Here is a 144,179-nt window from a genome sequence, read left to right as displayed (position 1 = left end):
AGTGTTTCTCAAGTTTATTTTTATGTCTCCATGTAACTAACATTTGTTGAGGTTTAATTCACACTTAGTACTATTCTAAGCCCTGTATATGCATTATCTAATTTAATCCTTGCAATAATCCTATGAGGTAGATATTATTGTTATCCACATTTCACAGTAGGGAAACTTAAGCAAAGACAGGTTAAGATGTATGCCTCAAGACAGGGTATCAAACTCAGGAGACTGACTACAGAATTAATGCTCTGAACTACCGTATTGCTTCATGATGAGTTTCTGTTAGTCACAGAACCATTTTGGGGGCCCTTTCTTGGAAGGAGTGCTCTGAAGAGAACATGTTGGTAAGTACTCTATCTGACAGAATTTGACAAGTTTGGGTCATTTTTGTCAGGAGCTTTGTTGAAAGAAAGATTGTGTCACTGGAAGTCTACTGGGCAAATCACTGTAAGTCAGGTGGCTCCTGTCTCAAGAGAGTGGTTTCCGACTTTTGGGTCTCCCAGTCAAAGTAAATTCCTTCTCACTTGCTCCTTGCTATGAATGGAAAAGGATAAATTCCCACATTTCCTAACAGAACCCCAGACCCAAAGCATTCAGGCATAGAGTCCCCTATGGCCATAGATGGCTACCTAGGGACAATTACTTGTCACATTCTCATAATGACAAGATGTGATCCTAACTTCTTTACTAGTGGAGACCAACCAATTTTTATTTCCCCAGGGTGTCTCCTAGGTAAATTTCCCATAGTTTAAATTGCACAAAACTGATTTAGTCTTAACCCTTTCTGTAATAAATATATGTTATACTTTATCAATTTTTAAAATATGCCACTATATATATCAGTTGTAAGTTGGCTTCAAAATGTGGGATATAGCATGACATAATGGTGCCACAAATTTCAAATCTCTGTGGCTGGTGATAAAAGAGATTGGAAATGCTCAAATGGAAATGAAAATCTTTGTATCTCTAAGACTATCATCCTTAATTGTTTGTGAGCTATGATAATGCGACATTTTGGATAAGTTTTTTTTTTTTAACGTATTTTCAGTCCAGTTTCTATGTCTCATGGACATAAGTACTAAATGTCTTTATTTACTTATTTTAGAAGTTGAATGCAGTTTAACTTTTATTTGGAGACTTAACTCAGTGAGGAATGGATTATGCTGTGCTTCAAAGTAGTTTAAAACATACTTGGACCACTGACAAATTAAAGTTCTTGACTCCAAAATACATTTTAAAAGTTAATTCTCTGAACATAAAATCTTACTAGACAAATTTTTTATAGCTCTAAAGACTAATGTATCATGAACTATTGTAAACAAATAATATATGCTAGCCTACATCTTCAGTGTTAAGTGAAAAGCATAATTATTCCTCTTAGACTTACTGCACTGTATGTTTATGAATTCATATCAGCTTCAGGAACACAAGCCAATTTCATTTTGAAAATATTATCTATAAAAAGGTATAAACAAGATTTTTTTACCTAACAGGAGGGTGAAATAAATATTCAATTAAATTGGTGTGGTTATTAACTTAGTATGAACAAACATGTGAGGTAGATATATCTCATTAAATTAGAAATTATATTTTGTCAAAAATAAGAAATTGTTATTGAGTAGAAAACATAATATCCTTAAATGGAGTTTGATTTTCTAACATTAAAAATTAAGCAGACTTATGATCTGTAATTCACATCCTTCCACAGTATAGTCCCAGTATATTTCCTAGTTTATTTGCTCACTTCATTTATATATATATATATATATATATATATATATATATATATATATATATATATATTTAACTGAGATTTAATTGACATAATATTGTGTAAGTTTAAGGTGTACAACATGTTGATTTGATACATTCATACATAGCTTTAGCTAACACCTCTGGCATGTTACATAATTATCATTTCTTTTTGTGGTGAGAACATCTAAGATCTTGTCTCTTAGTAATTTTCAGGTGTATACTAAAACATTATTGATTATATCTCTGTGCTGTGAGTTAGATCTTCAGGATTTATTCATCTACTTGTTGCAAATTTGTACCCTATGACAAAGTCTCTTCAGTTCTCCCACTCCTAACCCCTCATAACTACCATTCTACTCTGTTTCTATGAGTTCAACTTTTTTTAGATGCTACTTATAAATGACACAATACAGTATTTGTCTTTCTCTGTCTGGTTTATCTCACTAAGCATAACGCCCTCAAGATCCATCCATGTTATCACATGGCAGGATTTCTTTCTTTCTCTTTGTTGAATAATATTCCATGCTATATGTGTACCACATCTTCTTTTTCCATTCATCTATTGATGACATTTAGGTTGTTTCTACCTCATGGCTATTGTGAATAATGCTGCAATAAACCTGAGAATGCATATATCTCTTTGATATTCTGTTCTTATTTGGGGGGGATTATAGATAGAAATATAGGTAGAGATAGGTGGATACATATCTCCAGAAGCAGGATTGCTGGATCTTATAGTAGCTGCATTTTTAATATTTTTGAGAAACCTCCATACTGTTTTCCATCATGGCTGTACCAACTTATCTTCCATCCAGTAGCGCCCATCCACATCTTGACCAACACTTATTATTTCTTGTCTTCTTGAGGATAGCCATTCTGACAGCTGTGAGGTGTTATCTCGTTGTGGCACTGATCTGAATTTCCCTGATGATTAGTGATATTGAGCATTTTTTCAGTAACTGTTGCTCATTTGTATGTCTTCTTTGAAAAAAGTCTATTCAGTTCCTCTGCCCAACTTTTAATCCGGTTGTTTGTGGAGTTTTGTTATTGTTGTTGTTGTTAACTTGGATGAGTTCATTATATATCAAACTTTTTAATTGTTATTTTTCCATTAGCTGGAGAATTTTGTTCATTGTTCAAGTGAAAGCCTTGGCTGAAATCTCATGAGCATTATTTCTTTGATAAATTATAATTACACCACAATTAGGAAAATCTGCCAAAAAATTACTCTCTTTTGTTCATTCTCTTTGACCACCCAACTATTGATTAACGGTTTGAGTTTAGCTCTAAGAGGGATATAAAACCACATATTAAAGAACATTAAGGAACACAAGGTCCAGGGAGAGACAGAATATGTGAGTATTAATCATCATAATTCAGAGGACAAATAAAGTGAAATGCCACTAGAAGAACAGAGATAGAATGTTATAGGAATTTGGAAAAGAGAATAATTATTTCTTACTGGAAGACAAGGATTTGTGCTTCTCCCAAAACGAATGTTCCTCAATTGTCAATTGGTGAAACATGTTATTATATCCAAGGTTGGTGACCTGAGGATTTAAACATAACATAGAAGATGTCCCTATTTATTTGAAATACAATGAAATCTTCAGTGTTCATTATCTATCCAGCCTGAATGTAAAGTAAACTGGCTTATGTAAGCAGCATTGTGTATAGGTTAAGAGTACCATCTTTAAAGTAGGGTAAAATCAGAAAATTTACTCCTAATGTAAAGTCAGTTGATTATTATTACCAAGAATAAAAATTAGGGGTTGGTTGCTGTACTGTTTATTTAGGTGACATTTAAGAGTGCACCCCTGTTACTTAGTGTGCTATTTTACTCTCTAATGGCTTTTGAAACCATTATTGAAGTAAATTTATAAGGCAGTACGTGTGTGTGTGTGTGTATGTGTGTGTGTGTGTGTGTGTGTATGTGTATATATATTCCCCTCCCCCAAACTAGATCATTTGTTATATCATGTACATCTAAGCTAGTCAGGATAACAGAGGAGGTCATCCACATTATAAATTACTAGAGGGACAGTACAGCACTTTCGTTCATCACTAAGTAATTTTCATACGTTATTCATTACATGATTGGCCTGGTTCATTGTGATTTCTACTTTCCAAAGTTTAAAATATTAGCTACTTTCTCTTTCCATCCCCTCCCTACAGAAGCATCAATTACTTGCATGTTTCCAAGGATTCCTTCAGTACCATCATTTCTGTCATCAGTCAGCTGGTCTGGAACATTACCTTTGGAAGTCTGTGTCATGGAAATGATTTAAAGTTGAAAATGCTGGAAAAGGTTGAATTACGGTGTGAGGAGTTTCTAATATGTCAAAATGCTCTAACAAAGTGAGGATGGGAAAAAGCATCACATGTTCAGAGGCAGTGAGTAACAAAGTGAGAACAGTCACTTCAAAAATCAGAGAAACTGTGATAAATAGTAACCACCACTAATCCAATGCTTCTTAGGTGCATAGTACATTGTTAAGTTCTTTATACATGCTTGCTCATTTGAATATATTTGCTGTTACTGATTGAAACACCGCATAGAGTTATCTTCTTCCTCCTCCAAGCTAAGCGGACTTTGTTGCACATTCATGCCTCCAGATTCACTCAATCCTTAATATGTGTGAGATATTATGTGAGCATGTGTCCTGCAGAAGTGACTGCATTTTCTGTACTCTAAATTAGAAGAACTAAAGTATTTAATGTTTAAAATCAGGGATGTGAGGATAATACTGATATATATTGAATGTTCATGCTATACATTAATGTCATTCCCATGTCTGAAGTACTTGTATAGAAATTTGTAGCATATTATACATATTATAAATTCACCATTAAATTGGAGTGGTCAGTGATTATTATTGCTGTATTCCAATAAAGAAAATGAGACTTCTAGGGAAGGCATGTCCCGTTTAAGTTCCTCTGGGCATTAGATGTCTGTGTCCAAATAAGGATGTGGGTCCTATCTTCTCCTCTGTTACTTCTGTAACAGAATTCCTCCATGAAAAGAATGTTTTGGTTTTTTTTTTAAAAAAAGCACAAATGATTTATTTTTCCTTGGATTACCTCTCAGCTTTCCTTTAAATTTTGTACTGTGTAAACCATTGTCTCTGCCGAATTTTCTCCAGTTTATCTGCTTGTGCCTTCCAGGCAGACTGAGTTCTCCCTGAGGCAAGAAGAAAGTGGTGAGCAGGAAGTTGCCCATGAAGCTGGTTGGAAGGATGATCTGCCCTCAGCCTGTCTAAATCAGGTCCCCTTGGCTTTGTTCTGTGGCTTTGTCTGCAGGGCTCTCCTTTGAAGTCGAGAGTTGTAAGGTGTGACTAACCAGGCTGGAGTTTTAGGAGAGCAGGCCTGCCTGCCTATGTTTAAGGAAGCCTGTGATCAGCCCCAGCTGAGGAATTATGCCTTCAGTAGAGGGAGAAGCCCTGGCCTCAGGGCACAGGACTGCAGACCAGCTCCCCTAGTGATCCCCGTGGACAGAAGTGCCTAGGAGGGGCTAGGCCTAGGTAGAATGTGAAGGCACTTCCCCCAGGAGAATGCACAGAGATTACAGAATGAAAAAACAGTCCAGGAAGGGGCTAGGTGAGGTTTCAAATTGGCATTTAGTTTTGCTTTTAGAGGATTCATTATATTCTGCATAGCTTGTCTGAAGGCCCCAGACATTCATCTTATGAGAGGTGGTCTTCTGTGGAGTTAGGTTTGGTGCTTTCATAAGAAAAAAATATAAGCAGCCCTTGTCTTGTGCAGTCTATCCACTGAAGAGTATCTGGGTGTTTTCCATTTTGCTCTTTTATGAATGCACCTGCTATATACATTTGTATACAGGTTTTGTGTGAACAGAAGTCTTCATTTGTCTGGAATGCACACCCAAGAGTTGAATCACTGTGTGATATCCTAGTTGATGTTTAACTTATTTGAAAAAAAAGGAAATATTTTCCAAAGTGGCTCTACCACTTTACTTTCCCACCAACACTGTATGACGATCCAGTTTCTTCACCTACTCTTTTCTGTGCTGACTTTTCCAATCCATGAGCACAGTATCTCGACTTATTTAAGTCTTATGTGATTTCCTTCTTCAGCATTTTCTAGTTTCAGTATACAAGTCTGTACATATTTTGTTAGATTTACACCTTAGTATTTCATTTTTTGAGTAAATAATAGGTAAATGGCATTGAGGTTTTAATTTTGGGGGTCCACACCTTTATTTCAGTATATAGAAATAGTATTTTTTTGTAATTATGATTGCACTTTTATTAAAAGAATACAACTCAGAAACAACCAAATGGAAGGTACATAGCCAAGGAATTGAGGGGTGAAAGGAAGAGCTTCACTGACCTCCTCTTGTGGATTCTGCCTGCACCACCATCATGACACACAGATGTGTTCACCAGACCAGAAGCTCTCTTAGGCTCATTGTTTTAGTGTTTTTATGGAAGTTTTAGTACATAGATATGATTGACTAAATCAATGGCCATTATTTTTTTTATTATATAAATTTCGGGTGTACAGCATTATAATTCAACATCTGTATACACTACAAAGTGATCACCACCACACGTCTGCCTTCTGTCCATCACCATATGGTTGAACTCCTTCACCCACTTCGCCCACCCCCAACCCCATTTCCCTCTGATAACCACTATTCTGTTCTCTGTATCTATGATTTTATTTATTTATTTATTTTTGTTTTGTTGAGTTTTTTTAGATTCCATATATGAATGAAAGCATATGGTATTAGTCTTTCTTCATATGACTTATTTCATTTAGCATAATGCCCTTAATGCCATCCATGTTGTCACAAATGGCAAGATTCCATTCTTTTTTTGACTGAATTGTATATGTGTATATATTTACATATATATTTACACATATACATGTAAATATATACATATTATACATATATTCTTTACCAATTCATCCATCAGTTGACACTTAGGTTGTTTACATGTCTTGGCCATTGTACATAATGCTGCAGTAAACATAGGGGTGCATATATCTTTTCAAATTAGTGGTTTCGTGTTCTTCAGATAAATACTCAGAAGTGGAATAACTGAGTCATGTTATAATTCTAGTTTTAATTTTCAGAAGAATCTCCACAATGTTTTCCATAGTGGCCTCACCAATTTACAGTCCCACCAACACTGAATGAGGGTCCCTTTTTCTCCACAACTTATTTTTTCTTGTCTTTTTGAATAGCCATTCGAACAGTTGTGAGGTGTTGTCTAATTGTGGTTTTGATTTTCATTTCTCTGATAATTAGTGGTGATGAACATCTTACCATGTGCCTATTGGCCATCTGTTTGTTTTCGTTGTAAAAATATGTATTCATATCCTCTACCCATCTTTTAATCTGGTTGTTTGTTAAAACTGACAGTTTAACGATATTCATTCTTCCAATCCAAGAGCATGTTTATGCTTTTGTTTTATTTGTGTTTTCTTCAGTTTATCTCATCAATGTCCATTTGTTTGTGTTTTCTTCAGTTTATCTCATCAATGTCCTATAATTTTCAGTGTACAATTCTTTCATCTTCTTGGTTAAATTTATTTCTAGTTATTTTGCTTTTTGGTGCAGTTGTTAATGGAATTGTTCATTAATTTCTCTTTCTGATAGTTTGTTATTAGCATATAGAAATGCCATAGATTTATGAATTTTGATTCTGTACCCTGCAATTTTACTGAATTTATTTACTTGTCCTAATAGGTTTGTGTGTGTGTGTGTGTGTGTGTGTGTGGAGTCTTTAGGGTTTTCTATATACAGTTTTATGTCATCTGCAAATAATGACAGTTTTATTTCTTTCTTTCCAGTTTGATTTCTTTCTTTCCAGTTTGATTGCCTTTTATTTCTTTTTCTTGTCTGATAGCTGTGGCTAGGAATTCCAGTACTATGTTAAATAAAAGTGACAAGAGTGGGCATCATTGTCTTGCCTCAGATCTTAGAGGAAAAGTTTTCAGCTTTTCACCATTGAGTATGATGTTAGCTTTGGGTTTGTCATATATGCCCTTTATTATGTTGAGGTACATTTCCTTTATACCCACTGTCTTGAGAGTTTATGTCATAATGCCTTATGATAGACCGGTGTTCGTGGAAACCTAAGCTCCCCACTTGGCCTTTGATAGCATAGGAGAGGAGGGTTCCCAGTTCTTCTTGTCTGGCTAGAGTAGAGCAAGTATTGTCTAAAAGCTTTCTGTTTTGCTAGGCTTTTCTGGTCCTTTGGCTAGGAAGAGCAGACTTTTCTTGGCAGGTATTTTTTTTTGTCTGTGTGCCTTGGAGTTTCCAGACTGCTGGCTTCTTCATCTCATTGTCTCAGGTATATGAGGCAAAGGAAAACCCAAGGAACTCACCACCCTGTTTTCCTTTGAGTCACAAGCACCCTAGCTAGTCTGCTGTCTTCTCTCTACCTTTTAGAATTGCTTGATGATTATTTATGTGTAATGTACCAGGCTTTAGTTGCATTTAGTGAGAAGACATGAAAAATGATGTCTCTTCCATCTTCCCTGTAGGGAAAGTCCTGACTTGATAAGCTTTCTTTCTTTCTTTCTTTATTTTTTTTACAAAGAAAGAGAACACTTTCTCACTTTTTCTAATGTTTTAAGTTATAGTGTACTAAATAAATACTAGTTTTACTCTTTTTTTCATTTCTCTATACATTTATGAATGTTAGTAATGGAGTTTTTATTAGTTTGACAAAAATGTTTATAGCTTACAGGACAATTGTAATTTCCCCCTTTATTACAATTATTTTGCACTGTTTCAGCTTACAGTTATTTTTCTTTTTTGCTCCCAAATTACCATGTAAAATGAGGATGCTATGTATTTTAATACTTTAAAATGTATTTTGACTTTCATTCTTCGTACCATCTTTCCTCTTTCCTTTACTCACAAATGTGTTTTATGCACCAGGAACTCTGCAAGGCACTGGGGATACAGAAAGGGATGAAAATTGATCTTTACCTACATAGAGTTTATGGTCAAGTGGCAAACATAGGTTCTTTTTAGTGGAAAAAATAATGACGATTCTGGGTTAATATATTTTTCTCCACTATTACTTAAATATATGGATACTGCAAATGTTACAGGGTTTATATAGTAATAATGCAAAAACATGATACAAATTAATCCCCTGCAGTTTCAGAAACACATAAAGATACAAAAGAAGCCTAAGGAAATAAGTGAATAATAATTACAATATTGATGCCATGATGTTGACTGAGCCCTTACCTTATTCCCTACGAACAGTATCTTCTATGTCATTATTCAGCTCTTTTACAGATGAGGACATTCTTAAATGTGAAAGATAAATTGCACTGCAGAAATGTGGAGCATCATGCGCCATAAAAGTGTCCCCTGTGTGCTTTTTGGTTCTGAAGGAAAGTCAGCAGGTTTTTTCTGGATTTACTTGCTAAATATTTACACTTAGGTGTATAAGTTTGTGACTCATAACTGAGGCTGGCTGAGTTCGCGCCTGTCTCCACAGCTCCTGACCTTATCCCCTCGCCACCATCCCCACCAGTAGGTCTTAAAATCTTCCTATTCTCTTCCATCTCTGAACCTCTCAACAAATAAGAACCCCTTTGCACCTGTATTCAATATGTTGCCTCTCTAAGATGAATATGATTTATAAACCTTGCTTTTGGTTATGAGGTGAATGGTTTTATTACCTTTGTGAAGTAATTTTAAATATCCTGAAGAAACTACATACATCTGGAGTTTATTTAAGGGACCATACAATTTAGCCCCAACCTGCATCTCTAGGCTCCTCTTCTGCCAGCTTAATCTCCCTCTTCCCCTTGTTTCTGACTGCATCAGAGAACAGACCAGTCTATAAATACGTCATGTGTTCCCCAGTCTCTAAGCCTCTCTGCCTATTATTTACTCTGTATACAATTTTGTTGTCTGTTTTGACTTTCACATCCGGCTTCAAATGTCACCTCATTAATGATGTCTCAGACTAGTCAAATGAGTTCTCTTCTGGGAACAAAGATAGTTTCTTCCATTTTCACAGTAGGATTCTTTTTATGTTCTCGGGAAACAGTTTGAGGTGAGGGACTTTGTGTTCCCAACTTTAACCACAGTGCTTGGCTCATAGTGGTTAGTTGCTCAACAAAATGTTTGTGGAATTGAGGAGCATTTTTCAGTGGCAGCTGGGATGCCTCACCCAGATGTTTTCTCATTTACTTGGAGAGTTCTCTTTAATTCACGCCTATATGCATTTCATTCATTGACTAGAATCTAAAGGTGACTATTTTAACTTTAAGTAACAAGTTCACACTTTCGGAGATACTATAAAAGATACTATTTTCCTCTAAAAATGTTATTTGTGGTTATTGTCTTAACCTAGCATACTTCTCATAACACATATATCTTTTATAAAACTAACTTCTGGAAGAATGGACAAAGTGATACTATTAAATTGTAAATAAAACAATTAAGAATTGAATGTTCTTATAATATTTTAAGTTGTTCTTAAGCTCTTTAAATTGGAAAAAACCAAATATTTATATGGCTAACTGACTGCAGATTCAGAGATTTTTTTCAGCACCTGTTGAGCTATTATTGTCAGCAGATGCTAAATATTTTTGTGGAATCAAGACAAAGGAAAAAGTGCTTTAGGCATCACATTTTTATTTGCATATTTTGATTTTCTGAGGAAAAAACCTGACATTTGAGACCTATAATTGCACAAGATAAATGTCATTAAAATGCATTGGAGTCTCAGTAGGAAGACTAAAGCTGAAAACATCTGAGATAACATGATGCCATCCTAGTGCCATGTCCTGACTATTAGCAGACATTGCTAACTGCAGAGAAACACTTGTTTATTAAATTCCCAGTTCATAATACAGTGTGGGTACCTTTCAATATTGTCTTTATAAGCAAGAATATGCAATTTCAGAGGAAAATTTCTATGAAAATTCAAACATCGCATGACAAAGTTTCATTTTTTAATATTGCTAACTCATCCTCTGATAGAGTGGCCTATTATTAGTGAATTGGTTAAGACATAGGCCCCAGAGACAAGAGTTAGCCTCATTTGACTTAAATAAATGCCCACAGGTATTAATACACACACACACACACACACACACACACACACACACACACACACACACAGAGAGAATCATGAGTTGGAAGGCCTGATTTAATCCTTTAATCCCCAGGTTCCCATCTCTTATTGAGTCTGGACAATGTTACTTAACTCTTTTGAGATTCTATTTTCCTCATCTATAGAGTGGCACTAGTAATACTCTTGCTTTGCTACATCACACAGTTACGACAAGAATCAAATGAGATGGTGATCTTAATGATTTATTTAATGATATATGTAGAAATATTTTCTGCTCATTAAGTAGGGTCTACTTATGCATTATTATTGTTACATTGAGATCTTGCATGTACTCTAAAGCTGTATGTAAAACTGAAGTGGGATCATTCGCTCAGTCTTTTCAGGGAACTACTCTAATACCCTTGTCTATTGCACAATATTGTCTGACTAGGCATTTGGTATACAGGGGATACTCAATAAATGTCATCAGACTAAATTGTGTAGTAGACTGTCTGATCTATAATGAGGATCTCTCATTCTTCACACAACTTGCATTTAAGAACCTTTGCTTTCTTGTTCCTTTTGGTCTATAATAGTGACAAACTAATCCTTTTTGAGGACTATCTAGTCATTTTATAGTATAAAAATATAGGTACCACTAGGGAGGGACTTTGTCTTGTTTACTAGTAAATTCTTAGTGTCTTCTCAGTGTTGCTCACAACAGTCAGCACTCAGTAGGTATTGAATGAAGTAATGGATGGATGGATGGAAGACGTTCCCACTAAGGCTGTGAACTCATCTAGAGAAGATCTGGCTTTTATATGATGAGTAATGTTTATAGATATAAGTAAATACTAGGAAAGTAATCCTCCCTGGTGATACAAGTTCATTTCTAATTAGATAAATTAATACCTTGATTCAAAAGTAAAATTTAAGAGAGAGAAAATGTAAAGCAGGCCTTGTGGCTCTTGGTAGATTTTATCCTGTGAATAATTTCTTTTTCCAAGTAGGACAGGGGCCACTGGAAATTTTTAGTCTGGAGAACAGAATATTCAGAACAGTCACAATAACTGTCTTTAAAAATGCAACTCTATGTCACTAGGAAAACGTCAGATTTCTTCTGTATAGCCTTATATGTAGAAACTGTAAGGTGAAAAATTATTTAATGTGAACATAAATCTTGGAATGATAATGAAACAATTATCTTAAGTTAGTGACTTAACCATCACTCAAGGTCCTCAGGTAGAAGCTCTATGACCATCTGGTGGTCTTTAGCGGTATGTTAGGGGGTTGGCAAAGGATGAGACCAGTTGGTCTCCAAATGTATTCCTGGTTAGAAATAACTCACCAGAGTTAAAACTATTTAAAGAATCAGAAAAATAAAATCACAAATTGAAAAACTCTATTTCATTCATGTATTAGTCCAGGCAAACCTAATAATATTGAAAAACAAAACAAAACAAAATCTTTGTTTTGATGACTTTCATAGTTGAATTGAACCTTTCCTTGGGATTCCCCAGATTCTAGTCGCATTATACATGTGCCATGAGATTAATACTCAAATTTGGCAATTCCAAAGACACAGCCCCTGATAATTATGCATTATATAAACAGCTGAAGAGCTGGGAACTTATAAAAGAGCTACCTTCCTACTCTTATTTTTGATTAAATTCAGGTGAAAATACTTTCCATCTTACTTTTATTCTCATTTCACTATGTGGAAATGTTGTATCTCTTCTATATAAACTCTTGATTAAGAGAAATAATACTCTAAGTATTTCTGAGTAGATTCTGACAATGTGGTGTAATAGAAAGCTCTCTAGATCCACTGCAAAGGTTGCTCCATGAAGGATAAATTCTCACTATCTCTATCAACATTGTGTATCTGGAACATAGTAGGTGCCCAATAAATATTGGATGTCTGAGGGCTATAAATGGTTATAAGTATTTTTAAAATTACCTGGAAATTCTATAGACTTTTGCTTTAGCCACTTTTCTCCCCACCAAATGATGCCTTTTAAAATAGTATTGATTGCAGCAGACAAATGCAGAGGGGCCACCCACCGTCCTGGACACCCAAACTAGTTCCCAGTGAGTTGGGAGGCAAACCAGGAAGCCAAGGCAATATAACTGCTTATTGGATGGTCTGTCCCTAGAAGAAAAGAGTTCAGGCACCTGCTGGCCTCCAGAGGACACAGAGTTGGCCACCAATTGGCTGAGGAGGGGATAGAGGAAGAAATTTCTCTTCAGATGAAGTCACACTCCAACCAGGCTTATCTGGCTGGTCAAGATGGCTGCCACACTTTGATTGGGGCTGGATTCCCTTTTTATTGGGTAATTCTGGGTGTCAAATTAGCAAGATGGGTAGATGGTCATGCCTCTAGTTTTAGGCCTCCTCAGGTATAACCCAATAAATTAATGCAACATCATATACACTCACCACCAGTATAATTTAAATATTTAGTCATATAAATCACTGTCAGAAGGGTCAACTTTTACATAGGAAACTCAATATACTTTAGGATTTAATACATAAAATTACTCTATACAATTAAATTCATTAGATTTGAATAATACTCAAACATCTCATGCTAATTCACCGTTCCAATCTATTGATGAGGACAGTATGCTTACGACTTCAAAGCTTACGCATGATCCTTGGAACATCTCTGGGGGAGTGGTGCAAATTTTTCTTCTCAAGGGTAAAGCAGTGAGGTTGTACATTGTTTAGAATTGCCCTCATGTGAGCAAACTCCTGGCTGGTCCTTCAAGCTTTGCCTCTTACTGTTTGACCTTATGCAAGCCATTTATCCTCACAAGGATTCTTCCACCATTTTTAAAAGGAAGGGATTGGAGTAAATAGATGCCTAGATCCCTCTAGCTCTAAAGCCGTAATTCTGACTTGCATCACTCAAAATGGTGATCAAATGGAGCTCCGACAGGAGTTGAGAATGGAATGGGCAAGTATGAGACTTCGCTGGAAGATGTACACAGGAGAATGTTAATAACCTGATGGTAATATTGCTTTGGCAGTAGAGATTCAGATGGCTCTCAAAGCCACGTTCCAGTTCCAGTCTAGTAGAGTCTCAATCTATTATTATTTCTAACAGTGACATAAGTGGAGGACATTAGCATTGGTTGTTCAGTGCTGTCAGGGTTGCAGAGGGATTTGTTGAGCTGAGCAAAGGAAAAATGACTGACTGGTACATTTAATTTATTACTTTTATTGACTTCTGCAGCTCCAGTGCAGTTGTACTCAGAAGGCCCCTACTAATAAAATAGGACTTTAGAATTGATGTAGCAAATAAAATGCCAAATAAGAATGCCACTGTGATTAAAATGTAGTGACAACTATTGATTTAAAATAAATAGATTAGCTAGTTTGCTGTGCATTTTGGACTGGATGTAGCCACTGAAGGCACCTTTTGGGTTACTGGTTTACATGACAAATGAAAGGCCTCTTACCAGGAGGAGTAATGCAGTTTTATGTGACAGAATTACCATGGAAATGGAAATAAATCCTGAAGCTAAAAAGGGCCTTGAATATCCTGTCTTCCGAGTTCAACTCACCACTATGCTCCATAGAAGAAATTCACAGGAAGCTTACCATGGTTACGCTTTTAAATGAAAAATCATAGAGTTGGTATTTCTCAACTCGTATCATTATTGGATATTTTCTTTTCACTGTAATTGGCGTGAAGATGGCAGGCTTAGACAAAACAGATCCTGCCACTCCTCTCACACCTCCGCTCAGTTTTCCTTTTACACACACACACACACACACACACCTCACACCTCTGCTTTGCAACTCCAGATAGTGTATAATCACCCATTTTACTGTATGAGGTATAATTCAGGCATAAGCTTGAACGACTCTGAGAAATATATATGGCTTCTAAAATGTCAGTGATACGTTGGCAGGTCAACTAATGTCATACAGAGCTACCAAGGAGCATCCTCACATGAAAGCAGTAAATTTCCCTGCAATTCAGTGCACCCATGGTATATATATGTTTGTGTGTACCATTTGCTTAAAATGACCTCAAATCAACAAATTTGTAAGTTTCTGCTATTCTACTATTTTTAATTCAACCAGTTAAGAAAGCCTGATGGATGGCTTGCCTTTTTCTCCTTTCTCTGGTTTCAGTGCCCTTGGACTGTCTTGGGGGGTCTGCAGATAAATGCCCACCAGCCTGGATTATCAGCCTGAGACATCCTTTTAAAGGCAGTGATTAGAATATCTTAGGAAGAATTTTTACCTTTCTAGAATAGCTCAAAGCAAGAAAAAGTAGCCTGGAAAGAGTTCATTGTCCCTTAGGTCTTTTTAACCCTGTCCCAGTGCTAGATATGGCACAGCTCTTGTTTGCTTCCATGAAGCAAGAACCAAGTCTGTCTCATTTGGGACTGTAGCAATAGTGCCTAGGACTGTAACTGACACACAGAGGCACAATGAATATTTCTAGTATGAATACACTGAGCCAAACAAGTAGTTTCAGAAGTAGAATTGCTCTTCTAATAACTTCAATATTTATAGGAAATAAAAGGGAATGCTGAGATAGTCTGCAAGCAAAGCTTGACTGAGGTAGTTGTTAAGGATTGAATATTTGCCCCCCTCCTGAATTTTTACATTGAAACTCTAATCTCATTGTTACGGTATTTGGACGTGGGGACTTTGGGAGGTGATTGTGTCATGAGGGTGGAGTCTTCATGAATGGGATTAGCACCCTTATAAGTAGAGGTGGAGACGTAGCTACTGGTCTCCTTCCATGTGAGGGCACAGCACTAAGCCAGCAGTCTGCAGCCTGCCTGGAAGCGGTGATCCTCACCAGAACCCAACCATGCTAGCACCCTGACCTTGGACTTCTAGCTTCCAGAACTGTGAGAGCTAAGTTTCTGTTATTCAAGCCAGCCAGTGTAGGGTACTTTGTTATAGCAGCCTGAAATGACTAAGACAAGTACTTCTACACCTTTATTTCTCATTGCTTATCAGAATGTGGGCACAACTGCGGAGCCAATGTATTTGTGGGTCTTGACTCTGATCCCAGTAGGAACGTTGGAGTAAAATAAATCCTTCCCCTAGTCAACAGTTGTTCAGTGGAGACAGGGTCAAGTGCTGCACTCCCCCAGGGAAGTACACAGGAAATGGTGTTCCAGCAGTTTCCATCTTTGTATCTTTTATCTCAAATTTTTATGCATTTTAGATGTGAAGGTTAGAGAGAACCAGAAATATCCAGCAACTTTCCCCAATTTTCTAATTTGCTTTGAATGACTAGACACAGCCTTGAATATGGAAGCATTTTGCTACTGTGTGGGTCTAAAGCTTATGGAGGCTTTAAAAATAGATTAAACTCAGATTTGCTATACTTGTACATTCCAATTTATAGCCTTTATATAAAATTGCACTGAAGTTTTACTTATAACTATATTCAATATTTATCTCAAAATAATTTTGACCTTGAATTAATAAGTTGGCTTATTTCTTTAACATAGTAGTATTTTAAAAATCCAGTTCAGAATATCATTTACGAATGAAGCCTTTTGAAATGAATTAATTGACATATTTTGCCACTTCAGTGTCAGATACTGAGGTTACTGAAAAAGAGAAATGCCCACCTTCTTGAGAACTCTCCTAAAAATAGGTGCACACCAACACTACACCAAGCCCTGTACGTTATGAGGAAGTTTAAGACCCAGATAAAAGAGCTGACAGTCCACGACAGTAAGACAGAGCAGGAAGGTGTGTGATGCATGGAATTCATGGATTAAACTCTTAAATGTCTTTCATAAGCTGGATGTTTGATGTTGCTGGGGTTAGAGATTTGTGTAAGAATGGCCCCCATGTCCCTTCCGACACAGATCTACTTTTCAAATATGTTGCAGTGCAACTGAAGGTAAGTTATTCCCAGCTTTATGAGAAATGGAATATATTTAACAGTTGGTTGCCTTCTTGAGAAGCCAGTATTAGATGTTTTGTAAGATGCTGTTGGCAGAAGGCTTGAATGAAAGTCACAGAGCCTTGCCTAAACTCACTAGGAAAAAGCACAGCCACGTCCTGAGTTTCAGTTTTGTGAGCTGAATGTTATGCACATCTGTCTTTCAGAACCAGGGTCTGAACCCAAATATTTGTGGGTCTTAACTCGGTACTCAGTAAGGAGAGCTCTTAGGTTTAAAGCCACAAACAAGTCAGCAAAACTGGCAGGGTTAGGGTGACTTCTGCTCTGTAGGAAGGGCAGGGAAAGCACTCTCATAGCTTTGGAAAATGGCAAGGGAGGGGAAGGAACATGGTATAATGAAGTGAACACTGGACTAGGAGGCAGACAAGCTGAGTTCACGTGCCAGCTCCAACCATTGATGCAATCAAAGCTTCAGAATCTGTTTTTGATAAGATAATAGCAGTATCTGCCTTACAGAGTTGTGAACATTTAAAAGAGAATTGTGTGTGTGTGTGCATGTGTGTGTGCATAAGTATACATGCATACACAAAAAAGCACACATGTGAATTTACACACACACGCCTTGCTAGTGGTTGGTGATTGCCTTTCCGTTTCTTTTTTTGAAGCACGGTCAGTTCATTTGTCAAGGAATAATATATTCCTTGCCTCCCTCCCTCACAGAACTGCAGTGAATTTTTAACACAAATATAAGATGCTAACAGAGGTGTTTTTCCCATTGATGATTTCACATCTCTATGTCTAGGGCAGTAGTTTAGAACCATGAAGGGTACAGTTCACAGCAAAACCCCTGCGCTGGAGAAGGTCATAACCCACTTGAGCAGTGGTCCCTGTGGAATTAAAAAGCGACGTGAGAATGCAGTACTGATAGAGGACCACCATATCCTTCACATCACATCTGTGGAATACCCCACATCTGGTCTTTAGCTCCTTGTCCGGTTGTTTCTTGACTTGTACCTGACCCACTAGCCTAGTCCACCAATCATGTCATATAGTTTTATTTCCTAAGGTTATCATGACCTTTTTGGCCTGGAAGTCTTTCCTAACTTTACATCATCTCTTTCTCATTCAGATTGTGGAAATCCTGTTCTTTGAGTCTAAGTTTGAATGCCTTCTTTGTCAGAAATTTTTATCTACATTCTGCATTATTTAGAAATACTCTCTTTCTTTTGAACATGTTCCATACTTTAAAGTTCCTGAGGGTTTCTTCTTCTATGAATTACCTGTTACAGTCCTTTATACCAGTTTTCTTATTTGATTTTCTGAGTTTTGATGCATAGAGTCTGGCTATCACACCCACCCCTTAAAGACCATCAGAAAAATTTGTTGATCAAACAAAGCTAAGTGTATTGGAACTGCTGTGTGTAAGAGGACACACTGACAGAGTATTAGTTGAATCTCAGAAGAGGGACTTTGGGGCTTATGAGGTGTTAGGATCTGCCCTGGACAATATAAAGGCAGACCCTGCAAGGTGGGGAATGGCTCAGAACTGGGCTGAGTTTATGACACAACGGCTGTTGAGGCTCTTGAAGTGAATATTGATAAGCAGGATGTCAGTTTTGAAAAGGATACTGTTTTATTTAGTTGCAGGTCTTATCTTCCAGCAGTGTATTTTCGGGGGCAAAGAGGTATGTTATTTTTGCTTGTCCTCAGTTTTGTTTTACACAGGGACAGCAAAAGTTGACTGGTTTTGTTTCTTCAACCTAATAGCAATGGTCTTTACACTTCATAAAAGTGTAGCTTTCACTTCGCTTTGTTGTTGCTTAAAAACTCTTCCTCTAAGAAATGAGACTGGGGAGAAACAGCCAACAAGCTATTTAATATTTGTATTAAAGGTGATTTATGTTTTAAGCCAAAATAGGACTTAATCTTAAGTAAACCTGTGGGTGGTGTGACCCTGGGAAACAGAAATTGCTGTTTCAGAATAAGAAGGCAGCAAAGGGATGAAACTGGATTGGACTTCTTGGGGAAATGGATTGGTGGGGGTGGGGAGAGCAGATAGGAGTCTAAGACTTAACTGAGGCCAGCTGGGCTCTGGTTAACAGGTAACAGAACAGTGGGGTAGAATGTAAACAGTGTTGATTAGCATATCTGTTGGCCTCCAGGCGTTTTCCGTTATGCTACAAGTAAGATAGGTTCTTTCTGGGGCTGGCCAGCCCGCCAGGTGTCAATCTTGTACAGATTAACTCCCAACCTCTCAGAAATAAAATCTGCACCTGCCTGAAAGGGTAGTTATGAGGAATGTGTAAGAATGGAAATGAGAACTACAACATAGCTCTCGAGTTCACAAATATTGTTTGGAATAAACTAGTAATTATTAGCAGTAATTTTCACAATGAATGTCTCTGAAGTTCTGCTGAAACATTTCTGGGATTATCTAAACATTTTATTAAATTTAATTTTTTTTAGTAATTAAACATGTCATAACCATATGGCAACTTGTAAAATACTGGAGACCACCAATGCTTTAATTGTGCAAGATTGTGTAAGCTTCAGAATAAAGCTGCTTCTGCTGTCTTGAGGCATATTTTTTGAGGTTTTATTTTTAAGTGTATACATTGATTGGGAAAGTTGTAGAGACTGTTTTTTTTATCTTTATACTGTCAGGCTTTTGCATATCTACTCACTTTAAAATTGCATATGCACTCACATAAAATTATACAGTTCATGGGCATTACATTTCCTTGAAATGTTATGCAAAACTCAGGCACACTATCAATTTCTATTTTAAGTTTTAGTACTTCTTGTATAACATATTTATGAAATTAAATGTGCTAGATGTTTTGAGCAGATATATTTGAAACAATAACCCCCAAATATTGCTACCCTTTCAGGCATCTAATTTAGCTAATTGTAAAATATCCTATGATTGCAAATGAGTTGTTAAATAATATCAGGAAAAAAGACCTCATTACCATTGCCAAGGAGTACTTTGTTAATCAGAATTTGCTTGGTCTTACACTACACAAACAAAAAATGGGATACTGAGACCAAAAGAAACTACTACAATTCTGAAGACCCAAATTCAAATTTTGTGTCTATCAAGAGATTCCCAGTTTTGTTCATAATGTAATAATAAAATGGTATAATTCATATCTTTCTTGATCGTATCCTTATAAAATATTATTTTCTCCTATTAAGGTTTCAATGAGGAAAAAAATAAAAAATGCCCTGCCATGAAATGTTTAAAGATCATTGCACCCTGTGGATGGAATAAGGAAGTTCCCATTGACCCTAACTACCCTGTAGGGAAACGAATTCATAAAAAAGGGGATAGCCCAGAAGCTGTGGAGAAATAACATTCCGTAAGGCTTGCCTCTGACCTAGGCTGCATGATCTGTTGTATTTTTAAACAATTATTATCAATCTTGACAGCCAATTGGAATTATTCCTTGGGGAGCTTTAAAAAATATTGCTGTCTAGGTCTCTGCAGAGTATCTCATTTATTTAACTTGGTGGATAGACTAAACACTGTGGCTTTTTCAAGTTCTCTGGTTGATTTTATTGTGCAGACAAGGCCAATAACTACTGTTTAAAGGATTTGTAATGCCAAATGAAATAAAAACACACAATGTGAGATCTGTGATTTTCAGTTTTGGGGGGGAACTTAACTGAGAACTCTAGCCTGGGAGACAGCTGCTCAGAGAGCTTTGAGGAGCTGCTCCAAAGAGATGAGAGGAAAGGTCAGTATGTATGTGATTTTGGAGAATTGGGTACCAGCAATTGAGCATATATCTTGGCAGAAGCTTGTTGCTAATTTCAAGCCACAGGTATCTTAGTAAATGATTTTAGTGCCTATGTAAATATGAAGATGCAAGAAATTGGATTCATAAAATTTTCTCCTAAAAACATCTATCTAAACGCCTATTCTGCCAGTTTTCCCAGAGCACAGCATGCCTCATTCCTGATATTTGCCCTGAACTCTTTTCAGGGTGTGTTCAGGGTCCACAACTGCAGTGGCTAGTGACTAAATCCTTGTGGAAACAGAAGGCGAGCAACATTCTTAGGTGGCAGTAATTACCAGTTTCAATGAAGCCATCCCACATACCATAGTTTCCATTTGTGCTGAAACCTTTGTTGAACCAGATTGTTGACCTTATAATAATGATCAAAAAGCATAACATGATGATTAAAATTTATTGGGGATTCCAGTGTGTCAGGCACACAGTGCTGTGGGCTTTACTTGTTCTATCTCATTTCATCATCTCAGGAACTCCAGGAAGTAGTGATCATCTACGTTACTGATTTTTAAAAATGTGAGGCTCCAAGAGATTATATGCTTACTAAAGGTCACCCAGATAATAAATGGTAGTACTAGTCTTTAAACCCAGGTACAGTCATTCTATCTTAAATTCAGGTCAAGAAATACTGTCTGGTTTGAAATTATGTACAAAACAAGGCATCATTAGACAGTGCTTCACAAACAGTGGGGGTTTCTGGCAGATAAAGATAGAACCCTCAACTTTCTCAAAAGAAATTAGCTTGTTTCTCAAGAAATCTTGTGCTTGAGCAAGTCCTATTACCCACTGACTAACACCCAGAAGGCTCACTGGGGCATGTGTATCTACTTGAGTGCTGATTTAGAAGGTGACCATGATAAACAATCAGCACGGACTACATGGCAGCAAATATTAATCAATGCCTCCCATAATGTCTCCTAAGAGACTTTGTTACTAGGTTTCTAAGTACTTAGATTTTAGAAGGGGAGAACTAATCAATATTATAAGAAGACAATGTAACCAGTATGTCTTTGTCTTAATGTAACAGCTGAGCAGATATGCATTAAATCTTACCTGATGACCTGGAAAATAATGTCGTTTCCATTTGGTAGGGCAGGTTCTGGAGAAGTGAGAACAGATTCATTTTTGTCCATATGAGCGTCCATTTTTACTGCCCTCTTCTTTTGCTCTCTGTTCTCTCTGCTTCCCCTACTCCTGTTGATTTTCTTTGAAAGTTCTGCTTCTACTTCAACTGCATCTTAAACTCTTTTACCTCTCTATATCTGAGCCTTAATACAAAGGAGAACAGTATATGTGGGAGGTATTTTTTTTCCTTATTAGCCAACAGTGTATAAACCCAGACTCAAGGTTGTTCTTCATTCTGAAAACTGTGTCATAACCTTTGACCACTGCTATGAGTTTGGGGCAAAATTGAGTTTGTCCATTTAATGGCCAGAGATTCCAGAGAGAAGAAAATAAGGGGATATTTTCCTTTCTATCCGTGATCTTTGTGTAATACTAGAACAACGAGGTCAGTTATTCTGGCAGGGGTCTAAGAGCAGGTACGATAAATCTTGAAAGAAAATCCCATTATGAGGCTAAAGCCTTCGATTTCAGAGTCTTGTGGTTGCGTAAGATACAGGTTACAACCATCTGACTATAGGTCAAATGGGCAAGGGATGATTTGTCCGTGAAAAATAGCATCAGCATTGTCACAAGATAGTGTTAACTTAGCCAGCTCATCTAAGAAAGACCCTCGTCTGAGGATGCAAAAGACCAGTATTCAGTGCAAGTGCTTGGCCTCTCGTAAACAGATGTTCACCTTTTTTTGCTATCTTTCAAAAGTACTGTTTATTATATAGTAGGTATAACTGGCTGAGGAGGAAGGAAGTTCTGGGTTTAATAACTCTGCTTTTAATTTATTTGGTGTCTATGAATCCATCTCTGAATTTACTGGACTCTCTGACTCTCCCTGTAAAGCCAAGGTGTCAAGGTAGGTTACCTCTGTGGTTCCTTTCTGCTTTATAGATTGGATTTAAACCATAGTGCTTTCAGGTAAAGAATGTACATAGCAACATCAAACATCTGACTCATCTTGTCACTCCAGCCTTCAAAAAATATTTGAAGAAAAGGCCAGGAAAATCTTGTTAGAACACTTTGGCAGAGATTCCCTTCAATTCTGCTTTAAACACAATGATAGTTTCATTTAATTTATAGGGTTAAAAGTTGCTTTGTTTCGTAGAAATTTGATAAAGAAGCAGCATTCACAAAATTTATGAAGGCAGATATGAATATTTAAGTCAATGTTTGAAGACTTTTTTCTTTAAAAAAAACATAGGTGGTCATTCATTCAGGAACCTTGTTGCTTTGTAGCATATTAATTTATCTTCCGCGTGCCCAGCTCCATGTGGATCCCGAATGCTCTGCAAGAATTGGTAATTTTAAGTTACAGCATTAGTCAGGCAAATGGTATATACATTTTTCACTTCAACTTCTTGACTCTAACATTAGCCACATAAAGGGAATGATGATGCCCACCTCATATGTTTCCCAAAGTACAGGCGATTTTTATTTATGGAATTTCCACTAATAATATGTAGTGGATGAGGAGATTTTCACATAAACATCTTGTCAGGGGCCTTTTCAGCATGTGGCCAGAGCATTTCAGTTTTAAACCAAAACACTTTATGAAACGAGATAATTACAACCCAAGAGAAAAGGGATGATGTTTCTTTGTTTTCATGGGCTGGACTCAGTGTTTCTCCAGTTGTCATCTGTGAATCTCCAGCATCAGAAATTCCAGGCATGGTTATTAAAAATTCATATTTCTCTGGACTTTTTCCACAATTCAAAATTAGAATAGCTTGAGAGTGAAAACTAGAAAATAGCATCTTAAGCAACTCCCAGGTAGCTCACAGAACAGTTATGTTGCTGGGAGAACAGGAGTAAGAAGTAAGGATTATGAGTGGATTGAGTAAGTGGATGCAAAAACACAGTAAAGGGGAAAACCCAGGGAACCTTTGGCCGGTTCTGTGGCTACTTTGTGAGCCTAGCTAAATCTCCTCACCCTCCTTTGTAAAATGGGCAGTCAGGTCTAGGGATACACAGTGGGGTTTGTTTGTTTGTTTGTTTCTTTCTTTCTCTTTCTTTTTTTCTCTCTCTTTCTCTCTTTCTTTCTCTCTCTTTCTCTCTTTCTTTCTTTCTCTCTCTCTTTCTTGCTTGCTTGCTTTCTTTCTCTTTCTTTCTTTCTTCCTTCCTTCCTTCCTTCCTTTCTTTCTCTTTCTTTCTTTCTCTTTTTCTCTCTCTTTCTTCCTTCCTTCCTTCCTTCCTTCCTTCCTTTCTCTCTCTTTCTTTCTTTCTCTCTTTCTCTTTCTTTCTTCCTTCCTTCCTTCCTTCCTTTCTCTCTTTCTTTCTTTCTCTTTCTTTCTTTCTCTCTCTCTTTCTCTTTCTTTCTTTCTTTCTTCCTTCCTTCCTTCCTTCCTTCCTTTCTCTCTTTCTTTCTTTCTCTTTCTTTCTTTCTTTCTCTCTTTCTCTTTCTTTCTTTCTTCCTTCCTTCCTTCCTTCCTTTCTCTCTTTCTTTCTTTCTCTTTCTTTCTTTCTCTCTCTCTTTCTCTTTCTTTCTTTCTTTCTTTCTTTCTTTCTTTCTTTCTTTCTTCCTTCCTTCCTTCCTTCCTTTCTCTCTCTTTCTTTCTCTTTCTTTCTTTCTCTCTCTCTTTCTCTTTCTTTCTTTCTTTCTTTCTTTCTTTCTTTCTTTCTTTCTTCCTTCCTTCCTTCCTTCCTTCCTTCCTTCCTTCCTTCCTTCCTTCCTTCCTTTCTCTCTTTCTTTCTTTCTCTTTCTCTCTCTCTCTCTCCCCCTCCCTCCCTCCCTCCCTCCCTTCCTTCCTTCCTTTCTTCTTTTTTTTGCCTCTTAAAAGCTGCCTGAATGGCTATCAGGTATTTTCCAGCATGTCCCAGCTGCTCATTACCAAGATTGTTACTACTCCCACGTGAACTGGCTGTTACTCTTACTCCTGTTTCATAAGTGAGAGAACAGAGGATGAGAGAATTAAAGTGACTTGCTGAAATTTGCAGCTTTAGGATCATCTCATAAACCAAACCATTGTTCTATAATTCCAAGTCTCATTTTGCAGAATTCAGCCCTGCTTTAAGCTTATGTTTGTGGGACATCACATACTCAAATTGTATTCTATTGCAGAATTTTTAATTAGTTTTGTTATAGGCCCCCCTCCTTCAAAACCCCTCCCACACAAGTGGAGATTTAAGTTTTCAGATTATTGCTGGTGGATATATGTTGAGAGGGATAAAGGATAATCCTGAGAACCCAGTCCAGCAGCCCAAGTATAAGTAATATAGTATTCAGAAGGAGGTTTAAATTTTATGATTAGGTACAAATACAGTGTGACTCTCCGGAAGTTGTCTTTATGAGAATTTGGTAGAAATGTTAAGTCCATAGAGTCCTAGGACTTCTGTGCTCTTTCTTGATTGGAAAAATGGAAGCAGGCATTTTGATCTTTAGGTTGTAATTGATAGAAACTGAGTCCAAAGAAACATAAGTAAAAAGGGAGATTTATTGACTCACATCACTTAAACCTCCCTGTTTAATCAGCTTCAGATATGGCTGGTTCCAGGAGCTCACAAGGTAGAATCAGAAATCTGTTTTATCTCTTTGTTCTAGTTTCCTCTGTTTTCTCTCCACACAGGGTTTTCCTGTGATGTGAGAAAAGGCATGCCCGCAAGTCAGACTGATCTCCTCCCAGTTGTCAAATTAAAGGAAAAAGAAATTTCTCATTCTCATTATTTTCAGGAAAACCCCAAAGCTTTATATGCCAGGAGGTTGGAAATATGTAGATTGACTAAGCCTAGATTAAGTGTCCCTGCCTGTGGCCAGAAAGCGGGGACAACCTAGACCAGCCTCCCTGAGAAATGAAGGAGAAGGGGCAGGCAGTGTCGGGAGGGCAAACATTTCAGGTGACCCCAACGGGGCACAGCAGGCTCTGGCACGGAGTCGGTCATTGTTCAGCATTAACTTACTGTCATTGCCATCTTTAATGTTACCATCATTATTATACTAAAACACAGTAACTAGTGCTACCACAGCGACTACTTTTTGGGTTCTGTTCATGTCTTTCTTACAGAAATAAGTTACTTTAATAAAAGGATGGAAAAGAAAAAAACTTCAGGCATTGGTTTATAAGTGATGACTATACGTGGATTGGCCACAATAAGATCCATCACCAGTTACACACATATTATTAGATATGAAGTCACATTTGCTTTTTAAAATCTGGGCTATCCAGACGGGGCTGAAGGTTGACTTGAATTTACTTTGTGGTATCTGGGTTCTCTACCTCCTTCCAAACTATGAAGTGGTTTCTAAAAATACTTTCTGTAAAATAAACCCTGTAAATGAAAAGTGTTTTATGTATGCTAGGGTGATGGAGAAATAAGAGAAAATTTAAATGCTTGAATAGTGCCCGTGTTTCTGGAACTTTTATTTTCTCGTGTCACTGCCAGTGCAATACAAATGTGGTATTATTATTTCTCCTCTTTTCAGGTGAGTTAACCTCCGCATTAAATGACTTGCCTCCGCATTCAACCACCAGGTATTGAGCTTATCCTGAGTGGCAAACAGCAGGCTAGGACTGACACTAGGGCTTTCTCTGAACACTCGACCCTGCTAAGCCATGGAAAGCCCTAACGTTAAACTGTGTATATCCTGACATCCAGATCTCTGTTCCTTTTCCCAGTCTCACTGCCACAAAGAAGAAAATTTGGAGACTATTACATGTTAATGAAAACCACTATCTTCCTTAGGAAGGTTAGCTCTGTTTATAGCACTCTCTGACAGTCCCCCTAGATACACTTCCTAACATAATCTTTTTAAGAAATTAATTTCAGTTGAATTCTGTGTTTGTTTCTTTCATCAGGGAACTAATAGAGAATATTAGTCAACAAAGATGTTTTTATTGAGCTGTTGATTCTCTGATTGCCAGATGGAGAGTGTATCAGGTACTGTATCCAGTAGGAATGGGGTAGGAAGGAAGGCAGCTGAAAGCCTTGGTTCTGACAGCATCTGTCCTATAGACCATCATCAGTTATTGAAAATGTGTCTGAAAAAAATAATACATGCAGTAAAAGGATGGCTGGGACTTTCTCATACACCTAATGTGGAAGAAAATTCATAAAATGTGAATGTTGCTCTCACATTATCCTATACGTTGAATATTAATATCTAAAGCCATGTGCCCAGCTCTGTGATAAGTGTTTTCCATGCCTTAGTTGATTTATTCCCACAGCAGTCCTATGCACTAGATGTTATACTCCTCCCAGGAGCTGAGTGCTACTCTGCGGATGAGGAAATTAAGCACAGAGAGGGTGAAGAATTTACCCAAGATCTCAGTTGCTAACTGTGTGGCACAGGCGGTTTATGTACTCATGAACCATCCAACAGCCTGCCCTCCTGCCTGAAGAAGAAATGGGATGTTCCTGTTGTGGTGTCATTTTCTACAGATATGGTTATGAAGGCAGGCAGAATTTGTCACCCCAAAATAAGCCTCTTTGACATAAGAATTATTTTAGGCTAATTATTTTAAGAAATGGCAGACATAGGAAAAGCTCTGAGAACTGAGTAGAAGTTACCCTTTTGTAAGAGACATTTGTATTTAAAAAAGAAATCTCCATTTGTAAGGTATCTCCCTCTCTGTATCAGGAAGAGAAGGATAACTCTAAACCCCTAGAAACTCATGTCAATAGAGAAGATAAGGATTTAAATCTGCATAACAACCTTACCCTTGTTTATTGTGTTTTCCCGGTAACCTCACAGAGCTGGTGTCCCCCTCCCAACTCAACAGCCTCTTCTGTCTTTAGCTAGAAGTGGTCAACAGCCTCTTCTGTCTTTAGCTAGAAGTGGTATTTCAGGCGATGGCTTGGGCTATTTGGGGGAATTATTCAGTTTTCCTGGGTGTCTCCCATGTATATAGGAGATACACATTTTATTAAACTTTGTCTGTTATTCTCCTGTTAATATGTTTTTCAGTATACGGCCATCTCAGTCAAGAACCTAGAAAGGTAGAGGAATAATTATTCTTCCTTCCCCACAGTTAAATGCAATATTTTAAGTTTTCTTGTAGTGTGTTAAAATGTCTCACATTAACAAAGGAGGCAAAATGTAGAGTGTTATTTTTTTAAATAGAGTCGGAATTTAGAAGAAACACATGGCCATGGTGATACTTATCTTAATGTGTGTTTGCTGGGCTGTTGTAGAGATTCTGAGAAACTTTGGTCTAGGTTTAATTTAGGAAGAAGGTGGGTGATTTCACAAACTACTCAATTGTCTCCTTATTCATTTAGCAACTATTTGAGGGGCATCTACTATATTATCTGTAAGTCATGGTTATGGAATGCAAAGATTCATAAGTTCATAAGTCAGTGAGAGAGTGATGAGGGCTGTGTCTCTGCCTGTTAAAGAAACACACAAGTACCCACGGGACTGTGTATATAATCTCCCTGGGCGTATCAGAGGGGTCATATTTGCCATACCTTGAAATTTTAAATAGGTTACTCTAAAGGAAAAAAACACATTGCTGAATGAGGGAGAAGTTAATACAGAGGTGGGAAGGTGTCAATGCTTTTGTTTTTGTTTTTTTTCTGTAAGATGGTAATATCAGCAGTTGGTTGACAAGTAGCTGTGGAGTTCATCTCTGATCAGAGAAAATGAGAAATGTCTCAGAAGTGTGAAGCAGGACATGGACAATAGATTATTATCTCCTTTTTTTTTTTTTTCCTTTCCAATCTCCTAAAACCAGAAAACACAGAGTTAGAGACAAGGATAAAATTGAGGCTAGAAATTTGTGGTATCTATTAATAGCCTGTTCCAGAAAGCTTTTGTTAGAAGAAATTTAATTTCATCTTGTGGCAGACAAAAAATATTGAAAAGAAAGGTGTAGTACTAATAGTGAGAAAGTACTGAGCCAGAATTCATTTATCTTATTCTTTCCATGATATAAATGTTTATTGTGTGCTGTTGTTGCTTTTGATCTGAAGAGAGTAGATTGTCATTTGAGTGTTCATTCCTTGGATCCCACAAAGTATAAGTTACAAGAAACCTGAAGTGAGCACAGGGCAAGTGAATGTTGGATTCAGGGAGGAAGATACATCAGTTCCTCCTCCTCCTCCCCCTGCCCCTTCTCCTCCTCCTCCCTGCCCCGACTTTGTCTAGAATTCTGAAATTCATTGCTGTCCCTAAAAACAGCTCAACTGACAACTGATTCATGTAGCTGGAGCCTTTAAGTCTGTGCCTTCCCTCTCATCCTACCCTTAATGTCACCTCTTGATTCAGGTGACCATTGATCTGAGAGAAACTCATCTCCAGACAGGATGCATATATGGTTCGGGTCTCATTATAAATTATATAAATTGTGCTGCTGAAACCTTATACGTATCTTGCAGATGTCTCACCTACGTACTACCAAGACCCCTGACACGTGACTATTCATTTTCTCCAATAAGGTTCCTGTAGTCTGAATTTCTAGACTTTACTTAGAATTACAGTAATCATACTACCACGGATGCTGTTACTAGACTGAGCTCTGGTCTACTTTGGCACAACTGCCCTTTACAGCTTAATGTCCTCACAACTCAACCTACATCCTCCTTTAAGTACGTCATCCCATACAGGATCTTGAATACCTTGGAATGATTCCAAGTGAAAACAACGTGGCAGTTTTTTGTATGTGTGTCACATGTAGTGGACGATTAAGGAAAGTTTATACATATAATGAGTGAGGGATTAATAAACGTAAGCACAAATGTGAGAAACCAGTGGCAAAGAACTAAACTAATTTGAATAATAAAGAACAAATTAAAGATATTGAAAAAAGAGAAAAGAAAATGAAAATAGAAGCAAACAAGAAAATGCCATAAAAATCCTGGAACAAAAAGTGATAGTGTCGATAAATCTATAATAATAAATTCACTGGGTATGAAAATTTGGTGGTACATTTTCTAATGTTATGATTTGACTAATGTTAGCTTTTGAGTGATTTTTACTTTGCATATGCCAGTGGCTTTCAAAAACCTGTACACAAGTTCCTGATATTTAATTTAAAGAGTTGTATTTTACAGTGACTTAATGGAAATTTCCACAACATAGTAATCCTAGAGTTGTAGCAATTCTTGGTGATGTCATTGAAGTTGTTAACTTCTATGAAACAAACAAAAGAGATAGTAGCTGCATAAATGCCTGTAGAACATTGGAAAGAGGTCACAGTATTTGCAATGAGAAAAGAAGAAAAATATCATTAGGAAATTTATATTTGTTTTTCAGCTTCAAAGGGGATTAACATGATAATGACAAAGTTAAAGATATACGTGAGTGATGTTTATTTTGGGGAAATGGATGCTGCAACTCATTAATGGGTTAAATAGGGAGATTGAGATATTAGTGTTTCATATAGATGGTTCCCCATATGAGATGGTTATAAAATACTATATATATGATCTGTCCACACAAACATATGTCCTCTAACCTGGGACTCAGGAGTTCTGAGTAATCCTGTCAATCTTCTGCTCTCAACTCAGTGGGTGATCTTGGGCAAATCACTTCAATATTGCTTTTCTAGATCCAGTCTTAATTCTCTAACATTGTATATGAGGTCTGCACTGTCTGGCCCACCTAGCCATATAGAATTACACGTAGTTTCCAGAAAGTACCATGCTCTCATATACTGCCATGTTTTTTTGAACATGATGTCTAGGGTTTTTGGTTTTGTTTTTTGTTTTTTACCTGAAACACCCTTTCTATCTGCCTTGTTAACTCCTCTTTGCCTTTATAGGAAATTTTGACATCACCAATTCTTTTGGTGCTGTGATCCTCAATTTGTAGTTACAGTCTTTCAAGATTCTGGATTAATTTAGAAAAGATAGAGGCTGGTCTTTTGGGAGACTTTATTTATGTTGAGAAGATTTCTTGCCTCATAAGAGAATAAGTAATACAATACCCCTTGCCTGGCCCCAAAAAAGACATTAATGAAGGGGTTATAAATAACCTCTTGCCCATTATTCCTATGTCATGCCCTTTATCCTTCCATTACCATAGCAACCTGCCTCCTAGGATGAGTAGCCAATCTTTAACAAAAGAAACAGGAGAGGTAGACTCTGGTAATTGCCTTTTCCTGTTATTTTTGACTGCCACTGAAGTCATACGCAGCAATGTCAGTATTATTTTAATTCTCTGCCACCACCATTCACGCCAAAAATAGTATGATGATTTTACAGGTAGCGAAAGGTTTTATTATTTTTTGTCTTAATCTATTGAGATTTGAGATTTGGTGTCATTGCAACACCATCTAGTATGGGCTGACATACAGCAAACTCCAAGGGGTCTGCCCTTTTAAAAACTCACAGCAGGTCACAGAGAAGAGGCAGCCGCGTTCCTTAGAAGCAGAAGTGGCTTGCCCACAAACAAATACCTACCTCATTGTGACAGAGTAAAGGAAAAAGTTGTTCTCCTAATTACAAGCTCATCATTCATGCCCATATTTGACACTGAATGAACAGAGAAGCTTTTCTTCTCATCAGAGAGACCTACAAGTTGATGTTTAAAGAACGAGACCTCACCAATCTTTAGGATGGGAAGGAAATGAATTTGGAAAGCGCAGCAGATCTTAATTTGTGTTGCATGTTGCATTTTGAAGGTGAAAAAAATACCAATGCCCTGGTCCACATGACCAAAGATTGACTTATTTGGCAAGGTTGTGGCACATTTCATGAATATTGTGTGTACTCTGTGGATCATATAGTCAATTATTTAATCTCTCTGTGCACTGGTTTCTTCCTTTGTAAAATAATGAGTATAATAATATATCTTACCAGGCAATAGTCAGAAATGGATGAACTATTCCACATAAATTCTTGGAAGAATTCTTAAAACAGAAAACATATCCAATAAATGTTAGATACCGTTATTCATATTATCATTAATATGCTTTCCAATTTTCCACTTGTTGAAATAATCCTACAGAGAGAGAGTTGGCATTTCAGGTTCAGTACATACTTCAGTTTGGATTAGTTCATCAGAAACAACATTAAGGTTTCTGAGAGCAGGGACCTTCGCTTGGCTTACTCAACCCTGTATTTCTAGCACCTGGTCCAATGTAGACACTGGGGGATGCTTAATAAATACGTATCAGACAAATGGATAAACCAACAAAGTAAGGCATATCTAACATCATTGAACAAGTATTTGAAATAATATCTAGATAGAACTATAATCTGGGCTAAAAAGAAATGAATTTAATATAACTGAAGCCATATGCAACTGAAACATAGTTTGAAGCTTCATTCCAGCACCTTGCTGGAGACACACTCAAAGATCAGATCGGTTCTGCACTTCATGACTTTGGAAAGAATTAGGTATCGCTGCAGCATCTCAAGAATGGAGAAGATAGCAGTACAGGTGTTGGTTAGACTAACAGAGCAAAAAGCTGGTCTACTGTGGAATTAAATAAAAGCAAAATTCAAAAGCTGATCAATAGATATTTTAGTTTACAAAAAGTGGAGAATGAGGAAGCTAATATTTGAAATGTAGCAATGCCTATACTGCCAGAAAAGGTTTTTTTTTTAATTTGCAGGCTTTATGAATTCATAATTTTGGGAAAGCAGACAGGCCAGATAAATAAAGAAAGGTCCAGCTAGACAAGAACAAGGAAGTTATTTGGTCTACTTAAAGAAAACAGGAAGACAGAGTTTCTGGCTTATCAATGTGGATAACTTATAGATATGGAAAAGGCATAGAAAAATCCATAACACAGTAAAATTCTCAAGGATAATAATTAAAGTCTCAGATTTGAATTCTTAGAAAAAAATTTGGTTCAAATTCTAACTCTACCACTTACTTGCAGTGTAATAATAATGTGTTTGATTCCTAATTTTTAACCTGGAAAGCATAAAAAAGACATAAATTATCATTCTTAATTATCATAACATTTTAACATGTCAGTTTAGTGCCTTAAATATTCTCAGTACCTAAAACTTTCAGTTGAATTTGAAATATATAAAAATTTTCAACTACTGCAAACTTTGCAAGTTTTTAATACTCTTTCATAGGAAGATTATTTTTTGACAATATGAAGACCCATTCAAGGATTAAAACTGCCCAAAACTTAAAGAGATATGTCAGGTTGCATTAGCCTCATACTTCTAACAATGGAAGTGTTCAAGTAATACTGCAGTGAAAGTATTGTTATATCACTAATAATAAGCCTTCTGATACTAGTAATGAAGTTTACAGTTGTGATTTACAGACCATGAGATATTTTCCATACAGTCCTGTTACATGGCAAGTAGAGTGGAGGGATCAGCTTAAGTGAATTCCTTAATCTCTTCCTAGACACTATAATTCTAAAAATAACAAAGTTTGATTCTAGGCTCCAACCGTACTCAAATTCTAAATAGATCCTATTACACAGGGTATAAGACTGTCTATAAAACAGGCAGGCAGACTTTTAATGTGAAGAGTTATAGTAAATATGGCTTTGTGGGCCGTAAGGTCTCAAGCACTCACCTCTGCCACAGTAAGGTGAAAGTAGTTACAGCTAATGGGTGTGGCTGTGTTTTAATAAAACTTTATTTGCAAAAACAGGCAGTAGGTAGGATTTGACTGTTGACCCTTACTATGAACCTATGTTCCTACATCTAACTTAGTAACTTTTTCAGACATAGAAGCCTAGAAAAAAGAGTATTGAATTTGGAATTGGAAGACTTAGCAAGACCTCATGTCCTGGGTCACCGACTTTGTAGATGCATGTCCTGGAGCAGGAGACACAATTTTTCTGAGCCTCAGTTTTCTTTCTTTCTTCCTTTCTTCCTCTTTCTTTCTTCCTTTCTTCCTCTTTCTTTCTTCCTTTCTTCCTCTTTCTTTCTTCCTTTATTCCTTTCTTTTTCTTTCTTTCTTTCTTTCTAGTCATTTTACAATGTTGTGTCAAATTCCAATGTAGAGCACAATTTTTCAGTTGTACATGAACATACATATATTCATTGTCACATTCTTTTTTGCCACAAGCTAACACAAGATCTTGTATATACTTCCCTGTGCTATACAGTATACTCTTGTTTATCTGTCCTACATATGCCTGTCAGTATCTACAAATTTTGAAATCCCAGTCTGTCCCTTCCCACCCCACTCCCCCTTGACAACCACAAGTTTGTATTCTATGTCTATGAGTCTGTTTCTGTTTTGTGTTTATGTTCTTTTTTTTTTTTAGATTCCACGTATGAGCGATCTCATATGGTATTTTTCTTTCTCTTTCTGGCTTACTTCACTTAGAATGACATTCTCCAGGGACATCCGTGTTGCTGCAAATGGTGTTATGTTGTAATTTCTTATGGCTGAATAGTATTCCATTGTATAAATATACCACCTCTTCTTTATCCAGTCATCTGTTGATGGACATTTAGGCTGTTTCCATGTCTTGGCTATTGTAAATAGTGCTGCTATGAACATTGGGGTGCAGTTGTCTTTTTGAAGTAGGGTTCCTTTTGGATATATGCCCAGGAGTGGGATTCCTGGGTCATATGGTAAGTCTATTCCTAGTCTTTTGAGGAATCTCCATACTGTTTTCCACAGTGGCTGCACCAAAAAGCTGCATTCCCACCAGCAGTGTAGGAGGGTTCCCTTTTCTCCACAGCCTCTCCAGCATTTGTCATTTGTGAACTTTTGAATGATGGCCATTCTGACTGGTGTGAGGTGATACCTCATTGTAGTTTTGATTTACATTTCTCTGATAATTAGTGATATTGAGCATTTTTTCATGTGCCTATTGATCATTTGTATGTCTTCCTTGGAGAATTGCTTGTTTAGGTCTTCTGCCCATTTTTGGATTGGGTTGTTTGTTTTTACTTATTAAGTTGTATGAGCTGCTTATATATTCTGGAGATCAAGTCTTTGTCAGTTTCATCTTTTGCAAAAATTTTCTCCCATTCTGTAGGCTGTTGTTTTGTTTTGCTTATAGTTTCCTTTGCTGTGCAGAAGCTTGTAAGTTTCATTAGGTCCCATTTGTTTATTCTTGCTTTTATTTCTATTGCTTGTGTAGACTGCCCTAGGAGAACATTTTCAAGATGTATGTGAGATAATGTTTTGCCTATATTTTCTTCTAGAAGGTTTATTGTATCTTGTCTCATGTTTAAGTCTTTGATCCATTTTGAGTTTATTTTTGTGTATGGTTTAAGGGAGTGTTCTAGCTTCATTGCTTTACATGCTGCTGTCCAGTTTTCCCAACACCATTTGCTGAAGAGACTGTCTTTATTCCGTTGTTTATTCTTGCCTCTTTTGTCAAAGATTCGTTGACCAAAAGTTTGTGGGTTCATTTCTGGACTCTCTGTTCTGTTCCATTGGTCCATATGTCTGTTTTTGTAGCAATACCATGCTGTTTTGATTACTGTAGGTCTATAGTATTGTCTGAAGTCTAGGAGTGTTATTCCTCCAGCCTGAGCCTTGGTTTTCTTCATGTTAAAAATTGGATTTTTTTTCCTGCTTCAAAGTGGTTACAAGGATCAAATGAACAGTACAAATGATAGAGAAAATTGCAGATGATGAGGTGCCACATAAATCTAAATGTCCTTGGCAGCCAGGGCAGCTATGGTGGTGGTTTTAGGAGATATGAAAACATGGCATAGAATCACTCCAATTTTCCTTTATATGCAAGGAGAAAAGAGAAAGGAAGAACTTCATTCTGATCCTACTTACCCCTGTGTGACTCACTCCTTGAGAGAAGTCAGACTTTGAGGAGACATTATTCAGCAAAGCAAATTCTCCCTGCAATTAATCTAATGACATCATATAATTCCTAGCTGTCAACCCATATGAGAACTGAAGTTATATTTTGAAAAAAAGGAGAGGGATGTAGAAATAAGAAAAATCAATGAAAGAAATAAATTGTAAATCATTGTAGAAGTTATGCATAATGAAACCAGTCATTAATACTTAGAAAGTCAGTGTTATGCAAGCTTACATTCAACAAGCAGAATAGTTGTTTCAGTTTAAGAAGGAATGTCTATTCTATGTGTCTATGTTAATCCTCCTTCGTTGTTTATTAGTTCAGCTGTTACAGGTTTTTTAAAATTTCAAGGAGATATATATATATCTCCTTTATATATTTATATATATAAACATATCAAGAAGATATATAGATAGATATAGATATACCTTTATCCTTTATTTTTTATTTTCTCTCACAAAAGATCCTCTGAAAACTCCAAAGCAATTTTCCAGTGACCCAAGGGCTGGTGAATGAGCCCATGAGCTTTAAATTAAATCTCACTGAGCAAACAGCTGAACTTCTTTCTGTTGCTGAAGCCAATTTGGTTATTTCTGTCTCAGTATATGCATCTGACTGCTTTCATGAGATATGATGGTTGCTGTTTGACTGCAGAGGAGAAAAGCCAAATATATGAATTATGAGGACATTTGAGACAAAGAGCTTGAAATTCAAGCCTGAGAAAATAAGGGAAGCCAGTCAACAGAATAGGCCATGTGGATTCAAGTGTATTAGATAATTTCACTATGAAACACTTGAGGAGCAAAGCTCTCCAAATATTTGTCATTTTTAAATCAAATCTAATTTAGCTGTGAGCCACTAATTACTAAAAATGGCACAAAGCTTAGTAGCAGTTTTTTTTTTTAAATAATGTCATTCAACTGAAATTCATTGATACCATTGTGATATTATTCTACAATGTCCAAGTATTCATTGTATTCAACAAAATCATTACTAATGAGAAAGGAATATAACTTTAGTTATAATAAAAAGCATTATAGCCATAATTATAATAAGAAACAGCTTAGTGATTAAGGGCTCAGAATTGATATTTGAGTCCCAGTCTTAACCTTGGTTAAGTAGCGTTGTGATGCTGGAAAGATTATGAGCAACCTTAGGACTCAACTTCCTCTCTGTATAAATAATATAAAACACAGAAACTTGATAGTACGTGGTAATTTCTTACAACATATTTCACATTACTTCAATTTTACTTGATCTCCATCTAACATTTTATTACAAATTCAAATAGATATATTTCCATATATTATTATCTTTAAGAATTCCAAAGAAAACAAATTCATTTACAGTATCTCTGGTCAGACAAATGAAAGCAAAAGTAGAACAACTTCTCTAGAGCTAGTGCTGTGTTTGGAAGGTGCTAACCCAGGGCAGTGAGAGTGAGATAAAAGAGAAAGGAAGCAAAGATGGGAGCAATACCAGGGGATGTGTTATCTGCTGGTCACTGTATTATAAAAAACTCTAAAAAATAACAGTGGAGGTCACTGTTCAGTTATGGAGTCACAGCCTCATGGTGTGTCTTGGGAGAAGTGATAGAAAGAGACCATACCTGGGAACAGTCCATTGGAGGAGGGGAGGGGAAAAAAGCTATCTGGCCATTTCCCTCATATTTCCTGCCTCACATGAGTCAAACTTTTCACCATGGGAAGGAAACACTCTCTCTCATGGCAGTCTTCTCTAAACACCAGCCCCTCCTCCAAATTATTTTGATGAAAATTCCAAATATCATCTCCTATCAGCTGTAAACATTTCACCTGTATCTCTAAACATAAAGACTACATTTTAAAATTAGTTTAGATGTTCCAGTTCAAGCCATGAAAGAATATTTTATAAACAACTAGAAAATCTGGACAAGATATATAAAATAACTATTTAAAGCATTGGGGAACAACCAGCATGAAAGGAAAGCACATTTACCCCGGATATTTTTCTGAGGATGTTTTGCAAATTATAGCATAGTGGAGTAGAACCCAAGTCCTTGAGCGTGGAGGTCGAGGCTGTTGAATTTTCTGGGGGCAGGGGAAATCTTGAAGAGGGACAAAACATAGAGAAGGAGATTCAGAACCTGCAGACATCTTACCATTAAGCCAATATTCAATCCTAAATCGGCAAGGCTCTGGGAAATCCAACATCAACAAAAACCCAATAGCTCAGCAAACTAAGGAGCAGAGGATTGGCTGCTGCAGGTGTGCAGTGCTAGGGCAGGCGGTTAGAATTCAAGCCCCTCTAAAGCAGATCAGATAACTGGGTAAATGGAGATTCTTCTTAGGAGATGGAGACAAGAACAGGAGAAGCAGGAACTGGGGAATCAGGGATACCAGTATCCACATGGTTTATTAGTACCATGTATCTCATTCCCTAGGAAAAAAATCTGTATCCTCTTCCTCTTTCTCTACTTCTCCTTCTCCTCCTCCTCTTCCTCCTCTCCCTCCCCCTCTGCCTCCTCTCCCTCCCCCTCTTCCTCCTCCTTCTTCTCCTTCTACTTTTTTTTATCTAAAATTACTGCTACACTGTAACACTTTTACTGTAATCATGTTCATTTTGAAAATACAGGGCTTTCTTAATTCTACACAATTTTAAAAACTTGTTATTTAGCTCATTTTCACCACTGCCTGACACCCTTTTCAATGTCTCACAATTTCAGTAGTGAGTTGTGTGTGTGTGTTTTTTTTTATTAACAGGAAATCCTCTTTTAAATGTTTCAATAAAACTTTCAGGGCAGAATTTTATTTTTAGAAAATTCCAATTCTATAAAAACTAGAATCAAAGCACTGGTTTAAGGTTTTCAGTTGTTGTGGTTTGTTTTGGGATGATTTCTCAGAAATATTGTATCTACTTCCTTATGTAATTTATTTTTGAGTTCAATTTGATAGTCAGAAATCAATTAGAAGCATTCATGGAGACACAAAGTCAGCTCCTTCCTCCCTCTTAACCTGCCTGTTGGCTATAAAATCCTCACTGTTCTCCAAAATAACTTTATTACATTTTAACTTTTTTAAAAAACCTAGTTTTAAGTTTCACCTCTCTCAAGATTCTCTGTGAAGAATGAAACTGATACTATATCAATCCGAGCAGGGCATGGTTTTACTATGGTAACAAATGACCTTAAATTTTGTTGCTTTACACAATAACATTAACACTCTCCAATTAAAAAGCCCGCTTCAGCCCTGGGTGCTCTTCTAGGACAATTTCCTTTTGTGTCATTACCTGGGGATCTAGCGTTTTCCACGCTTTGTTTCTTCCATCTCAACATCAGTTTCTTACAACCCCTCTTGACAGGGGACTAGATAGATTGAAAAGGTCTATTACAGCAGCTATTAAATTTTGTAGCCTGGAAGTGACAAGTGTCTCTTCTGCTTATAACCCATCGTCCACACAAATCTTAGTGATTTGAACAACAGCAACCACGAATTTTGCTCGCAATCTTCAATTTGAACAGGACCCGAAGGGATGACTCCTCTCTTCTCCATGCAGTGTCAGCCCAAGCTGGAGAATCTACCTCCAACATAGCTAACTTACACAGCTTGCAAGTTTATGATGGTTCATGGCTCATGACCGTAGTTCCTCTTCACATGGGACTTTCTCACTACATGACAACTGGGTTCCAAAAATAAATATTCCAAAAGATAGAAAATGAATGTTGCCGTTGTCACGTGGCCTGGGTCCAGAAGTTGTCACAGCATCTCTTCCATGATATTCCATTAGCCACAGCAGTAACACAGACCACCCAGATCCAAGTAAAGAGGCTGTAGGCAGTGATTCTTGATGGGCAGAATGTCAAAGGTGTGGCCACAGTACCTGCAGGTTTCAAGAACAACTTTCATGTCTCTAGAGATAATGATAACAAAAGATGATGACATGAGATCCCTTTTATTTGATGTGCATTTAAAAGCATCTATTAAATATAAAATGATTTGCCAAATTGTTGAATAAATGAAAATCTATTCATTCATGAAAAGTCACACTTTAATAAATATGTTCTGGAAATACTAAGTAGGGGCAAAGGAACTCTTAGTAGAGTTAGGGGAAGTGGATTAGGAAGTGTCACATAAGGCTTCCTGAAGGAAATGACATTTGATACAAGTTAAAACAATGTTTGAGATTCAAGAAACTAAAATTAAGGGCAAGTGATTTTATCTGGAGTGAATATGTTATTAAAGAATTTTGAAATAGTCAGCATGGGCTTAAGCTACCCAGTGGTAAGCAATTAGATCTGACAGTCATTTAAAGCACATAAAATAATGCTGGAAAGGAAAAATGGAGGAGATCTATTTTGGAGCACCTCTCATTCTAGGCTAAAGAGACTGTACTTCATTTACTTGGTCAACTTTGTGTACACTTTCAAATAGTTTTGAAGAACATTTGGTTAAAAAGAGCAGCATTATTTCTCTTTGTAGGACGAGGACACATTTCCTCTCATCCCTTTAGTTCTTAGTGATGTTACATTGCCAGCCTCTATTTTGGGAAGTTCTGCATCCTGTCCTGGTATCCTCAGAACTAACTCTTCCTGCTGTGATACAGAATTTCAACCCTAGTCTCAAAGAAAAAGTAAAATTCCTGCTAAAATATTTAAATAAATCCCTGTCTTCTTGATTTGATTGTGAGCATTCATTGTACAATGGAATGGCTTATTTTACATACATTTTGGTCCATTTGAAGAAATAGTTCAACAGAGTTACTGAAAAGATTCACAAATTATATAGAAAAACCCAGGTGTACTATTTTCTTGGTCATTCTTTAATAAGAAGCTGATAAACTATGTAGATGACATATTCATGTCATTAACTTTTGTCTGTCCCTTGAAGTCCATAACTGACTGACTACTTATCTTCTCTTGGCCATCACAAAGGCACATTAAACCTAAAAATGCCCAAAATCACACCCAAGATCTTTGACCAAATCTTTGTCCTGTTTCTAGTATAGTAGGTTTTAACTGGTGGCTCAAAAAAATATATGTCCATGTCCTAATGTCTAGAACCTGTCAGTGTGAGCTTATTTGGAAAATGGGTCTTTGCAGATGTAATTAATTAAAGGATCTAGAGATGAGGTCACCCAGGATGCTCTAGATGGGACCTAAATGCAATGACAAGTTGATTTCATAAAAGACATAGGATGAGAAAACACAGAACAGAAGTCCCTGTGAAGACAGAGGCAGAGATTGGAGTTACGCAGTCAAAAGCCAAGGAAGACATGGAGCCACCAGTAACAAAGAGACAGGGAAGGATTCTCCCCTAGAGAAGGGGGACTGACCCTTCTGACACCTTCGATTTTGGAATTCTGGCCACCAAAACTATGGGAAAATACCTTTCTGTTGTTGAAATTTGTTTGTTGTTAACCCAGTTTGTGGTTAGTTGTCGCCGCAGCTCTAGGAAACTAATACATCCAGTTGTTTCTATCTCAGTAAATGTCTGAGGTGGTCAGACATTTTACACTGATTACCTTCATCCCACTCTCCTCATGTGATGCACCATTACATCCTCTTGATTTTACTTTCTACACAGCATTCAATCTGTCTATTTTTCTCTTTCTCCACTATTCATGAACTCTCACCATACACCTGGAATACTGTAATAGTGTAGTAAGTGATTTCTCACCTCTACTCTACACCCCCACTAGGCTTTTTTTTTTTTTTTTTTTTTTTTTTTTTTTTAAACATAGATTTGGCCATGCCTTTCTCCTTACCCTTGTGAAAGCTTTCAACCGTCCATTGCATTTAGGAGCAAAACAAAATTCCTTAATGCTGTCTACAATATCTGGCATGATCTTACCTTTAGCTATTTTTCTAGACTTGTTGCTTTTCATTAATAGACTTCAACTTTTAGAGCAGTTTTAGAAAAATTAAGTAGAAAGTACATAGGGTTCCCATGTACCTCTTTGTTCCTCCCACCCTTGTACATAGTTCCCTGTATTTTTAACATCTTTCATCAGTTTGGTAAGCTTTTCACAATTGAGCTAATAATGATACATTATTATTAACTGAAGTTGATAATTTACATCAGGATTTAATTTTTGTGTTATACAGTTCTGTGGATTTTGACAAATGCATGATGCCATATATCCACAGTTACAGAATCAGAGTAGTTTCACTGCCCTGAACATCTCTTGTGCCCACCTGTACATCTCTCTTTCCTGTCTCTGAACCCTGGCAACCACTGATCTCTCTGCTGTCTCTGTGGTTTGTCCTTTTCCAGAAAATCTTATCCTTAGAATTTTATGATATGTAGCTCTTTTATATTGGCTTTTTTTTTTCCCACTAAGCAATATGCATTTAAGTTTCTCCATGTTTTTTTGTGTGTCTTAATAGCTCATTTCATTTTATCACTTAACAATATTCCATTGTCTGGATATATCACAGCTCATTTATCCACCTGCCTACTGAAGGACATCTTGGTTGCTTCCACTTTGGGGCAATTATGATTAAAGCTTCTGTAAATTTTCCTGTTTGGGTTTTTGTATGGACCTAAGTTTTCAACTTACTTGAGTAAATTCCAAGGAGCATGACTGCTGGATCATATGGTAAGACTATATCTAGCTTTGCCAGAAACTGTCAGATGGCTTTCAAGTGGCTGTACCATTTTGCATCCCCTCTGGCAATAAATGAGATCTCCTATTGCACCACATCATCACCAGCATTTGGTATTGTCAGTGTTTTGGTTTTTAGCCATTCTAATAGGTATGTGTAGTATCTGGTTTAATCTGCAATTCTCTAGTGACATGTACTGTTGACCATCTTTTCATATGCTTATTTGCCATATGTTTGTCTTCTTTGGTGAGGTATCTGTTCAGATCTTTCACACATTTTTAAGTTGGGTTATTTGTTTCCCCATTATTGAGTTTTAATAATTCTTTGTATATTTTGGGTAAAATTCTTTATCAGACATGTGTTTTGCAAGTATTTTCTCCCAGTTTGTGGTTCGTCTATTCATTCTTTTAACAAAGTCTTTCAGAGGAGAAGTTTTTAAATTTAATGAAAACTGAAGTATAATTTGTTCTCTTTCATGGATCATTCTTTTGGTGTTCTATCTAAAAAGTCATCACCAAACTCAAGGTCACCTAAATTTTCTACTTTGTTATCTTCTAGAAGTTTCATAGTTTAGCATTTTAGATTTAGATCAGTGATCCATTTGAGTTAACTTTTATGAAAGGTGTGAGGTCTGTGTCTAGATTTATTTATTTATTTATTTGTATGTGGGTGTGCAATTGTTCCAGCATCATTTGTTGAAAAGACTATCATTTTTCCATTGAATTGTCTTTGCTCCTTTGTCAAAGATCAGTTGATTTTATTTGTGTGGATCTGTTTCTGGGCTTGCTGTTCTGTTCCATTGATCTGGTTGTCTGTTGTTTTGCCCACATCACTCTGTCTTGATTACTGTACTTGTAGGCTGAGTCTTGAAGTTGAGTAGTGTCAGTCCTCTGACTTTGTTCTTCCTTTCCACTGTTAGGTTGCCTATTCTGTCTTTTGCCTCACCACGTAAACTTTAGAATCAGTTTGTTGATATTGACAAAATAATTTACTAGAATTTTGGTTGTGGATGTATTGAATCTAAAGATAAAAAACTGACATCTTGACAATATTGAATCTTCCTAATCATAAACATAGACTGTCTCTCCATTTGTTTAAGTCTTATTTGATTGTTTTTCATCAGTTTTGTAGTTTCCTGCATGTAGATCATGTACACACTTTGTTAAACATATACCTAAGTATTTCACTTTGTATATGCTAATGTAAATGATGTTGTGTTCTTAATTTCAAATCCCAGTTGTTCATTGCTAATATGTAGGAAAGCAGTTGACTTGGTGTACTAAGTTTATATTTTGCAACTTTGCTAAAATCACTTACAGCAGTTAAAAAAAATTATTGAGTATTTTCTACATTAAGAATCATGATATCTGTGAACAAAGACAATTTTATTTTTTTCCTTCCAAAACTGTATGCCTTTTATTTACTTAAAAAAAAAAACTTACTATTGTATTAACTAGGTCTCCCTGTATGATGTTAAATAAGAATAATAAGGGGGACATTCTTGCCTTGTTCTTGATCTCAGAGAGAGAAAACACAAGTTTCTCACCATTAATCATGATGTTAGTTGTGGGTTTTTTGCAGATGTTATTTATTAGGTTGTACAAGTTCTCCTTGATTCCTAGTTTGCTGAAAGTTTTTATCATGAAAATAAAATCCAAAAAGTTTGGATTTTGTCCAACGCTTTTGTTTTACATCTACTGATGTAACCATGATTTACTTCTTTAGACTTTTGATGTGGTAAATTACCTTAGCTGATTTTGGAATGTTGAGCCAGCTTGGGATAACGGATAAATTTTACTTGGTTGTCCTATATAATTCCTTATATATGTTGTTGGATTTGATTTGCTAACCTTTTGTGGATGATTTTTTATTTGTGTTCATGAGTAATATTTGTCTCTAGCTTTCCTTTTCTGTGTTGTCTTTGGTTTTGGTGTTAGGGGAATACTGTTCTTGTAAAATAAGTTAGAAGTATTGTCTCTACTTCTATCTTCTAAAAAAGATTGTAGAGAATTGGTATCATTTCTTCCTTATATGTTTGGGAAAATTTACCAGTAAAACCATCCATGCCTATTGCTTACTCTTTTGGAAGTTTGTTCATTTTTGATGCGATTTCTTTAATAGATATTGGCCTATTCAACTTATCCATTTCTCCTTGTGTGAGTTTTAGTGGATTGTTTCTGTCAAGGAATTGGTCCATTTCATGTAAGTTATCAAATTTCTGGGCATATATCTGTTCAAAATATTCCTTTGTCTTCCACTTAATGACCGTGGAATGAGTACAATGTCATCTCTTTCATTTTTGATGTTAGCGATTTGTGTCTCTTCTTTCTCACTCTCTTTTGTTCTTTTTTTTGGGGGGGGGTGGAGGCTGGCTAGAGATTTATCAGTTTTGTTTATCTTTACAAAGAATCAACTTTTTGAATCATTGATTTTCCCTCTAACTTTTTTCTTTTCAATTTCCTTGATTGCTGCTTTGATTTTTATTATTTCAGTCCTCCTGCTTTCTTTGGATTTAATTTTCACTTTTTTTTTCTGGTTTCCTAAGGTGAAATCTTAGATTACTGATTTTAGATGTTTATTCCTTCCTAATATATGTACTTAGTGCTGTAAATTTTCCTCTAAGCCCTATTTCACTCTGTCCTACATATTTGGATAAGGGTATTTTCATTTTTATTTAGTCTAAGTATTTCAAAATTTATATTGAGATGTCTTTTGACCCTTGTATGTGTTTAGAAGTGTGTTGTTGTATCTCCAAATACTTTGTAAATTTCCAGATATTTTTCTGTTATTCATTTCTGTTTTAAGTGTGATTTTTATTCTTTTAAATTTGTTAAGGTATGTTTTATGGCCCAGAATGTGGTCTTTCTTCTCAGTGTTCCACGTAAGTTTGTGAAGAATGTCTATTCTACCGTTGTTGGATGAATTAGTCTGTGAATATCAATCAAATCCAGTTGACTGATGGTGCTGTTCAACTCTATACTGGTTGATTTTCTGCTTGCTGGATCTGTTGATTACTGATGGAAGAGTTTTGAAGTCTCCAATTACAATAGTGGTTTTGTCTAAATTTTTTACAATTCTGTTAGTTGTTAACTCACATATTCTCACGGTGGTTTTGAGCACATACACGTTAAGGATTGCTGTGTCTTTTGGGAGAATTATCCCCTTTTTAGTTATGTAATGCCCCTCTTTATCCCTGATAACTTGCCTTCCTCTGAAGATGTATTTGTCTGAAATTAATAAGGCTACTCCAAATATCTTTAGATCGGTGTTAGCATGGTATAGATATATTTCTCCATACCTTTAATTTTAAGGTATCTGCATCTTTATATTAAAAGTGGGATTTATGTAGATAACATATAGATGAGTATTGTTTTTAAATTTTATTCTGATAGTCTTTGTCCTTTTATTGATTAATTTAGACCACTCACATATAAAGTGATTACTTATATATTTGGAATAATATCAGTCATATTTGTAACTGTTTTCTCCTTATTCTTTGATTCATTTTTGGTTCCCATCTTTTTTCAGCCTTCTCTATTGTTTTTGTTTTTAAATGTTCATGCACTTTTTGTTATTGTGGCAACATATACATAACATAAAATTTTCCATTTAATCATTTTTAAGTGTATATTTCAGTGGTATTAAATACATTCATGTTGTCATGCAACCATCATTGCCATCCACCTCCAAAACTTTTTCAACTTTCTCAAGCTGAAACTCTGCACCATTAAACAGTATCTCCCTATTTTCTATTTCCCCCAGGCCCTGGAAACCACCATTCTTCTATCTACCTCTCTGAATTTGACTACTCTACATACCTCACATAAGTGGAATAAGACAGTATCTGTCCTTTTGTGACTGCCTTATTTCACTTAGCATTGTGTCTTTACATTTCATCCACATTGTAGTTTGTTTCAGTACTTCCTTTCTTTTTAAAGGTAAATAATATTTCATTATACATATACATCCCATTTTGTTTATCCATTCATTTGTATTTAGACATAGGGTGCATCCACCTATTAGCTATCATGAATAATGATGCTAAGAACATGAGTGTACAAATATCTGTCATGCACTCTAACATCATAAAGTTTCTAAGAACTTAAAACTAAAACTTAAGCTGAAATAAATTGTCTAATTTGAAGTGAGATGCCTCAGCTAATTAGCTACTACTTTAAAAAATGCATGTTAGATAATCTAGATCTGGTTACAGGGAATTCAGTTTTTCCATTCACTTTTACTTTGGTTAGATATTTTTAATTATAGTATCTTTTTTCATGAACATGAAAAATGTTAAGGACAATAACTATTTAGGAGGCTGAAAACATTTACAAATGTTTAATGACCATTTAGTTTAACTGTTATTATTAGCATATCTTACATTTTAAATGAGACAAAATAAAATTGATAAGGCATAAAGTCAAGTTAAAATCTGCCCACATCTTGAGTCCCTACTGTACTTTAATCCCACATCTTTACTTCCCTGGGTCCAGCCACCAGGACCTCTGAGGTTGCTCTCCCTTTATTCACTCTGGGCCCTTTATAAATAATTGGTGTTTTGAGGGGATTAGTAAATAATATTCCTTTCTTCTCACATGTTTTTCAGAATCAAAAAGTCATACACAGGAGATAGGCATATAGCATTCAAAATGTTAATTTTTACTGATATGCTGCGTGGTTTATGCCTCCTTTGCTTTTAATTATGGATTTTTATGACTCCATTTTTCTCCTCTCTTAATATATAACTCGACTTCTTTTAAGAAACAGTTTTAGTAGTTACCCTAGAGTTTGTAATATACATTTACAACTAATCAAGCCCACTTTCAAATAACACTACACCATTTCCTTGAACATTACTAATGCTTGTCTGCATAGTGTAAAACATTATTAATAACTTTAAGGTTTTGTTAGCTAGGTTCAAGACATTCATCCTCATCATTGACCAGTCATTGACAAGTCCTCAAGTGCCTCTTCTAAGGTGATAATTACATACACTGATCTGACTTAATTTCTTACTTAATTGAAGATATGGTTAATGTTACAGTGCTAATAAAATCCAAATTAAATTAATATCCAATCTAATTAATGACTGAATTAGGGACGGACTAATTCTTCTTTGTATATTTACTACCACATTTTCTATTAAGGATCCGCATACTGAGTCAGTATATCCATTGCTATGTGAACATGGTACTGAGGGCTATAGTGTAGATTAGCAGGCACTTGGGATGCCTATAGAATTGTGCTTTGAATCAATTCCATCATCTCTTTTTCCTTTTTCAGATTATGATGGCATAAAGACCACTATAAACACAAATGCAAAGATAGGCATCAAGTGCCCATCTAGACCAGGAATCAGCAATTTGTGTTTTCTGTTAAAGGCCAGATAATAAATATTCATGGGTTTGAGGATCACACAGCTCTATCATAATCTTTGCTATGGTAGCACAAAAGCAGCCACAGACAATCTATAAAAAATGAGAATGGCTGTGTTGTTCCTTAATTTATTGACCTAGGGCTGTAGGTTTTCAGATCTCTGATCTAGAAGTTTGGGAGATAGGGGACAGGTAGGTTTGTAATGTTTCTTGTGCATTTGTAATGATACCAATTAGATATATGAGTCTATTTGCATTTCATTTAAATTAATTAAAGTTAAACATAATTATTTTTGTTCCTTCATGCATTAACTACATTTCAAATTCTTAAGAGTTACAGATGTTTAGCAACTACAATATTAGAACAATGCAAAACCAGAATATTCCCAGATAGAAAATTTCTATCTTAATAGAAATTTCTATTAGACTATACCAACAGAGGATTTCAAACATGCTTATATGACTAGCTATTACTGAACATATGACACAAAATAGAAGTACATATGTCTAGGAGAACTCATAAACTCCTAATGCACATTCCCAGACTTCTCAGAGGTAAACTAACCCTGACTTTAAAAACATCGTCAATAGTAGTATAACTTGAGTCTTGGCTCTGGTAATACACTTTTGATCTTAGAAAAGTCTATGTCTCTGTCATCGATATGTTATGTGGGGAATACAGTGCCTACTCAGTTTACCATAATGTGTTTTTGAAGAAGAATTTATCTTTTGGAGGCAACTGGCAAATATTTTAGGGGAAAGTAGTAGCACATACAACAATAATATATTTGGGAAGACAAATTAGTGTGATCATTAAGACTGTGGAAAGAAAGAGTTGGGAATTCAAATCCCAATTTTGCCATTTTTATGTGAGCTTATGCCAGATCCTTGATCTCCCAAAGCTACTATTTGCTCATTATCAGAAGAAAGATGTAAGTTTTAATCCCCTAAATTGTTGTTAAGATCAGATAAGATAATGTACTTAAGGCTGCTTAAGGCAGTGCCTGGTTCATAGTAAGTCCTCAGTAAATGATAGCTATTACTGTTGCTGTGCTGAAGAAGGAAAGAGAAAACATCACATTAGGCATAAAGACTTCCTGCACAACAGAAATATCCAAGTGTAGAAGCACATTACAAGAAGTGAAAACAAGAAAGATTGGCTGGAAGCATGAGAGACAAACAAAAAGGGAAGAAAATAGAATTTTAAGTGTATACTGATTGGAGGAAATGGATATATCATTTGCAGACTAATGGAAAATGTTCTGACTTAATGAGGAAGGTATACAAATGGGTATAATTTAAATCTTCTGTAATGCACAATATGTGAAGGTCAGTTAAGTGAGACAAAGTTTCTGGAAATGCCGTCATGGATTAAATGCTATCCAAATGTAATGGATGATTGCAGCATTCTTCTCTAGACATAGACTACTCTTGGCACCCGCAGACCCTCTAGGGACCCTCAGATGAAATGAGGTAGATGCTTTCTGGGTTATAATGACTCATCCACCAGGGTCCCTCTGCTCCATGAAATGGACAGACCTAGAAACTTTGAAGTTCTGTCATGGAGTGGAGTTACCCCAGTCTGTCTGCTAGTCATAGGTGACCATGTGTCCCAGATTCCCTGGGATGGAGGGATTTGCTGGGACAAAAGGTTTCATTACTAAAACGGGCAGTCCTGAGAGAAAACAGGGATGGCCACTCTCCCTACTAGTTACTATATATCTGGAAGGAAGAATTCTTAGCTAAGGCACTTGGTAAATCAGGGTGATTAGCACTAAGGACGCTTCTGGGTCTACCCCCTTCCTCACAATATATGATGAAAATACTGGTGAGAATTAGGGAGCTGTGAACACCAGTTAAAGAATCCTGACTTTAGAATGAGTAAATTGATTAGTTCTTTATAAAATTCTATAATCCCTGAATGTTAAATTTAGAAAAAAAAAATCTTAGTAGCTGTCTACCTCTGCAATTTTAAAACCTTAAAATCAGTAGTATGTTTTTTCTTCCAACAAAAGCTCATGTGAAAATATTTCATGGAAAAAAGATAAAAGTGGACAATGGGCCCCTAAACCTTATCTATTATCGAATCTCTTAGCCTTTTTATACCTTTCAGAAATCATCAAGTTCCTAAGAGCACAGCTGGAAAACAGCTGATCTTTGCCAGTCCCATCCTGCTATACAGGGAAAAACAGACATCAGGACATCACTTCATGCCTAAGTTTTGACAGCTGGTTCATGTCAGAGCAGGAAATCAAACTCTGGACTTGTTGAGAAAAATAGATTTCAAAATTTCTGCCAAAGGCACTGATTCTCCACCTTGGTTACCTGTTGGGAACACTTGGGATGCTTTTAAAAAGCACAGATGCCCGGGTCTTATCCCCAGAGGTTTTGAATGATAACATTCAGTTGTTTCCTGGGCACAGGGTTTTTTAGAGACTCCCCAAGTGAGTCTAACTCAAGGCAAGGTTGAACACCGTTGGCCCTGAATGGAGAATAATACCAAACAGACCAACATGCGTGCACACGCACTGATGCACTCACACACACTTGTACACATACACACTGGCCTTGCAGTCAGGAGACATGGATTTGATTTCAGCTCTGTCAGTGATTGGTCTGTGACTTCTGACAGGCCCTACACTCTATGCTTCATGAGATATTGCTCAGCTTTTTAAAGCCATGGAATCCTCCTTCAAGTGAAAGTTTTGTGATTTATCACACACATAAGAGCAGAATTGCTTTGCTTAGAAAGAGGAAGACAGGCGGGGGCTCCACATTCTGTCTAGCTGCTACAAAAAGTGACAGGCATGTTTTCAGAAGGTTTCATGTTCTAAGGAATCCACAGGGCACTATGATCCTTAGAGCTCTATTTTATTTATACAATTGTACTTGATTGGATAAAACTGCACACTTGTTAGGAGGTTTGCTGGCACCTGATTCCATGTAACCTGATCCACAAGCAGGGTCTGATTTTGTTATCTGATAAAAAGGGAATGTTGACCCTGGATCAGTTTTACTGGTAAATAAAGTTATTTCCTCCTCACTAGGCAATTGCAGGGCTATGATAGAATGTTCTATGCTTCATAGCAGTCAGGCAGAGAATTTCTAGTTGAAGGGTCCTCAGTCCCTTTCCCCTAGACAACCTCATAAATATTTTATATCACAACTGGAGCTAAAGAGTGGCCTTTGAAACTTTGAAAAAATTGGGTCACAATTGGTTTGTCCTGAGTAAATTCATGGGAGGCTCCATCACCAAGAAATAGTTCCCCTTCATTATTGATAAGAACACAGAGGCAGATGTGCAACTGTTCCCTGTATCATTTTCATATATAAAATATTATGTACATGGAGAACCCTGTCATTCAACATAATACACTGCATTTATTTTGGAAATGGAGTCATCTCTTTGTCTTTGTGTTTGGTAAATAAACATGTTTCCATTATGGTGAGTGGACGGCTGTCAGTTCTGTTTCCTTTACAAATATTCAGTGGCTTTCAGAGTCTTACCAAATGTCTTGTTTTGTTTTCAGTAAGTTGCTTATCTATCTGTCTGTCTGTCTGTCTATCTATCCATTTTATTTATTTATTTATTTGTTTGTTTGTTTATTGCCAGACTTATCCTTGACATTAGCAAAAAACCCCAAAAAACAAACAAACAAAAAAAAAACAAACAAAAAAACCAAAAGGCTTTTAATCAGGGACTATTTTTCCATCTCATTTTTCTGAAATCCACCAGTCTTATGGGTTCACATTACTCTATGAATGCTGAAGATGTCAAATGGCTCTTCATCCCATCTTTCCACTCACTCTCATTTGAAACAAGTTCCCAAATACTGGGTATTCATAGAATCAGCTTAGTTTTTTTCTGCTAAAGTCCTTATCAGTTAAAATATAAAATCTGTATCAACAGAGCTGTGTCTCTGCTAGGCAGAAGGTAAACATGCCTGACTCACAAAATGCATTATAAATCTTGCTTGTGCTCAATTTAACTTGGAAAGGGAGAACCTTTCAATTGAAAAGAAAGTCTCCATGGATGAGTCCATTGAGACAAATTTAGAGATGTGGCAAACTAGCTTCCTTAGCTGTTCATTTCCACAATGAAAGAGTCACTCTTGCTTTCTCTTTTATTTCCTCATGATTAGACCTTCCCGATAACATTATCTTTTTTAAGAGACATCAGGGCTGAATCATTTATATATATATATATATATATACACACACACACACACACATATATATATAGAATTTATTATTTGTCAATAATTTCTGTATATACATTTTGTTATTTTTTATGCAAAGCATATATGTATAAAATTTTCTGGGAACCCATAATATGCCTCCTCTTGTTTCCCCCAATTGCCCATGCAAGGTCACGTATCACTCCACTGGACAGCTTTTCTGGATTAAACTGGAAGAATAATTCATAGCTATATAACACTCCCATAGTATTTTTTTTTTACAGACTTCTTTTATTTCTAATTGCTTACAGTATTATTTTTTATTTGCTGTATTAAAATATGGGACAGGGTACATTTCAGCATGTTGGAAAGTGTTTTATAATTGTTTTGTTTATTTAACATGATGTTGTTTTTTATTATTTCCAAACTTTTACGGAATTAATGGTCTTTGTAGTATAGGATGCATAGTATTCACAATATCTGTCTTCACTTAGAGAATATGGACTTATTTTTAAAAATATTTTCTAGTTTTATTGAGATATAATTGACATGTAATATTGTATTAGTCCAGGGTGTACAACATAATGATTTGATATATGTATACAGAAAAGCTTCATTTCTCAGGAATCAAGTATTAAATCTCAGCAAAAACTAAACCTTAGGGAGGAAACCTGGTGAAATAAGTTGAAAGTGTCTGGTGTGTCCTTGTCTTCTCTTCACTCCCTTCTGTTTATACTAACATTCTTTAACACTTCATTTTTTCTCAAGCTAAAGTAAACAATGTATGCTAACACATAAGGAAAAAATAGATGGCTGCTAATAATTCTCAGTAATCTCATTTTGATGTATCAATTGCCTGAGACGCTTTTTCATGACAATCTTCTTCCAGTGGGAGGCAGAATAACATAGTGGATTAAACAATGGGCTGTGGAATAAGGCAGGCAGAGGTGTGTATTCAGGTTTTGTCACTTCCTAATGTGATTTTAAGAAAACAACTTAATTCTTTAATCCTCAAGGGTCATTATAACGGTAATAATAATATTTACTAACATATAAAGTAATTGAGAGGCTCTGATGACAATATTTAAAATTAATTAGGAACAGGATCTAACACATGACAAGCAGTCAGTGTTTAGGTAAAATTATTTGAAATTCTCTCCCCCTGCTCTTATTTCATCACCACCATGGTGTATTCATTGAGCTATCAGTATTAATCAGAGTTATTATGATTCCTCAGGTGAGTTGAGGAAGAAAAAATTACAATAAATTAAATCCCATAAAGAAGGCTTTTTGTTGTTGTTGTTGTTAAATGATACCACTCCAGAGATTTCTATTTGACATAGGATTTTGAAGATGGTAAAGCCTCAATGCAAAGGCAGACGGAATAGATGGATATCTCTCACTTACTGAGTCATAGTCCCATTGATTCTCTAGGGAAGATTTCTTGCTCTTTAGTTAGCAAATGGGGGTGGTTCTTCAACTTTCCCTTGAATCACCCTTAGATCATGCTGTGGGGCGTAGGAACTGACACACAGCTAATTCCACAAGGAAAGCTTAAATCCAACTCCTTATGTCCCAGGCTGCATAAACCTGTGTACCAAACTGCAAAAAATTGGTCCAGCTCTTTGAACAAAGCAACTAACCTAACAGTTCTTTAAGCAGGAGCCTGCTGCAATTCACTGGAAATCTATTATATGCTTGAATAAGCCCTGGAACAATACTGTTCTACTTTATTCAGAGAGTTATGCATGATCACATGGATAAGAACAAGTCTCAACAAGAGCCTCTGCAAAAACTATTATTGCCTTATTAACCTATATATTGGACATATGCAAAGCATGAGCTTCAGCCCAGAGGGTTTGCAGGGGAGGGAGATGAACACTCTAAAAACATACTTGGTATGCAGTCCAAATCTAGCCAGATAAGGACTTACATTGCAGAACTTATATATTTGGCTCTAAGTAGAGCGTTCACAGTCTTTGAATAGATGGAAAACGCCTCTCTCTTCCTCTGCTTTATTCTAATGCTAGGACATCTTTGGACTTGCATATTGGTTTCTAGAATTAGATCTTTCTGCATACTATGATGGGTTCCCCTGGGATGACTTGGTGTGTAATGACAGACATCAAGAATGCAAATTGTAGCCTGGTGTTTGAAGCTCTCCATAGTATTATCCCAAGTATTACCCCTTTTCAGCCTTATTTCCACTATATTCTTTCCTCAACCCTATATTCCAGCTAAGCTAGACTCTTCTAATTCTTCTCAGCTCAGGCTTTATTTATTCCACTCCCTTCCCCTACAGTGTTTTCACCATGCTCCTCTATTTCATTAAATCCTGCATTTTTAAGGATACTCCATTGTCATCTCTTTCGTAAAGCTTTATAGTCGTCTCTTTAGGAAATTCTTAAGTCCAAATTGGTAGTATTTTTATCTTGATTATGTCTTATTTCCCCTCTTAATGCATATATCTTTGTCAGGAAAGATCCTGTCTTATCTCTTTATTTCCCTTGATGTCCACCTCAGTAGAGGGTTGGTATTGGTGTTTCTCCAAACATTATAATAAGAAAAAGACAGACTAAAAATTCGTGACTTTTGAAGTCTCAGGGCAGTTAACTAACAGAAAATCTGGAGGGAGACAGGCACCCACAGGGAAAAATGGGATGGAATCACTTGCTTGCCTGAAGCACATAGTCTGTACATTTTTGCAGAGTCATTACCTCTTCTTCTTACAATTGTCAATCAATATTTTTGAAACTTCAGGAGTAGTTTATCTTTTGAGATGATCATCCTATGTTTATAGGGTCAGTAGACTTACTGACTGAATTTTATTTTTTTATTAATAGGTGTGAAGTAAATTTCCTTAATTTCACTGTCTTTCCCATAACACATAATCCATGAAACATTGGATCTCACCCAGGGACAGAAACTGTTACCTGGTCAAACAAGTTAAGATGAAGGTGTCTTTTTGGTGTGACTTCATCTTTTCTTCACTTCTTTTTATCCATACATCCTGGCATCCCTCAACATACCACATTGCCTCTAAGATAAAGTAAAAAGTGTGCACCAAACACAGAAGAGAAGAAAAGGCTGGCTGATCTTCAGCCAAGTTGGGAGGCAGGCGATGCCATTTTTCAGAATTCTAGTCTCAGCGTCTCTACTCTCAGCCAGGTCCAAGGACCAGTGCATTTCCCTTCTTTCAACACTGGATACATTGACAGTAGTTGGTGGATGTCAAGTGTGGGAATCTGGGAGTCTTTTCATCCACTAGGAGTGGTATCTGCGGGGGTGATTCACTGGGTGGGGGTGGGGTAGTTCACAAAATGCAAGTGTTTTTACCTAGTACTCCACCAGTTTCTCACAAGAAAAACTGTGGCGTATTTTAAGACATCTTCCCCCTGGAGCTGGCAGGGGGAGGCAGTATCAGCTGTTGTGGTTGAGGCACAGAACTCCCCCGAGCTCTTCTCCCCACTACCAAGATGGAAAAAAACAATCTTAATCTGAGAGTCAAGGGTAACAAAAACTGTCACCCTCAGGGTACTGGGAAAAGGGAACTAAAAAACAACACTTGTATTCCCAGAAGAGAGGCAGGAATGTATGTAGGAGGATCGACAATGGTAGGAAGGGTTGGAACCCTGAATGGGACTCACCATGATGCCAGCAACACAGTCCCTTCCCCAAACTGAAGATGAGCCAGAGCCTCAGGACTCTCCCCTGCTGCCCCCCGCCAGGCTAAGGATCATCAATAGCAAGCAGCAGTAGGAACTCCCAGGAGAACTGGAAAGGAGAGACTCTCCCTGAAGCATAAGGTCTAAAACTGAAATTCAAAGAGACATTAATTAAATTAGGAGTTTGGGATTAGCAGATACAAACTACTATACATAAAATAAATCAACATCAAGTCCCTACTGTATAGTAGAGGGAACAGAATTTAAAACCTGATAATAATCGATAATGAAAAATTATGTATATATACAACTGAATCACTATGCTGAGCACCAGAAACTAACAAAACATTGTAAATCAACTGTACATCCCACCGCCAAAAAAAAAAAACAAAAACAAAAACCAAAAAAGACTCTGAAAAACACAAGACATCTTTAGATATCTTGAAGCCTGTAGTATTCTGAGGGTAACCACCGCCACAACAAGCCTTAACCCCAGTCTAACTCCTGACTAGGACCTAACAAAAAAACCAACACTAAAGGCCTAGGTGGAAGAAAAGGCATGACCCTTTCTAAGCATAACAACTACTTTCTTCACTCTGTACTTACTGACCCAATTTGTCTGACCTGCAGCAGCAGCAGCAGCAACAACAACAACAAAACTATAAAGCAGAGCCTCTGGGTTGTGGTCTCTGCCATATAACTCTTGGGGCTACTAATCACCGTGCCCAGAAGAGCCCAGTGTGCCTCTCTTTCCTGTGTTTTCACCCAGGATACTTTATTATATTTAGTTGTCATGTCTCCTTACAGAATTAAAAATTTCAAAGTCGTCAGTCTGACACCAGCATGCCCTTCTGAGACATCCCAGGTGGAAGAAGGGACTGAGAGTACTTCCACCTCTCAGAGGTTCTTGAGATTTTTAATACAGTTGGTAGGTATCTTTAATGTGTGTGGTGTTTATATTTTAATTTCAAAATATGTAAAATACATTTAAGGAGTGCTAAACCAAAAGTTTGGAACCTATGAAAAACTGTAGGATTCCATGCAACAGAGTCTGAAAACCACTGAGCTGGAAAATCTCTGTTTCCAATTCTCACATTCTAGGATTCTAAGAAATCAGATAGGAAGAGGGATGTAGATTTTCTCAACAAATGCATATATTACAGCCAGATTTGATAGAATAAATTGATTCCAGAAAGCAAAAGGAAGTCAATATACTGCAAGGTATATGAACAGTTAACCCTCTAGATTTTCTGATTTTGAGTTTGAAACAAACCAAAGGGTAGGACCAGCCTTTGCAGCAGCATTTCAATTTGTGTTTGCTGGCGTTGCTCTTCAAGTTTTTGATCTTACCTTTTTCTATGGAGCCCGAAAGCATTATCCCTACAAATAAGGTAGAAAGTTCTGCTTGTTAGAAGTAGATAAAGAGATTACATGCTTATCTCTTTGGTACCTAAGCACCCTGCAAGTTGGGGAATTGAATACATCCCTGTTCAAACAAGCGGTTTGCTCTACTTCTCCTCTCTTTCTATTCTGTGATCAAAAATTAAATTGTGATAGACTTTATAAAAAACATAATGGCTGCTCAGATTAGTGTTTTACTGATTCTTAGAGAGTATATTGTAATCAAGCAAACCCTTCTTTGATGTTAGCAAAGAGGGGAAGGAAAGCATGGAAGCCCATTGAAAGGAAAATATCTAACCTTTCATTATAACTGCAATTATGAAGTTGGATACTAATTAATAAACAGCCCTTGGGGAAGTTTTCTGTGTTCATTTATATTATTTTTCTCAAACTAACTGTATAATAACTCACTCTGAAAGAATGGATTGTATCTCTGGTGAACTATGAAACTTCAGACATGCTGATTGAGAAAAAAACTCTGTTAATGATTCCAGGATGTATTTAATTGTGCATATCTATAGTTTTTCTTTTTAAAATTTGAGCGATAAGATTCTTGGCTTTTAGAATCACATGATACCTTTGCAGGAAAAAAAAGTTCTCCTGGTTACTCCACCATGTTCTTTTGCCTGTGTGTATTGGAAGTAGAAACTGTAGGGATGGTCCTTTAGCCAGGGCTTTGTACCTGCTGTTTTCAAGTTTATGAAGTGTGATGTTTTGGTTATTTATGGCTGTATAACAAATTGCCCCAAAATTTAATGGATTAAAAGAACTGTATTATTTTGCTCATACTTTAGGAAGTCAGGAATTGGGATTGTTCTGGGAAGCAACAATGCTTACTTGATGTTTCTCTGGTGCTTCCAATCATTTGTTGCCTAAGCCTACCATCAGTGGAAGGCCTGATGAGCTGAAACAGGAAAAACTCACTCCCGTAGCTGGCAGTGAATGGCTGGCTGTTGGTTGGAACACCTTTATTTTATCTCTCCGTGAGTAATAAGCATATCACAGCATGAAAGTTTGGTTCCAAGAGAGGTGATCCCAAGGGGAAGAAGCTAGAAAACAAATATTTAAGGAAACCAAAGAAGGTGCCAGGATTTCTCTATACTAAAAATTCTCCTTGTGCAGCTCACATTCAAGGGAAGAAGTGATCATCTCCATCTCTCAACTGGAGGAATGTGAAAAAATGTAAAACCACATTTACTACACATCATATGATGTTCCTTAAGTGACCACTTGGGCATTCAGTATTTATCAGTTTAGCTAAAGAATTATCAATGTATCTTCCACATCTTCTTATAGCAATGTCAAACAAGTTCTCTATGCCCACCTCCTTTCTAATTTTCCAGCTTGTTTTATATACCTTAATATGAATATATTTTTCTGTAAAATACAGTTAGTGATGCTTATTGTAGAAAATCCAGATAACACAGAAGAACATTGATAGAGAATACATATTGACTCTAATCATGATGAAACATAGATGCAAAAATCCTGAACAAACTATCCTGAACCAAATTCAACAGTATATTGTAAGGATTATACGCTATGATCAAGTGGGATTTATCTGCAGCAATGCAAGGATGGGTCAATATCCATAAATCAATCAATGTGATACACCACATTAACTAACTGAAGAATACAAGTTATATGATCATCTCAATAGATGCAGAAAAATCTTCTAAACAAATTCAACTATTAAAACTAAAAAATGCATTCTGTAAAGTTGCAGGATACAAAGTTAATATACAGATATCATTGTGTTTTTATATACAAACAATGATCTATCAGAGAAAGAAATTAAGAAAACAATCCTATTTATAGTTGCATCAAGAAGAATAATATCCCCAGGAATAAATCTAACCAAGGAGGTAAAAGACCTATACTCAAAAAGTCATAAGACACTGATGAAAGAAATTGAAGATACACAAACAAATGAAAAGATGCAAGATATACCATGAGCATAGACTAGAAGAATTTAAAATATTAAAATGACTATACTCCCATGGCAATCTACATAGTCAATGCAGTCTATCAAAATACCAATGGAATTTTTCACAGAACTAGAACAAATTCTAAAATTTATATGGAAACACAAAAGACCCCAAATAGCCAAAACAATCTTGAGAAAGAAAAACAAAGCCAGTGGTATCACACTCTCTGAGTTCAAAGTAAACAACCAAGCTAATCAAAACAATATGGTATTGGCACAAAAACAGACACATAGATCAGTGGAACAGTCTAGAGAGCCCAGAAATAAACCCATGCACATATGGTCAATTAATGTATGACAAAGGGGGCAAGAATATACACTTGGAAAAAGACATATTCTTCAATACATGGTGTTGGGAAACTGGACAGCTACATGCAAAAGAATCAAGTTGGACTACTTTCTCACGTGAGACACAAAAATAAAATCAAGATGGATTAAAGACAAATGTAAGAAAGACCTGAATCCATAAAATTCCTGGAAGAATACTTATTTCACTTTGACATTAGTCTTAGAAATATTTTTAGCTATATCTTTTCATAAGGGGAACAAAAGCAAAAAATAAGCAAACAGGACTATATCAAACTATAAGCAGTTCAGTTATACATATACATACATATATATTTTTTCTTTTCAGATTCTTTTACATTATATGTTATTACAAGAATTGAATATAGTTCCCTGTACTATACAATAGGTCCTTGTTGTTTATTTATTTTATATATAGTAATGTGTATCTGTTAATCCCATATTCCTAATTTATCCCTTCCTGACCCTTTCCTCTTTGGTAACCACAGTTTGTTTTCTGCGTCTGAGTCTGTTTTTGGTTTGTAAATAGAATTTAATCTTTTTGTTTTTAGATTCCACATATATGTGATATCATATGATATTTGTCTTTCTGTCTGACTTACCACTTAATATGATAATCTCTAGGTCCATTCATGTTGCTGCAAATGTCATTATTTCATTCTTTTTTATGGCTGAGTACCTGATGATTTTTTTTCTTAAAGATTTACTACCTTGCTGTTTGCTCAGGTATATATTGCTTCATAAAAGTGTTATTTGCTTGTTTTATAATTATTTTAGCTCTATTTGATTATAATCCCATTGAGAATAAAGAAGGGAAATGAGTTATCAACTGAAATAAATAAAGTTGATTTATTTGGAGGGATATGACCATTCCTAAGTCTTTTCTTCCTCAGTGGAGCACTTCCATCATTGGCATTTTTTTGGAGTTTCCACCATACTATTCTCAGAACAGCTACTCAGCAAATAATTCAACAGATGCCACAGAGCATTAACTCTCTAATAAAAGGATATGGGCCCATAAGATTTGCTTACTAGCCAACTTTAAATCCTTTTCTATTATTCATTCATATTTTCCTATTGCTCCTGTTTTCTAAATCTTTTTAAGCTGAGGAGGCAAGTATGCCACAGAGCCTGTAATGGGCATCCCCCAAACTGCAGTTCATAAAGGACAGTCTGAATATAATACTTACACCAATAAAAAAAAATTCTACTGAAACTTACATTCCCAACTGTCTGATGTATCAGTGGCCACAAGTTAACCTACCAAGGTGATTCACTCAACCTTTTCTGGAACACTGTTTCCTGGCAAAAGGGAGAAACAGTAAAATATGTATTTGGATTTGAGTTCAAACACCATTTAAAACTGGCCCTAGCCCCCTGAAGACAAAACTACTAATGCTTCATGGTTTTTGATTTTGATGAAGTAATATTCTAAGTAAGGATTAATTTTTAAAATATAGCAAGCTTGGACTATGAATGGGGACAGAATAAGACTAACTGATTTACACATGCAGAGCCCAGTTTGGAAAGAGGGGAAAGGTATATGAGATTTTTTTTAATACCCAAATCATCTATTCTATAGTCAGTATATTTCTCTTAGATCCAATTATTTCTAGGAATAATATTTTGTCCTAATAATTTGTAATTAAAAACATTTTCATGCATTCAGGGTCAACTAAGTAATGTAAGGGGCCCAGGGCAAAATGAAAATGCAAATCTTATTTGAAGAAGCAAGTAAAAGTGCCATTAAAGTATAAAGATTTTTTTCCCTTTCTTTTTGGTCTCTCTTATCTTGTCATGGTTGTTTGATATTTTACTGTCTATGTAAAGAAAAATAAAATGTTAAATTATTAGCATGACTTTTACATTTTATCTTTATACTGGGCAGTGCTAGTTACAAATGAATATATAGGAGCATTTAATTCATAAGTGGACTCATCAAAATTGCACAATTCCATCACGTACATGTGGAATCTAAAAAAAATAAATAAAAAGACAAATGGACTTATTTACAAAACAGAAACAGACTCACAGACATAGAAAACAAACTTATGGTTACCAGTGGGGAAGGGGGTAGGAAGGAGTAAGTTGAGAGTTCGAGATTTGCAGAGACTAACTAATATATATAAGATAGATAAATAACAAGTTTATACTGTACAGCACAGGAAACCATATTCAATATCTTATAGCAACCTATGGTGAAGAAGAATATGAGAACAAATGCATGTATGTTCCTATGAGACTGGAGCATTGTGCTGAACACCACAAATTGACACAACATTGTAAATTGACTGTACTTCCATAAAATATTGCACAATTCCTATGTCCTTAGGTCTTTTTTGCATATATATTTTATTATTAACCAAAGAATAGAAACACTGCACAAATTAACTCAGCTTATTTTCCTGATTTGTGTACATTCTATCAGTACTGTATATAACTTAGAGTGAGCAATGGGGGAGGTGAAAAGAAAATAAACTATGGTTTGCCCTATGTTTCCATTTCCTTCTGTGTCCCATTTTTGCAAAATCAGTTGGCTGGCACAGAAAGTAAAGAAAGAATGTACATGATAGGAATCCTTAGCTGTTCGTGTTTCTTAGAATGATGTTGTCTTCCTATCTTCAGGACATGTTCTGGTTTGAACAGAAAGTGTAGTCTCTCAGGACTGTCTGCACCCTACTTACACAGTCATAAAAGCAATATGCTTATTTCTTAATACCTTTGAGTCCCCCTGAGCTCCCATATATCATGGATTCACCAGAATTTTGTGTTTATAGGGCATCACCACCACTCTAGGCAGACAGGATGGCAAAGAAAGGCAGCAGGCATGCGTATTGTGTGTATCTCCCCAGCTCTTGTGCACCCTCCATTGTCCCATCGGACCTGGCTCACAAAAACACAAGTGCAAAGGTAAAATTATTAACAACCTCAGGACAGAAGCTACAATGCATTAAATCAAGAGAGGAGGTACTTCTGAATTTGTCTACCCAGTTTGCATTAAGTCACCTCTGTCTACATTTTACTCCTGTTTTCTGGAACAACTTTAACTCAGGAGTGGGGAGTGGGGGAAAGAAATGAAACAACTTGGCCCTCGATTTAGGTCTCATGTCAGGATTTTTAAATAATGTGGACACATGAGTCCACTACTGGAAATAATTTCATATTCGACGAAATGTTACTTTGGTGAAAATCTGTCTTATTCTGAAGAAGAATAGATAAATAGAGCTGCTTGGAAAATACATGGTGTATAAACAGATGTTGCCTAAGTAGGAAGCTTACAGAATATCACAGAAGGACATCAGATGGTTTCTAAGTAACAAACTCAAATTCAGAAGATGTTTAAAACATTTTATTTTTCTCTCTTCTTTATTAAATTCCTAGTTCCTGAAAAAATAATAATCATGTGCCATAAATCCTGACTCACAAAGAGCCTCCTGTTATAGATACAAAGTATGTTCTACTTAAGAAGTTTCACCCATTGGATGAGGGAATGCGGCAGGGAAGATGTTTAAGAGCCATGAATGTCCAGACAGATTGTTCCAGCTTACCCTGGGCATCTCTGTGCCATGATTCTGAAAACAGAATTAGCTTACGTTCTCCCTGCCTGTCAGGCAGGGCAAAGATTTATGATTCAGGAATTCTCTGCCTCACTGCTTCTGTTTCCCACCTGGGGATTGCAAATTTATTTTCACCTTTCACCTTTGACCATTGAATTTGACTCAGTGAAATATGCCTGACAATGAATCTTAGTACTGCAATTGTGTATTGCTCCATTGATGTATGATCATTTAGGGGGCAAGGTGGCAATACAAAAATTAAATGGCATAACAAACCAGTTAAACAAAGTTGGGGATTTTCTGTTTTTTGGAGATATAACAGTGCTTTTTGGAGAATTTGTCTTGCTTTTGAAATCGAAGCTGGTGAAATGCAGGTGCCTACATGTATAATGGTAGGTCTTAAATTTCAAACTCAGGCAATTTTCTCATATTTCACTTCAGGGAAAGTCAGTTTTCTTAGCTTACTGAAAATGATAAACTATTCTAAATCACTTTACTTCTTAAATTTTTAAGTGGAATTTGAGGTAGGAGAATTTGTGTCAGATTTTTGTATGAAATATTTATAAAATGCAGTGAAATTCTTGGTTCCATTTGCAGTAGTTGAATAGTGAAAGGAGCTTGACCCTGTTTATTGCCAGATACATTTTTTTAAGCTACAGTGTAATGACCGGGGAACAGGGTATATGAAGTTAGAGACAACATTTGAGACCGAGGGAGTTTTCATACTGCATCAGTCTTTGAGAACGTCAGTGGGCTTGCCTGTGAAATGTTCACCAAGATTTAGACCTTGATTGTGAAAGTTAAGGAAAGATGGTTGGATGCTGAACATTGAAAAAGATAGAGCCTCTGGCATGTGTGCTTCACTGTCCTTGTGGACTAAGTGCGGTATGTGAAGAAGCACTTTGGATCCTCACAACCATCCTATGAGTTTGGCTCAGTGTGCGGGGCCTCCCTTTTCAAAGGAGATTAAAGTACAGAGAAGTTTAATAAATTTCCCAAGTTCACACAAATAGGATATGATGAGGTTGAGTCTGAAGGACCAATTGTTTGATTCCAGAGTCTGTAATCATGCCTTTCATATTAGAAAAAATTAAATGCTAAATTTTGTTTTCAAATCTTCTGAAGTAATTTTGTACTGATTCCAAGAAAATAGCAGTTTTGTGTTTCATGGGCATTTGCTAGTCATTTCCCTCAATAAAACCTGACCATAACATAATTTATTTGTTGAAAAATCACAAGTAGGAGGTCAGGATAATGCAATAAATTAGGATTTCAAATTCAGCAGGATACTAACTACAAATAAATTACTAGTTGTTTATCTACACACATTTAAGATTCAGTGTAATTTCAAGAACACAATTTTTGGTTTGTTCATAGATGTGACATTTTAAATTGGCTTTTCTCACTTGTAAAAACAGCCCTGAAAATAGACAAACACAATATTCCAAAATAAATTGATCAAACTTAAGCTATTTATTCACACAGGTGTAAACTCCTTTGAAGATCATGTGAAAATAAATGTTGGCTATTTATTTAGAGCTGAAATTAAATGGTTAGAAAGGACTCATTTAATGTGAATACATTTTAAATTTCAGTGAACAGTGGCAATATGTCATTTACTTCAAACTAATGTCAAATATGATGACAATAGACATGGTTTGCCTAACAGACTAAAATCAAAACCTTCAGGAGAAATATTGAGAAGTATTTTCATGAAAGTAAAAAATTCTACTCATATTTTGGCATATTTCTTTTAGCACAGGAGTATAGCAGACTATAAGAAAGGCATTAGAAACAAGAAAGCTCACGTGAATTCTACTGCTTTTATCTATCACTGTCAATGAAAGATCATTCATTTAGCAAATTAATAGGTATTTGTTGAACCATGGGCCAGACACTTTATCAAAATGGGCTAATAAAAATGAACCAAGTGGACGTGGTCTTAGTGATGTTTTGACAGGGGGGCCTTGATAGTCAGTGGGAACAGCTCTTCCAGATATAGGCAGTAAGAAAATAAATGTACTGCATGTAGAGAATTTAAAAATAAGAACAAAATTGACCTGCTTCTTATCATTATGTTCTAGCAATTCTAAACAGTGACAGTCTTAAAACAGCCGTCCCTTTTGGGGCAGACCTACCTATGCACCCTTGCCTCATTTTTGTAAAAGAATATTGAGAAGTTTATTCAAAAAACTGGGAACAGCCCAATATCAAACAACAAGCAAATGGAAACAACTGTGGTATGTTTACAGAATGAAATACTACTCAGCGATTTACAAAGAACAACTCAATATCATATCTCACCATATGGGTAAACCAGAAAAATAACATGAATGAGAAGAAGCTTTACACAGGAATACTTTCTGTATGATTCCATTTGTATAAAGATCAAGAACAGGAAGACTAGTTAATGGCGGGAAATGATTAGAATACAGTTGCCTCTGGGTGCAATTTGATTGGGAAGAGATACGAGAAACGTTTTTTGGGTGCTGGTCACGTTCAATATCTTGGTAGGGTTTTGTGTTACAGAGATGCATGCTTCTGTCAAAGTGCAACAAATACCTTTTATTGTATGTAAATTCTAAGTCAAAAGAAGAAAACTGTAATCAGATACCTAATTCAGTTATATAAATGTGTATAGTTTATGGTGAAATCCATTGACCTCTGAAATTTACTTTGAAGTGCATCACAAATAAGATGGATTAATGAACAGATAGGAGGAATAGATGGTAAAGTAGTAAGATATTAGTGTTGGGATGAAAGTGGTAGGCATACAAGTTTACTGTAAAATTCTTTCAGTGGATTTTTATGTTTCATAATTTTGATAATACAATGTTTGAAAAAATAGGTGCTAGATAGATATACAGATAAAAATTGCCTGGTTTCCTGGCCAGGTGAATTCTACATACTGATTATTTAAGTACCTGTACAATTTACTATTGCCAAAGGGGGTGACAATATTCATTGGCCTAGGCGAACTGTCACCCACTCCAGAAATTGAGGGTCATATTCGGCCAGTGCCCACAGCAGTCCATTTCATTTCTGAAAATATTGTCATCATCTGTTTTTGGCTTATTTTGCCTGCTTTTAGCTGTACCTACCATTCACCTCCAAACCCAGGAGACAGAAGGATGGTAATCTGGGTTATCTCCATTTGTAAGCTAAGGTCCAGTTCTTCAGGCCATAGATCTTTAGGTCAGAACCATTGAGTGAACTGAATGGGTTCTCTAAATCTGCTTGTTCTCCAACTTGCCTTTCAACTCACTGAGCTGTACAGCCTCTGGGGTGGAAGGCAGGATGGAATACAAAGAATTTTCTATTTTTCTCCCGAGTTCTGAGAATGCCTTCACCAGAGTACCAGTCAGTGATTCTTGATGTTTGCATCTTTCCCTTTCAGCATTTGCTGTATGTAGTTGGAGGTCTGGAATGGAAACTCAGCAATCTCCAACTCCATAATGACCCCCTCCTGGTTTTGTTAGCTCATAGAAATAAGCCCTGTCATTCAGCAGATCACATCTTGCTGGCTGGACCAGGCAGGCTTCACGATAAATAGATCTGTTTGTTTCTTCAAGATGTCCTTTTGGTAGCCTCTAAAATATGTCTCAGTACACTTCCAGCACCTAAAACACTAAACTGCCTTTTGCTGATTCAGAGCAGTATTTTAGAGTCTGCATGACATATCTGTTCCACATTTGAAAGCTTTAACTTTACTAAATCTAACCTACTTACTGACAGTATATGTTTACTTTGAGAAAAGCTTTAGGGTGAAGAAAAGAATAAAGAAAATAAACCCCTGCCATCCTTTTCTTAACAAGAAACTTTTCTCTTTTATTTGAAAAATGGTTTCCTAAAGTAATGGAAAGGAGAACATAATTATGTCCCAATATTTTCAGTGGACTGTGTGTTTTTGTATAGACACTAGGAATTCACACTCAAGTCTTGTCCCCCAGTGGGCAAGAATGTGGAAATCAGGACAGATGGAAAGTCTGATCTGCTCTTCTACTTATTGTGCCCACAGAATTTTAGGGCTGCAAAGTTTTGCTTTTATTCATTTATTTCTCAAATGAGTAAATCCTGTGAACATTTGTCAATTAAGTAGATATCAACTGACCAATCCTATGCTAGAGTCTGTGGGCTAAGGAATAGTTCCTTGCAAAAGCCTGTGATAACAAAGGCTTTGACATTTAGCAGAAGAATCATCTGGATAGTTTATTAAAATATAAAATTTTAGGCCTCAAACTCCTACAGATTTTGCTTGAAGGCCTGGAATTTGGCCCTGAATCTGAATTTTTAATAGGTCATACAGTTGATTGCGACGCAGGTGATTTCAGTGTCTTTGCTTTAAGGAATACTGCCTGGAGTACAGTTCAAAGTTAGTCGTCATGTAAGAATTCATACAACCCTAGTGTGGGAGTTAGAGGCAGAGAGACCTAAATCTGCATTCTGACTATTTCACTGATTTCTGAGAGATTGTGGTCAAATTATTTACTCTTCTGAGCCTCAGGTTCAACAGCTTTATCAAAGGAATAATGCTGATATGTGCCACACAGTCTTCTGGGATCATTAAATGGGATTAAACACAAAAACACAATGCCAGTAAATGTGTGCTATTACTTTTGGACATAGGTATTTGTTTCAGCAAGAAACACTGATTTTCAGTTTTGAAGATCTACCTCTCCAGAATCTAACCTGACTAAATTTCTAGGGATGCTGAGTTGTGAATTGGCATGGAAAAGAGAAAAAAAGGAAACTATTATTTGACACATCATTATATTTAGACATTGTGCAGTACACTCTGGAAGAGTTACTTCATCATCACAACAATATTATTTCTAAGAGAAGGGAGGCAAGACACAGAGATGCTCAGGAACTTGCTCAAAGTCTCATATCTGATAAGTGGTAGAGTCTGTTTCACTCCACATCCATTTAATACACAAATTCCTTCAAATAATGAGAAACATTTCACTAACCAGGCAAGCTAGAGATTTTGGAGGGATTATCCCAAGAAAGGAAGCCACGTGAACTTGAGGCAGCGATAAAGAGCAGTAGAACAGAGAATTCCCAGGATAGAGAGAGAAGGGTGAAATAACTGCAGTGAAGATCTATATAATGTTATAATGTGATGTTTACAGCAATAGTTTGCCTCATCTTTTCCCCTCTGGGTGATGCCTGTTTTGTCTAGCTTCTGTCAGGGACAGCTGGTATACCAGTAGACTCTACCCCAACATGGAACAATGACAGCACTTCAGAGGGGCCCTTATGATCTCCCACAAAGCCAGTGTGAGTCTCAAGTAGCAATCATGAAGCTAAATCTATCAGGACTTAACATGGAATCAAGTGCCCTGTTAAGTGTGTATCTTTAAGGTCATTCCTAATCCATTGTCCTATGATTTACTATGGGAGTAGGAGGCTGAACAGAACTAGGGTAAGGAAGGACTAATTATGATTTATTCAGGGGACAAAAAGTTCTAAATTGTCGTGTTTCTTCATCTTCCTTTTGGGCCGATACATTTTGTTATTTCACATTTGTCTCCAGGAATAACCCCGGTTACTTTGTGCTAATTTGTTCCAGGTTACATTAGGAAAGAGATCTGGTTGACTACAGTCTGATCATTTAATTATGTGATTCAATTCACTAAATTAGTTAATTTGTGAGATGATAGCATCTTATTATCTGGAGAAAACTGATTTTTGCCAAAATGTCTCTTTCTATCCCAATTCTCATGCCTTAATTTTTGGATTGAGTGCACAGATTGATCCACAGGACAAGCACACTTACCTCTCTGGAATGCCAATGTTTCTTGAAAATTTGAAAGAAATTTATCTTGAGAATCAAACAAGTAGAGATGAGTTATTGAGTCAAATGTAAAAGTTATCTGAAGTGTAGTAGTGCAGCAGGCTGACTTGGGGCTGTGAACTTAGGTGCTTAGGGCTTGGTTTGTTTCAATAGTTAAGGTTTACAGAGCATCTACTCTGTGCCAAGGAATGTGGTAAATGCTCTGCCTGCCCCATCTCATTTTGCCTTCTTAACACAATGAAGCAGATCATTTTTATGTTAGTTTACAGATAAGAAAGCAGGCTTACAGGCTAGAAGAACTTTCTTACAGTTGCGTAGTAAATATCAAAGTTTGACCTTTAAGCTCAGATCTGAGCTTGGTGAGGTCTGTGGTCTTAAATGCCGAGTGATAGTGAATGTTAATATTATCAGTTATCCAGCACCTGTTAATAAGCTTCAATGGACATATTTAACAATTAGTGATTAAGTAAGAACGAAGGAGTATCTCGCTATACAACAAGTTTCATTTCCAGAAAGTCCGTGTGAAATTGATCTTTTAATTTCCGAAGTCTCAGCTGATACCTTTTGTTGTTGTTGTTGTTTAGGCTTTAACAGGCTTATTATGAGAATTAAAGAGAAACAGGGCCTATTTCCTACTCCACCTTAAAAATCAACCACTTACTCTTTTAGGGGAAAGGAAAATAGTGGTGGCTCCAAAGGGTACTTCTTTTTCAGAAACTGGGATATACAGTGGTTTCTGGCTCATAATCAATGCATTCCCTGTGCAGGGAGAATTTCATGGTGTTTCTCACAATGGGGGATTTCAGAGTTAAAAATGTATTTGCTTTTATCAGCAGAGAGCTATTATTTCTGCATTTTCCCCAAGCTAATTCTTTGTGCCCCTTTGGTTTCAAATTTCATCCAATATCCTTGAAAGTCAAAGACAAGTAGTTAGCTTCTCTATTGCAGAACTAACCATACACTGTAATTTTACAAATTATACATATGAGATCAAGGTGTGAAAACTTGCAATTGTCTCTCAAAGGTGGTTTTAGACTCAATTATCTCTGGGCAACAAACCCACCTCTCTGAGTCTGCCTGGTGCTTCATCATTCATTAAGAGATTTCAGGTAAATTGTCTCATTCAGTACTCACAACAACCCCAGGGGGTCTGCTATGATTACGCACATTTTGTGCATTCAGATGAGTTAACAGGCAGCTAGGAAGTAGAGGAGGCAGTCCCAAAATCAAGTGTTCTGACACCAGGTCTCCTTGTAAATCATTTCTCTCTTCCATTGTTTCTTTCTGCCGAACAGAAGCTGAAGAGATGCATTGTGTGATAAATGCTATGAGTGGTGAACAGACTACTTCTAAGCCTAAAGTTCATAAACTAGCTGATATGAGAGTGAGGTGATTGATTTTATGTGTCTACTTGACTGGACTAAGGGATCTCAAGATTGCTGGTAAAATATTTTTTCTGGCTGTGTCTGCCAGGGTGTTGCTGAAAGAGATTAGAATTTGACTCAGTAGACTGAGGAAAGAGATAGGCCCTCATGTGGGCAGGCTTCATCCAATCCCATGAGGGCCCAAATAGAACAAAAAGGCAAAGGAAGGGCAAATTCTCTCTTTCCTGTTGAACTAGAAAGTTCTTAGGACACTGGAGCTCCTGGTTCTGGAGCATTTGGACTCAGGTACTTACATGGACACCCCCTTGGTTCTCAAGCCTCTGGCCTCAGACTGACTTTCCTGGTTCTCCCACTTATGGATGGCGGATTGTGGGACTTCTATGCCTCTGTGACCGTATGAGCTGATTCCTGTAATAAATCTCCTCTTTATCTATCTATCTATCTATCTATCTATCTATCTATCTATCTATCTATCCATCCATCCATCCATCCATCCATCCATCCATCCTACTGGTTTTGTTCCTCTGGAGAACCCTGACTAATGCAAAGAATTATCAGCGATTTGTCTTTTATGTCCTTTTAACTCTCCTCCTCCTTCTTTCACGTTCACCCCTTTTCCTGGAATCTTATACTGGCCTTAGTTGTACAAAAGTCCTTGGATTGTAACCTAGCGGTCATTCCTTCCCTCCACTATGCTTGAGTCTCAGTTACAATGCTGTACTTAGTGGTATCCATCTTACTCAGGTTTTCACTACTAAGAAATAAGGTAAATAATTTTCTAGCCAAGTCTTTGCAACTATTGATAAAATCACTCATCCCAAAATTTATTTCAGTTTTGATCAGAAGATTCCCTGAGAGTATAATAACTTGAACCAAAAGCATAAATTATTATATCTTCTTTCCTTTCTCCCTCCCTTCCTCATTTCTTTTCTTCCATCCTTCCTTCTTTCTTTTCTTTTTCTCTACCTGACATCTTTGCCATCTTCCCTTCATCCTTCACTCTCTCCTTTATTCCTGCTCTCCATTCTTTCCTCTTACCCATCCATAAATAAGTAATTTTTGCTAACAATGATTAAACATCCTAAATGTGCCAGGCAACATGCCAAACATTATAGATGAAAGAATGAAATGACACAACTCCTACCTGGAAGTCTCATGGGGAAGGCAAGTGTGTTGACAACCGTAATACACATAAGTGTTAGGTTGAAGGAGCCCTTTGTAGACTTTCATTTAAAAATAGTGATGCAAGGACTGAAAATAATGAATAAATTCATATTTTCAAATGAGTGAAATTAAGTGGAATATAAATAAATGTATAAATAGCTTGAATTAATAAAGCACAAAATAAGGCACAAGAGATTTATGGGATGTACGTTTGATGAAGGAGGACTTTACTTCCTTGAAATATTTGTAGAAAATTGCCCTCATAAAAATGACATTTGTAGATTGTTTTCTTTTCTCTTCTCTAACCAAAGAAATACCAGCAAAATTAACCTGGGGTTGCTTGGGAGAAGTTTTTCTTAGAAGGATAGGTCATCTATGAATTATTCAAGACATCCTTCCTTAGAAAAGTGAACCCAATATCTAGGGAAATTGTGTTTTAATTGTTGAGAAGAAAATTCTGATTGACTTCTCTGGCTGAATTTCTGGGGAGGGAAGGGAATTGGGGATTCTGGGTTCATAAGGTGCTGAATACAAACACCAGTCCACCAGTCCCTTTCCTGTCCTATATGCTTCCTTGATATGCTGATATGAATATGAATTAGAAAAACTAAGCAGGCAGCTGGGTCTGGGTTTGGCATTAAGGAAGTGACATTGTCTTCCCTCGGATAGCCAGTGATTGTCTATGTGGGTTTCAGGTCAGTGGAGTGTTATCTCAGTAGTGAACTCACCTCCTATCCAGGACTGGATAGATCCCATGAGTAACAGAGGGACTTTGTGGCAGCAAAAAACAAAGCAACAGAGGGCTGAAGAGATATCTTTTTTTCCCCTGATGGGGTATAGAGGCCCAGTTGACTCCCCACCCCCATCCCATACAAAGCCCATTGGCCATGGCATAATGTAAGAGGAGAGAAACTCCGAGAGAAATATAATGAACTCACCACTGATGTGGCATGGAGAATTGTGATTACTAAGATTAATAAAATAATATGAATGTCTTGTAAGAAAACCAATTTGTGGAATGGTTCAAACAAGCTAGATCGATTTGGGGTCAACTCCATAATTTATATTTTCACATCAATTACTCCCTCCATGGTGGTTGGTGACTCCTACTGTGGAAGACAATAGCTAGTCTGGGAGGATATGAAATAGGTGATAACATTTTCTAACTTGATATTTTATAAGGGACAAATTACATTTCTTTTTACACAAATTGGCCCTCTGAAAGCCTGGCATGTATCATGTAGCTAAAGTCTGAAAAGGGCCTAAGCAGTTGAGAACACCTAATCAACCAATTATGATCTATAGCAATTACTTTTAAATGTAAATTCCTGTATAAGTGGCTCTGACTGAGGTATTCATCTCTGCCATTAGCCCTCATAATAAGCAGTAACGAGGAGAAATATGCTGTGCCTGTTTCGCCTTCTGACAGGCATTATTTGATTGCCTCATTTCTCTTTCATCGGTTTAGGGCATTCTGGTCCAAGATGGATGAAAATGTGCACCGCCAAAGGGTCCAAGATGAGAGTCAGACTTGTAATATGTAGGAAGGAATTTCAGAGGTCATCATTCAAAATAATCACAAAAAATGCCCTTTGTGGCTGGATTTGTTGGATTCACAGAGGGAAAGCTTCTATACAAAAACAAAGCAAGAAACAGAACTTAAACCTCTTCTGAATGTGTGACTGGTTAGCTTCTCAATCCAAGTGTTTCAGAAGCATTTGATCTGATGTATTCGGCACATGACTTTTTGCAGCAAAGAACTTTTTAAAGAGCAATCTCTGAACTGCTTATCTCTCTTGGAGGTACCTTAAATAGGTGGGTATGCCCCAACTAATCCAGGCATGAGCATATGGAGCACAGAAAAAAAAGGTTGGTGTATGGATGTTTGCCCAGTTTACCTTGCTCTCAGCCGTCAGTGAGACTTCTTACTTTGCTGGTGCATTTTCTTCCCCTCATCTGTTCTTCACAGATGGCCTTTCCTGGACAGATTTGTTCTTCGGGTTAATGGAAAATTGAGGATTATAGGTGGAAAACAAGACCACATGGATAATAGAGAGAGGGCAGGACTTAACAAAATAAAATTTCAATCTATTAGGTGTGAGGAAAGAGACTACTAAAAATGGAGGAAAGAGATAAAGAGGAGGTAAAAAGATGAGGGCAGGGGATAGAGAAGGGATTTTTCAAGAATTTGAAAATAGAGCAGTGATAAAGCCACTGGAATGGAAATACGTAAAAGGGAGAGAGATCATGAATCTGCTGTGATATATATCTTCCTTTTATAGTATTAAAATTATTAAGCATGATTTTAGACCTTCCCTTTGTGTATTAAATATTTAAGTTAAATATGATTTTTCCAGTTTCTGAACTGTCTCATTAATTGCAACATGGCTTTAGGATTAGACCAGATGTGTGATGCTTTTAAGGGTTGCATAGAATCATTTTTCTAGGGGTTATGTCATTGAGGACCAGGGTATGCAGACTACAGGCCATGGGACAGATCCAGTCTGCTGTCTGTTTAGGTGAATGCAATCTTACTAAAACACAGACATGTTCACCCATTTACTTGCTGCTCACAGTTGATTTCACACTACATGGACAGAGATGGGTAGGGGCATCAGAGACTTTACAGCCTGCAAAGCCAAAAATGTTTATGTCCTTTTTAAAAAATTAAACTCTTTAGTTTGAGGTAATTTTAAATTCATATGCAGTTGTAAGGAACAGTACACAGAAATCCCAGAGAGTCTGTAATCCATTTTCCCATGGTAGCGTCTTTCAACACCATGGTATAGAATGTTATATATATGGAATCATACAGTATGTTACTTTTTGGAATGGGCTTTTTTTCACCTGCTATAATTCTCTGGAGATTCACTTAATTTGTTGTGTGCATCAAAACTGCTTTCCTTTTATTGCTGAATAGTGTGCCATTGTATGTATATATGCCGTTTGTTAAACCATTTACCCATTGAAGTATATCTGGGTTGTTTCCAGGTTTTGGCTATTACATATAAAGCTGCTTTTGACATTTGTATATAGGTTTTTTAATAATATAAGTTTTCATTTATCTGGGATAAATGCCCAGGATTTCAATTGCTGGGTCTTTTGGCAGTTTAATCTTTAATGTTTTTAGAAACTGCCAAACTGTCTTCCAAAGTTGCTATACCATTTTGTAATGTCACAAGCAATATTTGAATGAGAGTTTCTCTGCATCTATGACAGCATCTGATGTTGGCACTATTTTTTTTTTATCTTAGCCCTTTTGATAGGTAAAAATGATATCTCGTGATTTTAACTTGCATTTCTGTAAAGGTTAAACATTTAATTTCTTTTCATTTGCTTTTCTGCTATCAGTATATTCTCTTGTGTGAAACAGTTATTCACGTCTTTTGCATACTTTCTAATTAGATTGTCTTTTTAATTGTTGAGTTTTTAATATTCTTTATATGTTCTAGATACAAATGCATTGTCAGGTATGTTGTCTGAAAATTTTTTCTCCCACTCTCTAGCTTGTCTTTTCATCCTCTTAACAGAGTGTTTCACGGAAACAAAGTTTGTAATTTTGATGAAGTTCATTTTATTGATGGATCATGCTTTTGTTGTCAAATCTAAAAATTCATGTAGCCCTAGATCCCCCAAATGTTTCATATAATTTTTTCTAAAAGTTGTATATTTTTACACTTTACCTTTAAGTTTTTTGTTGTTGTTGTTGTCTTTGTATGTCTAATTGCTCAGAACCATTTGTTGGAGATGTCTGCCTGACATTTTATGGAAAAGGTTTGCTGACCTTCAGTCTAAAATACCATGAAACATGTTTTAGAAGGTACACTGTGGAAAGAGAACTCAATTAACTTACTATTAATCAGTTCAAGCATAAGTATATTCAACAAACCTTGAAAAGATATATTATGAAATTTTCATTAAAATGACAGTCATTTTATTTCACAAATAAATGAGTAAAAATAGGCATTAAAATCAATAGAATAGTGCCTGGTCTAATCTGTTTCACATCTCTCCACCAACATTGTTCTGGCTCAGTTGAACCACTTCTCAGGATTCCACAGGCTTTTTATATATATATATATTGTGTAGAAATTTACTGTTTTATTGTATCTAGATCATTTGCAAGACTTTTTTAAAATAATACTTTAAAAAAAATTTGTTTTAAATACTTTTTAAAAAAACTCTGTACTTTGTGTTCAGAGTTCACTTTGACCTCTGGGTTTTTATCACCAAATTTTTAACTAAGCACATGAAGTTCTGAAAAATGAAGTTTGTCTGCTTCATGTATTTATCCAGGATGACTTCTCTGTCCTCTAATCTGAGTGTTCTGGCATCTTGCTTTCTGATTCCTTAGTGCATTGCAGTGAAGGAGAGGCACTTAAATTTTTTTGATAAAATGCATAGCTTTTAGGTAAAAACATGGACATCGTGACACTTTCTGAGTAAACATTATTAATTATTTACTCCTTCCCGTCTCAGCTATATCCCTTTAAAAGATATTCCTGATCAACAATTTAATGACAGATGTTATGAAGGTCAGAATCTTATTATCAAGTTTTTCATTTATCCCAGGGAAGTGAATTTTTACATAAGTGAGTTTTCCATCTACCCAAGGTTTCAAGCACCACAACTTTCTTTCACTTTAAGCACTGACATCAAAATCTTTCCTAAAGAAATGGAACTCTTCCCTGTCTTCTTCAACAGAAGATGCTGCGTGAAATCCAACCTTCCCTTGAGAACCAGGAATCATTCTCATGTTCATCAGTTATTTTACCAGATGCTAACACAGTGATTCCCTCAGTAGCCACTGGTGTATAAACAAGCTGTTCATCTGTCTAGTAATTATTCCCAGAATGCTGGAACTTTTGAGATCTCAGAATAGATTTCAATAGTTTTACCGTCTCCACTTCCAGTAACACCTTGTTGCTATCTTTGCCCTGGAGTTCCAATAGGTTGCTTCTATCTTGCTGTGGGGAGTAGAGGGTAGGTTATGTTTGTGGGGGTGGGCAGCTTGGAATAATTACAATGGAAACAAAATAGAATTTTTTCTATAAAATTCATGAGACTTTGAAAAAAAATCTTATTGTCATCTTTCAGAGCCACAAAATGAAAAAAGAAAAGAAATTGAGAAACTTACATTCTGTTAAATATTATGGCTATATAAAAATTAGAGTGCCAACTCTTAAAGAACTTCTAATTTAGTAAGAGATGGAAGAATAAACTACAACTTTTTCCCTTTTTTCTCTGCATCACTTTACTTTACTCTCATCTTGGGACTTGCCCCTAACATTACGTGCCAGTGTACATAGAACTCAGAGATAGATCCACAGGTCCTTCACAATTCAGTGAAAAGCTCAGGTCACTTTCTTTTACTGAGATTGAGATAATATTTTTAAAATAATAACTGTCAAAACATTGCTGATATAATTTAAATGCTTACATTTAACATATAAGCAATTTTGACATAAAATATAATACATGATGATGACTATGCAATTCACATGATAACATAATTCTTAAAAATTATTGCTACCATGTAGAGGGGTCAGGTGATGGAACACATATTTAAAGATACATAATGAACATATTCTTTATTCCTGCAAGTGTGTCAGTCCTGTAAGTGTATCTCCAATTTTAGAGATAATGTCAACGCTGTAAATTTGAAAACTTTTGTGAGTATGAGGTATAAGATGTTGGCTCTACCTTGATCTGGTAGGTAGGATTGAGTTCAGCCTTTACAGAGCCGAGCATCCAAGATAGAGTAGAAAGCCCACAGACAAGTGTATCCCAAGAGAGGCAGGGATAATCCAGCTCAGGCTTAGGTAAAATACAAAAACAGGCTTGAAATTCCCAGGAAAACAGCTATGGGATGTTTCTGAATGAAGCAGAACAGCAAGAAGACACCTAAGCAGCTGGGGAGACTGGATGCCTCACATGGAGTCCTTCTTGCTGCTGTGCATGGTTCTAGGGACAAGTAGACACACCTCTAGGGCCAACTTAGCCTCGTAGAGTTGGTACTTAACTAAATTAACTCCTGGAGGATAAATCCTGACAGGTACCTCTATACTATTCAGCACAGGAAGTACAGGTTCAAATTGAAATAGCACAACTTGCCATTTAGACTATTACATTGGTGTGGAGGGTGAGCTTTAAATACAAGTAGACCTGGGTTCATATTACAGTTGTGACTCAGAATGTATTTGACATTTTTAAGCAAACATGTTTTCTCATCTGTAAATTGGTATATTAATATTGTAGCCTACCTTATAAGATGTTTGTATAATTTAAATGTGATTCTTCATATGAAACATTTAATACTGTGCCCGGCACAACGTAAACTTGTAAGGTATAAATTACAATTATCATCAACATTTAATTTTAGGTCGTAACATTTTAATAAGAGGGATCTTTGTGAAGGCATGGCTAGGCATTACAATGACTAGTTATAATTGGGTAGAATTTTGTAGTTCATTGATTGGTAGGTAAATTTATTTAATAAATACTTAATATTATTTGTATTCAGAAACTCTACACATGTAAAAGACTAAGTCCTTTTAAAGTAGTTTTCACTTTTTATTCAAGTTTCTTTGCTTTATTCTATGATGTTTATTTTCATATAAATCTCTGTCTTTGCATTTCTATTGGGTTATGCAAAGCTCAAGATTTTAAAATAGTTCAGTTTTGCTCAAAAATGAGGAATATCTTTTTTTTATTGGTCAATAGAAGTATCAATTGAAGGTCACATGCCGTTTCCACAGATTGTAATGTTTCAGTTATGATAATACAACCACGATAAAGGTGCCAAAATTAGATTGTGCCTACCAGCCAGCCACGGTTTTGCCTTCAAGGTATATTTCTGCCTACTAGGAAGCTCCGGTGATGCCTTCAAATCATTCTTATTTTGCTCTAATAGCCCCATGCTGATTGGAGCTTGAGTCTCAGTGCAGGAGGTGGAAATCAGAAGGGAAATGTCTTGCCCTGATAAAGCCTAAAGGAAAGGAAATGCAGGAATGCCTTCTGCTCCTGCTCCCCAAATGACAGAACCACTTTCCAAGATGCAGGGCTGCAGAAGGGCAAGATGCAGGGCTGCAGAAGGGCAAGATGCTTGGTGTTTTCCTGCAACTTGTGTAACAGGTGTTTCCACGGGGAATTGCTTTTCTCAGATCAATTATGCAAATGAGAGCAAATAATCCCTAAAAGAAAGTGTACTCCAAGTTTATCTTCTGAGTAGAAAATATAAAGGTATAAAATAAATCCGTAAGAATTGGTAACTACTGCGTTTTAATGACAAAGAAGCTGGTCAGTGTTTTAACAGGTTGAACACCAGTCCTGACAAGCTGTTGCAAGAAAGCAATGCTTAGAAGAAACCTTGAGAAAGAACCTAAATGGAAACCTAGGAGAAAAAAAGAAGCTAGAAGTAGTAGAGATATAAACACAATGGACACATTCTTAAATTTGACAATGGCATGTAACTGAGCCTGGTAGAAGAGCCAGTCTTAAAGATTCCGAGAACTTCTGTGGATTAGCAGGGTTTTCAAAGCTCAGCACTGCTGACATTTTGCATCAGATAAATCCCTGGTGCTGAGGACTGCCCTGTGTATTGTAGGATGTTTACTGTATTCCTGGCCCCTACCTACTGGATGCTAATAAAAAACCTTAACCTTAAATTATAACAACCAAAAATGTCTGTAGGCATTGCCACATTCCCATGCTGGGAGAACAAAATCATCCTCATAGTGATGAAGGCATCTAAAATTTTTTAAAAGGAGACCCATTGCCAAAGCAAACAGCATAGTAATAAATAACTTGGGATTTACTTAGGTTCAAGGACTGGCTTGACCTCTATTCAAGAATCTTTAGTTAAGTATAACTTAAGTTTAGTTAAGTACAGCATCTGAGATTTAGTGTTCCTATGTCTCAGAGTGTTATGATACACCCTTAACACATGATTTTGATAAACCAAATGAGACAGTATACTACATGGAAAGCATTCCATATAGCCTGGTGTGTTAATGTGCTTTCTTTCTGTCTATGTATGTATGTATATGTCCATGCATGCATATGTCCATGTATGTATGCATGTGTGTTATGTCTATATATATGTATATTTACAGTGGAGTACATATGTATACTTTCTTGCGTATCAATCCATTTGTTTGTTTTGGAGTTCTAGTATTTGAGAATGACACTTTTTTTTTTTATTCAAAATCTGCTATCCTATAAATTTTACCCATTGATTCTTACTCTGACTTCTGGAGCTGCTTTCTATCAATAAGATATTAACTATCAATATGCAACTATCAATAAGATCAATATGCAACTGTTAATAAGTTAGTTGGTAAAATTCTAGAAGACAGCACTTCTGTGTTGGCTTGATTGTTGCTTTTATTGCATGTGTCACAAAACCTTCAACTGCCAAAAGTTAATACTTTATTCAGTTCCATGTAAAAGTATAGTTAAATTATTCTCTTTCTGAGAATGACCCTAAGGGGTGGATTTGGACATGGTTCCTATTACTACTAATAATAATATTAATAGTAGTATAGAGATTAATAATTGACTACTTACTTTACTTCAGTCACTAAAGAAGAACACTTTTCATGTATGAACTTCTTTCCCTACCTCAATCTTATTTATATGTGTTTATTAGCCTCATCTTCCATTTTATTGGTTAGGAAACTGAAGCAGAGGATGGCTATAAAACTCTTCCAAAACAATGCCTTAAATATCCAAAGCTGGTGATGAAACTAGTTCTATCTGGTGCTGAAGCTTGTGGTATCTACCACTCTGCTATCTTGTCCTATATGGTCAGCCTCCCTAAAGAAGTAGGCACCAAAGCCAGAATCAGAAGGGCATCGTCTCAAGACCTGCAGTAAGGGCTTTCTTGTACCAGTATCAGGAAGAGGATGCAGGGAGAGAGAAATCCCACACCTGGACAGCACTAGCCTTCCAAATGGGATAGGCTTTATTTCATAAGCAGACATCAGGGCGGCTTTCCATGTTCCTTGGTTATTTCTCTTTGAGGATGATTTTGTTCTCTCTTAATGCTTTAGTAAAAGTAGGTTTCAAATTAAATGTCAAGGTAGTTTCTATTGAGATAATGAGTGAAGTTTTTATTTTGTTTTGTTTTGTTTTATTTTTATTCATTGGGTTGCATGGGTTTTTTTCCTTGACTAGCCTAGAATGAGAAGAGGTACTCTAGAGAGCACTGAGGAACAGCAGCCCCTCCCCAAACTCAAAGGTGTGCAGGCACACACACACACCCCCCACAAAGGAACAAAGGTGAAAATTCCTTCTGTTTTCCTGATTTCCCAGAGCAGTGCTCCTCAAACTCCATTATAATAATAATATTATTATTACTACTACTATTATTAATATAATATTAATGTATTTTTAAAATTTTCCAATCTGTTGCAGCCTGATAGTTTTGTAAAATGTAATAAACATAAAATAATAGAATGATAAAATTAAAATGTGATACACAAAATACAAGTCTACTCTTATTATTATTGTATTCAGCAAACATAAATTTGTCCATTTGCTGTACAAGTTTCTAAATATGCCCATCTCTGTCCTTATCTTGTCAAAAAAACTTAGCGTAGCACTTCATCAGGGGATTTTATTTCAGAGAATGGCAGGTGAACACATTTGTGCATAAAAGATAGGTTATTAATAGCTTGACTATATGTGTGTTGCTTATTTCTAAGTCCTGTACAAGAGGAGCTGGGGCAAAGAAAAAGATGCAAGAAAAATGAAAAGAAATGGGACCAAACAGAGGATAGGGCGTGAGTCTTCGTTCTTTTAATTTTCCCCCTTTCTTTTTTTCCCCTCTCATTTCTATTCTTTATTTCCTAATTGTAATTCTTTTTCTTTTGACCACTTGCTTTCTTCTATACCATCACTCTTCCCTTTTTTCCCTCTCTCAGTTTCTTTCCCCTTCTCTTTTCTTGTTTATATATGAACTATTTCAAACACACAAAATATCAGGAGCAACACAGAGGAACTCCCGTGAACCCAACTGTGCTTTAAAAATAACAGTATGTTTTTCATGATCTGTTGAGGAAATAAAGTATTTTGTATACAGAGAAAAATAGTTGTTTCTTTTCCTAGCCCTCCTTGTAACTACTATGCTGAGGTTGAAATGTTTTCATCTTGTCTAGGTGTTAGGTTTTAGGTGATTCCATAGGAATCACACGAAGACCATGCACAATACTGTTTCATTATTTATGAAAATCATTCAAAATTTGTGGCATGGTAAATATATATATGTCATTGTGAAACTTTACTTTTTAAAATTCAATACTATTCATGAATCATTCAAGATGATACATATAGATTGAGTTCCTTTACAGTTATACTACCTAGTATTCCATTATATGATACAGTTAGGTTATTTAGTTAGCTATTCCCTTTAAATGGATGTTAATATATTTTTTAAACTTTTTGCTATGATAAATATTGTTGCAAATAATATCTTTGTGCATGTCTCCATGTGGACCTTTGGAAGAGTTTTTTTCTGGCACAGATAACAAGGAGTGAAACTAGATATTTGCAAGATATTCTTTAAAGAATCTGTGAAAATGAATATAACTCACATGATCATTATTCCCTCATTTTATCCAACTCTTAGTGTTATCAGTTTCCTTAAATTCTTGCCAATCTAATGAAAGAGAAATGTTACCTTTTTCAAGCTTGCACTTTCCTGATTACTAATGAGATTAATATTCTTTGTATATTTACTGTCCAAACAGGATTCTTCACCTAAAAATTGCTCATTCATTGTTTGCTCATTTTTCTAGCATCACTAGAAGAATGACTTTTTGATTAATTTGTATGAGTTCTTCAAACAAGACAGTCACTAATTGCTTGTCTGTTATGTGGGCTCCAAATATCTTTTCCTAGGCTGCTCCTTGTTTCCGTGCTTGGTAAATGCTGTTCTTTGTTCTACAGAGAATTATAATATCTATCTATCTATCTATCTATCTATCTATCTATCTATCTATCTATCTATGTACCTATCTATCTATCTGGTTAAACTTATTAATCTTTTCCTTTATATTTATGCTTTTTATTAATACTTTAGAAAATCATTTCTTGTAGTGATACTTTAAGTGTAGTTTCCTATATTTTGGTGAGCCTATCAGGTGAAATGATTCCTCTTTAAAACAGAGCAAGGGTGGGAGCCAGCAACTTCAGAGGGTAAATGGTTCAGCAACAGAGCTGCATATGAGTTAGATTAAGAATAAATGTGGAAATTACAGGCACCTCTTGCCATCCCCAGCAGCGTTAGCATAGGAGGCTGTCTGTTTCAAGAGTTAACTTACTTTGTTGAGGGAATAATCAGCAAAGAGAAGCTGAGAATCAGTGTGGAAAAGCTGTATTTTCCTGGATCAGTGTCTAGAAGGACTTACTGACAGCTTATTCCACTTGGCTGTGATAAGAGAGGTGATATGTGTGTTGCCCAATGAATACTGATCAGGAAACAAACCAGGCATCCAGGAGCCTGCGCGTAGATGACGTCTTGCAGAGCCTCTCTGTGCTTGATGTATTAGGAAGGTAAATTGAATAGGCACTTTCAAATTGTAAAAATGATCATACTGTTTTCTGAACTCTTTCTAATGAGCCCTATTAGTGGAAGCATTTCCCATTGTGTATTGTTTCTCAGGGCTTCAGACTGAGCCAGTTACTTTCGAAATGGAGCTGGCAGGAGAAACCTGCCAATGACAGCAGATCAATACTAGGCCATGCCGTGGTGCATAAACCTTAGTGTCTTGTTACTCCAAGTGTGGTCTGTGCACCACCAGCCTGACTATCACGTGGGAGCTTTGAGAAAGGCATCATCTCATGGCCCACTCCAGACCTCCTGGGTCAGAATCTGCATTTTTAATAAAATCCTCAGATGACTCCTTTGAACCTAAAACCTTGCAGAGATCTGTTGGAGATATGTGTGTATATAAATATATATATATACACACACACATATGATTTTGATTTGCTGATTCTCACAAAGGAGTCAGGAATCTGCATTTTTTACAGTCCAAGTTGTCTTCATATCACACTGTAAAGGAAACTATTTTCAGTTCACTTACTTCACCTTTACAGTGCAGTCATTTCTCCTGAAAAAAATTGGAAGACTGGAAACTAAAGGTGTCTACAGTTACCAGTCAACCCAACAGCACCATTATGTGCACAATGCATAAATGTACCTTAAATATCTGGCCTTCAGAGTAACAGTGTATATATATATACACACACACCCTTGTGATAGTGATATATACAGTGATTTTGTGTGTGTGTGTGTACATACATACACTTGTTTATGTGTGTGTGTATGCACATATGTTCACTTCAGTTTTGTTTTGTAAATTCTCTAGGTACCTGGAAAGAAAACACCAGAGTAATAGACACATGATATCCTGGAGAAAATAAAGCTCTCTTAAATAAATGGACACTTTTTTTAAGTGTTGGAAGCTCCCTGGGAGTCTATGAGTGCCTGTAGAAGTAGAGCTTGTCTCTGCAAAGTAAATTGAATGCATTTAATCAAATTACTCCAGGGAGATTCACCAGCTAGAATGCAGTGGGAGGTCACCTTATGTCAGGGTTCCCATTTGCTTGAGAAAGCTTGCTTTTACGTGTGTGTGTGTGTTTTAAGAGGAGTGGTAAAAAACAATTGATTTTGGAATATCTACGCCAATCTTCATTCCTAGCTATAAAGAGCCCTGCCAAGTCTGAAAGGGAAAAAGGAGCAGAAACAGAATTAAAGGGGCAGGAGATGAAATGCATTAGCACAGAGAGAACTAGAGTAATTGCTCTGAGAAAATGTGCAGATGGGCAAGTTCACCTGTTGAGAGAAACATTTCATTTAATCCACAAAAGAGACGAATGTATGTGAAAGTATATACATCAATATGCATATGAAACAGCAGAAATACAGTTCAGAATTATAGAATGACAAAGGTGCAAGGTGCTTAGACAGCATCAGGTCCAGCTTTTTTCAGTAGATAAGGTAACTGGGCCCGGAGAGAGGTGATCTCACTCAATGTATCTTAAAGTTAAGTGAGGGAGTGGAAAATTGAATCCCCACCTCCTGAGTTTGAGAGTCATCCTTGTCTTCTTTCTCTCCCTCATGACTATTTAATCTATCCGTTAGTTATGCCACAAGGATTTCTACATTTACCTGTGGTTCCCATTCTCTATGCTGAGACCACCCAAGTTCAAGCTACCTTCTCTTTCTCCTCCCAGCCTAAAGTCCAGCCACAGAGGCTGCCCTTTATTTCCTCAAACTTACCAGACTGTTTCTCACCACAGGGCCTTTGCATAAGCTAGTTCCTTTGCCTCCTTGTCTTCTGGCCACACTTTCTCTGCTGGTTCCTGCTTATGTTTCAGCTTAAATGTCACTTCTTCATGGAGGCTAGCACTAAAACATCTTATTAAGTATGTCTTCCCTGTTATTTCTGTCAGTGCATGCTTACTGTTTATCATTACATTTATTATAACTTATTATACATAGTTTTCAGTCTGTTCTGCTACAATAGATGCTAGATAGCAAAATAATTAGAATGACTACATAATTTACTGCTCAGACCCAGATACTTTTGAGAGTGAAAGGGGTGCTGTTAATAATTATGCCAAGGCAGCAGGCTTACGCCAGAACAAACTGGGACATGTGACCAGGATACTAGTAATGCTGCTCTAATGTGGAAACAGTGTTTGTTCATATGTGGTTTTTCCTCGGCAAGGAGAGGCAGAATAACTGCAGCATGGTTTGATACTTCATCTGGAAACAAAAAAACTCTCTGAGCTTGTCTGCTGTACCAAAATGTTTCAGCTCTGTTTTAGTGCTGAAGGCTTTCAGGCTAAAGAGCTTTAGGGAAGGTGGGAATGTTTAGAAATAGATTCCTGCACCCAGTCGCCTTCCCCGAGAGGTGCGACCCATAGCCTTGTATGGCTGTCTGCTAAAGGCAGGATCCTCTTCCTCTCATGTTCACCTTAACAGCAGCCCTGCTGGTGCAAAACCCCACGTCTGTCCGCTTTTGTTCCATGCCTGAAAACCAGCATTCCAAGACTATTGTTTTCTGGGACCCTTTAAAATTCTCCAAGGTAGCTTGTCTAAGCTATCTGAGTTATCAGTGAGGATATAAATTATTGTTTTGGCTATTGTTCTAGTTATAAAATTTTATAATTTTTGAGTGATCTGATCTGATTTTTATTTTTCCTATAAGCTGCTATTTTTGTGCCTATATATTCCTTTGTCTTTCAAATATTTTTGACCACAACTCATAGTAGAAAATATATTTTCTACCATGACCCCTTACACATGTATATATATATATGTGTTCATGTGTCATATATAAACATTTACATATACTTATATATACATAAACAAATACATATTTTATATAAATAAACACATACAGTCACACATACACATATATAAACTGAAATCGTTTTACCCCCAAATTTACCCTTACTATGAATCAAGGGGTCTCAAGGGAAGTGGAAATGAGCTTTTATTACATATGCTGAGTTTGAAGTTATGGAGGGATATCCAAATGGAAATTTCTAGCAGGCAATTAATGAAGGATTTGAGTTGGGACAGTTTGGGTTACAGTCCAACCTGTAAGAACTGAGGTCTCAGTTGGTGAGAAGGTCAAGAAAAGAGCAGAGACATGACAAGTGAAACTTGGGGAATGTTTATGTTGAGGGGTGGAGGTAGAAATAGAAGCCAGCAAAGGAACCAGGAGACATTATTGCAACGTAGAAGCAGGGAGGAGAAGGTGGCCTATTAGGAAATCATCTTAGAGAAAAGGAGAACATGACTGTATTGAGTGTTTGTTTATTTAATACTTATTGAGCATTTAAGCTCCAGGAAAGCAGGGTATTTTTTTGTCTCCTGTTTAATCACTGAAAGAAATTGTCCAGCACATGCTGGAAATGCCGTCTCTGTCTCTGGATGTCTGTCAGTTTCTGTCTCTTTCCATACACACACATACTTTTTTCTTTCATTCTTTTTTTTTTTTTTTTTTTTTTTAGTGGAAGAACAAAGTGAGTCCCGGACTATATATTTAGGAAGTAGGAATGACTAAGAAATACCACTGCTTTTTTAAGATCCTCTTAATCAAGTACCAAATGAAAATGTCAAGGAAGGGTCCAGGTTATTAAGCTATAGTCTTTCCACCCCAAATACATGCTTCTACACTCGTAGCTTTGTGATGCTATGGCTGGAAGTTTGCAAACCACATTTCTGCCTGTCAACCTGGTTCCCTGGTAGATTTGGACTATTGAGGGCGATAGAGGGAAAGAAGGGAACCATCCCTCTTTTCTTTCTGTAATCGTCCAGCAGGCTCTGTGTCTGCTCCTTGCTTCCACCCCTGTCAGCATCACCTCAGCCCTGCTTCTCCATCCCAGCAGTGGGGGGTCCCTTCCTAGAGCAGCACTTGCATCCAGCTCACACTTGTTTTTAGCACCTGCAGATTCAGCCTCATTGTGCATTTCTCAGAAGCATCAGCTTTAGCCCATGTTCCATCCTCATGGAGGTGGATTGAGCTCTGAGCTCAGAGAGACCAGAGCAAGCTGAGTTGTGCCTCCTCCACAGAGGTCTGTTATTCAGCTCCAGAGACCTCAGCTCCAAGCTTCTGTATTTTACTGCTTACAACCTCAATCCTTTGTCTTTCCAGTTCTAGGCATGAGATTTTTTTTTTCTATAGGTGTTACCTCCATGATATTTTGGTGTTCTCTGTTTGTCTTCTCAGTTACCTGGTAAACAACAGCATCCTTGGTTGTACTTCGTCATTTTAAGTCATCTCTATTAAAATAACTGGTATGACTTCTGTGCCTTGATTGGACTTTGACTAATATAGAAATTGATAACAGGAGTGGCCCTAGGAAATAGACACTTGCTGAATGGCCAAAAGAGGGACTTCTGGAGAGACCTGAAGTAAGAAGTTTCCCAAATCAAATGCAAAATTTATATGAAGGAAAAGGGTTTAAATTTCTGGATATATATCTTTAATTTATGTAACTGCAAAGGCAATATTAATGTTCAGTGATATAGATGGTATACTGAAGAGCAAATTAATCCTAAAATAATCAAAGCAACACAATTGCATTATTAGCAATAAGTAATACCTATCAGATGATTTTTGACTAATGGTGCGATTTCCACTGCCTAAGTAGAAGCTCATCGTTGATTTTAATTAGAATGTAACAGTTGTTTATGTAATATTATTTATAACACAGTCTAATTATTTTCAGTTTCATTATTTGCAGAATCATTATTTTAGAATAAGAGTTGTATAATTATTTACACAATTGAGCTGTGTGTGTGCCATGAAATGATCTGACATAGATAGTGATTAGTTATCACCCTAGGAAAAGGAAATTGCAATTTATCCCTCTGCCTGAATGGCCAATCTTTTCAAATCTCTCTGCACTTATCAACTCTCCCAGTGAGGGTTTCTGTATCTTCTCAATTATATTTAAAGGGAGTGCACGGTTTTATTGTGTGAATTTTCAGCTGGGCATCAATTTTTTACAGTATCTGTGCATGGCATTCTATTCTGGCTTTTCTTTGCTGCAGATACCCAGCAAACATGATTGGTATCTGTTTAGTTGCTTTGGTGCTTTGTCTATGACAAGGAAAATCCTCATATTCCACTGGTAGGTTTATAGAGGCAAGTATTACAGCAAGAATTTTGTGATTAGAAAGTTCTCTGTTCTGTTTTGCTTCTACCTCTGAATGGCTGGGCTTTAAATGAATTTGGGTATATAACTTAACCTGAAATTCTCAGTGTTGTTATTATTTTTCAATGTGAATATTAACATTACCTCATGGGTTTTTCTTGAAGGATTCATTCAGAAGATGCATGTCAATAATATGCACAAAGTGTGACATGGAATACCTGCTCTATTACTGTGGGATTATATTATTATTTTGGCACTAAAATCCTAAGTTTATTTTCTTATGACAACCCAAGTCAACCAGTTACTAAAGGCTTAGTTCATGTGACAGAAAACCACTGCATTTCATTTATTCACACATTATTCTTGTATCCAACCAGATTCTTAATATTTAAGAAACTTAAAATACACTGAGATTAGTGTACCCAAAGAGATGATAAAAGGAAGTTAATAGTCTAAATGCTCTAAGACACCAAAGGAAGGATTAATTCTACAGGGTTGATCAAGAAATTTTTGATGAAAGAAATAGTTTGTGAATTAGATCTTGAAGGATGGTTACAATTGTAATAGATAATTGGGATAAATCACAGAGAATTGTTTGATCAAAGTAAATATAGAGGAAGAAGTATATAAATTGCCCTTTTGTAGCTTGAGGGTTACTATGAAAGATGGTACAAGATCTTGAACATCTTTTTCTAGAGTATTTTATATTCTGGATTATTGTATATCTATTAAAAACCCAACCACGTAGGACGGTGATCATGTGAACTCACTTCTCAAACAAGCACAGTAGTATCCAAAATGAATATCAGCTTTCATCTCAAGCTTATTAACATTCCATTCAACAACAATACTTATTTAATGACTGTTTCACCTTCTGAGCAGCTCCAATGGACTAGTAGGAACTAGATGAATAGCTGTGTCAAGAAGGATCCTGGAGATCAACAGGAAAGAGTATCAAAATTTCTTAACAACACCCACTATGTGCACAAAAAAGGGACGCTTGTCTTTGCTGATCCATAAATCTGAGTCCAGATCTAACTCCACTAGAATCAGTGGATTCCATTAGTCCAGCCACTAATCAATGGTGTGATATTGGTGGATTTTTCCCCGTATCTGCATCACATGGATCTGAGACAAGCCATGCCCACTGTGCTCTGTCTCAATTCCTGATCTACGAAATCATGAGTAAATAAAATTAAGCCAGTGTGTTCTGGGAATAGTTAATTGTACAATACCATATAACTGAAATATAAATTGGAACCTACTTACTGGATACTTCAGTAACGACAACCTGAAACATGTGATGTTGGCTTATGACAGATAAAGATAAAGGATACATAAAGATAGAGCAGAGAAAAGACTGAAAGGCCCACAGGAGATTTTTAGTGAAAACAGATAGGCAGTATGGTTACTGTTACAGGAATTATAAGGAAGATGATCTAGACAATGTACTGGAAGAACAATTAAATCAGAATCATTTGAAGGTGTCAACAACTTTCTCTAATAACGTATGAATAAAAAATAACAAGAGCGAAACAAGCTAAATTTCAAGCATAATTTAGAGGAAATAGGAAAGAACCTGGACTTGACGTGTTTTAAGATAAAATTATTTTTCATCCTCAATTGTGTCCAGCAAAAGACTCTAAAATTAAAATAGGTTCAATGCAACTATTAAATACAAAGTGTTGTCAATAAAAATGAATCCTTAGGGTATAGATTATATCAATGTTACAGTTGTAAGTCTCTGTTGGAAGCTCAGGAAGTTTTAAAGCTTCTCCTAGCTGGACAAAAGAGCTTTTAAGAATCTTGAAGATGTACTTTGTAGACACACTCTGAAAATAGCATTTCTGATAGTCTTAAGAACATTTTCTCACAGCACCTTGACTCAGAGCCCAGAGTAGAATCAGGGACCATCATCAGAAAATTTGGGGAAGCAGAGGTAATCACCAAGAGATCATGGGTGTGGTTTTCTCTAATGGAGAGTATTATACTTTAATACCTAGAAAACAATTTTTAAATGAATTATGTCAGATTGGAATAAAAAAAAACCCTATAAACAGAAATAGTTCAAATTTTAAAAGATCATTAATCTGCAACATTTTTGAAGTATAGTTGATTTACAATATTATTTTACTTTCACATGTATAGCGTGATTCAGTACTTTAATAGATTATACTATGTATACTGTATGTAAAGTTTACAAAATAATGGCTTTATTCCCCTGTGCTGTACAGTATATCCTTGTTGCTGATCTATTTTATACATACCAGTTTGTATCTCTTAATCCCATATCCCTATCTTGCCTACCCCTGGCCACTGGTAACCAATAGATTGTTTCTTTATCTGTGAATCTGCTTTTCTCTTGTTATATACATTCCTTTGTTTCATTTTTTAGACTCCACATATAAATGATAACATACAGTACTTTCCGTCGAGTTTTGTTCTTTTTTATGATTGAATCACATGGCATGTATACATATACACATATTCTTCATCCATTCCTGTCTTCCTAGGCACTTGGGTCACTTCCATGTCTTAGCTATTGTAAATAATGCTACAATGAACATTGAGGTACATATATCTTTTTGAATTCGTGTTTTTGGGTTGTTTTTTTTTTTTTTTTTGGCTATACACCCAGGAGTGGAATTAATTGCTAGATCAAACGGTAGTTCTATTTTTAGTGTTTTTAAGGAACCTCCATACTGTTTTCCATAGAGGCTGCACAAATTTACATTCCAACCAACAGTGCACAAGGGTTCCCTTCTCTCCACATCCTCACCAACATTTGTTATTTGTAGACTTTTTGATGAGAGCCATTTTGACAGGTGTGCAAAATGATTTGCATTTGCATTTCTATAATTATTAGTGATGTTGAGCATCTTTTCAAGTGCCTGTGAGCCATCTGTATGTCTTTTTTAGAAAAGTATCTATGCAGGTCTTCAGCCCATCCATTTTTTAATCAGGTTGTTTGTTTTTTTGATATTGAATTGTGTGATCTAGTTGTATACTTTGGATATTAATCCCTTATCATGTCATTTGCAAATATTTTCTCCCTTTCAGTAGGTTATCTTTTCGTTTTGTCAACGGTTTCCTTTGCTGCTGTGCAAAAGTTTTTAAGTTGAATTAGGTCCCATTTGTTTATTTTTACTTTTATTTCTTTTGTTTTAGGAGACAGATCTCAAAAAGTACTGCTACGATTTATGTCAAAGAGTGTTCTACCTATGTTCTCTTCTAGGAGTTTTATTATTCCAGTCTTAACATTTGGGACTTTAATGCATTTTGATTTTCTTTTTGTATCTGGTGTGAGGAAATTTTCTAATCTCATTTTTTCACATGTAGCTGTCCATTCTCCCAGCACCGCTTACTGAAGAGACTATCTTTTCTCCATTGTATATTCTCACCTCCTTTGCTGTAGATTAATTGACCATTGGTGTGTACCCTGCAGCTTTGTATGGGGAGAAAACAAACTGAGAAAGCAACTCAAATATAAACAGGGACCATTCTTTGTGGTAAGGTGGGTAATTAAATCAATTTCTTTAATGAATATAAGGCTATTCAGATTTTTTATTTCATTTTGTGTCAATTTTAATGTCTTCTTTGTCCAGAAATTTAATCAGTTTCATTTAAGTTGTGAATTCACAATAAGCTTTATTATCTTTTTGCTATGTGTAATATCTGTAGTTATTTAACCTTTTTTATTTCTGATATTGGGCAACTTGGTTTCTTTTTTGTTGTCATTTTTGTTCATCAGTATTGCTAGAAATTTACTTATTTTTAAAAACCTAACTTTTGGCATATTGTTTTTCTCTAATGTTTGTCTTTTTTTATATTTTATTGATTTCTGCTCTGCCCTTTATTATATTCATTTATCTACTTTGGTTTTTATTTTCTTTTATTTTCTAGCTAAAACATATAACTGTGCTAAATTGGTATGCTTTTCAAATAGAAACATATAAAACTATAATTGTCAAACTAAACCACTTTATTTATATCCTCAAAATTTTAGTATGTTGAATTTTTATTATTATTTAGCCAAAAGATTTTCCAACTTCCCTTGTTTATTTTTATTGACCCTGTGACTATTTAGAAGTGTTAAATTCCAAGTAATGGGGGCTTTTAAAAATTCATACTCTATTAATTTGTAATTTAGTACATTGCATCCAGAAAAGAAGTATGTGTAAGATTTCTATCTTTTGAATTAACTTACAGTTACTTTATGACTTGCCATTTTGTCTGTCTGATGAATTTCCTATATTCCCTTCAGAATAAATATGCATTAGATTTCCATTCCACCCACAGAGAAGTAATTGCTATGAGAATTGTCTATGTACCATAAACAGCCGGTACATGATATAAGTTATACAAAGCAATGGTTCCAGAAATTGGGCAAAAGGAGGTGCAGCACTGTGGTCCCTGAGAGAAGGGGACCGTGAGGTGAGCTCACCAGGCTTCCTATCTCTAGACCATTTCTAGGCTGCAGAACAGGGAAGGGAGTCAGTGGTCTCATTTTAATTAAGGAGACAAAATTCAGAATGTGATGTCACTGAGGGGGCTAGAATTTGAAAGGCAGAATATTCATGGGGAGGATGTTCTAGAGATCTGTTCAAGAGCCCTCTTGAGCCACTGGCAAGAGAGGAAACTACCCCAGGAAAGTAGAAGGCCAAACAATCCCTGACAGTCACCTAGCACTGGGAAGAGTTTACATCCCCGGCAGCCGGAATAGAGAAACTTGGTCTTAGCTGAAGCATTGATTACTGCATTTGCTTCCAAGGGCAGCCATAACAAAGTACCACAAATTAGGTGGTTGGAAACAAAAGAAATGTATTGCCCCAGAGTTCTGAACAATAGATAGACTTAAAAAAATCAAGGTGTTAGTAGGGATGCAATGTTCTCTTAAACGTCTAGGAAAAAATCTTTACTTACCTTCTCTAGCTTCTAGTGTCTGCTGACAATCCTTGGCATTCCTTTGTGTGTGGACCCGTCACTCAAATCCCTGCCTCTGCTGTCACATGACAGTCTCTCTGTGTTTCCTTGTTCTTCTTCTTACAAACATACCGGGTTAAGGACAGACTCCATTCCAGCATGACCTCATCTTAACTAAGTATGTGTGCAATGACTCTGTTTCCAAATAAGGTCACGTTCAGAGGTACTGGGGATAAAGACCACCATCTCCTTCTTGGGGGATATAATTCAATTCATAATGAATAGCTTTCTAATAATAATCATTCCTTAGGAGTAAGATTATATTTGTCTGAGAATAAAGGATTCCTTAGGCAAATCACAACAAAATACAAAAGCAAATATCAAATGATGAAGTGATTTGCAGATGACTTAGTTGAGAGCCAAAACAAAATCTGATACTCTTTAAAGAAATAGGGAAAAATCAGCAGCCAAACACATAAAATTTACAACACCTGGCATCAAATCAAATGTTACATGCTATGCAAACAGGCAGGAAGATACTACCCGTATCTATGAAAATAAAAGCAATCAGTAGAAACATACTCTTAACTGATACTAATAATTAGTAGACAGAATTCTTAAAGCATTTGTTACAAATATGCCCACAGACATAAAGAAAAATGTGAGCATAATGAGGAGGGAAAAAAAAAGAACACAAAAGAAAATTTTAGAGGTGGAAAATAAATATCTGCAATAAATAATGCACTGGATGAAATAAATGGTAGATTCAACTATACAGATGAAACATTCAGTGCAGTTGTTAGTATACCAATATTAACTATCCAAACTGAAGTATGAAATTTTTTAAGAATCTAAAATAATAATAGCAGCAGTGATCTGTGGGCCAATATTAAGTCATCTAACATAAATGTAGTTAGAGTCCTACAAATAGGGATTAGGGAGTAGCAGAAAAAAATATATTGAAAGAAATAATAGCTAACATTTTTTCCAAATTTGTTGAAAACTAAAAACTCACATGTTAAAAATGCTAAGTTACCTCAGCCTCAAGTAACAACTAAAAGCACTCAACATGCTGAAAACCAGAGATAAATAGAGTATCTTAAGACATCCAAGAAAAAGGGCACATTATGTACAGAGGAAAAGTATAAGACTGATTATGGGCTTCTAATCTAAATCTGTGGAGCCTAGGGAAAGAAATATGACATCTTCAAAGGGCTGAATTAAAAAAAAAATGCCAATTTAGATTCTCTAACCCAAAAAGAAGAAGTCTTAAGGCAAGTATCTTCTGGGTGGATTCATTGTTACAAGATTTGCAGTATAAAAAATGCTAAAGAAATTATTTAAGCAGCAGGGAAAGAAACAAGATCAAAATTTGAATCTTCACAAAGGAGTGAAAAGTCCCCCAAATGATAAATACACGGGTAAATACAAAATATATTTTCCCTCATTTTTAATTTAGTTAAATAATAATCATACATTTAGAGAAATATCTTTAAATAATTTACTATGATGTTTATAACATTAAAATAAATTACATGTATTAACATACATGACAATAGCACAAGGATGGGAGTTAGGAAAGGAGACTGTTGTAGGACTCTTACAAAAAAACATACATATATATATAAGAATACATAAATATAGAACTTGATAAGTTGATGTGTACTGTAAACCCTAAAGGAACCACAAAAGACACCCCAGAGAAATAATTAGTAATTCAGCTATGGAGATAAAATGGAATCATTTGAAAAGAAAAGAGGCAAAAAAAAAAAAAATTGAACAGTTAGGAGAAACAGAAAACAAAGAGCAATATGGTAGATTTAATTCCAACCGTATCAACAATTAAATTAAATATGGACAGTCTGAGCATTTTAATTAAAAGGGAGAAAAATATCAGTGGATTAAAAACAAAATCCATCTGTATTCTGTCAATGAAAAAGATACTGATAGATTAAAAATAAAAAGATGGGAAATATATATCATGCAAATTCTCATCAAAGGAAAACTGAAATGGCTATATAAATATCAGACCATCAGATCAAATAGACTTTAGAATTAGAAATATTGCCAGAAATAAAAAGAATAATGAAAAAAGCATCAATTCCTAAAAAAGACATAGCAAACCCAAATGAGCACACACATGAGTGGAGCCTCAAAATACATGAAGCAGAACTAATAAGATCTAAAAATAAAAGTAGACAAATCTGTAATTATAGTTGGAGATAAGACTGCTCTTTCAGAAATTGGTAAGAACAAGTCAACAGAAAATAAATAAGAATGTTGAACATTTGAACAAACACTATTAAGTGACTGGACCCAATTAGCATTTATAGACTAATCAACTACAGGAGAATATACTTTTTTTTTTCACAGTCAGCTTTCCTGAAATCTATTTTGTTTGATATTAATGGAGCCACCTCAGCTTTCTTATACTTACAGTTCAAATGATATAATTTTTTCTATCCTCTGACTTTCAGCTCTCTAATTCTTTATATTTAAACTGCAACTATTTTAGTAAGCACACAGATGGGATTTACTTTTTATCCAATCTTCATCTCTTTTGGGGATCTGTGTGCTTCATTTATATTTAATATAACTATTGATATGACTGATATTTGTCTAGCCTTTAAAAATTTCTTTTCTTCTTGTCCCATCTGATCTTAGTTCATGTTTCTCTTTCCTTATTCCCTTTTTAATTAATTTCTCTGAGTATTTTATTTCATTCCTGTATTAGCCTTTTACCTCTATTTATACATCAGTGGTTTTTCTAGTGGTTCAGTATGGATCTGTAACATATCGCAGTCTACCTTGATTTAATAATACACTGGTCTCATAAAATATTAGGATGTTATAATTTTTTATTCCCCCATCTTGTGCAGTGCTGTTTCATAAATTTATATTTACATATGTACCTCATGATAAAATACTATGATTTAGAAAATTCCAGTAGTCATTTCATCTCTAAATAAACTGAGGTGAAAAAAGTGCTAATTATTTTGTATATACTACCTATTATTTCTGATGCTCTTTCTTTTATTTTCTCTGTTTTTATGTTTCATTTTATGTCATTCACCTTCATCCTGAACAATTTTCTTCAGGGTTTCTTGCACTGCAGGTCTGCTGATGATTCTATTAAGTTTTATTTATGTAAAAAAATTATCATTTTACTCTCATTTTTCATTTATTTTTCTTCTGCACGGAGAATACTGTGTTGATGATTTTAGATACAATGTATTCTGTTTCATTATCTTGTAACTTTCACTCTTTCTAATGAGAAGTCAACTTACATTCAAATTGTTATTCTATATGTGATCAATCTTCTTTTTCTGGAAACTTTGGAGAATTTTTTGGTTTTCTGTGATTTATGATATACTAAAATGTACCTTTCTTTGTATTTATTCTGCTTGAAGTTTACTAATATTCCTGGATTTTGAAACTGATATTTTTTCACTAAATTTGGGATTTTTTGCCATTATATACTTTTACTCTACCACTACCATTTGTCTCTTGGTGAATCCAACATATATATCTTAGACCATTTAATATTCTCTTAAAGGTCACTGATTCATTGTTCATTTTTCATTCTTTTCTCTCTGTTACTCATTACTTAATCTTTATTTCTCTTTCTTGACATTTAGTCTTCTGTCTTCTTAAATCCAATATGCTTATAAATTCATCTAACTTTCTCCTTTTAAATAATACATTTTTCTATTCTAGGCTTTTCATTTCATTGTTTTTATAATTTCCATTTCTTTGCTAAAATTGGTTTCCTGTTTGTCCATGATTCTTTTAGAAGCCTGAGTATATTTCTGATAGCTATTTTAAAGTTCTTTCCTACTAATGCTAAACTCTGGGTCATCTTAGGTTCGTTTTTATTGACTGTTTTCCCTCAGTGTGTCACATTTCTTGCTGTTTTGCATGTCTCATTTTTTTTTATTGCCTACTAGATAATTAGAATGTTGTGAAGTTATATTATTATCTGGTTATGTTATCTTCCCCTGAAAGGTAGTGTTTTGTTTTTTTTTTTCCCTCTTAAGTGTTTTTTAGATAATCACCTTGAGCTAAGCTTAGTTTTATTATTTGTTGGGAAAAAAATCAAGAGGTGTTTACCAAAACAATGTAATTTAGCAGGTTTCAGATGCTATACTTTCTTTCCACAGTGGTTGGTAGCAGCTGAAATCTCTATTCTGGTCATTCAGCCTTCCATTAGTTGTTTCCATTGAACATTTTAGAATATCACCCACCCAGGAACAGTTCAAGTGTCAGTTAAGAATTTGAGGAGAGATTATACTTGGATTTTGGACTCCCCTCAAATACATTTCCTTTCTTTAAGGCTTTTTTCCTATCAATGTTCAGCCACTTGGGTGGCACAAACTCCATCCTCTGATATCCCAAGCAAATCAAGATTATATTTTTCCTTCAGAGTAAACTGTTCTTCACAATGAGTCCTGGGAGTTCTTGCAGAGGGGAAAAATCCGGTAAAAGTGGATGATTCCCAGTGGTCTTCACTTCTTTTAAGCGTCAAATACCCTCCAGTTTCACATTCTTTTTATTTCCTCTTCAGTTTACTTCAAAGAGTTATATCTTATATTTTGTCTAGAATTTATCATTGTTACTTGCAGTATAATTATTCTAATATAAGATACAATATCAGATACACTGTCATTAGCAGAACCAGAAATAGAAGCGAAGCTTTAGTCATCTGAATTTCTAGTGCTAATAATGTACGTCATGATTAAAAGATCAGCAGATGTATGTTAAGCAAATTTGTATAAAATGATCTCACCTGGGAGGAAAGGATGGCATGAAAGACATAATGTGATTTCCCCTCAATGCCAGGCCGCTTTCCAACTCATTATAGACCTAATGGTACCATAATAGGCCACTGGGTACTGTTGGTGCCATTTGATCTCCTACTAGTTTCCCCTTAGACATTTCTCCCATTCAGGCTTTTAGTTTTATAAGCTTGCAGACCATCCGTCTAGTCCACTCTGCTCTCTGTGAATTGAAGAGACATTCCAATTTTCAGATGAACCTGAGTGACAGACACAGCAGCTGTTCTTCCTACGTGAATCGCATTGAGTTTCTCAAGGGAGAGAGGAGTGGATTTAGAAAGGCTTTGCTTTCTTTTGATTCCTTTATTCAGTATCAGTGGTAAATGTTTAAAAAAATAATTTGTGTATCACTTTGGCCCAGGTTTTGTTCAGTGGAAAGGCTTCCTGTCATTTCCCTTTCCTTATATGAGTCAGCAGTTTGGGGTGAATTAGATTTTGAGTTTTGTTGAAATCTATCTTGTTTAGAAATACAGTTTCTCCTTCCCTCTTTCTTCCCTCCACTGCCAACCCTTAAACTCCTTTGCTACCTATCAGCCTATGTTATATATTTACCCTGGGCTTGTGAACAATCCAAGTTTATGTCATTGGTTTCTATGTTTGTTTACCTGTGTTTCTTGCCAGTTTGTCTTTAATAAATTTAAAATTCCCACAGACCAGAGAACATGTTAATCAACTTGCTTTGAGGATTACCTGGTCATTGGATTATACACTGAACTTCAGGAAATTTTTGATAATGGTGTCTAGGATGTAAAAACATAGTTGACTTAAAATTTGCTTTTTCCTGTGACCTTTCCTCTCTTTTAACCACCTGTATCCTGCCAATGGATTAAAGTTCCTAATCAACTCTTTCATTTTTCATTGTTTCATTGTTTCATTGTTTATTGAATTATTCTTTCAACAAATATTTATGGGGGCTTATTCTCTATTATGTGTTATTCAAAACGTAGAGGGCTCGGTGATAAAAGATACTGAGTTCAGTGGTATGATTCAGTGAAAAAAGATATAGTCCCTGATATGAAGACGCTCATGCTTGAAGGGAGACAAGAAATTTGGGATAGCAAAGCATAAAGAAATAAACAGTAATTTTAAGAAATTGACAAGAAGGGGCCTTGACTATGGCCAGTTGTACTTGGGAAGACTCCCAGAAAAGGAAGTGATTGAGTTGCAACTTAAACATAGCTGAGCATTTTAGTTAGGGTAAAGCAGATTGGCTTTTGGTCATTGCATCTGGTGAGCTTGTATTTCCATGGTGGTCCTCCTTGGCATTTTTGTTTATTGTCTGAAGTGGAGTAAATGATTTGACATGGGGAGGGGGAGTGAGGATGGTGTTTGGAGGGCTTTATTGTTGTTGGTGGAATGAAAACAGAAATAAGAGTGATGAATAGTATGACATAACATTTATCTTCCCTTTTCTCTGGCAGACGGTTGGGTTGCTTTTGATTAATTTCTTTGGAAAAGGGATTTAGAGTCTATGGAAGAAGGAGAGCTTGTAAGACAAAAGACTTTGAGAGACTCTGGGCACAAATGGTGTTGCGTTGAAGCAATAGTGAACAGCTATTATTTCTCCCTCTCTGACATCCATTTACTAATGTTCTGTAAAATGTTCCTAGTCTTCCTTTTATGATTAGAAAGCAACTCTCTTCTAGTCTTAGGCCAAATGCTTCATGGGAGATTCACCTACCCCAGATCTATGGGTTGAACATAACAGCCTATTCCAACAATTTATTCTGCCTCTACTGTCCTTGGTTCATGGATGTGCGTGGCACACAAAGCAGGTAAAAGACCATTTCAGTACATTTTTGGAGTCATTGTGGTAAAGAAAGGTCTTCTGCAGCCAGTAATGCCAGCTGTATGTATGCCTGAGCCTAGAGCAGACAAAAAAAAAAAAAAAAAAAAGCAAAGCCAAGACATGGAATGAGTGACAAGCAAGTCTGGGACTAGCCACACTTGAATGCACATTTCAGATATAGAAACCAGGGAATTATTTGCAAAGCTTAATAATGCTGAGTTAGGTTTCTCCAAGAAGACTTGGGGGAGAAAGTTCTATACAGAATCAGCAAAAAGGCCTGTTGGCTCATATCACCCCTTCGCCAACCCCACTATTCCTAGTTTGTGATACACTCCAAGGCTCTGGCCCTTTGAGAGCTTAGCCTGACCACTTCTGAATGATCACAAATGAGAAGTCAGTGCAGCAGAGGAGGAGATGATTCCTCCCAAAGCAGTTGCCCTGCAGGCAACTAGTCAAAATGAAAGAAGTTAAATGTAAATGTTTCTCATAAGAACCCCTCAGAAATAACTGAAAAGTTGCTGAGAGGGAGCTGATAGCTCATGCTCCCATAGATGGGGCTAAGTACCCTGGTAGTTTGAGCATTGATGTCACTCATTACATTGATCTTACGTTTGTGCTCCATGGCAGGTTGGCTGAGAATATTTGAATTGCATAAACCATAGGGTGAGGTCAGCAGGCTAAAAAGTTGGAAAAGGCATTCGAGAGAGTGAGAGTAGCATTGACAGATACAAGGAGACGAGAACACGGTGCGTGTGGGTGATAGCAAATAGGTGAGTATGACTGAAGCAATGAGATTCTGTTTTTAGGGGAAGAGGGTGTATCATTAGAGGTATGGGAGACTAGCTTACTTTCCCCTTCAAAAAATACTAATGCCTATGTTTTATTCTTTAGCCTGGCATCCAAGATTTATTTTCATATTAAACTTCTCCCTCAAACTTTTCCTCAGCCGAACTCTTTTCCTCCCTCCTTCACTGAGCTAGTATATTGCTTCCTCCCAGTTTTTGCTCAAAGCCATTCTCTTTGCCTGAACTGCCATCCTCCAGCAAACGCAACCCATTCCACTCACCTGATGCTAATGATAAATTGCTTTGCATGGTAATTTATCTTTTAAAATACATCTGCCTTATCTCACCAAGTTAGTTTGTAAGCTCATTGAGGAACAAAGGACAGAGTGTTATGTGCCTCATTTTTTGCCTCCTAAAGGGCCTGTTATAGTCCCCAGAATGTAGTGTTCGATGAGCAAAAGTGTGGTGGTTGGTGGATAAGATCAGAGAATATCATCTGTCTGTGGCTTTCTTTCAGCTTTTCATGTTCCAGGGGAATTCCGGGATCAGGCCATAAGCCTCAATAGCATATCTTCCTAAAGGGATGTGGAAGATATCACACTGATCATCCTCCAGAGACAGACACCCTTGCTCTCGCCATCCCACTATATCCTGTCAAGCCTCAAAGACTGCCTGTCACTCTTCAATGGCATCAGCTGTGGGGCTTTCTGAGACTGGCAGCTGTGCAGAGAGGTCCCATGGTGGGAAGCTTGCTGCCTGCCTGCTAGAGACTAAACTGAACCAGAGAGTTTTCCAGGAGCAGTTGTTTTGCTTTGTTTCCTCCCCAGCCCACAAAGGCATTACTTGCCTCCCAGCAGTCTTATAGTTGACTCAGCTGTGCGACCTGCTAACAGTCCTCAGAGCCACTTCCCCCCAGGGACCACTCTCCAGCACACAACTGAGCAGGCAGGGAAAGGGCAGTTAGGGAGATGAAGAGCTGCTGCCTGGACGCCCGTGCGCTGACATTACCAAGCGCAGGTGTCTTGCTTTTGTGGCTTCTGGGTTTTAAAGACTCATTTCAGGAATTGTGTTTTTCCTTTGTGAAAGACCTGAACTACCCCTCTTATATTTTGAGTAATAGAAAGAAAATTTAACAACTTAATCACATGAAGTATCAAAAGGAAACTGGCTGACACCTTGATGGATAAGAATCATGTGGAGATTATTTCCCAAGTTATGTACCTTGCCTAACTAGTTCTTTTAGTGGCTAATGACTGTTACAGGACAAAAGGCTTCTGTGAGCAAATAGATTAGGAGTTTTTTTGATTTTCATACCATAAGATTTCTCAGAGCCTAAAATTTGCCTATGTGGCTGATGAAATTTAGTTGTCTACACAAACCTTTTCGTAAAGAAATACCAATTTACAGCTTCCTGGAATTAACATTAATGGAAAAAGCCATTCTAGATGTTCTGTTGTGCAGGGGAGAAGGGGAAATTTAGTTCTCTTGCTAATGAAGTACTCTTAAGTGCTCTTAGGTGGTCTCTCTGGACTGTAGACTAGCAGTCCCTTTCTTTGTATATAGTATCTGTACACAGACTTATTCATTCATTCAATAAAAATTCAGGGTAGCAGGCACCTGCTATGTGGAGCCTCACTTTTCCTCTAGTTCCATTGTAAGTCCTCCACACAGTTTATAGCAAGACCTCGCCTCTGCTTGTGTTGTCCTCTATATCACAGAGGTCTATAGTGGAGTTCTATGGCCCCCATAAGTGACAAAATTTCATTTGTATTTTTATAATCTGTTGGTTGAGAAACTACATAATAATAGGATTTTGTGAATTCATTAAAGTACTAAATTTGTGTTTATTCTTAACAGCATACTAAAATTCTATCTTTTAAAATAACTCCAGTGTCCTCAAGTCTCTCTCATCTTTCAACATGTAGAATGATTGCTCTAGAGTACAGTTTTCTGAACAGAGAGAACTGAGTTTGAAATGAACTCAGCCAGTGACAAGCCGTGTAAATCTGAATGAGTAATTTCTTTAAGCCTCATTTATTAGGGTGATTTGAGGATCAGATAAGTTAACATAAGCAGACACACTGCCTGATAAATCTCTTAGCCTTCTCTTTCAATGAAAGCAGACAAAAACAAAACACATTAGTTAGAAACACATTTTGAGGCAAAAAAAAAAATCATTATTGTGCTAGTAGTCTTTACTTTCTTTAGTTTCATAACAAATGTCGAAAGAGATAATTCTAATTATTGATGTTCTGAATAAATAAACCATATGAAGTTAAATAAATTATACTGAGTACTATATGCCAAGTATTGTTGTAAGTGCTTTATGTGACTTAAGGCATTTGATCGTCACGCGTCTTGTAACTTCCCTATATTATCCCCAATTTTAAAGATGAGGAAACTAAGGCAAGTGGTTTATACACCTTGCCCAAGGTTCTACATCTTGAAATTGGTAGTGCTAGGTTTCAAAGTCAAATAGTGTTCTTCAGCAGCTATAGTCTTGTTTTCTCAGATATTTATCACGTGGAGGGCTCATTTGCCATGTTTTACTAACTCATTGTTTTAAAGGACCTTATGGCATTGGAACATTGACAGGCCCTGAAGGTTGCCTAGGAATGGTAATCCTATCAGTTAGAAACCTAGTATCTGTACTTACTTTTGCCAGTGCATTGCTGTACTGAAATACAGAAACTACTATGCGTTATGACAAGAAATGGTCATTTTTCATCTATGTTAAAGCCAGGTAATAGTATTTCCTAAAAGCTTGAACTGCATTACTACAGTGAGGTGTTGCAATGTTTTAAACAGTTACCATATGATATCACTTATATGTGGAATCTTAAAAAAAAAAAGACACCAGTAAACTTGTTCACAAAATGGAGACAGACTCACAGACATAGAAAAGGAACTTATGGTCACCAGAGGGGAAAAATTGGGAGTTCAGAATTTGTAGATAATAAGTACTGTATATAAAATAGATAAACAACAAGGTCCTACTGTATAGCACAGGGAACTATATTCAATATCTTGTAATGGCCTATAATAAAAAGGAATACATATATGTATAAATGAATCACAAATAAATCACTATGCTCTATACCAGAAATGAATGCAACATTGTAAATCAACTATACTTCAATAAATAAATAAATAGCTACCAGGAGCAGTAAGGTCCCATGAAGACCTGTGTTGAGGAATAATGAACATGGGAGATACTTGAAAGATCTTCTTATTTATTCTCCTGAGAATTAGCAGAAAAGTTTACTCAGAAATCATTCACTTAGTGCTTCCAAGACTATGCTTTGAAGACCGTGCTAATTACTGGAGACATAAGAAGAAAAAAGAAATATCCCTGTATTTGGTAAGCTCAAGATCTAGAAGGAGGAACAGGTAGGTAAACAAACTATGACCTTGCCTTCCTGTTGGAAGCATGTGTGAGAAGCTTATCAATACAGAGGAAGACAAGTATATCAAAAATAGTTCGAATTGTAATAGAGTGGACTTCACAATTTTATTTGATTGCTGGTAATGACATATGATTAATCTAATTGTAAGAAGTTTATTCTTGAACATTGTCATACTTGCTCTTGATTTTATCACTGGTTCAGATCTCTGTTCTCATGGACATAATGTAGTAATCATATTCCCTCTGGATTTGGATGGCATGGGTTTGAACCCACTTCCACCAATTAATACGTCTCCAGCCTTGGGCAAGTTACTTAACCCTCTCTGAACCTTTGTACCATCACCTATAAAATAGGGATAATAGATGAGATAAACTATATAAGCATTCAACGCATGTTACGTGCAACTATTACTATTATTGTTGTTGAGAGTAAAATGATTAGATGTGAGATTGACAACAACATATCTGTGCATTCTAATTTAAAGTTTACTTTAGTAGACAATAACAAATGAAAAGAGATTTTTTTGCATTTTTTATTGAAGTATAGTCAGTTTACAATGTGTCAATGTCTGGTATACAGCACAATGCTTCAGTCATACATAAATATACATATATTCATTTTCATATTCTTTTTCTCCATGAGCCTACTACAAGATATCAAATGTAGTTCCCTGTGCTATACCGTATGAACTTGTTTATCTAAAGGGAGATTTTTGATACACAAGTTCAAGCTTGCATTCAATAATATCTGGGACACTTCTCCCATTGACACTGATAATATACGTGTGATTAACACTTCACCTAACTGCATATCTGCATTGTGTACTGTTCACTAGTCCAAATCACCATGTGAGATAAACCACAGACTCACTGAGGAAGAGGCTCCTTCTCGTGTCCTGGGTGAGTTGGGCTGGCATTAAAGGAACCGTGAAGTCCTGTTGTTTGGTCCAGGTTGTTCTCCCTGCCCTTGCCATGGTCCAGCCTATCCACAAGAATGACCAGAAGAGAGTCAGTGACTTTTGGCAACATATTTGCTCGTCCTGATGGCTTTGTTTTAATTTGAAATACACAGATTTAGGGTGCTACCTAGGTAATTTGGGCTTAAATATTTATGCCGGTGCTAAGTTCACCAAACATTCTCACTGAAAGAGGAAAGGGAGTAATTCAAATCATTTAGAAATTTGGGGCTAGCTGTAATGATCCAAGTGTGATTATTGGTGTTCTTTAAAATAAAATTGGCAGCTTGAATAATGGACTCAATCAAATTGACCAGATGTTTTGCACTTGGTTAAATGCATTCTAATTAGCCAATTAGTACAAACAACTGATTAAATCTTTTGCTAAAGAATTTCCATTTCACAAATGAACAAACAACAACAACAACAAAGCAGTTCAAGCAAGTTTCTTTTGCTTTCTTCTACTTGAAATCATGAAGTTTGGGAGGGAAAACCACAGATGAACTTCCACCCCTAATCCTTGTGAGGCTCCAGATAACCTAAACCATTACCCAAGCATAACGTTAAAATTTTGATTAAAAATGAAATTTTCAAATGGATGGGCTACTGTATGCCAAAAACTTTGACAGTGACTTTCGTGTGTACTTTATTGCCTTGTACACTACAGATATGAAAAATAGAGATACTACATATTAAACTTGTACAAAATGTTTTACTTTTTAAATACGCAATCACATATAATACCTGAGTTCAATTAATAGGCTGTAATAATTAGTCTACTATGATACATTTAAATAAACTCTGCATTTAATCCTCATAGCATCCTTGGATGCTGAGAGACAGGAATTCTTAGCCCTTTGTTACAAGTGATGATTTCTGGCACATGAATTGAGTGACTTGTCCAATGTCATCCAGCTTAATAGAGCTGGTCCTAATCTCAGATCTCTCAGACCTTAGCCAGTACTTCTTCCCATGATCAGCTGAATAACAGTATGATCATGATAACATGCTGATCCATTTGGGACCATAATTACAGATAGGACTCCTTTATCCAGAGTATTCTTTAATTTCACAAAGTTTATTTATAAGTAGTACATTCCCTACATGGCTTAATAGCTAACATCAACCTTGATTTAACATTCAAATCCTGCAGCAATCCTTTAATATCTTCTTTACCTGATCTTTGTAACTTTGCAGCCTTAGGCCCACCGATTGGAATTTGGATTTCCTACTTAGGCAGATGTATGCCTAAGATACCACTTCTGCTTGGGATGTACATTTCTGCCTATTATTAAAAACAAAACTAAACAAACAAAAAGCCCCTAATTATTGCTAAATGTTTACCATATACAAAAATAAAATTAAATCAGAATGTAGGATGAGAATTAATAGACCTCCTGCCAGAATTCCAGAATTACTTGATAAGTCTGCCATAATCATGAATACTAGACTTGAAATATGACTTATGGGAGCTTTCCTCTTGAAAAAAAAATATATATAGCTCACTGCTACATTAACAAAATAAAAATAAAAACACATTATGTGTACATAGAAAATAATAGTAACTTAGTTTTATTATTAAATAGTCAATGAAACTTACTTTTATGGAAAAGGCAGCTCTGAACTGACCACTTTGTGACTTAGCCATAAAATGTACACAACTGTAAGGCTTCACAGTATTTATTTATTCTTGCCTAGAGGTCTTTGTACCAGAGCTAACTGCTTCATTGCACAGAATGATCCTTCCCAATATCCCCTAATAATTTAGGTCTTATCTTGCCATTAGAAGTCATCCTCATGAGCCCTCACTGGCCAGTCTACCGTAGCTCTCCAATTTCTATCACAACACCACATATATGTACCTCAGAATTATAATTGCTACCTGATATTTATCTTTCTGTTTCTATATCAGATTTTTGTCTAGTAGAATTTATGCATCACAATAAGATTAACAATGCACAGTTTCATTTATTACCACATTCCCAACGCATTTGACGTGGCACATAGTAGATGCATAGTAAGTATTTGTTGAGGAATTGAGTCAAAATGAATTCAGTGAATGAATGAATCAATTGCGCTAAAATGGTAATCTAGTAGCTTCGTGGGCTGTATCTCCTATCCCAACCCCAAATCTGTCCTCAGAGATGATTAGGTTATTTCAGTGGACACACCACAGAGTGACAGAGGATGTTGTCTTGTATCGTTCAGCTCCCCTTCTTGTGGTAGTGAGGGCTTCACTGACCTGATTTTTTGAAGGAGACATTGACCATCCCAAGAGACATATGGGGGTAATCCATTTTCCTTGGGAAAAATGGAGCACTTCACAACTTATAAAGCTGTTGGACAGGAACTAGTGAATGGAAGATAAAAGCCTGCAGACGAGTTTGTATGCTAAGTCAATTCAGTAGAATATACTTAGTGTGATCATAAGGGATTTTTCTCAAACTCAATTCACAAGAAGGAAAATATGCAAGGCAGCCAATTATCCACTTCAGGTCCCATAACAAAAGCTTTCAGAACTGACAGCTTATACTTTATTAAACAGAATATAAATTAATAAATACACACACACAATCTTGTGACTAATTGTATTTACTAGCATTTCAGGGTCAGATAAGAGAAAATGTCTGTGAGAAAGCCTCTTGATTCTTCTTTCTCCTCTGGCAATTTTTATATGTCTGCTTACTTTTGCAATCTTTAAAGAATATTAATGCATTTTTACATTCAAGAAATATGTATCAAAAGCGCTCTATGAGCCAGGGACTATTCCAGACGCTAGGGATGCTGCATTGAAAGAAAAAATATGAAAAATCCTGTTTTATGGAGTTTACATTCTAGAGGGGAGGAGACATACATAATAAAAAATAAAATGTATCAGATAGTGCTAAATATTAGGGAGAAGAATTAAGCAGGAATGGTGTTATAAACTGTCAGCAGAGGAGAGGGATGAGGAATAAATTGTATGACCCTGAGGTCAAAACATTCCTAGATGTTCAAACCAAAAGCCGTACACTGAAACAGATTGGGCAAGGAGGAGAGTAGTTAGAGGTGAGTCATGGAGGCACTGGAAACCAGGTCAGAAGGAGAATTACAGGCCAATGTCAAGACTTGGGTTCTGAGATAAGAAGGTATGAAAGAAAGAGGATCAAACTGAATCAAACATTTTTAACCAAAGCCACCAGACGGGAGGAATTGCCATTGTTTGGGATGGGATATATTGGTGGGAGGATCATGTTTTGGTGGAAGATAGATGTCAGGAGTTGGATTTTGAACATATGATTGTTTTGAGAAGATTGTCAACAGTTGGTTGTACAAGTCTGGGACTCGGAGGAGAGTCTGGGAATCATGGGATCAAGGTGGCACTGACAGCCATGAGAGCGGCTGAGATGACTGAGAGATAGCAGAGCCCCATGAAGTAAGCCTGCGGCACACTGAAGTTTAAGGGTCAGGGAGAGGAAGAAGAGCATCTAGTAAAGTAGGAAGAAAATCAGCAAAAATATGATGTCCTAGAAGCCTGCTGAAGCAAGAGTTTGGAGAATGAGGGATTCACTCTGTGTTGCTAATAGATCAAGTATGAGAAAAAAAAAAAGAGAGACTGGAAATTGATGACTGAATTTAGCAGGATGGAGGTTCTTAGTGACCCTGACAAGAGAAATTTCAGTTGTGCGATGGAAATAAAAGTCCAGTTGGAATGAGTTCAGGAGAGAATGTAGGCGTGGTGGCAGCTCTTTTGAGAAGCTTTTTGATAAAGGAGAACTAAAAAGTGAGTTGATAGCAGAAAGGACATGGGGGCATCAAAGGAAGAGATTCTGAAGATGGAAGAACTTACAGCATGTTTGTGTACTATTGAGAATGATCCAGTAGAGAGGGGGAAAAGGATGGATGATTTTGTCAAGAAAGTGATAATTGCTAGAGTGACGGTCTTGAGTGGGTGAGACGAAAGAAGATCTAGAGCCAATGTGAGCATGTATATTGATCTCTAGGGACAAAAGAAAAATTTTCAATTAGAATTGAAATTGTCAATCATATTGGCATAGACACTAGTAGATAGGAAAAGTAGTGGTTGTAATGTGAATTTTCCGTGCTTCCTGCTTCTTTTTTGCTAAATAAAATCAGAAACAAGGGCTTCAGGTGAGGGTCTGGGAGGTAACGTTGAAAAGCTGGGACGCAGGAGAAGATTTTAAATCGTCTTCTAGAAGAATGGGGGAGTGAATGGATGAGAGAAGAGGCTGGCATATTTTTCTGTGAAGGACCAGATAGTAAATGTTTCAGACTCTGGGCTGTCTGGACTCTGTCACAATTTCTCAACTCTGCCTTACAGTGAAGGCAGCCATAGACAATATATAAGCACAGATGGATGTGGCTGTGTTCCAGTACAACATCATTTGTAAAACCAGACATTGGGCTGGATTGTGCCACAGTGTGTTTACTGGAAAAAAAAAAAGAAGCACTAAGGGATCATCTGAGGTTAGTGGTCAAGAAAAGTAATCGCACTTAATACATTGCATGTTTTTCTTCAACCAATTTGTGCTGAGTACATGGAAAAACTGACTTAACCAAGGTTGAGGTTTTGCAGGGTAAGGGTAACTGATGGAGTGAAGTGAAAAGGAGCTGGGTATATATGCAAAGAAACTACTATTACAATTAGTAGTGGAATCTAACTAGGCTCATTCAAGAAGAGGAAAGATCAGGAGCAGGGTGAGAAAGAGTAAAAAGTTGGCAGGCTCGGAGGACTGTGGTTGTAGTTGAAGAAATGTTACAGTGTGTTAGAGGGAGTAGGTTTAAAAAGATAGGGAATGTCCTTACCACAAAAAAGGTAGTTAAATAACATGATGGAGTTGTTAGCTAATGCTATGGTGGTGATCATTTTGCAATATATAAGTGTATCAAATCAACACATTGTACACTTTAAACTTACAAAATATTATATGTTAATTAAATCTCAATAAAACTGGAGAAAAATAAAAAGATACATGTTAGTTGGTGAATGGGGTAGTTAAATTGATATTATCAAGCAGTTACTAGTAATAAAAAGACCCAAGAAACATCAGTGAGAGTGAGGACCTGTGTTTGGGAAGGGCGGGATCCCTGGAGTAAAGGAGATGAAAGAGTTGAGAGGCCAGGGAATTAGACGAATCATTCACAGGTATACTTAATTCACAAAGAATTGAGAGGGGTAATTTTAGAAAGTGATAGTCAGCCAGGTGATAAAAAAAAATCTCCAAGAAATAATATTTTGGAATGGCTAAGAAAGGGTGGGTGACGGGTGGTGTAGTCTGATGGTTGAAACTTCAATCTGTGGATGTTTTAGTAGGTAACAGGGAGGTTGATGTCTGAAAGCAACAGCAAGGAGCGAGGAGGTCCCTTGCACACCTTGCACACCTCCAGGTAGAAACAGGGATACGGAAGGAAAAAAAAAATCCACCAACAGAGAACTGCAGGCAAGCAGCCTCCTTATAGGGGAGTCAGGTCACAGAGAAAGAAGGTGAAGTTAACCGTCGTACGAGAGGTTGAGAAGTAGGAGGTTTTGCTCCTCTCTGACCCTCAGTTCTTGCACTCAGTGCAGAAAGGTTTTGAGGGTGGAGAGTGGCAGGAGCAGGACACAGAAAAGGGGATGCATAGAGAGAGATTTGAAATGAAATCATGGGATTATGTGAGATTCCTAGTGACTAACCAAAACAAGAATAAAAGGTGCAATGAAATTAGTCGTGACGCACAAGACAGACAGTGAGGAGGTAAAGCTTGCTAGCGAGGGAGGGGGAACGGTGGTATTGCTCAGACATTCCAGAACAGGGGCAGGACTGTGCACCTCAGTCTTGTCCAACATTTACTTCCTAGTTCCAGTTTGCAGCTTTGCATCATAGAACTTCTGCCTTCTGGTCAAGACCTTTAAGAAATTTTACAATCTGAAGAATTATTTACTTCCATCCTCACAAGGGATCTGATACACAAAAGTCTTCCCCTCCTCTCACACCAGAGCTGGTCTCCTCCCTGGCTCTTTTTGGTTAATTCTTGGCCATGGCTTTGCTGTCTCCGGGGAACTGTTGGCTTTTCTTGCTTTTTGATAGGCAGGTAATCTTCAAGTTGAAAGCCTCTGCAACTTTGCGATGACAATACAGTTCCAAGAGCTATTTTTTTCTGAGAATAAGGATTGTACTGAGCTGCTTTTTTGTCATGTGCCTTTATCTTCAAAAGCTTTGTAGAGTTTGTCCTGTTTCACTTTCAAAACATAAAAAAGCAACAGTCTGTGCCCTTCAGGTTGTTCAAAGGTGAGAATACTTTTTATAATAAACAATATAGTTGAATGATATTACTTGTTGGGGCAAAATATTTCCCAAGGTGGGGAAATGAGCTCACAACATAAAAATAACCTCTTGTGTGTACAGAGCTAAGATGACTGGGCCATTTGTCACCCATCCCAGGACACTTTTGAGCATGAAAGAGGGTGATATGAATAATTAATCTAGGACAACAGGCATTGTATTAGTGTGTCACTGAGCTGCTTTAAGAAAGGCATTCCTCTCCACCCCCCACCCCCCACAAATGAACTTATTTACAAAACAGAAACAGAATCTCAGACATAGAAAACAAACTGACGGTTACCAGGGGGAAAGGGAGTAGGAAGGGATAAATTCCTTGAGAGTTCAAGATTTGAGATACTACTATATATAAAATAAACAACAGGTTTCTTCTGTATAGCACAGGGAACTATATTCAATATCTTGTAGCAACCTATAATGAGAAAGAATGTGAAAACTAATATACGTATATACACGTATGACTGAGACATTATGTTGTACACCAGGAACTGACACAACATTGTGAACTGACTATACTTCAATTAAAAAAAGCAAAGACATTCCAAAATACAGAAGTTTATATAATAACAAAGAAGTTTATTTCTCTCACATAATGATCCAAAGGTGAAAGAGTTTTAAAGATGGAGAATGGTCCTGTATTCTTTTATCTCTGTAAATCTGAGGTCTGATCCATTTGTAACGATTTCATGGAGACCAGGAGGAGGCAGGAGAGAGTGGTTGGGAGGCAAGCAGAATCTTTTTCAGAACTCAACTTAAAAATTGCACGTATCACTTCACTCCTGTGGAGTGACATGTGCCGTTGGACAGAAGGGAACCATATGGCCACACCTGGCTGCACGGAAGGTTGGTCTTTAATTGGTGGACTCTTATCTTAAGAGAAAATACTTTTTGGGACTTGGTTTCAACTACGTCTAACCGATCCATTTACTTTGGTAAGGTAACTTTTGTCCTAGGATACCAGTGCTGGAAGACAGAACAGTGACCATCTTAACCAAAGTGGGCAAACTTTTTCAGTAAAATGTCAGATAATAAAACATTTCAGATTTTACAGGTGGTATGATCTCTGTCACAACTATTCCACCACTCTGCTATTTTACCATGCAAGGAGCCATAAACAATACATAAACAAATGGACATTGCTGTGTTCCAATAAAACTTTATTCATAGAAACAGGCAGCACCTGCCTTTGGCCAGTGAGCCATAGTTTATCAACTCTGATAATAGTCAAGCTTTTTCTGTTTTTCAGATGAGGAAGCAACCCAGAGTTTGAGTCACACTTTCAAAAGGAAAGTTTTAATTTTATTCACACAGGCTCTAACTTTCCATTTTACCTTCTGTCCAGACCTCTCTGTGCCATATAGTAAGGATCTATTTGGTGTTGTCTATTTACTTCGCCCATTAGGTCCCTGATGTAGAATGTAGTCATCAGTCACCTGACCGGCAAGCATGTTGGCAGCTAAGGAGAAAATATTAAGTACTACTGTGTACACATTTGACATATATACATCGGCCTATACATATAAAAAGATGTCATATTTGCATTGAAATTTAAAATTAGTAGTGTCTTTACACTTATTTTTGCTCACTAGAATACCATGAGAACGCTGAGCTTGGTAAGATCTATGAAATTATTCTCATTTCACCTGTGAAGATATTGGCCTTTGAAGAAGTTATCTTAAATCAGCTTACCCAGGGCTATGGGAAGGTATCATATCCCATAGAACCTCTTTCTTCTAAAGTTGAAATTAAAGTTCACCATAATGGATGGATTTTTTTCTTGGATAATAGAAACAGAATCACAGACTCTTAGAATTGTAAGGATAGAAGGGAATTTATAGATCATTTGGTCATCCTCTCTCATTTTACATTTAGAGAAATGGAGGCACAGACATCTTGAAGACTGACCAAAGTTTTTGAGCTAATTAGCACAAGAAGCAGGGCAGAAATCTTATCACACGAGTCCCCGATCCTTTTGCTTATTTAATTCTTTCTGAAATGAAAACATTGAATCACAATATTACAGTGACTTCCAAGTGTCTGGCTCTAATTTTTGTTCTGTTTTGTACCCATGGCTTCTCAAAATGGCTTCATTAAGTAGACCAACAGACCCATGTAGCATTACAAAAGAAAGAAAATTCTGTACACAATGTTTTGCAGACCATTCATTTCAACACTTAAAAAATCAAGTTAAAGTATACTGCTTGTTCTTAACTTGAGATTTCTACCATTAACTTTTCAATGGAAAAAAAAGTTTAAAAGGGCTTAGTGTATATTTTACATATTTTAAAGTACAGGGATACCTTCTTTTATGTGTTTTGCCTTATTGTGTTACACAGATATTTTGTGTTTGGCAAATTGAAGATTTGTGGTAACCCTGTTTCTAGTGAGTCTGTCAGTGCCATTTTTTCAACAGCATTTGCTCATTTCATGTCTGTGTCATATTTTGGTAATTCTTGCATTATGTAAAACTTTTTCATTATTATCATATTTTTACGGTGATCCATGATCAGTGATCTTTGATGTTACTACTAGGACTTGCTGAAGGCTTAGATGATGATTAGCATTTTTTAACAATAAATTATTTTTAATTAAGGTATATACATTATTTTATTAAACATAATGCTATTGTACACTTAGTAGACTACAGTATAGTGTAAACATAACTTTTATAAGGACTGAGAAAAAAATCTATGACTCACTTTATCATGATATTTGCTTTATTATGGTGGGCTAGAACCAAACTCAAAATATCTCCAAGACATGCCTATAAGTTTGTGTGCGCACACACACGCACACACACGTTAGTAGCTTTTATGGGTTTCCGTAATAAGTGAGGCTGTGTTTCTTCATGCTTTTAAACAGTATATACATCCTCTGTCTGGTTTTGTGTCATTTCTTTCCAACATGAGTTATAAAACATGCACCATTTAGACCTTTGGGTCATACAAACCAATCAGTAACATTGTGCTTTGAGCCAGAAAGTTCACGCAGGGAACCAGCATGAGCCCCTTAAGGAAAAGTGCTATTCAGAGACCCAAGAATAGCACTACCACTTGCCAAGATAATGTCACGCTTAATCTCAGGGAAGAGTGAAAATCACTTAATATTTGTGACAGTGAGAAGTCTCTGCCCTCAAGTGGAGTCTAGGTCTCTACAATCAAAGCCAAGATGCACATTGAGAGTGAAATGACTCTTCTCAAGATTTCTACCTAAGTGGAGTGTAAGCAGAATGGCTTCCAGGAAAATTTACTGGAATTGGCTTTGACACAAGGTTCCTCTGGTTCTTCTGGGAGAGATGCTCAAAACAGTGAAAGACCTCTCAGCCTTTCTGGAAGAGAGAAAGGCTTCGATTGCCTTTTAAAGACCAACTCAAGAGCAGGAGGAATTTAAAAAATAGAGCTGAGTGACAAAAATCATATTGTTAGATAAACGTAGTATAATAGAGGCAGCGTGAAACCTAGATACAGAGGAAATGAGAAGCAGGTCAAAATTAGGTGCTTTAAGACGCTACAGAAACTGAAGCAAGCCTAAAATATGCTGTGAATGGTGAAATTACACGTAATTATTATTTTCCTTCTATTAGGAGCTTCTCTATATTTTCTAAGTTTTCTACATGCAGATTAATGTTTCCTTAATATAAAAATACAATAAATTTATTGTATACAAATGGACAAAAATATGCTATAGATTGTAAGCATTTTAATTTAAATTGGACGTCTCACTAACATGAGAGGTTCTTGCAGTGATTATACATTTTAAACCCAAAATTAAGATGTGTGGTTTAAAATACATTCATATTTTCCTAATTTGTCACTTATTTAATTGACAAAGCTTCAGATGTTATAAAAATTAAATCTAAGTTATATATTCAGGGCATTACATTTGTCCTGTACAACTTGGTACAAATAGTAGCTATATAAGCTCTGTTTTCATCTAGCTCACCAATTTCAATGAACGTTAAGTTTATGATCCAGTAACACTGAAGATATGTAACAGACATTGAGAAATACCGTATTAGGATGATAATATTCAAAAGACTAGGAAAGTTTAGGACCTTGCTAAAAAGATAATACAATGTAGAGTTGAAAGTTTTGCTAATAGGCACATCAGTAAGTTTAAAAATGCATTACTATTGTTTCTTTCAAGATACTAAAATTTTAACTTGTTTATTCACTTATTTTTTATTTTTCTCAAGTTTTATTGAGATATAATTGACATACATTGCTGTATGAGTTTCAGGTGTACTGCATAATGGTTTGGCATATTGGAAATGATTGCCACTATAAATCTAGTTAGCATACATCATCTCATAAGGTATAATAAAAAAAGACAGCAAAAAAGACCCGTTTTTTTCTTGTTATGAGTAATCTTGGGATTTACTCTCTTAACTTTCATTTGTACCATACAGCAAAATTAACTAGATTCATGATGTTGTGTATCACATCCCTAGTACTTATTTATCTTGTAACTAGAAGCTTGTACCTTTTAACCACCATTCTCCACTTTACTCTGCCTCAAAGCCTTGTCTCTGAACCAAAACCCTGATTCACTTTTCTGTAAGTTTACTTGTTTTCTACATATAAGTGAGAGCATACAGTATTTGTCTTTCCCTGTCTGAAATCTTTCACTTTGCTTAATACCTTCAGGGTCCACCCATGTTGTCACAAATGGCAGGATTTCCTTTTTTATGTCTGAATAGTATTTCACGGTGTATCTATAGCCATACTTCTTTTTCCATTCATCTGTTCATGAACACTTAGGATGTTTGCATGTCTTGGCTATCGTGAATGGAGCTGCTGTGAACAGGGTGGGTGAAGATTTTTTTCGAATTAGTATTTTAATTTCCTTTGTATATATTCACAGAAGTGAAATTGCTGGATCATATGGTAGTTCTGTTTTAATTTGGGGGGGATTCTCCATACTGTTTTCCATAGCGGCTATACCAGTTTACAATCCCACCAACAGTATATGAGAGTACCCTTTTCCCAACATACTTGCAAACACTAGTTATTTCTTGTGTTTTTGATAATAGCCATTCTAACAATTGTAAGGTTATATCTCATTTTGATTTTGATTTGCATTTCCCTAATGACTAGTGATGTTGAGCATCTTTTCATGTACCTGTTGGGCTTTTGTACCTCTTCCCTGAAGCAGAGTCTATTCAGGTCTTTGGCTCATTTTTGAACTGGATTTTTTTTTTAACGATTAAGTTGTATGAGTTCTTTATATGTTTTGGATGTTAACCTCTTATCAGATGTGTAGTTTGCAAATATTTTTCCCATTCTGTAGGTTCTTTTTACTTTGTTGATTGTTTCTTTCTCTGTGCAGAATATTTTAAGTTTGATGTAGTCCCATTTTTTTATTTTTTTATTTTGTTGTTTGTGCTTTAGGTGTCATACCCCCCAAAAAATCATTTCCAAATACTGATGTTAAGGAGGTTTTTTCCCCTGCATTTTCTTCTAGGAGTTTCATAGTTTTACATCTTACATTTAAGTCTTTAATCCATTTTGAATTATTTTGTAAGTGGTTTAATAGAGGTCTAGTTTAATTCTTTTACATATGAATATCCAGTTTTCCCAGCACTGTTTATTGAAGAGATTATTTTTTTCTCCATTGAGTATTTTTGGCTCCCTTGTCAAATATTAGTTGACTGCATATTTCTGGGCTCTCAACTCTGTTTCACTGATCTACGTGTCTGTTTTTATTCCAGTACCCTACTGTTTTGATTACTATATCTTTATAGTATAGCTTGAAATCAGAAGTATCATGCCTCCCGCTTTGTTCTTTTTCAGGATTGTTTTGGCTATTTGGGGTCTTCTGTAGTTCCATATAAATTTTATGACTGTTTTCCCTATTTCTGTAAGAAATACCATTGAAATTTTGATAGGGGTTGCATTAAATCTATAGATGGCTTTTAGTAGTACAGACATTTTAATAATACTAGATCTTCCAACCCATGAGTACAGGATACCTTTTCATTTATTTCTATCTTTGATTTCTTTCATCAATGTCTTATAGCTTTCAGAGTGGAGCTCTTTCACTTCCTGGTTAAGTTTATTCCAAAGTACTTTATTGTTTTTGATGATTTTAAAAATGGGACCATTTTCTTTATTTCTTTTTCAGATAATTTGTTGTTAGTATGTAGAAATGCTACTGATTTTTGTGTATTAGTTTTGTACCATGCAACCTTACTGAATTTATTGATTATATCCAGCAGTTTTTTAGTAAAGTCTGTAGATTTTTCTCTATGGAAAACCATGCCATCTGCAAACACAGACAACTTTACTTTTCCTTTTCCAAGTCTGATGCCTTTCTTTTTCCCTTTTCTTCCCTAATTGCTCTGGCAAGGACTTCCAGTACCACTGAATAAGAGTGGGGAGATTGGGCAATCCTGTCTTGTTACTAATTTTAGAAGAAAAGTTTCCACCCTTCACCACTGAGTGTGACATTAGCTATTGGCTTATCATACATGGCCTTTATTTGGTTTGTTATTTCTATACTTAATGTTTTAAGAGTCTTTATTGTGAAAAGTTGTTGAATTTTGTCAAATATTTTTTCTGTCTGTTGAAATTATCATATGATTTTTTTCTACCACTTTATTAATATGATGTACCACATTTATTGGTATATGTATATTGAACTATCTCTGCATCTCAGGTATAAATCCTACTTGATCATAGTAATGCTGCTTTTAATGTATTGCTTAATTTTGCTACTATTTTATTGAGAATCATTGTATCTATATTCTTTAGGGATATTTATCTGTATTTTTCTTTTCTGGTAGTGTTTGTTTTGTTTTGTTTTTGTTCCTGTTTGTGTTTGTTTGTTTGTTTGGGGGTTCTTTTGTTTGTTTTTTGGCTTTGGTGTCAGGGTAATTCTGGCCTTGGCCTCCTAAAATGAGTTTGAGAGTGTTTCCTCCTCTTCAGTTTTTTGGAAGAGTTTGAGATGGACTGGTGTTAATATTCTTCTTTACTTGTTTGGTAAAATTTTCCAGTGAAGTCTTCTGGTCCTGGGCTTCTGTTCATTGTGAAATTCATGATTACTGATTCAATTTCCTTACTAGTAATTTATCTATTTAAACTTTCTATTTCTTTCTAATTCCATTTTGGCAGTTTGTATGTTTCTTAAAATTTTTCCATTTCTTCTAAGTTGTTCTGTTTGCTGATGTGTGGGTGTTTACAGCAGCCTTTTATGATTCTTTGTATTTCTGTGGTATCAACTGTAATGTCTCCTTTTTTATTTATAATTTTGTTGATTTGGGTCCACTCTCTTTTCTTCTTTACTGGTCTAGCTAAAGGATAATAAATGTTGTTTATCTTTCAAAAACAAACTCTTAGTTTAATTAATCTTTCCTACTTTTTCTCTTCTCTATTTCAATAATATTTGCTCTAATCTTGAGGGGGAGGCTATAGCTCAAGCGGTAGAGCACATGCTTAGCATATGCAGGGTCCTGGGTTCAATCCCCAGTACCTCCCCTAAAAATAAATAAACAAACCTAATTACCTACTCCCCCCCCAAAAAAAAATAGACCAAAAAAAGCTGCTCTAATCCCTCTTTCCTTCATTCTACTAATATTGGGCTGAGTTTGTTCTTCTTTTTCCAGTTTCATAAGTTATAGATTTAGATTGTTTATTTGGGATTTTTCTTGCTTCTTAATATAAATATTTATTGCTGTGAACATCGCTTTTGGAACTGCTTTTGCTGCATTCCAGAAGTTTTGGTATATTGTGTTTTCAGTTTCATTTGTCTCAGGAGACTTTTTCATTTATCCTTGAATTTCTTCTTTGATCCACTGGTTGTTCAGGAGACTGTTGTTTAATTTACATGTATTCATGAATTTTCCAGTTTTCCTCTTATTATTGATTTTTTGTTTCATGCCATTGTGGTCAAAGAAGATACTTAGTATGATTTCAGTCTTCTTGAATTTTCCAAGACTTGTTTTGTGACCAACTTATGGTCTATCTTAGAAAATGTTCCATGTGCACTTCAGAAGAAAGTGGTTTCTGCTGTTGTTGAATGGAATGTCCTATATATGTATGTTAGGTCTATGTGGTCTATCTACAGTGCTATTCAAATCCACTATTTCCTTATTGATTCTCTCTGTCTTGATGATCTGTATATTGTTGATAGTTGGGTATTAAAGTCCCCAACATTCATTGTATTGCTGTTTATTTCTCTTTTTAGCTCTGTTTGTTTTGACTTTATATATTCAGGTGCTCCAAAGATGGGTGCATAAATATTTACAACTGTAACATCTTCTTGATACACTGACCCATTTATTATTATATAATAACTTTTTGTCTCTTTTTAGTATTTTTAGTTTAAAATCTATTTTATCTGATATACGTATAGCCACCCCTGCTTTTTTCAGTTACCATTTGCTTGAATTTTTTTTTCCCATCTCTTCACTCTTAGTCTATGTGTGACTTTAAGACTAAAGTGTGTCTCTTCTAGGTGGCGTATTATTGGATCTTATTTATTTATCCATATAGCCATTCTGTGTCTTTTGCTTAGAACTAATCTGTTTACATTTAAAATGATTATTAATAGGTAAGAACCTACTATTGCCATTTTGTTAATTGTGTTCTGGTTGTCTGTGTGTTTTTGTGGTTCACTAAACTTTTTCAAAAGGACTATTCTGAAATTTTTGTCTCACAGTTTATAGCTCTCCATTTCCTTAAGATTATTTATTAGAATCTTGTTTCCTTTTTTGGTCTCATATTTGCCTGTTTTTTCATGATTCTTAATTCCTTATGTTGGTATCTGTGCATTTGAATATATGGTATCCTCTTCCATGCTGTGCAGGCTTGCTTTGGCAGAAATAGTTCTCCACCAGTCAGCTTAGTTTGGGTTTCTGCTAGTAAATCCTTGGGCAGATGGAGCCTGCTATTAGGATCTATTTTGGGGCGAGGTAACTGTTTGAACTGAGGTTAGAGATTGGGGAAGTGTACCACTGGCTGAGATCAGCTAGATAGGAGTGCTGGCATGGTTCCCTGCCCAAGTGAGACTGTAGGAGTAGCTTTGCAGCTGCCTGGGTTCTCTGGTCAGGGACTTAGATACTAAACTCAGCAGTTAGTGGGGCTCCAAATTAGCTTTCCTGCCCTGGAAGGGCAGCAGGGCGGGACCCAGGACCTGCATGGCTCATTGTTCAAATAAGGCAAGAATGTGCACTGAATTCCTGGTCAGGTGAGGCCACCAGTTTTGCTCTGCAGACAGAGAAAGCCACTGGCTGTGCTCTCTGTTTCAGTGCCACTGTAAGCAGAGCTGTATTTCACCTCAAGCTCTTTCCCAATGGAAGAGGCTTTGGTTGAAGAGAGGCCTCACAACATGGTGCCCTGCCAGCTGAGGGAGGGCCATTGTGGGTCAGCTCCTCTTACCCTTCTAATACAGTATGTCTCAGTCACTATGGTGCAAAGCAGTGCTTCAGGCTTGTTGGCATTTACCTCAGTGCTGTATTGTCCATGAATAGTTGTTAGTTGTTCTTGTGAGAGGAGCAAAGGCAGGAACAACTTGTGCTACTCTTTGGTGACATCACTCCTCTTGTACTGACTTTTTTAAGAAGGCAAAATACACTTTAGGAGAGAAGTCACAGTTTGGGACAATTTTTAATGGCTGTTACATGACTAAAACTTACAGAAAGTTTTGTTGGAATGCATACATACCAAATGACTACATAAAGTAAATAGAACAAGTGTAAGACTTTTTATTTCAGCATTTCCACTTATGCAGCTCAACTTTATACAGACAGAAGCAACTATTATCCATTATTTCTTTAGAATAAAAGAGATTTTTATTGTGTTTACTCATGATTTTAAATTCATTAGTGTGAGGACTCAGCTACTGCCCTGCCTCACAAAAGGACATTATTAAGTTATCACAGAGTACCTTGGTCTTTCAATACTTTTGGGGAATTGAATATTTTATTCACTCACTCAAATACAAGAACTGAATATATCTGCTTTTATTGAATACTAATGCTGTTACGTTGTTCAAACTTTGTGATTGTGCAAATGCACAAACAGTTGTAAAAGCCATTTAAATGATGTTTGACTATGTTCTGAATCTCTTGGGTCACCTTCCTTTCCTTCCTCAATATGGAATATGATAGAGGTGTCATTATAAATATGGTAATCTACAGAATGCACTGTTTTCTACTTAAGAAGCTGCAAAATATTTAATTGCTTTCAGGATTTAAAATATCGTTCTCCAAAATATATATTTCTTAAAATCACAGTGTTTAATATTTTTATTAAAGTATAGTTGATTTATAATACTGTATTAATTTCAGGTGTACAGCATAGTGATTCAGTATTTTTACTCCATATTACAAGATAATGGCTATAAGTCCCTGTACTTATTTTTGTTGCTTATTTATTTTATACATAGTAGTTTCTATCTCTTAATCCCCTATCCCTCACTTGCCCCTCTTTCCTTCCCTCTCACTTCTGGTAACCATTAATTTGCTTTCTATACCTATGAGTCTGTTTCTGTTTTACCAAATACATTCATTTGTATTGTTTTTTTAGATTCCACATATAAGTCATACACAGTGTTCCTCTTTGTCTGACTTATTTCACTAAGCAAATTATTCTCTAGGTCTATCCACGTCGCTGCAAATGGCAGAATTTCATTCATTTTCATGGTTGAGTAATAATCCATTGTGTGTGTGTGTGTGTGTGTGTGTGTGTGTGTGTGTGTGTGTCTGTATGTGTATGTGATAGATAAAGATATAGTACATCTTCATCTATCCATCTGTTGCTGGACACTTGGATTGCTTCCATAGCTAGACTATTGTAATTAGTGCTCACAGTGTGTAATATTAACGAAATACATAGTTTTAAGAGCTAATATAAATGAGAATTACAATTTTCTATTTATGATGATGGTAATATAAACAAATTTTTTGGCATCACAATAAAAGATAAGAATAAGGAAACCACATTATATTTTTGGACTCTGAGAGGGCATTTAATTTGTTGATCATACTGCATTCTTCATCTAAAATTAGCTAGAGATATATTGGCATGAAGAATTTTCAATTTTAAAGATTTGAAATCTGACTATAAAATAACTGGAAATACTGAGTTGTAATTAAATGTTATGCTCATATACTTGGGTTAATTTCTTCCTATAAATTTGGCTGGTATTTAGAAATTATTTAAGTTCAAGATAATTTTATTTAATTGGAAGTATTTTCTCTCACATGACCAGACATAGGCAAAATTGTTATGTGGGGCATTTTTACCTACCCTCCTCCATCTTTCTCAATAGATAGACAGAGAGAGAGAGAGATAGACACATACACATCCCTGTTCTTGAACTGTAGAGAGCCTGTGATTGTTAAGATGTATTTCCATTTTGGTATTCTGTCATCCTCAACTATCAACATCATTGCCATCAAGCACTAAAGATATTTTATTATCTAAATAACATGATCAATTAAAAGCTTTCGTTTAGCATATGAATTTTTAAAATCCTTTATTCAAAATAAAAGGCTGCATTTTTATTTAAAAGAATAACAATTACTTCAAATATCAATCAGCTCATCATTGTTTACTTTCACCTAGAGTTTGTTTCAATTCAGCAGAGTAATACTAGAATATATATTCAAGGCAGTTCTTTATTACTTTATCTCTTCATCTTATTACGCTTCTATGATGTAAAATATGTCATTGAAAGGTAGATTTCAATCACAATAGAGTTGTCAAAATCTTCATTAATATCTTCGTTGGGCCTTAATAAACATTACACTATACTTTATGGTTAGAATGGAGTACAGTATACAATTAGTTTATAATATAGAATGTGATTAGTGTTTGGTCAGATATGTTATGTACAATGTATATATTTCCCAGTTGTATAAAAATATAATATTTTGTTTGAAAAACATTGGAAAAAAGTAAAACTTATTTAATATTCATACATGTATGTTGAGTTCTTTGTTTCTCTGTGTTCCCAATTTGGAACAGTTTTCACCTGAAAATGTTCTGTTTAAATGGTTAGTATTTTTTGTATGTATTAAATTATTTTTGTATATCTCCAACACTAAATATGGATGGCTTAGAAAAATTAGAACAGTGAATAATTGCAAAGTTATAATTATATTGTTGCCTGAAATGTTCATGTAACATAGTCTGTGTCAATGGACTCTACTACTTGAAATCAGTAACCAGTTGAGCTATGAACCAATTGCCATACACACCTTTATAGAGTGTTTGTCTACCTATCTTGTACCTACTGGCCTGGGCACTAAGCACCCAGTCAGCACAGGGGAAGACATGGGGAAATTAAGTCATACTTTCCAAAAGGCATATAGCACAAGAAATAGGGTTTTGTTTTACTTTTATGTACCTTGTGTTAAAAACCAAGGTGTACTTGGCATAAATTTGTTATAATGATAGGAAACTGGTTGGCATAAATATATGTGAATATATTTGTTGGCGTGAGATTAAAATGTGCCTATTACCATAGGAAACATTTTTGGCTCTTATCAGCCTTTACTATGTTGTTTTCCAATACTTACATTACCAAAGTCAACGCTTGCTTTGACGTTTTGTCATAATGTACGTTATCTGATCATCATATCTTTATGTATTACAGAAAAATATTTTAGTGATTCTGAGAATCTATGACTAATTTTCTTGTAGGATTCTGAATCATTTCTTTTGTATGTGTCAGGCAATAATCATTTTATCAATTTAGACATGTTCAGCAATTTGTAGCCCCAGTTCACAGGTCCATTTCAAGAAACCTCGTAAGTGCACTTTGCATAGTTTTCCTTTCATTGACCCAATGCTAAATGGGGTTGAACTTAACTGACAAGATCTCCCATTGATTTGTTTATTTTTGTCGTGTGTTCATAGCTGCACATCAAAAGCAGAATTGATGACTTTCTGGATTTTTATGTAACATTATATAGGATATTTTGTTGTCATTTTCCCAACTCCAAATCTTTTTTAAAAAATATTTTCCACTTTTAATTTGAATATAAGTAGAGGAATTCTAAAACTCAACTCCAGCCTCATGTTTTTAGCCGTTTTCACCTTTTTAAAGTGATTTGTACACTGCCTAAATATAATTGTTAATTCCTGTTTGTATTTTTCATTGAATCAGTTATTTTTCTGCTTTCCCAGGTTTCAAAATAATTTCCTTGAATGAAGGACAAAGCTGTCTTTTGTAAAGTGAAATAAAACTCTCTTTTTTCAGGAAAGAGCTGCCGCATACATTCTTTCTCCTACGTTAAAATTTTTAAACAGAGGAAAGTTATGTTTTTGATATTGCCTTCTATTTGAAGACACTGAAATTTTTGCATGTAGACTAACATTGCTTTTTTTCTCCCATCGCCTTTTAAAACCACAGCTCAGTCTCTAGAAAGAGTAATAATAGGGGAGATGGCTAATTTACCTCACTTGACAATGTTAGACAAATAAAACACTGTTAGGTAAAAGAGTGCTGTATTTTTTAAGAATAATTTTTTTTCCAGAAGAAAGACTATTAAGCAAGCTTCCTTTTATCCCCTCCACCAACACTTTCTGATTGTTTTATGTGTATCTGTGGGTGATGTTGAAATTTATTATTCCAGATCAACTGCAAGAAATTTTCTTGACCCTGCTCCTTTATAGGTGTTCTTATCTGGTAATGCTGATCATCCATACTCAAAATATCTCTGGGCTTCACGTACCTTTGTCTTCATCTTGGCTATGTCTTAGTACTATGATTTGCTCAAGAAATTCTGTTTTTAAAGCTGGTTTCTTATATAATGAAATTGCACAAAATTACTGTCTCCAAGAAATAACATTTTCTTCAACGGTGCGCAAAAACATCTTAGCACGTATCTTTGATGTTTTCATGCAGTTCTTTCAAGAGGAACTAATGTTGATGACTTCCAGTGTTTTAGCATCCAACTGCTTCTATAGGTTTTGGAGTTGTGGGGTTTTAATTTTCATTTGTAATTTTTTTAATCCATGTTGTTGCATCTACTTCCTACAAGATGAACTTGATTTTTTCTACTTAATTCATAAAGCATGTTCTTTGGCATCATGGGAAAACAGCCATGGAGATATTCAGTTGACACTGTGTGACAATTCTACCAACATACTTCCTTTCTTCTCTTCCTAATTTGTTAATTAATGTTTATTAATTAGTAGAGAGTATATGCTGTTGGATTATGAAAGTATTCTAGATCATGAAAGGGACGTAAAAGATTGTCCATTTCCTTGAAGACATGCACAATTCAATTGGGAAGATAAGGTGGCAGCTTATTTAAAGGAATTTTTCACACAAGGCTGAGAAGACTTTTTCTTGTCAGGCCTCAAATCCAGTATGTCCCTTAGATGAATCAGTGGGTGATAGTTAAGAATTCTCAAACGTTCAGTAAGGTATTTCAGCAAATTTTTGGCAAATCACTCAATGATCGGCTCTTATCCTTTGTTTGTGAGACCTCTCTCTCACTTTCAAGTGTTTAATCGTACGATTTAAAGTAGAGACCCTTCCCACTCCCGCTCAAAACAAACAGCACATGAACCTAATTTTGTCTTTTTTTATATGTAGATGTGATGGTTAAGTGTATGTGTCAAATTGACTGGGCCATGGGATGTCCAGACATTTGACTAAACATTATATCGGGGTGTGCCTGTGAGGATGTTTCCAGATGAGATGGGTAAAATTAGTTTATGAGTTGGTGGGCTGAGTAGATCCAGTTGCAGTTTCCAATGTGAGTGGATCTCAACCAATCCACTGAAGCCCTGGATAGAACAAAAAAGTGGAGAAAGGGGGAATTCACCCTCTCTACCTGACTGCTTGAGCTGAGACCTTGATCTTCTTCTATCCTCAGACTAGAACTTACAACATTGGCTCTCCTGGTTTTCAGGCCTTTGGGCTCCGTGACTACAGCACCAGCATTCTTGGTCTCCTGTTTGTAGAGGGTTGATCATGAGACTTCTTAGCCTCCATAATCCTGTGATCCAATTTCTTACAATAAATGTCTTTGAATATATATAGATAGATAGATAGATAGATAGATAGATAGATAGATAGATACACACATACACACACACACACACACACACACACACACACACCCTATTTGTTCTGTTTCTCTGGAGAACACTGATCAATACAGTAGAAATAACAAAAATAGTTTTTGCATTTATGCATAGAATATACATACATATTACTCCTCAAAGTTTTATGTACACATCAAATATATATAGACATTATTCAGTTTTTATTTATAGACTATATGACACTCATCCTATTGTAATATATATAATATATGCATGTTCCATATTTATATAGCTATAAATATGCTCTGCTTATAGTTATAGAATATGTGCATATTTTAATTTTGTTTGTAGATTGTATGGATATCATATATTTATAGAGTATAAGAACATATGAGTGAATATATATAATATATATAATATAATACATATTATATATAATATATATATAATGTATATATAATATATATAAAACATACAGACATATTCTAAACCCAGTGTTTTTCAAATTTTTCTGAAGATAAAAATTACTTAAAGTAATTTTTTAAAAAAAAACACATTTCTGGACTCCAATCCATACCTACTAAATCGTAATTTTCAGGAACAAATCCTGGTGATCTTCATACTTAATAATTACCCCAGATGATTTTTATCAGAGAGATTGACAGCCAGTGTACTCCAGCCAACACCACTTGGCAAGCCATGCTTTGCAACATGGCTACCACCCAGCTTTCCAAGCTCGTCTCCTATGACTCCCGTCATCTGTGTTCTAGCCACATAGCACAAGACGCCATCAATATCCGTGCTTCCAAATCTTTGTGCTTGATATTTCCTCTTAGAATGGCTGCCCCTTTCTCTTTTCACTAATGGAATCCCTTGCAATCTTTTAGACTCCACGAAAGTATTAGCCCCTCTGGAAGATTTCCTTAAGACTGTAGTACAGAGTTTATATTAATGATAATAGTAACTTTTTAAGTTGTTGTCGTGAACTACACAGCTAGCTAAGAACTTTACTCACATTTCCTCATTATGCTGTTCTTCATGACCTCTATGCTTAGGTATCCTTTTTGTCCCCATTTTGTAAAGGAGGATAATGAGGCTCAGAGTAATTAGTTTACCAAGTTCACAGAGCTGTAGTGGTAGACAAAGGATTCAAACTCAGGTCTACCAGATTCTAGAGTTTATTCTCTTAACTCCCTACTTTGAGATATTGTGAAATACGAACTCCAGTTTAGAAGAATGAGACTCATGTTGATATTATTATTGATCAAAACTCATTTATTCACTCAATATCCGATAAAACTTATGTCATGAGATAAATATTGTTCAAATATCAATATATTATTTGCAAATTATCTAGAAAGAAAATGAATGTCTCTCTTCTCTACCTGCTTTGATACTAGACTGTAACCTGAAATGAGAATTTTGAGGTGGGAGCTGTCTCATAGTTTACATGTTGTGCATTCGATGCTGCTATTCCTGCTGTAGTGTTAGGACTGTTCATTCTGAAACCAGTGAGACTTGGATCGAAATTCTACCTCTGCCACTCATTGCTTGTTTCAGACTATGACTAAGACATTTTAAATCTACCAAATTCAATTTTTCAGGAGTATAATGGAGTTAATAATTTATAACTAAGGTTGCTTATTTTTGTAATTATTTTTTAAATTTTGGATATTTAAAAATATATACAAAATTAAAGGGAAAGGTCTAATATATGGTCATCTGCCCATGACCCAAACAATCAACTCATTGTCAGTTTTGTTTATATCCCTACAATGATGATTGACGATTGGATTAAATAATTCTCTTAAAGTTAAACACAGTGCCTTGCACATGATAGCTGAATAATTAAGTGGAATTAATTTTATTTTACAAAAGTGAACATTGAGTGGTATTTCATGGCCCACTTTTTAAACCCATTTTCCATTTCTAATAAAAAATTTTACTTTGAAAGTTGGGGAGAAGGAGTAGAAAGTAAAGTTCAGGTGTTTTCTGCTTTTTATTATCCCTTTTAATCAAAGGCTAGAGTCTAAACAAGCTCAGGTATCTCACGTACAACTGGCTGAAACTAAACAAAGCCCCATCTATCAGAGCTATAGGATTTTTCATGTCGACTTCCCACGTGTCCTCTTAACATGAATTCCTGATCTTTGTCCTCAGTTTTTCTGCCAGCACTCTTGTCCCATATTTGGCTATTGCCCTCTTCTCTTCACACCCTTGGTGTGACCTCCAGCTCTTCTTACTGTGCCTCAGGACCTCTTTATGCTATTGGTTTCCATTTTTTTCTGCACCTACATCGTGTCCTGAACTATAATGCCCTTGGAACGCAAGGCTGTTTTTCCTTTTTCCCTTATTTTCTAATTATACATCGGTCCCAAATCTCCAACAAAAACTTACCAGTCATTTTTCATTTTCTCATCTGCTTTCTTGGCAACCAGTACTGAGAGCCCTACATGAGAAACACTGTCCCTTCTCTCTTCTTAAAGAAAATTTCCCTTTTGTGTCCTAAATATACTGTTCATGTTCATAATACACCAAATGTTATAAAGAACCAAACAGACAGAAGAAGGCTTTTTTGCAACTGGGTGCCAGAAACATTTTGCTTGTACATGCATAATGGATGTCCAGAGAGCATGCCAGGAGTTACTGAATCAGGACATGAAAGTAATAAAAGGGGAGAAAAAAAAGTAATTTGTACTTAACCTTCTTTCCTGCATTATTATTTTGCTCTAGTTCATAAAGCTTTGACATACATTGTATATATCTGCTCTGAGTTTTGAAAATGTCTCAAAGCAGTAGCTCACACAATAGCATGATGATTTTCTGTCCTTTTTGCTTTCACATTTCTTATGTAATTGTGCCCATTTTAGCTATTTATACAAAGAGATCACAAATATGAATGAACCCTAAGCAAAATCAGGATTTTTTATCCTAATAGGCTTTATTATCAACTTCTAACCACTCCTAATTCCTCTACAGCCTCCAATTTTACCCCATTTGAGACACTAAGAATTCATAGAGATGTCAGTATATTTGAGTTCTTTGTCATTGAAACCCGAAATCAGAATACAGCTAATATCAGAACCTTAGCTTTGGAATCAGATACTTCTGATTTCAACACCTGACAATTGTTATTAGTATAACCCTTACTAACTGATTTATTCCTCGCCATTTAACTTATTTAACATCCTTATCATTTTATTTTCCTCCTCTGTAAATGAGGGTAATAATAGTACCTATTTCTCATAGACTGTTGTGAGGACTGCATGCAATATTATAGTCAAAGTGCCAGATTATATGCAAAGTGTAAGACACTGGGGTGTGGGTGGTGATTGTTGATCAGAATCCTTCTTCTCTCAGAATATATATATATATATATATGCCCATAGTATATAGTGTATAGTATGTATATATACATAATTATCACACATTTATATACATGCACATACATATACACACATGCATATATGTATGAATATAGTATGTATACTGTATTATATAGTATATAGCGTGTACAAATACATGTACATAAATATGAGTATATATAGATATACATACGTTTACATATATCTTGCTTATGTTAGCGTGAAAAGGGTTGGTTGGCATCTCCCCTGACAAAGACATTGACTGGTCATTATGTAGATAGGACTTTTTCAGTATTGTTATTGGAAGAAATCAGTCCTGTTTTCCAGTATCCCCAAAAACACACCTTGTAGAGCTTTACTTATTTCTCCTATAAAGGAAGCTGTCTCTATTGTGTTGTTGTCACACTTAATTTGTATCTTCAAAGTAAAAATGATGTTTTAACAGTGAGCGAGAAAAATTACTACCTTTATGAAGAAAATCACAGAATGGAGAAAGCTTTTAAAAACAGGTGTGTGGTAATATTTCCATTATTATATGGATTTGTTTTTTTAAAAATATTAAGTATATCACCTATGAAAACTTCTCATATCTGGACACTTATGCTCAGAAATGAGATTTGGAGATTTTCTAAGCTGTTTCAATAACTTTACATAAAGAGTTTAATGAATTTTGATCACTTTGATCAAACTGGAAAATATACACTTTCTGACTATTTTGAAAATGCAGCTAACAGACAGCAAGGAAGATGGAATTCACTAGCCTATTTTTAATCCAAACTTTACATAACCTGGTTGTTGAGGGTGGAAAATGAGTTACACGATTTAGTAAGAACAGTCAGCAAAGCCTCTTCCAACAGGGGATCCGTGCATCTTTCTGAGGTTCTTACACTCGTGACCAAGAGGTCCTGGAACACAGGAAGTTTGAACCAGGGCTTCTCAAAGCTTTAGGACAAATTGTTAAAACAAAATTAAAAAAAAAATTAAAAGCACATACAATCCATTTGCTGTCACTGAAAATGTTATCATTAACAATGTTACATAATATCGGGTTAGTGGGAAAAGTGACTTCCATTAATAAATAAAATGGAATTTATAATATTCCTCTTTTCCTTATTTCATCCACTACTAATTACAATTTTTATTTAGTTAATAATGTTTAATAAATACTAGTATATTAGTACATTTGTCTATTGTATACATAGATGAATATACATAAATGACAGGTATCTACTGAAACATTTTTATGCTGATCAGTTTGAAAAAAGCAAAAATGTTTCAAAACCTATTGACATGGGCACTACTGATACTGTCATGGTTACAGCAAGACAGTTTATGACTCCCTTTGCAGTAGATATAGATTAATGGTCAAGCGAGATACTGTGCACTTGTGTTCTTATGGCTATAACGTTAAGTCTGTTCTCCCTTCACCTCCCACCCCTTCCTCTCCCTCTGCATTACCTTTTCAGGGCTGCTATACAACAAAGTACCACAGACAGGCCAGCTTAAAACAACTAGGGTTTATTCTCTGGCAATTGTGGAGGGCAGAAGTCTGAAATAAAGGTGTCAGTGGGGCCACGTTCTGTCTGGAGGCTTTAGGCAAGTGTACTTCCTTGCCTCTTCCTAGCTTCTGGTGACTCCTGGCATTTCTTGGCCTGTTACTACATCATTCCAGTCTCTGCCTCCATTGTCATATGGCCCTCTTCTCTGTATGCCTCTGTATCAAAGTCATTGGATTTAGGGTCCACACTAATCAAGTATGATCTATTCTTATTTACATCTGCAAAGACCCTGTCTCCAAATAAGGTCAAATCCACAGGTACTGGGGATTAATACTTGAACATATCTCTGGGAGGAACACAGTTCAACCCACCACATCCTCTGTCTTCCAGTCGTTTCTTCCGTCCCTGCTCTCCTCCATCATTGCCTTACTTTTACTTAGTACCCTAGTGGCCATTGAGTTTTCTGGGATTTCACTACATGAAGAGAGTCCTTGGACAGCACCAGTGAGAGCTGGGGCTCCCACTTGGGGGAGAGACTGGGCCAGAGCCAGCCATGGAAGGGTTATGTGGTATGATTTCAGTGCTCACAATTTTCTCGTTCATCCTCTGCAGTTCTCTGTGCTCTAGAACCTAAGTGACAGCAATTGAACGTCTTTTACTTTCTCTTACTCTGTTGTGCCACCCCTAAAGGCGTCAAAGTTAGACCATAGCACCCAACACTTACCAGATTTGAGACATTTGAAATTAAACCCCAAAGGGAACCAGATATTCTTTCTAGGTACTTGAGGAAGGGAATAGGGTTGACTACATCAGCCACACTCTCATCCTTTGAATCTGGTGTCTTGAAGTTACTACCATTCATCTCAGCCTATTAAATAGAAGTATTCCCATTTTCCCTCATAGTCTGAAGAGTTTTTCTTTTGGTTTAGTAACATTTTCATGCATGTTAGTAATCCCATAATTTTTGCATAATCCCAAATACAGGCTGGGTATGGCTACTGCGTAGAAATGTGTGCCTCAATAATTACATTGAAGTTGATGAGTTTTATTTTTCAACTTCTATAGTCCTTGTGCCAAATTATTTAACTCTTCCATCTTTTCCCTTTCTCTTGACTAGGTTCCTGATACTCATTCTAGCAATATATCAGATTTTTCTCTTCCATGATTCTTATGCCTCCCTCTCTTTTAACAGTAGTTGCCCCCACCGCCACCTCCACTCTCTGTCTCATCTCTGATTTATCTCTTTCCATTATATGGGATCTATCTAGCCTAGTATCATTGTCAGTTTATCTCATTTACTTTTTTTCCCTCTATTGATGCCCAGTCATTTCATGTTTTATGCTTTGTTTCAACTGATACTTTAGATGTAAGCATTTCAGTAATGCCGAATTCGCTTTAGATTATCTTTCCAGAGTAGACCCAGGGGAAATTGCTTCTTTGTCCTCCTTATCTTTGAGACTACCTCACTATTAATAACACTCTTAATAATTGAGCCTACTGGCCCAAAGAGATAATTTGAGAGAACCAATAGGTGGCAGACATTTGGTTTTATGAAAGGCAGAAATTATTTCCCACAGGAGAACATAGCGTTCTTTCAGTAGAAAATAGGATGCAATTTTACTTTCAAGTGCTAAAGGACATGTCTGCTATTCAAACCAATTGTCGTTCAAACTGTGACAGATTCTACCTCCTATATTGTAATGAGAATTGAGTTTTTCACAATACCCTTGCTCCTTCACACGTTTTTATCTGAGAGTTCTTTCATAAGAGAAAAATGTGTTTTTTAAGATTAATATACATAAGATAAATTTCTTGGAGGCATCTTGGATTTTATAAATAAATATATTTCTTCATATTTTCAACCTTTGAATCAGAAGCATAAATGATGATAACTTCTTTCTCTAGCCTCCACCTCTTTTACTTTTTGCCCAGTTGCTTCAGAAAGAGTTACTACCTCTTTTTCTTTACAAGTCTCAATTCCCTATTTTTCTTTGCCTTCTAGGGAGTAATCTGGTTGCTGAAATACTTCTGCAGCTATTTCTGGTGGCTTATTCTTTCCAGCTTACTTACTGCTTACAGTCCTCTACTGCTTTTTTTTTCCCCTCTCTCTACTGCTTTCTTTACTTGCCTCTATAATCCTCATAGTTTTTCTACCTAACTCCTTTACACCTGGCATATTTCCTTGGAGTGTAACCCAAAAAAAAGCTTGCATTTTTCTTTTTAAATCATTGCTCTCTTTGCCACATGTAGCCATTCTTTTAGTGAGTGTCATAAAGCCAATCTCTGCAGAGGCTTTATAGTTTGAGTTCAGCAGCAGAAATGTTTTCCAGTACCTGGTGTGTTCCTCATACAGTTGATCCGCTTTGTCTCAAGGACTTTGGTGTTTCCCTTGTCTTCACAATGGCCTGCCCGGAGCTTATTTAAACCCTGCGAACTCTGTATGATATATGATGGTGAGTGCATTTTTTTCAGTGTTTCTGCCTTGTATTAAAAACCTTGTTTTTTCCTTTTCTCCAAAATGTGTGCTTTCATGTGTTTGTTGTTTCCACCAGTCAGTAGCATTATAACAATCAGGAAGTGGTAAGCTGAGGTCTTTACAACCTGGCAGACCTGTGCATGTGCCCTAGTTTTGCCACTGATGGATTGGATCACCTTCAGGAGTTAATTAACTGCTCTTATCCATAGATCCTTCACCCGTGAAATGGGAATAATAATAGTGTCTCAATCATAGGATTAGTTAGAGGATTTTATGTGACATTGTGTGTGACTATGCCTGACACATGGGAGTGTTCAATAAATGTTGCCTATTAGTTTTTACAAGTAAATCAAGAGCTGTCTCCAATATTTCAGTTTCTATTTCACTAATCAAGTGAAACATACTTTCATATTATCTCAATGTCCTCTTTGCCGCATCTTGACTTATCTATGTAGGCTTTTAAAGGCTTGATAGTTTCTTCTTACCCAAGAGTGTATGTGTGTATTTCTACTATTTATAGGTAGATTTTTATATAATGCTTCACCATTCTTTTTTTTATAAGATTCTTAAAAAATGTAAAAGACAAAACAATGAAAATCATCTGTAATTTTGTCATGTATCTGTCATGATTTATATGTGTATGCATGCATATGGCATATGTATCCATATATGTGTATATACATACATGTGTATACATAATTGTATCTACATTTATGTAAAAGAATATCACCCTCCAACCCTACTATCCCTCCAAGATCATTACCAAGAAAACTATTTTTTCACAATTTGATGTGAGTATGGCCAGTCATTTTATTATGCTTATAGGTAGAGTTGTCCCTCAGTATCTGGAGGAGAGAGTACCAGGACCCTCGCAGATACCAAAATCCTAAGATGCTCAAGTCCTTTGTATAAAATGGCATAGTATTTGCATGTAACTGTGCACATCCTCACATAAACTTGAATCATCTCTAGATTACTTATAATACCTAATACAATGTAAATGCTATGTACGTAGTTGCCATTGTGTGGCAAATTCAAGTTTTGCTTTTTGAAAGTTTCTGGAATTTAAAAAAAATTTTTTTCCATCCACAGTTGGTTGAATCTGCAGATGAACCTGCGGATACAGAAGGTCAACTGTATGAATTATTTGCACCTGTACTTTTGTTTCAAAAATATATTTAAAATATGCATCCTTTATATGAGTAATTAATGCATTTTACTTGGGGAATCTCCCCCTTCTTTTTTGCTTCATATCAATACTACTTTCCTGTGAGCTTTAAATAATTAATTGCTAATAAAAATAATCATACAAGGCATGTGTGTATCATTTTAGAGTTCCCCAAATGGTTTTCACTTTTTATGCTATCTCATTGCCATGCTGTGAAATGGGAAATAATATCCCTAGTTAATAGGTGAAAGTATTGCAAGTCACAAGGGTTAAGTAGTAGAAAAAAGGTAGCTCCCAAGGTAGACTGAGCCTCAGGACCTCAAATACCCAGGCATATTTTTGAGGGAACTGCATATTCACGCCAAACTGTTGATTTTATGTTCTTCTGCCATCTCCTATGGCCTGCAGTGAGACTGACGCACCATTTTTTATCACGTGTATCATTTCATGTTGAAAATAGTGCTTGTTCAATTTCCAGGTCTTTCCAATACTTCTGTGTATTCTCTAAATTACTTTCTATCATAACCGTGACATGATGTGAAAACAAGTACAATATCTCATTTTCTTAAATGCAAAAGTAACTTTTTTTCTCTAGAGTTCATTTACACTGTTCCCACTTTTCTCAGATGTAGTACAGGAATCTAGGAGTATGCAGTAAAACAGTGTAGCACTTAAAATTACAAGCTCTAGAACTCCACTGCCCGAGTTCGAATCCCAATCCTGAGACTTCCTAGCTATATATAACTTTTGCCTGATCCTCAATTTCCTGTGCGTAAAGTGAAAATGAAAATACTATATCCTATGATTGTAGACATGATTAAGGATTTAAGATTTTAAAATATTTAACCATTGGAAACATTAATATTGAAACATTCATAGTACTTGGCTCATAATGAGTGCTAAGAAAATGTTAACCAGTGTTACCATTATGATAAAAAATAGAGCACAAGGTAATCAGATAGCTTTCCTAGATAGTAGTAAGAATGGTGATAAAATCATTTCCTGCCAAAACCAATGTGCTTTCCACTGAACAGTTTCAGCTATCTTCAGTGACTAATGATAGTTCTGCATAGAGTGAATGTCAGAACTTTACTGCATTCTTCTAGTGTTCGTATGGCTGTAAATGAATTGATAAGTCTGCATGCAGATATTTGAACATAAAAAAATCAGTTATATTAATATTGTCAATGCATATACTATAGGCTGTATCTATTATTTTGCAACAACACATTTATTTTTAAATTGTTACACTCTTTGGAATGTTCAATAAAGCAGATTTTGATAGACATGTGATATTATTACATTGTAATGAAAACTTTTTTTTAGAATAATGAAAATACATAGCTAGTGGCATGGGTTTATGAAAAGAGCCCAGGGTAGTAGATGCTGGGGTTCTAGTTCTATCCACCTCTAAGTGTGTGATATATTTAATACAGAGGTTAATATATTTAGACTTTTTCTTTGCCTCTTAACATAGGAGGTCTAGGGTAGGCAATCTCCAAAATTACTGTCAGCTATGACATTTTAGATTCTTTCTGAATAATTTAGAACCTCACAATTACTATTATTGAAAAGTGTGATGTGGACTGTGAAATCTTAAAATTCTGACCCTGAGTGGCAGAGGGGCTAGAAGAGGTCCACTCCTGGGGAGGATATCTGTCTATATGATTTGACACACTAGCATCTAGCAATTACCAGCCTAACACTCTACTTAAAACTCTGAAATACTTCTCCACTGTCCTTGAAAATATAACCCAAAGCCCCTAAAATAACTGCTAGGCAGTATAACCTAGCCCCAACTTGATGGCCAGTCTTATGTCTACGAACTTGCCACATTTTTCCTTTCAGTACATAGAGCTCCTCCTTTTCTCTGAATTCTTGCTAATTCTGTTCACTTTTGGACATTTTTGAGAATAAAGTCATCGACCTATACTGTATGTTCTTAATGCTACAGAAATTGCCTAAATTATAATTATGCATTTTTATAACATTGTTTCTACATTCATTTTATTTTGAGGGGGCACTCTAAAGGCATGCTATAGAATAGCTATTTGACTGACTATATATTAAACAGTTTATTTTTTAATGGCAGAATAATTGTTTCATCATAAAATTTTTCATTGCAATCACAGATCTTTAGAAGTGAACTAAAGACTTAATAGAAGATGGTTACCAAGGGGTCAAGGGGGTGGAAGGGATAAATTGGGAGTTCAAGATTTGCAGATATCAACTACTATATATAAAATAGATAAACAACTAGTTTCTACTGTAGAGCATAGGGAACTATATTCAATACCTTGTAGTAACCTATAATGGAAAAGAATATGAAAATGAATATATATATATGACTGAAACATTATGCTGTATACCAGAAATTGACACAACATTGTAAACTGACTATACTTCAATAAAAAAGAAGGCAAAAAATATCCTAAATATTCTACTCAATTCTACTACATAGAATTCTAATTCTACTACTTAGAATTGGACTTTGTAACTCGGAGGTTATTTGGTGTATTTCCCCATCTGATGCCCAAATCATCTCCAAGTTTTTCTATTATCTAACTCCTTGAACACCCTGAGTGACTTAGAACATATTGTCTTATTTGGCAGGATTTTCTGAATCATATTGTCTACATTTTAAAGAAACTTCCCTAGTGAGCTAAATCCTATTATTTCTCTTTTGAGATGTTAGTGGTTAATTTTTGTCCTGCCTTTTAGAGTAAAATGGAATAAGTCTCATAATTCTCCTACAGCCTAGATTAAAGGGAATCACACTGCAAGCCACAGTAAACCACTGCAAACTAGCTTAGCAAAAAGATAATTTATGGGCTCAAGGCAGGACAGAGTAAGTAGAATTTGGCTGTAAAGTATATGGCTTTCTACCTGGAAAATTCTTTCATATGGAATTACAGTCTTATTCATGGGAAAAATAGTTACATTTAATATCATTTTAGCTGCTTTATACAACACTAGTGAAATGTATAGAATTAACAGTAAACTAAAACCCTTGAGGTGGTATTTTTCTTCACGTATTTGTCTTAATTTTTTCAGTCTTATCTTTTTGCTTGTGAATTTCCTTTTAGAACCAAATTGTGGAATTTGTAATTATTATACTTCCTCTTGTCTGATATATAATATGATTATAGCTGATAGATTTATCTTCAGGGATTCTCAGGCTTCCATCTAATACATGAGCTGTTCCTCTCTGGATTGAATCATTTATAGATTTTCATCAATATGTTCATTATGCCCTCAGATGATATATGGTACATAGATCACCTCACCTTACACCTGATACATATATGGTCAAGGAATATTTTAAGCAAAATATACTTTTATTCAAGCCATTATTTAATGATTGAATGGGATAGATAACAAGATAAGACACTGCTGTAGGACTTTACTGTTGTATAATGCCAGTCTGACAGTCATCCATTATTGCAACATCAATTGTAAGTCTTACCAAGGGTGTGTTTTGCCAGCTTGGAATGAAACAAGACTTATCAAAAGCCACACACACACACAAACACACACCAAATATTTACGCATATATGTACATTTCCTTTTCCAAATTATTTTACTTTCATCTTTAGATGGAAAATCGGTTTATTTTTTGTTGCATTTACTGTTGCTTACAGCTCCAGTTTTCTTATTTGGCACAATTTAAGCTGTTAGATTCAGAGAAAATAGAAATGAGTTAATTCAACATTCTAGTTCTCAATTACCACTTTCCATTCATTCAAAGCGCTATAGAAATGTCTACTTAATAATTTATTTGCTAGGAAATGATGTTGGATTCCTAGTCTGTGGTTTACAGGATTTTCCTTCTAAGTATCTGTCTCATTCTTCTAATATCCATTTGACTTTCCATGGTGACACAGAGGTTATACTTGTGGATAGTGTAATATTCTGCCCACATCCCCCTTCAGTACCCATGAACTTATTCCTCATAACTGTTGTCCTGGCTGCTGGCAAACAGCCCTCACCTGTCAGCCTTAGCTAGAAATTTCCTTCTGCTGAAGATAGCAGCCTCACTCACAGTCTTCTTGGGGTCCGCCTTTATGCAGTGACTTTTCCACACAGGAGTCTAAAAATACCCCCACTTGTGACAACAAGATAATGCTGAGGGCCAGCCTAGCCTCCAAGCTCTCCAAAGGATCTGCCGAGGCCTTCGTTGTAACTACTTTGCTGTCAGCATCTCTCTTTGCTATTCCTGCTTCCTTTCTATTTTACCAGTGTTGACCCCAAGAACACTTCCTAATAAACTTTGTCCATGTTACTCTCCATCTCAGTCTGCTTCTCAGGGCATTCAACTTGGAGCAGTTACCCGATCCAAGTCCGTTTTCTCATTTCGAAATTCCCAGAGCAATGACTAAATTCATGTGGGCCAGAAAACTTCTAATTCATTTCTATTCTGAACTACTCTCTCTAGTCTTACTTGAAATTTAGTTATTCCTTGAATATTTTCGTTAAAATTTTGTAGTCATATCTGAGGTCACAAAAAGTGGTTTTCAGATTACTAGAGAGGATATTTACTGGGTAGCTGAAGAGGAATGTTTACTGAAAAATATGAAAATCTTGTGTTTTATAATCTCGACCTTCAGAGTTTTAGTGAAATGTTGGCTCAACTGCATGAATGGAAATAAGAGGCACAGGAGAGAGAATTATTCCTTTTAGTGATATTACTCATAGGTGGCATGAGGCTTTTTTTTTCTCTCAAAATCAATACCATTTTTTCAGTAAATAAAAGTTATTAACTTAATAGTAAGAATTCAGTTAATACTTTTGAAACTATTATAAATAATTGAAACTCCAATAACTAGCTGCTTATAAAATAGAATAATTTATAATTTTTGAAGATTGCAATAACAACCAGTTTGAAAATAAAATGGAAGTAAAAGATCTTATCCAAAGTAAAATCCAAATTTAAAATCTCTAAAAAATAAACGTAACAAAAGCCTAAAGAGATTATATGAAGAAAACTGGAAAATTTCACTGAGGTGCATGAAAAAAAGATTTGAATATACAAGGAAACAAAGGTTATAATTGGGAGGATTCCATTTTGTAAACATGGTAATGTTCTTTTTAAGTAATTTAATCTATATCTGTACTTTATCAGGCAGTAATAAAATTTTCATGCATTTTTTATTTGACATATTTCATTTAGATTAATACCTGTGCAAGAACACTAAGACATATGTATTCAGATAAAGGCAAGTCATAAGTGAAGATTTTTTAAGACATATATTACAATATGTCTAAGTTGATTAATAAATGCAGTATTGATACTAGAAACAAATACATTTAAGAGATAGCAAATGAAAGGATAATAACTGATTCATGTAGCATTTCAAATTGGTAAGGCAAGTGGTTTGGGGACAATTAACTTGTCATTTATGAAAACCTAGATCTTTTTCTTAAACCACTTCTATTCAGTTCTGCCATTATCTTTGTGGAAGAAGAGGCTGAGCATAGTAACTGAAGGTGAGCAGAAGAGAGACTTTTGGGTACTAGGAATGTTCTGTCTCAATCTGAATGATGATTATATGTATTTTCATATTTTGATAATTCCTTGAGCTGTCTTATTGTGACATTATTCTTCTGTCTATAAATGATATTAATTAATACAAATTTAATTTTTAATAGTTAATTGTAAAAAGAGTTTGAATATCTACCACATACCCAGTCATGGAAATATATCTATTACAAAAATCAGGCAGATTCTGACACAGAATATGGTAGTACAAAAGCAGACAAATTCAAGATCATCGATTCCTTTCCACATAGATATACTCTACACAAGGTCACGTACTTTATTTCTCCCCACATGCTTATCTGAAACCAAACTAAATAATATTTTATCATTGAGAAAAATCTAATTTAGATTAAATTCCTAAAATTAGCCTTATAATCTATAAAATATATAACACTTTATTATACACATGCCACTTTATTATTTAAATGGATGCATAAGACAAAATAGCTTGTAAGAAGTGGAATTTTAGTTTAAATGTTTATAATGTGTTACTATATGGTGAATGACAATGCAAAAATTATAGATATGTTAGTTGCAATATGGTAAAAAAGATTAAAAATTAGTCAAAAGTTTAAAGTTTTAATTTAATGATCAGACCTCAGTACATTAGTTTTCATATTCTCCTCTTAAAATTGTGATATTCTGAAAAGGAAATTAAATTCTACTCCCCTAAATTATTAGAAATAATTAGTGTATAAATGCTTGTTCAGTCGCACCTTATATTTAGAAACGATTTCTTGAACTTAACATTTCACTGTAACATTCAGTTTCTAATCTCTTATATATTAATTCTCATACTATCAATGAAGTCTCAAACAAGATAACTGAGGATTTCACCTTAATAAATTGACTTGGTTTTGTTAGCACACCATCAGACAATCTCATTTACTGTAGTAAATTTCTGTGGGTTTAGATCTTTTCACTCTCTGAATTTTATGTATTCCCATATATTGATGATGATTTTTCTATCTTTACAAAATAGTTATGAGATTCTTCAAGTCCAGAAGCAAATATTATATGTGTAATTTTCAGACAGTTTAACAAGTTCTATGCACATGTTAATTTGTGAATATTTATTTAATGGATTTTCTTTAGTATGGTAGGAATTCTGTATTATAGTGTTGGCCAAATTGATTAATAGTTTCTTAAATGTCAAAGTTCTTTGTTGGATTGTATTTCTCATCCTGGCTTTATAATATCCAAACACAGCTCCTTGAATTATATAGTTGGATGTCTGTGGTTATCCATCTAGCTCTTATCCCATATTGCTTCCCCTAATCTTCCTGCCTAAATTGGTTACAGATAATTCCCTGTCCTGGATTGAAGACTCAAAATCATTTTTCTGACACTGCCTCACCCATGCCAGCACTGAGGTTCCTGAATTCTGTCTTGTCACTTCTTTTCTTAGTTATTCACTGATTATTTGCTTTTATTCATCTTCTATTAATAAACACTGTGTTGCTTGGATAACCAGTAAAAAAAAAAAAAAAACAAAACAGAAAAAACAAAAGAAGAAAGCAGATAGCATCTCTGGCTCCACTAGGTTTACAATGCAAATACTAAAAAAACCCATAACATATGCATATATAACTAAAATGTAATGCATGTTTCAAAATAATAGTACAAAGCTATATGAGAGCAAACAGCAATTGGTAGCTTTATAATAATGCTTGATTTCTCTAGAAGAGCTTATGTACTAAAAGGGAAATCTAATGGAATTGGTGGTCTAACTATGACACCCTGATAGCTCCTTATTCTCCACCATTTCATCAGCTGTTAAGGACGTGGGTGATGTGATCTTTACCAAGAATCAAAGAAAATGGGCTTGGATAAAATATTGTGGTCAAGGCAAAGAAAAGGTTTTGGAAGTAAAAATCATTACTCAAGCATTAGCTCTACCGTCATTTTCAACAATTGTTTTAATAAAAAATAAAAATAAAACTATGAAATATTATGGTCACAGAATGGCAATATGAGAAATAAATTATGTCTTCCAAGATTATATTTTTTAAAATGTATAAAATTTGCTTATGTTAGCTCAAAAGGGAATAGAATTTAAAGTTTGTTTACTTAGAAAAGTAGTTGTTCTTACCCATGGTAAATACATTAGCAGAAATTCTTCTTTTCAGGTCAAACACCCTATAGTTTTAAAAAATCTATTTTTAGAAAGAATGGACTCAGATTTAGAAGGAGAGTTTAAGATCACCTTACACAATAATCCTCCTTATGTCAGAATCACATTTCTTCTTTCCTGAAAAATGCCTGTTGTTGGAAACAATCAGCCTTAATTAAGAGAACAGGCTCTAGAGCTAATATTTTTAAAGTTTAACTTCTGGCTACAGTATTACTAGCTGTGTGACCTTTAGCAAATTACATAACTGCTTTGTGCCTTGGATTTCTCATCTATCAAGTAGGGTGATAACAGCATATACCTCAGAGATAATGTGGATTAAATAAGATAATATATGTAAACTGCTTACAATAGTGCTTAACACAAAGTGAGGGCCCATTAAAGGTTAGTTATAATGTGTTGCTATACATAATAAGTCATCCCATGTAAGAAGACTGATCTAATCCCTTCTTATGTTCTGTGCTCCATAGAAGAGACTAACCCCCACTAGTCTGATGACATACAGCCTCTTAAACTATTTATGTGCTACCTCCTTTGTTCCCTTTTCTACCCACAGCCAGTGGTTGTCATTTCAAAATTCTATCAGACAAGGTTATCTCCTTGATTAAAGCTCTCAAAAATAATTGACAGAACACTTGGAGTAAAATCCAAATGACTTACCACAGCCTACCTGATATGACCTCTAGCTCTCCAACCTGGCCACCCACCCATTGTTTATGGCAATCCACCAACCCTGGCATTTCCTTTTCTCTTCACTGAACAGGTATCCAGTAAGTGGCATCTGTTACCTGATATCAGGAATAGAAGTCCAAACACTTCTTCCCATTGCTCTTGTTTTCCTCCCCAAGGAAAACAAAATGCAGCCAAGCATTCGATGAAGCAGTATTTTTCTCACATGAAGATGGGATAGCACAGATTCAGTTTCAGTAGTGGGCATTGGCCCCCCATGACCATCAGGTCCCTCTTGCCAGTTGATGCAGGGCCACTGGCCTGCACACATCCTTCTTGTACCACAGAACAAAAGACAGTGCCCCTTACCCAAGGGGACAGACATACCCAAGGGGACAGACATAGCCATGAGGTTGGCCAGGTGCTGTATCACATGTGTGCTTAAGCAGAACATGAGATACACATAGAGTCTGAAACAGGGAAAGATACTCTCACACAAGGCAACAAGCCTAGCATAGGCTGCAAGGATGATTTCTTTTGTTAAGGAAGTGTTCCACCGTGTTACTGAGGTCAAAAGACTACATGCATGAAACTGCCTTTTCCAACAAAAGACCATTTACACTTGCTGTTTCTGAAGACTGGAAGAATTTTCTATAGCCACAGACTTATAAGAGTTGCTGGCTTGTACTAGACAATCAGTGGATATAGACTGGGTGAATGGATTTTATTCCTAACCTCTATTCTTGGTGATAAAGGTCTATTATGTATAAAGATACCAGTTGGCCTTTCCCTGGAAACAGGCTCTTATATCCCCCCATGTATTGGTTTTTCTTGAGTGAGTCATATCTTTTATTCAATGGATCCATTTACCAAAATGGGTTCTCGTTTATCAAGTGAAAAGAGTAAGGCTCTGGAGGAAAGCAGTTCTGGTATTTATTCTCCATTCTCATCACATAGCATCTCTTTGATGTTAGACAAAGTCACCTAATGGCCTCAATTTCTTTATCTGTTAATCTGCTCAATGAGTAGGATAGTACATGCCACCTGAGTTGTTTATACACACACAGTAGGTAACAAGCTATTGATACTATTGTTATAACTTAATGTTCATAAATTTGAGAGTTAGTTCTTTTTCCAGTTCTGCACAGTAGGGCACTGAGCCTCAGAGATTTGAAGTAACTTGACCCAAATTTTGTAGCTGATACAAATAAAAGAGTCTGTTCAGTTTCTAAATTTAGTACTAAGAGTATAGGATACTTATTTGCACTTAAGTGATTTATTTTCCTCTAGCAACATTTACAAAATATTTGATTGCCATTTTGCATTAGGTCCCATTAGAAAACAGCATATTGAACCACATACTAATGAGTGGATGCAGAAAAGGACTTCTGACCAGGACTCCAGGTAGGTGCCCTCAAGATCAGTTTAGAATGTGGCAAGCCTTATAGTTTATACAGAGATCAATTTATATCCTATTTCCCTTAATACAAGTTATTCTTGGGGCATTTGACTCAATGTTAAAGGCTTTTTACAAAGAAATGTCAAAAGACTTCTGTTTCCAAGAAGATGGAATAGATGTACTTTTCCTTATTTTCCCACTAAGTGTGTGATTATTAAAAGGCAACATAGGGATTCTTGTGATGATAGTAATGTTCTGTATCTTAACTGTATCCATAAATATGCCAGTTGTCATATTTTACTATAGTTTTGCAATATGTTACCACTGGGGGAAACTGGGTAAAGAATATATGAGATCTCTCTAAATTGCTTCTTAGAACTTCATGTGAATCTACAATTGTCTCAAAAATAAAAGAGCATCATTTAAAAAGCTATTTTGTGTATATAATAGTGTAGTATTGGTATAGACAATGAGTTATACTGCTTAATATGTAAATATCTGAAATAAACTAATGACAAAACTCTCAGTACACCATTATAAAAATGGACTAGACATATCTTGGTAATGTAGCAGAACCATTA

The sequence above is a fragment of the Camelus dromedarius genome, chromosome 17, assembly GCF_036321535.1.
Source record: "Camelus dromedarius isolate mCamDro1 chromosome 17, mCamDro1.pat, whole genome shotgun sequence".
NCBI classification, from domain to species: Eukaryota; Metazoa; Chordata; class Mammalia; order Artiodactyla; family Camelidae; genus Camelus; species Camelus dromedarius.
The sequence above is the reverse complement of the archived record's forward strand: the minus strand, read 5'-3'. Positions refer to the sequence as shown.